This window comes from Rhinopithecus roxellana, chromosome 15 (assembly GCF_007565055.1).
Source record: "Rhinopithecus roxellana isolate Shanxi Qingling chromosome 15, ASM756505v1, whole genome shotgun sequence".
NCBI classification, from domain to species: domain Eukaryota; kingdom Metazoa; phylum Chordata; class Mammalia; order Primates; family Cercopithecidae; genus Rhinopithecus; species Rhinopithecus roxellana.
This window is the reverse complement of record NC_044563.1, coordinates 2,649,727-2,757,697: the sequence shown is the minus strand read 5'-3', so window position 1 is coordinate 2,757,697 and position 107,971 is coordinate 2,649,727. Positions and strand designations below refer to the sequence as shown.

Genomic DNA, 107,971 nt, shown 5'->3' with positions numbered 1-107,971 from the left:
GCCTTAGCCTCTCAGGCCTTCAGCCCTCTCCTCCTTGTCTGTGTCCCAGGAGGGCCCTGCTTTCCTGCAGCAGGTCCTCAGCCCCAAGCCAACGCGGAGGTTCAGAACCCAGCTCTGATCTCAGCAGTCAGTGCCAGGGAGCACCGCCTGAGTGAGCAGGCTCCGGGAGGCTGCCCCTCAGATAGCCATATCCCTGCGGGGTCTGCAGCCTCCCAAGGACACACCGGACCTCCTGGGTGAGAACTTGGACGCAATGGGCCTCCCTTAGAGACGTGTCTGCTCCAGGTGCCCCTTGCTCTGCTCCTTCAGGTACCAGCACTGAGGAGACCCTGCCCCCAGCTCCCTGCGGCCTTACCCAGGGCTCTCGCCACACCCACGGCTGACCGACATGCTGTGCCTGCTCCTTGGGCGGGGAGGATCACTGCCTCCCGCCTCAGAGCGGGGACAGAAGCTTCCCCTAAGCCCCAAGCAGGAGCCTGGGCCCCCCGTGAACTGCCCCCTCCCAGCCTCCCTCCCTGCCTCCAGCAGCACTGTGGGGCAGGTGGACACCCACGACTGTGGCAGATGCAGCCCATGGCGAAGGGTGACAGGCAAGGGGCTCCTAAACCCAGGTCCTGAGCTGGGTGTGCCCCTGACCCCTGAGAAGCTGCCCGGCTGGAGCCCAAGGCAGCACCCCCCGCCAGCAGCTCCCCAGAGCAGCTGCCCCCAGTCAACCTGGGCACCAGCCAGCTTTAGGAACCTCTGGGCATCTCTTTCTTTACCCCATGAGGTTTCTGTGGTGTATCACCAACCTCACTGCAGTGCCCACGAGGCCCTGCTTCTCCTCCTGACCAGGTGCGGTAGAGGATGGCATAGGGCTGGCTGCACATAGCAGGGCCATAGGCAGAGCCCGTCGCCCTGGGAGTCAGCTCTGAGGACTGGCTCCACACTCGTGGGGAGGTCTGACACGAGCTTATCCCACATATCCAATGCCGTTCAGCTGCACCCACAGCCCCCTGGAGCCACCTCAGCTTCCCACCGAGTCCTGCGGAGGTTTTGACCCTATAAATAGCATCTTCTTTTCCTTTCAGGCAGGAGTCCAAATACTGTCACCAAGAGAGGTGGGAAACTCCATTTTTATTACGATCATATTACAATGCCTGAATCACGGGTTTAGATATGGCTTTCTGGAAGACAGAGGTGTGTGTGAGTGTGCATGTGTGTGTGTGCACACCTGTGCATCAGAGAAAGAGAGAGACAGAGACACAGAGTAACAGAGTCAGAGACAGACAGGCAGACAGAGCTAGAGAGCTGGGGCGAGCCTTCAGGCAGCAGGCCTGCTCAGGACACATTGTGGACAGTGTGGCCCAAAGCTGGGAAGGGAGTCCTGCAGGCTGCCCCAGGAAAAAACCAAAAGAACAGACAACAGCCACTGCTCTGTCCCGCTCCCCACACCTGGCTTTGTGACTCAGCCCGGGAGACGCCACCATAGTCTCCCTAGGAAGAGGAGGAGGAACGCATGTGGGGACCCAGTACGTCCCTGCTCCTCCTCAGGCCCCCAGCCCCTGCACCCCTGTGGGATCCAGGAGAGGAAAGGACTTGGCTCCCTCCCATGGCTGGTGGCCCAAAGTGGCAGCTATGTCCAGCCCTGAAGGAGGGAACAGCAGGGAAATCCTGCCTCCTGTAACCTGAATGCCAGCTTGGCTTCCAGTCCTGCCTGGGACGCTCCCCAGTGGCCAGCCTGGAGCTGGTGGCATCACCTCCTTGACTTTCCACTTCGGCGTCTGTAAGCTGGGGATGCTAATAACCACAGGCTTGCCGGCAGTGTTGGGGGGGGATGCAATCCGGTCACGTGAAGTTGAGGACATAGTGTCAGGTGCACAGCAAATGGTCCATATGTGCTGCGATGTTTTTGTGATTAGCTTTGTGCCATGGAGACTACCTGGATGCTTTGAGTTTCACTGATGCCCCACTGCCTACGGGAGATGTCATCTCATCCCCCTGCACAGGGGAGGAAACAGAATTAGCAGCAAAGGCTCCCACAAGAGACCACACCTGGGGGTAGATGTGCCCTCAGGGCAGCAGGGAGGGCAGCAGAGCCCAGGCTCACCCCTGGATCTCCCCACTGCAGCCCAGGGAAACCGGGCAGGTGCCCCACTAGGAGTCAGAGACCTACCTAAGTCCAGGTTCACCCCTTACTACTGGGACCTCAGTTTTCTCATCTGTCCAAGGGAAAGAAGTGGTTATTGCTGCCTCAGAAGACTGAAAAGGACCAGGCATGGTGGTTCATGCCTGGAATTCCAGCACTTTGGGAGGCCGAGGCGGGTGGATCACGAGGTCAGGAGTTCAAGACCATCCTGGCCAAGATGGTGAAACGCCGCCTCTACAAAAAATACCAAAATTAGCTGGGCGCGGCGGCAGGCACCTGTAATCTCAGCTATTCAGGAGGCTCAGGCAGGAGAACTGCTTGAACCCAGAGGGTGGAGGTTGCAATGAGCTGAGATTGCGCCACTGCACTCTAGCATGGGAGACAGAGTGAGACTCCATCTCAGGAAAAAAAAAAAAAAAAAAAAAAAAAAGCAGGCTGAGAAGGACTAAAGGAGATAACCGACAATAGTTTGCAGGCCCACATCTGCTGAAGGTCTCTCCCCAGGGGGCCACACCCAGCCCCACGGGCTCCTGCAGTGGCTGCAGCCCTGAGCAAGGCTTTCCTGGTTGGTGGCACCTTCTCTGGATTGGGCCCAGCCCTGTTCCCATGTGTCCTGGCCACCCCAGCCCTTTCCAGGGAGGCAGCCAGATGTAGCAGAAGGGGCAGGGGCTTTGGGGGGCCTCCTCTGAGCCAGTGGGTCTTCATCATGAACCAGGTGGCAGAGCACAGCGGATCAGAGCACAGTTCTGGAGCCAGAGAGATTGGTGACTGCCTCGCCTGCTGTGCCTCAGCTTCCCCATCTGTAAAATGGAGTCAATCACGACAGAACTAGCTCATAAGTTTGTGAGACAGATGAAATGCACCAAGTGTCTAAAGCCCTCAGAAAAGGGTCTGACAGAAGAAAGGTGCCCACAGCCATCTTATTCACTCCTCAGTTGGTGTCAGGAGGAGTAGATGAGATGCAAAGAACCTGGGACAGGGTAGGGGCTCCATCAGCAGGAGGCCTTGGGGCCTTAGACCAACCACCCAAAACCAAGGAGTGATGCCAGCAGGTGGACATGTATTCACTTCTGGGGCAGGGATTCTTGACCACTGCATGACCAGCATTTGGGGCCGGGTCACTCTTTGTGGTGGAGGCTGTCCTGTGCATAACAACATATTTAGCAGCATCCTTGGCCTCTACCCACTGGACACCAGTAGCAACCTCCAATGACAACGGCCAGAACTATCTCCAGGCAGTGCCAAATGCCACCTGGAAACTGGAGGCAAAACCGCTCCTAGCAGAGAACTGCCATTCTGGAGACTTGGATTGGAACTGCTCTGATTTTAAATTGCACTCTGCTTGCAAAGCATTTTTTAAATTCTTACTTATCACAGACATATTTGTCTGAATTACCATAAATTCCAAACTAACCAGCTGGGCACTGCAAGCCGTTCCTTCCCATAGTTCACTTATGGTCCCCAATGCCCAGCAACAGCCAGCACTTGCAAAGTCTGTTGTCTCACGGGGGACTCACGGAAGCTCATGCAGCGGAAACTGCTCTGGTCATCATTGCCATTTACAGATGAGGAAACTGAGGCACAGCCGGTTGCATGAACTTGCTCAAGGGCTCCTGGATGGTGGGGCCTATCGGGCGTGCCCCCCTAAAGCTGGTGCCATTGGCACCTGGCTCTGCCCGTCTCTGAGAACTCTCACGCCCTCATTTCCTGCGCTGACCACCAGGCACAGATGCCGTGTTCATCTGACAGGAGAGGAAGGGGGGCCCGGGAGGAACAAGCCACAGCCTGGTGACGGAGCTTCTTTCTGGCAGCAGCAGGATTCAGACCTACCTCTTGTTGGGGGTGACCTCTTCGGCTCACTGCCTCTCCAAAACCAGGCAAGAAGCTGGAAATGGGGCTTTCTGGAAAAATGCAGACCCTGCTGGGAAGCAGGGCAGACACCTGACACCTGTCGCTCAGCCTGGCAGGTGGCGTGTTCATTTCTTGTGTGGTCATCTGGCTGTCACACTCAACCCAGTGAGAGGCTTAACCCTCATCCTGCTCCACCCCAGCCCCACCCTGCTGTCATCTATGGCCCCTTTCCTCACCCTGTCAGGTGCCTCTTTGACTTTTGACCTCTGCCCTCAGCAGTGTCATTTCATGAAACCCAGGCCCCGGACAGCCAGCATCAAGCAACTGGCAACCTTACATACTTCGGCCCCTGAGACCTCTGCCCTAGGGATAGGGGCTTTGTTTTCTTCCATAATTCCCTTTGGATTGGCCCCAGCAACCAGCAATTTACCAGGCAGCAGCACCCCAGCTTTGGGCGGAGTCTTCATAGAGCAAACCCAGCAGGTGTCTGTGGATCCCGGATGCACAGACCCTTTCCTGGAGAGGCAGAGGCCACCTGCCACAGGCCACGCGGAGCAGGGTCCCACCATGGCCCTGAGCATCTTGACTGAGCAGTTCTGCATCCCAAGACCTCACAAGGTGACTATGGAATGGCAAGGCTAGCCCTGGGGGTAAGCTTAGGGCAAGTCCAAGTAGCCAACTCGCCTTCATAAGCCGTGGGTTCCTGTGATCGGCACACAAGCGGCTGGTGCTGCTATCCACAGGAGGATACCCACCAACTTGTCTAAAGGGGTGGGCAAGGCTAGGGCTGAGAGGAGAAGGGGTCTGGGTTGTTGTGGGCAGAGCACCTGCATGCTGTGCCACTCCCCCTTCAGGTGCTGGAAGGAGCCTTCCTGGGCGGCTCACCCTCTGCAGCCCTGCTGGGAGGTCTGGCACACGCCCATGATAGCCAGGCTTAGGGCCTCCCGAATGCACCTGCAGCGTGAAACCGTGGAAACACGCATGTCAGTGGCAGTTCTGTGTGGGAAGGAGCCCGGGGCTCTCTGCGGAGGGTCAGTTCTGTCCCTTTTAAGGTTCTCCGTGGAAAAGGCTCGGCGCCCTCTTGGGTCTACCTACATCTGGGGATGCCAGAGCCCAGCTCCCAGTTTTGCTGATCATTTGGGGGCATACCATAGGAAGGACCTGCAGGGCACCTCAGGCTTGTATACTATGGCTGCAAACGCCTTGGGGCCAACCCTGGGCTCACTCCCAATTCAGGGTCTACAGGCAGGGAGCCAGGGGCCAGGGGAGGACTTCTCAGCTCCCACTGGGGATGCTGTTTAAGGGAATTAGAACGTGTTTTATATATGAGAACTGAGGGAGTCTAAAAAGGTCTCTGGGGGGTAGAAAAAAGTGAGGAGGGAACACAGGAAGAAATGCACATGAGGGAGGTTCTTGTCAAAAGAGTCCTGAGAAAGACGTACAGTTAGAAACATAGAGTGTGACTGAGGGTCCTTCTTAGCACGTAAGGGGCAGGGACAATAGTCTTAGATGTCTGGGGCTCCTTTTGTGTTCTGATGGTTCCTGAGACGGGGAGAAACGGCGACAGTTTCTTGGGTTCAGAGAGGGAGAGGAGGCGCCTCACACTCTGGCTAGGGTGGGCTGGGGGCCTGCACCCCTAAATTGGAGAACCCCACTAAGCTGACCCCACTCACCACTGCCCACCCCGCCAAGCCTCCTGGGCATTTTCAGCGGAGTGTCCGGACCTCTGGCCGCCCGGGTGAGTGTGAGCCCCGGAGCGCGCGCGGGGGGTTGGGGGGCGAGGAGAAGCAGCAGCCGGTGGGGAGGCCCCCTGGGCGGCGCCCGCTCCGCGCGGCGATTCGGCCCGGGTTTTGCGGCCGCCGCGCCTCCTCCTCCCGCCTCCGGGCTCCCTGGGCCTCCTCCCTCCGCCGCGCCCTCGCTCCGCCTCGCGCGGAGGGACCATCTGCTGGCATTTCCTGCAGCCGGGCCCGCGCCGCCAGCGGAGCCCCCGCGCGCCCGGCCGTCCCGGAGCACCGAGCTCGCAGCGCGGTAGGAGGTAGGAGCGCGGCGGCCCGGGGGGCAGCGGGGGACGGCGCGGGGATGGCGGACTGGGAAGGATCCGGAGGGCCCCGCCGGGCAGGGCCGGAGCGAACCTGGGGCCGCGGGGGGCCTGCCGAAGGGATCCGGGAGCCCGCGCTGCAGCCCCGCGGACCCTGGCAGTGGCCAGAGCTGGGAGCCGCGCAGGGGCCGGTCGCGCGCGGGGGAGCCTGGGGGCGCCCCGGGCCAGGGCGGGTCGGCGCCTGGCGGGTTGGGGCGGGTGGGGCCCGCGAGTGGGAAGCGGCGCGCCCAGCACGGCTCCCCACTTGGTGGGGCTTAAAGGAGACGGGACCGCCAGGGAGGGTGGCTGGGTCTGACCGCCCAGACCCTGGCCAGTGCGGGGGTCTGTGTCCCCAGCTCGGCCGACGCGGGCTCCAAGGAGCCTGCGTGGGGTCTGGGATCTGAGTCTGGCGTCCCAGCTGCGGGCTTGGGAGGGCGGCTGTGTCTGAGTCCGGGGGCTGCCTGGATTACAGGCCAGGGAAGGACCCTTGCCCACAGTCCCCATCTCTGGGGCACTGACCCCCTGAGGATATGGAGCCTCAGGGACTGTTGAGGTGCCTGAGTCCTCAAGAGGGTCTGGTGCACTTGAAGATTCCTCCCGGGGAGGGGGGTACGGGAGGGTGGGGCAGGCAGGAAGGAGGCTGGAGTCTGCAGCCCCCCGCCCCGGGCAACAGGCTCGTCCTGGGCTTCCCAGGCACCGCCCCGACCCCCACCCAGACCTCTGGGCTGCCTCTTGTCAGAAGCCAACTGGAGTTAGGGTTTGGGGTGACTCCTGGGGGTATGGAGGGGTCACAGGGTGGGCTTACCTGCCCCTCTCTCATCCCTGGGCTGAGCCCACTGCCCTTCCCTCATTCTTGGGCTGAGCGGGTCTGCCCTGCCGAAGCGGCTGGGTGGATTTCGTCTCTTGCCATTTGGTAACTTGCTCCCCTCTGTGTGTTGCCCCAGTCTGTTCAAGGTGCCTTTTACAGGCCGACTTCTGTAAGGGTCCCACCCCACCTGATACAGCCTCCCAAAGTCGGGAGAAGTGGGCCAGCCTTTGGGATCCTAGGTAGATGCTTTTGGGTCTGCCTGCGCCAGGGCTGATCCAGATCCCGGACTGAACAGAAACCCTGCCCCCACCCCCAAGAGTAAGGCCCCTCTGCACGTTTTTATCCCACCTCCTTGTTACACAGGGGCCTTGCTGTTCCTTGAACCTGCCAGGTGAGAGGGGGCTTTGCAGGCATCAGGCAGGTTTGGGGCAACCTGGGGTGGCGTCAGGTGCCCGGCTGTTCCCTTCAGGCCTCAGGCTCCAGAACTCCAGATCCTATTGTCTGCTTGCACGCGTGTGGGGCTGGCCCGCGGTGCCCAGGAGGCAGGCACTGCGTGTGTCTGTCTTGCCAGGCTGTGTGTAGGAAAGGTGACACAGCAGATGGGCCTCATGAGGAGCCTCTGACCCGCAGTCCTGGGCCTGGTCTTGGAGAGGCTGCCCTGCAGATGTTGATCCCTGGGCAGCCATCCTGCGTGTCCAGTGGAGGCTCCTTTCTGGGTCCAGATTGGGCCATGAATAGGCCAAGTTCTTCCAAGGACTGCTTTCAGCTCTTCACAGAACGCGAATGCAGGAACCCCTGCCCCGCCCCCACCCAGGGTTGTATTTACTATGCTGAGAATGCCTGCTATCAGTTTCTCTCCTGAAATCCTGGCCTTGCTCTGAGCTCTGATAGTAATCTGACATGTAACGCTTGCGGGAGGGAGAAGCACCCCGTGACAAGCCGGCGGGTGGAAGGGCTGTGTGTGTCTCTGACAGCTGTGTTTTGGGGACTGGTGCTCTCTGCTGATTCTATGGTTAAGCCCGCACACGTTTGCACACATACAGGCACAGCATGCAGGTGGAGAACTTACCCAAGATGACAGAAGGTGCATCCCACTCCATTCCCATTTATTGTTCAAGGGACAGGTGAATCTGAGTCTGTGACCGCAGCTAAGAAATGTTGTGGACCCAGCTCAGGGTTCTCCCAGAGAGGCCTGGGGGGTTGGAAGCTCGGACCTCCTGGACAGGGGGTTGTAGAGGGGCCGAGGCCCAGGGGTGCATCGTGCCAAAAGGATCCCGGTCATTTTGATAGGAAGGGAGCTGTCAGGGAGGGAGCCGTCAGGTGCAGCTCCCCTTGTGGAGTCCAAGGGCCAGGTGGGTAGAAGTGCTCACTGCTTGCAGGGTTGGCAGGGCAGCCCAGGGAACGCACTGGTGTACTGGAGAGTGGATGTTGGGTGGTGCAGATGAAGGCCACTGGCCTCCCAACAGGGACAGGCATGCTGCCCTGAATGTCCTTGTGCTGCTTGTGACCGGCACAAAGGAAAAGAATATTGTTCTTGATGCCAGCTTTGCTTGATGACTTACTGAGCCTGCAGCTTGAGGAGGCAGCTGACAGCCTGAGGTTGGGGCTCCTGGGCTGGTCAAGATTTTTAAGGGTTTTGGGGCCTTGGTGATTGGGTCTTGGCCACGGCTGGGTCACCTTTCCCGTGGAGATGTATGGGCAGATAGTGAAGCTGCTGCAGAGAGTGGTAGGGTTGGCGGTCGAGTATAACTTGGACTGAGGACCGAGTTGTTCTCTTAGCATCACAACTGTTCTGAGCCAGGGCCTCTGGGATCATGTCCACGAGGGTGTGAGGTTGCCTTGTGCTGGCATCTACACTAAATGGAGCCCTGGGCACCAGCTGTGTCCTCAGGACCAGGGCTTGAGGTGGGAGATGGGGAGGGGATGGGACATGAGCCTTGTTGGCTGGCTTAGAGGGATCTAGAATTCCTAGAGGGCCTTTGTTGCAAATCTCAGAGCCACCCAGGGTGAAAGCAAATGCTTTGCTTGGCCAGCCCGCCTCACATCCGGCTGCTCCCTCCAGGGCTGGCCTCCACCCCCCTCCTGGCCCTACCAGCTCTTGCCTGGAGCTCCACATCAGCTACCTGCAAGGTTCCCCTTTCATGGCCTTCCTAGCCCTTCTCCAGCTAGCAGCCAGCATGTTGTTTAAAAAGATAAACCACTTCATGTAGTTTGCCTACTTATAGCCCTTTGAGATTTGCCATGGGTCTCAGTAAGTCCTGACCCCTTTCCAGACCCCACAGGCCCTAGACACCCCTCCACTCCGCCTCCCTTCCCCTGTCCTCCTCTCCCCCTTCCCTCCCCTCCCTCTCCCCTCCTTTCCTCCAGGGGTCCAGCCTCAGCCCTGGCTTCTTACTCCAGGGCCTTTGCACTGGCTGTGCCTCTGTTTTTGGCCCCTCCTTGTATCTACACTTGGTGGGCTCCATCTAATTCAGGTCCCAGCTCGGATGCCACCTCCGCTGAGAGATCCATTCTGACATGATATCCATTCCAAAGCAGTTCTCAGCTCTGTGTTTTGTTTTCTCTTTATTTGTACTGAAATGATCTTGTTTGTTTAATTGAATGGCTTCCTATGGAGAAAGCAATTGGGCCAAGCCCGGTCCATGGTGGGCGCCACTGGTGCGTGGCATCTGTCTCCATGCACGGTTGCCTGCAAGTCTGCTCCGGGCTCTCTTCCCAGGGGCTGGCACACAGTAGGTGCTCTATGGTTAAGTGAGGGACATGTGGAAAGCCATCATACTGTCTCATCCCAGGGAGGCCAGTATGTTGAGACTGGCTGCCCCCATCTAGCAAGTCCCACCCACCATGTCCTGGTTTCGCCAGCATCGACTGGTATGGGATGTGACCAGCTTATTTCCTCCATGCCCTAGGATGGCGAGGACAAGAGTGTGTGTATGACTCTTCCCAGGGTCCCATCATCTCTGATTTAGGAATGAAGCCCTTAGGGTGTCTCACCTCCTCAAGGTGCCTAATATTTTATTTGGTGAATGCAGATGGACTTAACTGGCCCGTGGATCCCCTCTGACCCTGCTGACACGAAGAGAAGGATGAAGGGGAAAGATGAGGTTCAACATCTGAACAGCATTCCCTCTAACTATGTACATTCTTAAGGAGTTCAAGTGGGAAATAGGGAGGAGATGTGGGGGATACCCCACCTCGGCAGGCAGCTGGTCAGGCTGCCCGTTGTGACCAGCCTGGGGTCGCCTTCCCTTCATCCAAGGCCAGGGGAGTTTGCAAACCTGTATTAAGCCCTGCTGTACCTGGCAGAGCAGAAGCACCACCCCAGCTTGGAGACAGCAGGTCCCTGACTGCCGGCCATGGATAGCCCCTTGGGAAGTGCCCTGTGCTTCTGAGCAAGGAGGGAACGGGCCTCCAGGCGCTCGGGGACGGCACAGAGGGCGCTCTGTCGCCCGTGCCTTCGTCCCTTCTCTCGCTGGCCCATTCTCAGCTGCTTCCTCGCGGGGAAGGGCCTTCCTTGGCCGGGGAGGGAGCGCTCAGTGGCCCGGCACTGCGGAGGTATTGATGTGCTATTGGGGTGAATACGGCGGTCGGTGTGGGGGTGGGGGCGGGAGGTTGTCATTTAAAGGGGCATTTGGGGATAGTCAGCAGAGGAAGGCGTGGTGTTGGGGCGGGGCATCCGCATCTCCGCGCCCCTTTCCTGGCAGCCAGCGGGATTTCTCATGTCTAGCTATTGCAGCGAATAAGACAGAGAGTCAACTAAAGGGCGTGCCACTGTAGGTCCTATTTGCTGGGCTGCAGCTCCAGGCAAAGGCATTTGTATGCCTGCCTGTTAGGGTGAATGTGACACGGGGAGTGTGGGTCGCTTAAAGGGCCGGGACTCTGGCAGCAGTGCATCCTGCTCATGCCCGCCTATTGCGGTGAATACGGTGCAGTAGTCGGTCGCTTAAAGGGTCCTGGCGTCCTGCTTGCTGGACTGTGCTGCTTTGGGGCAGCTCCTGGTCCTGGGTGGGAGGGGAGCACTCTAGGGAGGCTCCCCACTTTGGCCACAGGGAGACGCTGGCCCGTGGGGCAGGAAGGCTAGATGCCCTTCTTACAGGATGAGCCTCACCCCCACCCCACCCCACCCCCTGCTGCCTTAGGAAGTCGCCCAAATTTAGCAAAATTCAAGCCACAGCCATTAGGCACCAGGGCGGGGCATGTGACCCTGTTCTGGAGGGCTGGCGGGGCCAGGGCAGGGAGGGGGCTGGGCCTAAGAGATTGATGGTGGTGATGGTGGCAGGCACTGCCTGGGATCTGATCAGAAGGCCTAGCTGAGGAAGACGCAGCTGGAATTCTTCACCCCAGGTGCCAGGGTCAGCAGATTTTATTTGCCTTCTAAACCTTGGTTACCCCGTCTGTAAAGTGAGGCTCATGGCTGGCCTGTGAGAAGTCCCGAGATGGTCTTTGTACACAAGCTCTGGGTGAGCATTGGCCATTGTGTGGGTGACTGGCATGACCCACTACCCCACCCCTATAGGCTGCCAGTCAAAGGTTTCCACCCTCCAGCCACCATCTCCCTGGCTCAGATAGTCCTGGGCCACCCCAGGTGGCCCTGGCCCTCCCCAGGTGGACCCTGTCCCTGCCGGCAGACCCTCCACCTCTCTAGCTCTCTCCTCTGCTCCTGAACTTGGCATTGGTCTCAGGCTGCCCTGAGCTGTCTCAGGGGACTCCTGACCTGTGAAGGGGCAGTGAGTCCATGGGAGGCAGTTGGCCTGGGCTCTTCGAGGCTGTTGTCCTTACCTGTAGAGCAGGGACCACAGCACATGGTGCTCCCGAGTGCAGCGTATCCAATGAGTGGTCTGGCACAGGGCCAGGGAGAACTGGGATGCCTTAGTCTCTGGCCCACACACTCCCTACCAGTGAGCACTTTGTGGGTGAGGTACTAGACCTCGTTAGCCTGAGGCTGGGGTGCTGTGGACAAGGTGCTGGGACTTAGCATTAATGCTCAAAGATGAGCTACAGAGGTAGTGAGATCCCCCAGCCCCGGGGACACCTGAGAGTTCTGCCTCTTCCCCGCGCCAGCCTCAAGAACATACCAGGGCAAAAACCGACCCTCATGTTTCACTCTCTGTGGCCTCAGGGTGTGTGCACTCTTGCCTGTGCCCTCACCCTGCTGTCCCCTGTGTTCAGAGTGTGGCTGGTCCAAGGGCTCACAGCATCTGACAGGCTCCCCTCTGAGACGGAGGAAATGGGGCCCAAGAATGGCAGGGTCATGGTGCTACTCCTCGCTGGGCCTCAGTTTCTCCATCTTAAGGCACCCCCATCCCTGACATTTGCTCCCAACCCCTACACCTGTGGGGCTAAGGCACCTGCACACAGGCAACACCCTGGCAGGAACTGAGAAGGAAACTTGGACATCCAGAGCTCCCTCTTCACTCCCAAGGCCCCGGCTTCTCCAAAGGCTTCTGTCCATCTGCTCCTACGCCTTGAGCTGTTTTATATCTTGAGGATGCACCCCAGGTTTTATGCAGAAGGAAGCGTCCGCTAATTTTTAAAGGTTTGAGACTGAGTGATTGGAAATCTTTCTCATCCTTCCTCCTCCCTCTCTCCTGCACCAGTGTGCAGCCCGGAAGAGGTCTCATGTGTCACTGACCATGCACCAGTGTGCAGCCCGGAAGAGGCCTCATGTGTCACTGATCATGCACCAGTGTGCAGCCCGGAAGAGGTCTCATGTGTCACTGACCATGCACCAGTGTGCAGCCTGGAAGAGGCCTCATGTGTCACTGACCATGCACCAGTGTGCAGCCCGGAAGAGGCCTCATGTGTCACTGACCATGCACCAGTGTGCAGCCCGGAAGAGGTCTCATGTGTCACTGACCATGCACCAGTGTGCAGCCCGGAAGAGGCCTCATGTGTCACTGACCATGCACCAGTGTGCAGCCCGGAAGAGGCCTCATGTGTCACTGATCATGCACCAGTGTGCAGCCCGGAAGAGGTCTCATGTGTCACTGATCATGCACCAGTGTGCAGCCTGGAAGAGGCCTCATGTGTCACTGATCATGCACCAGTGTGCAGCCCAGAAGAGGCCTCATGTGTCACTGACGCTCCATGAGTCTAACTTCTGCATGTGGAGTGTCCCTGTGGCTGGTCCTGGGGCGGTGGACTGGCCTGATGCTGCCAAGGACGCCCCACTTTCCCACAAAGCTCCACCCTGCTATCTTGCACATCCTGGGGCCAGGACAGGAAGAACGTCCTGTGGATCGGAAAAGCAGGTGCCCTTGTGGGCACCAAGAGCCCTTTGTGCTTTGTAGGATCACGTGCTGCCACATGGCACCCTCTGATCTCCTTGGGGCAGAGGAAAAGAGCAGCCAGCTTTGAAGGGAACCCTCGCCCACTCCAGCGCCCATGCTGGGTTTCTACTTTGGGCCCAGCTCCTGCAGGAACGCACAGATCTCTCTCGCTCTGAGACCTAGATTCTGCCTTGGAACGGCACAGCTGTCCCCAAAGGGCAGGCCGGGGCAGGCAGCTTGGCCACAGGAGGCTGGGAGAGTTTGGAGCGTGAAGAACACCTAGAAATGTCAGAATGTGGGCCCCATCTGGAAACCTGAGACGGAGGCCGGTTCGGGACAGGGCCTGGTTGCTTGTCCCATTACAGTGCCACAGTGGGTCATCCTCCCCAGCCTGGCACCACGAAGGCTCCCAGAGAGAGGGGGACTGAGGTGCTCTCTGTTGGTGACTAGCACCCAAGGGTGCTTAGCCCCAGTGTGCTGCTGAACACACATGGCTACCGTGGTCAAGGCCATCAGGAATCCCCACCCTCGTGCCCTGCACCGAGTGCAGCTGTGTGGCTCTTTCCCGCCCAGACCCTCCCTGCTCGCAGGTGCCCACCAACAGCCAGAAGAACCTTCCGGCTGCTGCAAGCCCAGCAGGCTGGACCAGTTTCTCCTTCATCTGGTTGCTGTGAGCAGAGGAGAACGAGTTACTCAGTCCCCAGCCGGCCGGGGGCGGGGCCGCCTTCGTCTCTGCTCCGTGGGCTGCTGGGTGCTCACACTCTAAAGTGATGTGGGTGGCAGGAAGTGGCCTTGTGGCGCCCACCCGCTGAGCACAGGGCTGGCCTGTGGAGCCACCCTAGTCATGGAGCCAAGCTGGCTGGGGCTCTCCTGCCCCTGTCTGTCTTGGCACAGGCCCTTCCCAGGCCTGCAAAGCCTGCTTCCATCGGGGCGCTGCCTCAGTACCGGCAGCACACATGACATCTAGGCTAGCTAGCTTGGTACCCAGGACCCATCTTGGCCTCCCTGGGTCTCTTGGGGACATCACCTTCTCCTGGAACCCTATCTCATCAGGGTGACCTCTCAAAAGTCCAGCCTCATTCCTTATCTGCCCCTTGCCATCCTTTTACCGGTCAGGGTCTCTCTGCTGCTGGCCTTGGTTCCCTTAGATCTGGGCCCTGCAAGGCCCACTTTTTCCCACGTGCTCAGGAAGCGCCGCTTGCTTTCCTCCCTCGTGGGCCGTGAGCCTGCTCCCGTGTGTTTGGCCTGTGTGATTTGCACAGAGGCACGCAGCCCTCTGATCGTTAGTGTGTGAAGCCAGGTGCCCTGGGCCGTAAGCACCGCCCTGTAAAGGCGCCCTTCACCTTCTGACCTGTGCGAGCTGGGAGTTTGCTGCCCTTGGGGGCCCCGAGGAGTGACCCGTCTGACCTTGTGGACAGGGGCACAGTGCTTAGAACATGGGCTTAGCAGTTGGCAAAGCAGGTGGGAATCCCCACCCTGTGGGGCCGTGGGCAAGTCCTAAAGCCCCAGACTTTGGTTTCCTTGTCTGTGAAATGGGCCATTGCAGGGACAGCCCCCTGGAGGTGCCTCGGGACGTGGTGGGAGCGTGAGCCAGCTCATCGTGAGTGCCAGCCCTAGGCCTGTGTGGAAGTGGCACGGGCTCTCAGAGCAGGGAGGGGCCACCGCCTATCACGCCTATCATTAATGAAAACTTTCACCGGGAAAGATGTAAACACAGGAACCATACAGAATAATAGAACCAACCCCAGCCTTGTCAAGGTCCTGGCACCTGGCTGTATTTGCTTTAGGCGTCTTTCAACAGCTACAAGTTGTGTGTAGGGAGGGCCCCAGAGCTCCCTGCTTTCCCCAGAGCCGCTGTCCTGGGTTTCCAGGCTTACGCTCCCAGGCGAGTTTTGGGCTTTACTATATATGGATGGATCCATAAACACACACAGACAGATGTCACGTGACCACCGATGTTCTGCTCACAACCTTCTTTCTGATCGTTTTAGAGTCACAGAGAAGTCGCAAAAACAGTAGTTCACTGCCCTCTGCAACCTCTTCTTGTCTGTGTGGTTCTGTATTCCTTGTATATTTTCCTTGCTTTATGTACGTAAATCACATGGATTTCCATCCTTCGGAAGGACTTTCTGGTAGTTCCATTCCGTCCCTGGAGCAAGGTCTGCGTTCCGGTTTCCTTGGGCACAGCCGAGGGCACTCCCCCAGGGGACTGACCTGGGGTGGGGTCAGCAGCCCAGTGGGATGTGGCCCAGTCTCTCCTGTGCTCAGTGCTGCCTTCCCTTCCCCCTTGTCCCAGAGGGAATCATCCCTACCGCGCCCCCTTACTCTGCCTCAGCATAGGGCAGCGGGAGGAATCCTGGCCCCCAAGGAACACACCTTACAGAGATGTTTGCCAGGGCCCCCCAGGGGCCTCTCAGCGACCAACACATTTTGTTAATTAAAACCAGAAACACAGGCTTGAGCCTGAGACTGAGGGTCCAGGAAGGGCAGGGTCTGGCAGAGATTCTGCAGGTCTGCTCACAGCCTGTTCCAGCACTGCAACCCCTTGCTGAAACCACACGTGTGTGGCCTTGCCAAAGATGGGGAGACAGGGCTTGGGAATACCGGCCAAGCCCCAGACCCGCAGCACCTCCACAAAGCTGGGTTAAATGGAAGCGAACTGTCGGCATAGTGGCTGCTGCCCTAGCCATCCGGCCGCTTGGGACAAGAGTGGCAGAGCTGGGGTGAGTGGCAGAGCTGGGATGAGTGAGTGGCAGAGCTGAGGTGAGTGAGTGGCAGAGCTAGGGTACCCATCCCCCCTCGGTGCTTGGGATCACTCCAGGTCTCCAGCTGGGACGTGGCCCAGGCAGGATTTGAGCCCAAGTCTGCCAGGCTGTGCCAGGCATTATTCCTGGGAGAGGGGCCCTGTGGCACCTCCAGATGTGGCCAGGGAGAAATCCCCTTTTCCCAAGGAGGCTGGTGCTATAGTCCATCTGTCCTAGGAAGGCCCTCTGGGCGGGTGTATGAGTTTGCAGGGGTTTCCACCGCTAAGCAGCCCAGACGTTGATTCTCTCTCAGTTCTGGAGGCTGGAGTCCAAGATCAAGGCCTTGCAGGGCTGGTTTCTCCTGAGGCCTTGCTCCTGATCGTGCAGGCAACCACCTTCTCCCTGTGTCCTTGCAGGGTCATCCCTCTGTGTGCCTGTGTCCTCATCTCCTCTTTTTATAAGGACACCAGTGAGATTGGACTAGGGCCCACCCTAATGACCTGTTTTAATTTAATGTGCTCCTTAAAGACCCCATCTCCAAGTACAGCCACTTTCTTAGGTCCTAGGGACTAAGATATCAGCACATGAATTGGGGGGACACAATTTAGCCCGTGACCGTGGGTAGTGGAGCGGCCAGACTAACCCCGGGCGTCTCGTCAGTGGGTTCTGTTTTTATTTCCTGTGAGGACCCAGCGTTTGCTGGGAGTGAGATTTTGATGTGATCAGAGGCTTTCCACACCCTTGAGTGTGTGCAATGTTCTCAGATTTCACCTGCTTGAATCTTGACTGTTTTATGCCCTCCCAAGAGCCCCAGCTCAGCTGGAACCTGGGGGAGCTGTAGAGACCCCTGCTTGGTGAAGGAAGCATCAGCAGGAACACGCTCACCCTTCCAGGCTCACCCCTCCTGGGCCACATGCCGTCAGCCACTCTGTCCCACCAGCAGAGTGGGCGGGGAGGCCGGGATGCGGGTCACTCGGCGTGTGTGGGGTCAGCAAGCCCTCTACGACGCATCCTGCCACCCGCTGGCAGGTGCTGCACGCAGGGCCGTGCTCTCCAGGTCCCAGCATCTGGGCCAGCATCTGCGGGCTGGAGTGTGTCAGCCGCCCCTTCGCCTTTGCCCTCCAGTTCAGCAAACACCTCCTACAGCAGCCCTCTGGACACCACATGGGGCCTTTCCTCCCAGGGAGGGCGGATAAGGGGCCACACACCAGCGGCGGTTTGAATGCTGTGTATTTCCCGGGCACAGACCTTCCTCAGGGGCTGTGGGCCTGCCCTGGGGCTCCCTGCTGTGTGTGCAGTGTCCACAGCACTGTCGGGGAGCCGGTAACCCTGGGGCTCCCAGCTGCAGCCACGTTATCTAGGCTTCACCTATATGGAGCCTCTGCTGTCCAGAGCTCCGACGAGAACTCCAAATGCAGCAAAAAAGAAAACGAAAACGGAAGCCTTCTCCCGAGCAGCCGTTGTGGACACCCACCCGTACTCACAGCCGGGCCTGGTGGGCCGCTCGGGAGTCGCGCCAACGTGGGCCGCTGCTTCCCGGCAGCTTGAGCCTGTGGTCAGTTTTTAAACTGAGGTTTAACGAATGACCGCAGGCAAATAACTGTCCTCCCGCCCTGTTCATTATTTTTAAACTGTGTCTGCTTTGAATGTGCAAGGAACATGCTGTTTGTGTCTGGTGGGCGCCTGTTCTCCTGGCTGTGGTCATTCATTATTCCTGGGCCTCAGCCCTAGCGACGGTGCTGGCGTCATCAGCCCCCCGCAGCTTGCCGGAGCAGGAATAGCCCCGGGAATTTGTGACCTCAGTGAGCCACATCTTCAGGCTAGAGGGAGCTTTCCTGCACAAGAGCAGCTTATCCCACGGAGGCTCAGATCTTTACACACATTTGCGCTGTTTCGTGCATATCCCAAAATGCATTGCGTGCAACCTTGAGGTCTACATGAGAGACACTGGAACCCTCTTCCTGCTGACTTGTATCATTGTGACAGTTAATTTTGATAATGATTAACATGTATTTTATTGAGGCTTTTGGAATGACTTATCTCCTTTAACCCTTGAAACAACCCTATGCCATAAGTTCTATTATTGTCCCCATCTTACAGATGGGGACACGGGGGCTCAGAGAGGTGAAGAAACCTGTCCGTAGTCACCCACCCCTACATGACAGGACTGGGACTGGAAGCAGCTCACCTCGTAGCCGGGACTCCCTGGCGCCTGGGGGATGTTGCACTCTGTGGGCTGTTTCTCCCTGTACTCAGTGGCCCCAGACTCCTCCTCTTCTCCTTGTCGGAGGGGCTGTCAGTGATCATTCCCACCCACTGCTGTCTAGGAAACCAGATGAGTAAGATTGTTTGAAAAGTGAGCAAATCAGGAGCGGACGGACGTGGCAGGAGGACCCAGGAAGTGCCAGCGAGGCGCGAATGAGGCCTGGCACGCAGTATTTCATGGTGCTTGGTTGGGCTGTTTAGGGGGAGTCTTTTCTGTGTTCCTCATTCTTCTGATTCTCACTCAGCATCCAGTGCGGATCACACGGTATTGACAGCTAGCAGCGTGTATCAAACGCCTGCTTGCACCCAGCTCTTCCTGGAGGTTTTGCAGGCACTGGTTCTGTTCACACTTAAGTGCCCTTTCAGGATAGAACTAGGCTTAGGGACGCTGCGTGCCTCGCCTGAGCCCGAGCCCATCACACCCTGCAGGCTACTCCGATAATCCTGCAGGCCCCCACTGCTGTTCCGGGTGGGATCCCTGGAAGGGGGTGAAAACCAAGGCCTGGTCCCTGCCCGCAGGAGAAGGGAACATAGGGGTCTCTTGGTCAGGAAGGAGCCCCACACTTTGAGCAGCTTCTGGCATTTTTAGAGCAGCTTTCAGTGTGCGCAGACCACCTTGGCAGTCCAATGTCACCTATACTGTTATTTAAGACCTAGCTCTTTAATAAATCAACTCACTTCTTTTTGAAGTATATTTATAACCTAGAAGGCGTGTTAATCGTTGCTGCAGTTAAAAAATCAACATCACCCATGATAAATTGCAGGTAACTATGAAAACATGCACAATGCACACGAACCACTGACTACATGTTAGCTTTTGGGTGCTCTGGCCACAGGGACTCACATTGTTTGCTGTGAGCTTTGCGCCCAGGGCCACCCTGCCTTCCTTAAATAGAGAGATGAGCAGGGGCAGAGCCACTATAAAGACCCATACTCTTGTCCCTTGATGTGATCAGGAGGCTGGGAAGAGAATGGAGAAGGCCTCGCTTTCTCACTGTGACCTAATGGTGAAGGCCGCCTGTACTGCTGGTGTCACCTGGGGCATCGGTGACGTGCACACTTCCAAGCTGGCTTGAGAGGCAGAGGGGGCGTCTCAGTGGCCAATTCCAGGGGATTTGAGAACGGGCCCCTCTCCAGGAGCAGCCTGAGGAACAGGCAGCTGTCGGGGCTGCAAAGCCCGCCCCGGGGAGGCAGGAGAAGGTGACCCCAGTGACAGGGCCCATCCAGGTTCCCAGCACAGTGCGGCTGTGTTGCCTGGAGACCCCTTGCCACGGGGCAGACTGGCATCTGCCGAGTCACGGCCCATTCTCCAAGGAGTCACCGGTTTTCTTTTTGGATTAATGCCAGGACAGTGGGTTCAGCAGGGATTCCAGAGGCTGGAAGAACCGTGTTTTGTGCCGTGGGGGAAATAAAGGTACATGAGGGCTTCCTCTTCAACCCCTTGCCTTTTCTTTTCTTTTCTTTTTTGAGACGGAGTCTTGCTCTGTCGCCCAGGCTGGAGTGCAGTAGTGCGATCTCGGCTCACTGCAAGCTCCGCCTCCCGGGTTCACGCCATTCTCCTGCCTCAGCCTCCCAAGTAGCTGGGACTACAGGCGCCCTGCCACTGTGCCTGACCAATTTTTTGTATTTTTACTAGAGACGGGGTTTCACCGTGTTAGCCAGGATGGTCTCGATCTCCTGACCTCGTGATCCGCCCGCCTCGGCCTCCCAAAGTGCTGGGATGACAGGCGTGAGCCACCGCGCCCGGCCCCCCTTGGCTTTTCATGGGGGAAAGGGCAGGAGGGCGGTTTGGTCGCGCCCCCAGCACATGGGGAGTGGGGAAGACAGCTGTGCTGACAGGAAGCGGCGGGCCAGGGTCAGGCTGATGCCGGGGGTCTGGTCACCTGCTGTGTGGAGCGGGAGCTTCCATGCCGGTGGCAGAGGGGCTGAGGAAGAGGCGTTCGCACCTTTGGCCAGGCTCTTCCCTGCTCCCAGCTCTGTAACCAGGGCATGGGTGCTCTGGGGCTGCCATAACAAATGACCGCAAACTGGGTGGCTTAGAACAAGATTCTAAGATTCATTCATTCACAGTGGTGGGGCCCAGAAGTCTGAAATCCCAGTGCTGGCCGGCCTGCACTCCCTCCGAAGGCGCTGGGGGAGGATTCTTCCTGCCTCTTCCAGCTCCCGGGGACTCCAGGTGTTCCTTGGCTTGTGGCTGCATCGCTCCAATCTCCACCTCTGTCTTCACAGCACATTCTCCTCTGTCTGCGTCTCCTCCCCTGTCTTGTCACACGTGGACCCCAGTCATTGGACGAGGACCCCAGGCAGTGACCCTCTTTCCAAGGTCAGGGTCACAGGTACTGAGGTTAGGACTTGGACGCATCTTGCATGAAGACACAATGCAACCCTCCACCGCTGGGAGAGGGTGGCCACAGTGGGCAGCCTGCCGTGACCCCCGGGAAGATGAACTAGGATCGGAACCTATAGAAAGACCAGGGGTGGCATTCTGGGGCAGGGGATGACATCACAGAGGCGTGATCACAGTCGTGTGTAGTTCTAGGGAGCAGGGTGTATTTCACAGATGAGAATAATGAGGCCTTTCAAGAAACCAGGAGCTGCCTGGGGCACCCAGGCTGTCAGCAGTGAGCTGGGAATGAAAGTTGGGTGTGGCCACCAGGGAGACCCCACCCCAGGGAAGGGAAGAGTTCTGCTCCCGCTGGAGGCATGTTTGTCCAGCTCTCACGACACCAGAGGCCGCCGGCCTGTGTCTGTGAGGTGGGACACCTTGATCCCCTGGCCTCCTGACCCCTGGCTTACCCCTGAGATGGTTCCTACACGCTACGGACACGGTGGCCTAGCTTGGACAGGAGGGGCATGCCCACCTGGGGGCTGCTGGGCTCCTCCCTAAGGAGGAGGAGGAGCTGCTGGGTTCCTCCCCAAGGCTGCAGCCTGGTCCCAGGACCCCGGAAGACAACCTGGGACAGGGCTGTGGTTGCATCAGACATGTTTACCTGGGAACCAAAAAACGTTTTTTAAACAAAGCCGTCTTTAAAAAGTGAGGGGGAGAAAAGTACTGTCTGCTTCCCCCGGGAACTTGGGATCCTGGCTCTCGAGGGCGACCTGCCTTTTTGTACTGGCTCAGCCTGGAGCCTCCTGCCTGGGCTTCTGGGCAACAGTGCCCTCTTGGGAGGCAGCAGCTATGCCAACAGGGGAAACAGCCACTGGTTGGCTTCTGCATCCTGATTTGCTATGTGTGTGTGCACGTGTGTGTCTGTGTGTGTGCATGCATATCTGTGTGCTTATGCATGTGTGTGCAGGCATGCATCTGTGCACATGTGTATGTGTGTGTGCCGTGCCTGTGGTTGTGTGTGTCCATGCATCTGTGTGTGTGCCTGGGATGGGGCGGTGAGCAGTCAGGATGAAAGAGGAATGCAAGGCCACCATCGCACTCCTGCGTGTCAGCACCTGGCACACAGGGGACACTCACCAGCAGCCACAGCTGGCCCTTGTGCCCTGGCTATGTGGTGCCTGCCAGGGCAGTGACCACCCGTTGACTGGTCAGTGAGGGTGGGGTCATTTGATGATCAAAGAGGAAGAAGGGACAGGGAGTAGGGGCCTCGGGGAACACCACTGTGTGCTGGAAACCACACGTCCTGATAGGACCTGCCTCCCAGGACGACTGTGAGGACCAAATCAGATCAACGGAGCCCGGACAAAGCTGCAGCAGGCATCTGCTGCTTGCCTGACGCACCAACTGTCCCCACGGCCTGCGTAGGTGGCACCCCTGCCACAGGCACACGTGGGGAGGGGAAGCTCATGGAGCGGCAAGCACTCGGTAATGTTGATGGGGACAGGGAGGATGCTGGCAAGAGGGTCAGCCACGGTCACAGCGCCCACTGCCTCCCTCACCAGAGCCCAGCACACTGCAAGATCTTGCCCCTTTCCCAGCCACCAGATAGGGTAGGGGGGCCGGGAGATCTCCCAAAGGGCGACTGCCCCCCCACCAGCCCACGCCTGTGGGAACAGAAGACTGCTCTGGGGGACCTGACTTGGGGCCTCTGCTGCATTCTGGCCTTGGGGGCTTCCAGCGTGGTGGTGTGGATGCTCAGGGGGCCTGTTTCAAGTCTGATACTCCCTGGACAGTGGGAGAGCCATTGTGATAAGGCTGGAAGCCTCTGGAAAGGGCTGTTGCTAAGACACAGGGCTGGAGGGGCCAGGAGGTGGCTTTGGCAGTTGATATATAAAGGTGGCCTGCGGTGGGCCCAGTGGGGAGGTCAGGGCTGGGGCAGGTTCTGAGCCTCTGGGGGTCCATGTTCTCTGGAGGCTGCAGCCCACGGAGGAGACCTGGCCGGCCCCTGCCAACCCACAGCAGAGGCTATTCAGCTCCTTCTCTGCTAATTCTCCAGCTCATCCTGAGTCTTAATCCCTTTATCTTAATAACCTCTTTTATCTTGTGCCAGTTACTTGATTTTTCACCTGTTTGAAGCCTCTTATCTAGCTGGCTGTCACCTTTGCCTTCTTAAAAACGCTTAGCCTCCCTCGGGGGATGGAATTCTGCTGTCACGCCCAATTTCCTCTCCTGCTTTGAGGCTCTTCCAGAATTCTGCTCTTAAAACCCCATCCGGGTAGTGGATTTCCCTTCACATTGTGCCTTCAAGAGAAATCTATGGCCTCTCCTATTGGGCTTCGTATGATAGAAAACGTCAAAGATGTACAGAAGTGCAGAGGACAGTGCCCCCGCCCCATCGTCATGGAAGCCAGTCCCAGACAGCGCCCCGTCTCCTCCACCTGGACAGCCACTGGAAAGAGACTCCGTGCTCACCTCCGGTCCTCTCTCTTCTGTGACCTCTGTTCTTCCATCTTGTTACCCACCTTCAGGGCTGCCAGCAGGAAGGTGTGGGGGGCAAAGCACATGTCATGGGAGGGGCACTTCCTCTCCACCCTCCCTGGCCCCTCAGCCCTTGCCTCCCCAGGTCAGGGGTGGGGGCCCACATGTCAGCATCGGATAGCAGAAGGAATGGGGAAGGTTCTGGAAGGTCCCACCCCAATGCCCCTCATGTCCTTGGGGAGTATGTGGTGGGGTCCAGCCCACCCTCCCAAAAGTCACCTAAGAAAGTCAGCAGGTGCGGTTTCCGACCTGCTCCCCAGGGAGTCCCCGCTGTACTGTATACACATCATGGTCAGACTCACCCAGAAAGCATTCACTGGCACCTACTCCATGCTCAGGCACTGGGGGTGCAGGGAGAGCTGTCTGCTCCATGGAATGGGAGCCTCTGCAGTGAGTGTGCCAAGTGCTGGGTGCCGGGGGAGTGGGGAAGATGAAGAACAGGAGAGTGACCAGACAGGAGCCCAGCTAGTGTCCCCAGAGGTCCTGGGAAGCAAGGGCAGTTCAGTGAGGCCAGGGCCATGGTGGGCGTTGAGTCGCAAGAACAGGCTCCTGGTGGTGGAGACCCAAGACAAGACGGAAGGGCCTGGGTCGTGCCCATCAAATCCCACTCTCTGAGGCTGGTCCCGTTCCTCCCCAGCACCTTGCATGCCCCTGTGCCCTGTCTAGGGCCGCACCCGGCCTTCCCTGCCCCAACGCACCCGCGTGTCTCTGGACACGCTCACTCCCATAAAAGCCACTGCCAGCCATCCGCCTCTCTTCCGGCAGATATTGATTACAGAGCATTTTAGTCCCAAGGGTAAATTTCTGGAAGTCCAACCCCGGCTTAAAGGACACATGAGCACTTGGCGCCTTGATTCGAGTTCACAAACGGCCCTCTGGAGAGGTCCGTGCAGCTCTGCCTGCATCGCTGCCGTCCCAGCTGGGCCTGCATGGGGCTGTGTGCCCATAGCAGGGCTGACTGGGCTGACCCACAGCCTGGGGCACGAGGGAGAGGCTGGAAGCAGGCCTTGTCACCGTGGGGCCAGCCCAGGCAGCTTGAGGTCACGCCAGGTTGGCCCGCAGAGGCAGGAGCCGTGCCCAGGCCCGTGGCCAGCCCTGTAGGACACAGAGTGTCAGACACATCCAGTACTCGAGCTGGTCCCTGCTCCCCCTCCTCCCAGGGCCTCTGCCAGCATCCTCCTGGGTGGGCCTGGCCGAGCCCTAGTCCCTGACTCTGGAGCAGGAGTCCCAAGTCCAGTGCTCAGGCCTCACAGAGGCCTTGCAGCCTCCCACCCACGCGGCCCGCTTGAGACAGGGTGAGTCACACGGCTGTGGTTCTGCCTTGGGGAAAAGTGAAGCCCAGGACAGAACTGGGGCCTCAGCCCACCCAGAGCTAACAAGGTACAGGCTGTGCATTTAGCCCAGGAGAGTTATGACAGCTGCCAAGACCCCCGTGCCCTCAGCTGAGCCACCTCAAAAATCCCAGCCCCTTGTCAAAACCAGAGCTGGGTGTGCTGGGAAGGGGCATGAGAGGCGAGTCATAAATAGAAACACCAGCTCCAGCCACAGCGAAGGGGCTCCTGGCTGCCAGGGACCCCACAGTCTTTGTTGCCCTGTGCTACCCTATGCCAGACCGTTTCAGAACAGGCTGTACAAAGGCCAACTCCGTCATCTCCCAAACCCCAGAGGGGCCCCCAGGATTGTCCCCCTCCCCAGAGAGAAGCCTGCAGCCTGGAGCTGGCCTCTCCCCAGGCACTCAGGCGCAGCTGTGTGCCCAGTGGCTTAGCAGCTCTGCAGAAGGCAAGCGATGGAGTGCCTGAAACCGGGTGCGATGGAAACCGGGTGCCAGAAATGCACCAGGTCCCTTGTCCCAGCCATGCTGTGACAGGGTCCAACAACCGTGCCCACGGGCAGGGGGCTTCTGACCACCATGTCCCACCCAGCCTCTCCTCAGGCCAGAATCTCCACCTGCATCCTCTCTGTCCCCGACTCTCAGAGGTCCCACCAAATCCTATAGAGGAATCCACAAACGAGACCCCTTTCCTACCTTCCCGTGAGTTCCCCTTCTCGTCTGCCCTCATCTCCCCCCACACTCCGCCAGAGTGAGCTCTGGCTCCTCAAAGTCCCACATGTCCTGGGAATTTCCTGCAGGAAAGAACAGTCTTCCCCAGAGGTGGCTGTGCGGGGGGCACGGCTCCTAAGGGCAGTGTGTCAGCCTCACTGGTCTGCCTGCCCTGGTCTGAGAGCTCCGGTGGAGCCGCTGGACCCTGGCTTATTTTTCTGTGTAACCCTAGCATCTGGTGAGATGGAAGGGCCTGGATTAGAAGTAACACGCAGCCTCCGTGGGCTCCTGGGGTCAAGGCCACTGGGTCTGGCTTGGTTCCGGCAGGGCGGAGGGCTCCAGGTGAATCCTACCTTCCGCAGGCAGAACAGCAGCTGAGGGTGGTGTTCAGAGCACGTTTGCCGACTGTGACCCTGGGAGCATTTACCAGCGTCCCTGTAACTCTCAGCCCACCCAGAGTCATCTGGGAGTGTCGTGGAGTTGTGACCTTCCTCCAGGTAACCAAGTTAGGTGAATGCAGGATGGGCTACCAGGTGCCCGTTGCCAACCACTGAGGTTGACAGGCTGGGCTTCTGGTCCGGTCTTGGTCGGCCAGGCCCCGCTTCCCACGAGGGTCTCCCTTCTCATCTGTAAATGGCACAGGGGCTCTACATGCCACGTTGGCCCTGCTGGTCTGGGGTCTGAGGGTGCGAGTCTGTGAGCGTCCTCCAGGAAGCAGCCCCCAGCGCAGACCCCCACTCCCGTGGTGTGTGGGTCTCGGCCGGCGCTGGGACTGCAGCCGGGTCCGATGTTCCCAGCCCTCAAGAGGCCAAACTCCCACCCCAAGAACATCATGGCCAGGACAGCAGGCAAGAGAGTGCCAACTCACTGGGCAGGGGTGGCTTCCAGAAGGTTCAGTGGAGGCTGTGGGGCAGTGGGAGACACTGCTGGCCTGGGAGGTGGGGATGTGACCAAGTGAATGGGGCTGGTGAAGCGGCCTGGCCTGTGGGACTGGTTGCAGGGGCTGCCAGTGTGACAGAATTGCGGGCCCTGCTGCGGTGGGCACTGAGCTGGCACAGCTGGTGGTGGAGGGAGGGGCAGGGCCTGAGGTTTCATCTGGAGGCTGGAGCCCTGGGGGAGGTTCATCAAGGGGCTGATGGGGTTGAAAAGGTGGCTTTGCCACAGGCGATGGGAGGCAGTGGGGCAAGTTGATTAGGCTTTGCCTAATCCAGGTGGGCACGGGGCCAGCACAGCTGCACGCAGAGAATGTGAGGGCCAGACAGAGCAGGGAGGGATGGGCTTCTGTGGCTGAGGGGAGCACAATGCCCCTCCGTGGGGAGTTGCAAAGAGCCAGGCTGCCCCCCAGAGGCCTCCACTGGGCTAGATGCTACTGAAGCTGCCTGTAATGGGGTGAACCGTGTCCCCCAAAAATGTGTCCAGGTCCTAACCCCAGGTACTTGTGGACGTGGCCTTGCTTGGAAGCCGGGTCTCTGCAGATGTAACTGATGATCTTGGTATGAGACCCTCCTGGAGGATCCGGGTGCCAGGGGGTGATTCTCACAGGGCCTGGGGAATGGGCTGCAGCCTGGCCCCAGGCCTGACCTCCCGCCAGGGTGGCTGCCGGAGCGTGGGGATGCCCTTGGGGCACTGGGGGTTGGTGCTAGCAGACTCCGGACTTGCAGAATTTATAAGGGGGGCGTGTTTTTCCCATTACAAAATGATCCCCAAGAGGCAACATAACATGGGGTGTCCCCAAAGTCAGAGGACCCGCGTGTGTGGCTGATTGGCCAGATGCAGGTGGTTTAATTTGGGGCCGGCGTCTGCTCTCTCAGTGTCGGTGGAACGGGGTCAGGCCGGGCCCAGCCCGCACTCCCCTGCAGAGGTCGGCTGGTCCCGGCCACCGAGGCTGGCGGGTTCACTGCTGGCTGTGATCACGATCAATGCATTGATGGGAATGTGAAGTTGTGGAAATTCCACTTTGTTTTTTAAAGAAACAGCATCGGTCACCCAAAGTCCGCCGCCGGCAGCGTTTCTGCACACTCCAGCTCCCCATCATGGGGGCTTTACCATGTGAAGGACACCTCACCCTGTTCCTCGGCACCGTGGCACCCGACTTCCCTGGGGCTGTCATTGTCAGCGGTTTCATTGTATCCCCCAGGGTATGAGCTGCAGAGGAGGGGCACTTTCTGTCCCCACCTGCCTGTCACTTCTACCCGCGATGGGTTTTTGTGTATTTCTGTCTTGATGCAGCCTGCTTGAACCACCTCCCAAACAATAAACCCCTGTCTGGTCTCAGGGCTGTGGGACGCCCTGAGGAGGGGGGAGCCATCGAGGCTTGCCGGGCTCAGTGGGTGTTGGAGCAGCTGCCCCCCGCCAGGCCTGACTCAGTGTGACTTGAGGCCATCGACCCTCGGTCCTGCTGCCCAAACCCAGTGCCCACCCCAGAGCTCCCATGGTACAGGATGATCCCAAGAGCTGCTGATTCCAGCCAGACACGGTGGCTCCTGCCTGTAATCCCAGCACTTTGGGAGGCTGAGGTGGGCAGATCACGAGGTCAGGAGATCGAGACCATCCTGGCTAACACGGTGAAACCCCATCTCTACTAAAAGTACAAAAACAAAAAAAATTAGCCGGGCGTGGTGGCGGGCACCTATAGTCCCAGCTACCCGAGAGGCTGAGGCAGGAGAATGGCATAAGCCCAGGAGGCGGAGCTTGCAATGAGCCGAGATCGCGCCACTGCACTCCAGCCTGGGCAACAGTGCATGACTCCGTCGTAAAAAACAAAACAAAAAAAGAGCTGCCAATTTCACAGCATCTGCTGTGCACTTCAGCCTGGGTGCCTTCCTCGGGCCCTGCCCAGCTCTGACCACAGCCAGGAGCTAGGAGGACCCCCCGGGCTGTGGTAAAGCAAAGCAAGAGCCCAGGGCTCCAGAATCATCTGGTCACCCTCCAGTCTTAGTGAACTCCAAAGCCCATGTTTTTTTCCCAGAGAGCCTTAGGAAACCGGGAAAGAACCGGGCCGGGCCCTGGCAAGCACCAGCTTGCATTCCGTGTCTGGACCTGCCTGTCCTGGATACTGCGTGGGCGTGGAAGCAGACAAGATGTGGCCTTTGGTATCTGGCTTCTTTTACTTGGCTCATCTCTGTGGCTCGTCTGTGTCGTCGCATGTCGTCACCTGTGTGAGTGCTGTGCTTCCTTCCTCTTGAAGGCCAAATGTTCTTCCATCCATCGCGCAGATGTGACCCATGTTTATCCGTTGACCCGTGTGGACGTCTGGCCATGTCCACTTTCTGATGGCCCCGAGCCATGCTGCTGGGAGCGTGCGTGCGCGTACCACCTGGGGGCATGCGCTCCTTTCTCTTGGGTGCGTGTGCTTGTTTCTCTTGGGTGTGTTGTGTCGGTGCGTTTTTACCCACAGTGCAGCCCCCTGTGGGCCCCTGGAGTCAGTCACTGGTCCACACACTGGGCTGTACCTGCCTCCTCTGCCCTGCTCTGCAGGCACCAGGACCGTCCAGACCTAGATGCGGGGTCCCTAGGGTCTCTGCTCACACACCCCCACCCTGCATGCTGTCTGCTGTCCTGGGTGACCGGTTTTGTCCTTTTCCTCCGGCCTCACTGTTTCTGTGTGTGCAGGGGATGGGCAGTCACTGCCCTTCCACCCGCAAGGCTGCATGGGGATCGGGGATCCCCAGGTGACGGGAGACCTGCTGGTCTTCCAGCCTCCACCCCTGCACACGACTTCCTGCCAGGCCCCGTGGACACAGAGACAGAGGGACAGGTCTCCACCTGAGTGGGTCTATGTGGAGAGGCGGAGACATGAAACCAGCAGTCCTGTTGATAAACGCACCACCCAGGCTCTCCGCCCGCGAGACAGTGACTCTCAGGCCTGTAGGATGGAGTCATTCATTTCATTTCTCTGGGTCTCAGTTTCCTCATTTGTAAAATTGGAGGGGAGCTAAACATCCGAGTGAAATCTGACCTCCTGGGACACGGAGCGGTGAGTGGGGAGGAATCCTGGGCCCTGTGGCAGCAGGGCGTGGAGGGGTCATGGTGGAGAGGCAGGGGCTTCCCTGTTGTACAGACCAGCAGCCCAGAAAGTATTCTCTTGGATCATGCGAGCATTGCACTCCCCCAGCTGTGGGCAGCCCCGTGGACTTTGGGGTCGCGCCAGGGCCCAGCACCTCCAGCACCAACCTGCTGTGTGGCCCTGGGCGAGTCAGCTTCTTCTCTTGGCCTCAGAAACTGCAGCTGTTGGCAAGGTGCGGTGGCTTACGCCTGTAATCCCAGCACTTTGGGAGGCCAAGGTGGGTGGATCACTTGAGTTCGAGACCAGCCTGGCCAACATGGTGAAACCCCATCTCTACTGAAAAAAATACAAAAAAATTTAGCCGGTCATGGTGGCAGGTGCCTGTAGTCCCGGCGACATGGGAGGCTGAGACAGGATAATCGCTTGAACCCAGGAGGCAGAGGTTGCAGTGAGCCAAGATCATGCCATTGCAGTCCAGTCTGGGCAACAGAGTGAGACTCTGTCTCAAAAAAAAAAAAAAAAAAAAAAAAAAGAAAGAAAGAAAAGAAACTGCAGCTGTAACATGGAGAGAAAGTGGGGAAATGGCGCCTTTGCTGTCTTGGGGTTTTTCTCCTTCCAGGATGTAGAAACCTCCCAGTCCCTGCACTGGGTGGGAGGTGGGTTGGGGGGTGGGTGTTCCTACTGCCACCCCATTTAGCATCCTGTGCCCAGGGGAGGATGCACATGCAAAGGTTGCATGGACACCTTGGCAAAGCACTGGGACGCATGGGAATCGCAACTTGGCAACGCATTGAGCAAGGCGCGAGCTTTCCGTTCATAGAAGGGTTCCCCTTGGGGGTCAGCGAAATCCAGCCCCTCCCTGTCCTCTCTGCGCAACTCGGGCCGTAATGGACCCCATTAATCCCTTTTCCTGAACACCTTGGCAAGCCCTCCACCACAGCGGAAGACAGATTGGGGGTCCTTCTGTTGGAGACCCCCCCTGTTTCCTGTGTGAGACAGATTGGGGGTCCTTCTGGAAGATCTGTTCTGAGGGGAACCAAGGAGGCCTCGGGGCTGGACCTGCCTGCTGGGGCGGGAGGGGTTTCTAGAGTCTGTGTCCTCCCCACTGTGCAGTCACAGGGAGGAAGCTGGACCCGAGGGTCCATTCCCAGGTGAGCAGGAGGCGCTTCGTCAAGGGACATTGTGCATTATCCAGGAGCAGTCACGACCTGCTGGCGTCCCCGTGCCCTCCCTGCATCACGCATGATGACAATACCGTCTGCTGGGCAGGGGGAAGATTGGGTGGCTAACAGAATCGAAGCGCTCGAAACAGCCTGGAATGAGATTTACGGGTTGACTTTGTTGTTTCTGTTGTTAGGTGATTTTTATTCCTGTTTTGGGAGTCTCTCCGTATAAGACATTGGGCTGACCTCCCCCACCCAAGTTGGTGCCCCCAGGGTCCTACCTGCCAGGCTTTGTGTCTTATCTGCAGTGTGTGACCCCTGACCCTTGACGGATGGCATCGGGGAAGGAGTGGCTCTGAGGTGGCCACCTGGCCCTGGGGCTCCCTGGGCTGTCACACCCATGGGCTGACCAGAGCACCAACTGCAGCCCTGCATTGGCGGGTGGGAGTGGGGTAGCCACCTCACCTTGATACACCCAGGGGCAGCCTCAGCTCCTGGACATGAGGGGCCGCCCCAGGTACCTGCATACCCCAAGGAGAGCTAGGGTGGGACGTGTGGGCAGCAGGTGACCTTGTGACCTCTCTGGTCTTGGAAAGAAGGCTCCTACAGCCAGTCCTGGGTAATGTGAGCCAGGGAACAGAGGGGAGCTGGGATGACGATGCCTCTCCGGGATGATGATGGTACTGGCGGGGTACCATGTACCTGGTGGGCAGAGGGCACTGCCCAGGGTCCTGCCTTCCCTCAGTGCTCCTCTCTGCTGGGGGAGGCCCTGCGTGCTCACGGAGTGTTGAAAGTGGGCTACCGGGTCAGGGCCTTGTGTTCCCCCTCAGACTGGGACCCCTGAGTGTCCTCATAGGCCTCTCAGGAGGACATGCTGTGCTGGCTTCTCCTGGGCTGCCTTGGCCCTGGGAAGGGTGTCCTGGCTCGGCTGTGAGCCCCACCCTGCCTGTCCAGCACCTGAGGGATACAGGGGAGAGCTTGGCTGTGTGTGTCACACCTGGGTGGCACCACGCTGGCCCTTCACAGAGAGCACTGCTGTGGGCTGCCCCTTCCTAAGGCACCCATAGCTGAACCCAGCAGCCTGGCCAGGGAGACTCCACTGCAGTTATCCCCTCCCTCCTTCTGAGGACTCAATCTCTGTTAATACAGCCCGAGATGGTGGCTGCAATTTGGGAGACCTTGGCCAGGTTCTCCTCTGCAGAGGGAGCTCCTTGGCAGACCGCCGCAGACCCCACTCTCATGCTGCACTGACAAGCGATGGGCCCGGAGCTTGCGATGAATGTTCGTGTGAGTCTGGCTCCTCAGAGCACGGGGGCCACCTCTGCAGTCCTGCCAGGAGCTGCAGGGAAGAGCTCCTGTTAGTGTCCTTGGCCACAGGACAGAAGGACCAACCACAGGCCAGGCCGTGAGTGCCCCACCCCCACCACCACCTTCGGCCTCTGCAAGTGAACGCACCCTAGGAGCTTGTGTTCCTTCAGGGCGCGTGGCTGGGCCACGGGGACTCCAGCAGGGAAGGCTGGCTGCCTGAAGGAAGAGAGGCGCCAAGGGGCGGGGGGCGAAGCAGTGCTTGGACCCAGGGTCCAGGAGCCCAGAGAGGGGAGCCGAGGGACAGAGGGAGAGGCGGGGAGGCTGGATATGCCCTCAGGAGGCCTCTGGAAGTGGCTCCTCACTGTAGAGCAAGGCCTCCCTGGGGCGGGGGCTTGTCCAGAGGCCAGGGGAAGGGCTGCTACCTCCATCCTGCCACCAAACACCTGCGGGCAGCGCTGGGTGCCTGGGCTGGTGATTAAAGCTGCCTGCTCACTGGCTTTCCCCAGCTCACCAGAGGCCACTCCTCCCTGCCTGTCCCAGAACGGGCTCAACTCCATCACCGGGGTCTGTCTCCACCTCTGCCCCAGCCCGGTGGCTCCTCCTTCCCCCATCACTCCGGCAGGTTGCACGTGGCCCCACAGAACGCTGGCAATGGCACAGCTGGCACCTTTGGAACTGACGCCTCTGGCAGACCCCAGCAGGCTTGGCCATGGCCCCGGACCCTGGGGCCGCCCCTCCTGCACGGCCTCTGGTCTCTGCTCACTCAGCTGGCCGGTGACCACGTGCTCCTCCAGGGCTGGAGGCTTCCACTTGTCTGGCTCTCAGGCCCACTGCCTCATGGTCACCCCAGGGTCCCCTGAACAGGAACAGCTGCGGAAGGTCCTCATGGAGGTGGTGCGTGGGTGGGCAGTCGGGGAGACTGAGGCTGGAGGGTTTTGGGGGAGAGTGTGGGCCTGCTTGCACCCCAGGCTCCCCACTCGGTGTCAGTGATGACCCGTCACCCAGTCCCTGCCCTTGGAGCTCAGGTGCCCCTGGCGGGCGGAGAGAGACCTCAGTCTCAGCCACAGCAGCCGCATCCTCTTTGTTTTGCTCTGGTCTTCTGGTTGGAGTTTTTGCCCACATGCCTGGCTCCAGGCTGCGCTGGAATTAGGAGGATGAGTAGGCTGGGGCCAGATGAGGAGACACAGCCATATGCTCAGCTTCTCAGCTGCGTGTCCCTAGGTGGCCACAGCCCAGCCGCTTCTCCCTCTGTCCCCCCACCTGGGTAGTCAGTGGCCGGCAGGGCAGTCCACTGGGGGTGGCACACCGAGCCCAGGAGCCTCACCAGGAGGGCCAGGCGAGGGGGCACTGGCATCACCCAGAAGAGGCCCCAGGTGTACCTGAGGGCATTCAGGACAGAGGCCAGCCCCACAGCACAGCAGGCAGACGTCTCTTCTGGAAGTGGGTGTCCAGGCTCCCCTGGGCCCCCAGGTTCATGTCCTATTTCCAGTGTAAATGCTGAGGCTCAGCATGGCGGGTTTGAGATTGTGTCCACAACCCCAGCAGGCCCCTGCCTCCAGCTGCACTGCCTCCAAGTGACGGCCCCCACCCCCTTACCCCCTCCCCGGCTGACCGCTGCTGCCACCTGGCTGCAGCTTGCAACTGAAAATCAGAGTCTTCTTTCAGTTGGGACAGGGGGCTGGGTCTGGCTGGCACCTGGTGGGGCCAGGCCTGCCTCAGGGACCACGCCCAGCCCGGCCCCCATGGCCAGGGCTTCCTAGGGCTGGTGGAGTGATCGGCTATGGGGGTGTGGGGTTGGGGTACTAACGACCCCTGACCCGGTAGCTGCTCTGAGCCTTCAGTGGCCTGGTGTCGATCAGGAGGACAGGTGGACAGGGCCGGGGATGGGCTGGCCTGGCCGGGCCCACAGGCACAGGACTTGGCTGAGGCAGCCCGGAGAACACCCAGGCATGGCTCGAAGCCGCATCCTCAGCGGGGCAGGCCACTTCATGCGCCCCTCTTGAGGTCCACCCACTCCATGGCTGCCTCTGAGAAATGTCTTCCCAGAAGGAGGCCTGCCCTGCCCCGTCACCTCCTCTGCTATCTCCAAAGTGCATTTGGGGCTTGAGCTGTGCTCCTTTGAGGGGATCCCAGGCATGGTGTGGCCCACGAGACCTTGGATGGGCCGTTTCTCCTCTTGGGGCCCCAGTTTCTTCTTCATGTGTGTGTGTGTGTGATGGGGGTCTCACTTTGTAACCCAGGCTGAGTGCAGTGACTTGACCACAGCTCACAGCAGCCTCGACCTCCCAGGATCCAGCCATCCTCCCACCTCAGCCTCTCTAGTAGCTGGAACCACAGGCATGTGCCACCACAACCAGCTAATTTTTTTATTTTTGTAGAGACAGGGTCTCACTATGTTGCCCAGGCTGATCTCGATCTTCTGGGCTCAAGCGATCTGCCCGCCTCAGCCTCCCAAAGTGTTGGAATTACAGGTGTGAGCCATTACACCCGGCCCACTGCATCTTTAAAATGTGATGATGACCGCTGCTCTCTGCACCTTGCGAGCATTCTGAGAATCATATCAGATGGGATAGAACATCCAGGAGGGGCCGGGCGCGGTGGCTCAAGCCTGTAATCCCAGCACTTTGGGAGGCCGAGACGGGCGGATCACGAGGTCAGGAGATCGAGACCATCCTGGCTAACACTGTGAAACCCCGTCTCTACTAAAAAATACAAAAAACTAGCCGGGCGAGGTGGCGGCGCCTGTAGTCCCAGCTACTCGGGAGGCTGAGGTAGGAGAACGGTGTAAACCCGGGAGGCGGAGCTTGCAGTGAGCTGAGATCTGGCCACTGCACTCCAGCCTGGGTGACAGAGCGAGACTCCGTCTCAAAAAAAAAAAGAAAAAAAAAAAAAAAAAAAAAAAAAAAAGAACATCCAGGAGGGCCTGGGGGCTTTAAGGTCCATCAGTGCAGCAGATGTCCTGGGGAAGTCCCCGTCCCAAGCTCCCCAGGGCCCAGCTGCCACAGCTGAAGTGCATGCCACAGCTCTCTGAAGAGGCTGCTGCTCCTGCAGGGGTGGGCAGGCTGCCCACATTAGCACTAGGCATTCGGTCCACCCAGACACAGCAGCCTGGTCCCTTGTGCTACTGTCTGCTCTCAGGGAGGGCATCTGCTGCTGTGGTGGTCTCCATGGGGTGACTCAGGAGGCCTGGGTGGTTTGCTCACAGCAGGATCTTCATGGTCACTTGCACTGGGACCTTAGCAAGTTTCTGGAATGCAACTGTATGGTGTTGACATGATGGCTGCTGTCCTTTAACTGATGGCTGCTGTCCTTCCTTGGGACCCACTGACCTCTCCCTCCCATGTGTGAAGAGCCAAGCATGTGGGCTTACATTCCTTTATCCTTGTGATTTCAGAGCATTTCCACCCCCTGCAGTCTTGAATGAGAATCTATCTGGTTTAGGCAGAAGTATCTGTGCCAGATGTTGCTGCTGAAGCCTGACTGCGAGCTCCTGCTTTTCTGGCCCCTGCCAATTGATGGAGCACCCCAGTGGCCAGAGCCTCCTCTCTGCCCCCGTGCAACTCAGCCCAGCCCTGTCACTCTGGGCTGTGGGTGAGGAGGCCACACAGGTGTGGAGGGGGCTGGGTCTGGGCTCACACTCACCTCTGCAGGCGCCTTCCCCAGGGCCTCCTGTGGGCCTGGGACATCATCTCCCTGACTCAGAGCAAGCCCTGATTTACAAACAGGGCCCGAGAGATGAATGTGGCCAGCTGAGGCCACACAGCCATTGGAGACAGGGCTGAGCCCTTTTCCCCAGCTCTGTGGTCCCTGAGCCTCTGCAGGAGGACAGGGGAGGAATTGGGCACAGGGAGGATGCAGAGTGAGTCCAGGACTCCGTTGGATTCCTTCTCAGAGCTTCAGCCTTTCCCAGAGCCGAGGCAGTGTCTCTGCCCCGGCCGAGGTTTAGCTGAGTGTGGTCCCAGCTGACGGCTCTATGTGACCCGACGAGGCGCCAGTGACCTTTGTTTACAAAAATCCCTTTATCCCATCCTGAAGGCGAGTGTCTGGGAGGCAGGGAGTGGGGAGCACTTTGGAGGCCAGATAACTGCTGGGAAGGGGGAGGCAGGGGGCCATGTGCGCTGGCTCTGGGTGGGGACCCCGAGGGGCCTGGGCCCCATGCTGCCAAACAGCTGGCCTTGGCATGGGGTCAGAGAGCATGGCCCCTCCCCGAGTCTCCAGAGGCGAGCATCCTCTGGGACACAGAGCTGGCCAGGTGGAGGCAACCTGACCTGTCCCTCCGCATCTGCTCTGGGCTGGCACCACATGGGACCTCTTGTCCCCCAGTGGTGGGAGGGGTCTTTTGTTCCCCACATGAGAGACGGAAGGAAGAGCATGCTGCAGCCTAGGCAGTGGGGGTTGTGGAGGGGTGGTCAGCCCAGTGTCAGAGCTCACTTCCTTCCTGTGCCCTCGCCTCTGTCCCCTCCACAACTCCTAGGTGGCCCGGGAAACTCAGCAGGGCAGGAGGAAGTGGGAGCCATGAGGAGGGGACCAGGAGGTGCCTGTGGTTAACAGGAAGGGCAATCAAGCAGTAGCTCTGGGCATGGGTGGGACCTGCCGCGGGCAGGGCGGGTGTCTTCGCTGTGGTCTCAGGAGTGCAGCAGCTGCACAACACCATCACGGCCACCTGCAGTCCCCAAGAGCCCCACATGTCCGCCTGGCCTGGGCATTCTGCAGCCTTGGGCACAGGCAGGGGTGCGAGTCTGGGGCTGGCCTGGAGGAGGATGCTGGGGTCTCAGGAGAGGACCTGGAAGGGGCACCCATCCCTGCCTGCCCTGAGGAGGCCCTGAGGAGGGCCTCAGGAGTGGCCTCTGCCTGACTGCCACAGTTCTGGCTCTCTGTCCCACTTACTCCCTGGCCCTCCAGAACGTTCCCCGGCCCTTAGCAGCTCCAAAGTCTCTCAAGCCGCCTTCCAGCCATGAGCGAATTCATTCTAGAGATGCAGCATTGGCCTCTGTGTGTGCCCCACCTGACTGAGTCCAGAGGTGCTTGAGTAGTCAAGGAAATCATCTGGGCCTGTGTCCCCTCAGCGGAAGCACAGCCTTGCCCAGCCCAGCCAGGCTCAGCTAAGGGGAACCCACCTGGGCCAAAGCGAAGCACTGCCACGGTGCACTTCAGGTCCAAAGAGACGGGCGGGGGCAGTCAGCGGCTCCTGACGACCGACAGCAGGGGAAGGTTCCTGGACAAAGGGGCTGGGTCTCCAAGGAAGAAGGAGGAGCCCCCTGCAGAGGGCCAGGCAGAAGGAGAAGCCCAGCTCGGGGGCTGGGGTGCAGAGAAAGGGGGGCCTTCTGTGGGCCAGCCTTCTCCCGCGTTCCCTCTCCAGCCTAGTGGGACCATGAGCGAGAGGCTGGTGGTTGGCTCTGCCCACTGACCTGCACCTGGCACCCACACTCGCCCCTCCCCGACCGTCAGCCTCAGCCCCTCTCTGGGTCACAGGATCACCCTTACCCCACCCCTAAGTCCCAGCAGACCTCTGAGGAGATGCACTCACGCAACCCCTGTGGGCTCCCCAGCCATATGGCAGAGGAGGCTCTGCTCAGAGCCCATTCTTTCAGTGGACAGCGGGTCTCCACCGCAACCCAAATCCAAAGTGTTCCCTTCTGGTGCCCCCCTCCCTCCTTTCCAAAAGGCCCAAAGAGGCACAAAGTGGCACAAAGTCATGATTGAGAAGAGCGGCTGGGCAGGGCAGCCACCTGGGATGGGCCAGGGGCCAGCAGGAGGAGGGGCTGGGGGGCCAGCCCTGCCTCACCTTGAGACTTCACAGGCTGGGGAGTGGCCCCCACCCTGGTCACTAAGTCTACCCAACAGCTGAACAAAACCTGGCACTGCCCCAGGCAAGGGGCACTTAGAGAATTGGTTCCTGGGGGCACACGCGACCCCCCACGCTGGGAGTCGTGCCTGCTGGGTGGCCAGCGGATGGCTACAGGGGCAAACACAGGGCCCCTGGAGGGGAGCAGGAGGCCCTTCCTGTCCTGTCTGGTGACCAGCAGGAGGCCCACAAGGCGACTCAGCACCTGACACGACGTTGGAAGAGGAAATTTCCTTAGGCCCCCCAGGAATGGAAGCTGCAGAGGAGGGTCGTGGCTGATTTGGACTTGGGGTCGAGTGGTGGCTTCCAGGCCCACCTGTCACCTGCCTGTTTCCTGCTGAGCTCCAGGCCTGCACCCTTCCATCCTCCCAGGCTTGGCCAGAGCTGGGCACTGGGGACCACATACATTTAGTGACCCCCCATCTGCCAAGCCCTGCCTTCTTTCCCAGCCACTCCCTGTTCCCTGGCCTCCTGGCCTGGCCTCCAGAGTGAGCCTCCTTAGGGGACCTTGGGGTCTTGGGGCTGGGACCCCACCAGGCAGAAACGTGACCTTTCAGACTGGAATTGCCCACACTTCCTCTCTGGCCCCAGGGACAGTCTCGCTGTGGGAGGGGCACTCTTGGGCTCCTTCCTCCCAGGCCTCACAGCATCCCTTCTGCACTTGGACTTCAGGACTGTGGGGGCAGGATGAGACCACAGCTGGGGGTGGACACAGCACCGTGCACAGTGGTGGAAAAGGGTTTGGCAACTGCAGGCTGAGGCCCAGCTGTGTACAGATGAGCAGATCGTCACTGAGGGCTCTGGGGATGAAGGTGCTGCTGGCATCATGGACAGGCCAGCCCCCCAGGGAATGGAGGCTGCTGAGAGCGACCATCACATCAACCCTGGGCGGCCTCAGGCAGGCAGAATCCTGAGGGCTGGGCCCAGAGGGTCCACCTGGAGTCCTTGGTCGCTGGAGCCTGGCCCGGGGCTTCCCCGCAGGCAGTGCAGGCCAGTGGCGATTGCAGGCCTTTTGTGTTTCCCAGCTTGAGTGGGATCCCAGGTTGCTGCTGCCTCAGCCAGCGTGTCTGTTTCCTTGTCCACCCATCCTTTCCCTCTCTCCCTCCCCTCACAGGGGGTTCCCATGAGGGGCTGTGCTCCCTGAGGCTCCCAGCCTTTAGCTTTCACTGCTGTGGATGAAAGTCCTGCCAGTGCCGAGAGGGCCTCATTCCTCAGCAGCTCACACCCTGCAGATGCCAACTCTCCGTTATTCCTTAGGCAACGCCTGGTGTGGCAGATGGCCAGGGGATGGGAACCTCACTAGGGTTCCAGTGGAAATCAGCCCTGAAACTAACCCTGCTCACCTCTCTGAGGACTCTGCCCTGATCTGGAGACGTCAGGAACAGTGGGGAGGCAGACGGTCGCCCCAGGCACCTCCACTGGGGAGTGCCTGCCACACAACCACCCAGGGTCTCCACCCCAGAGCCGTGTGACACAGGACAGGCAGCCTGTGTGAATCCAGATGGGAAGCATCTGCCGCATATCCCTGCCCTGGCTGCTGGGACAGAGCCATGATCAGACCCTTCCATCCTTCACCTGCGCTGCATCTGTTGTGAGAAGAGAGTGTGCGAAGAACAAAGAAGTGCAATGTGGAGCCCTCCAAGGACTCCCAGTGTTACGTGGAGAATCCGAATTGACTCCCAGAGTGGCCAAGCCTCTGGGAAGTGACATGGAAGCTGAGAGTGGAATTTGAGGAGGACCCGGCCATGTGGAGATGGTGGGCGGGCACATTCAGCAGGAATGGGAGCATAAAGGGGCCAGTGTGGCTGGAGCAGAGTGGGCGCCAGAGTGGGCTGGGGAATGGGGTGGCAGGGAGGGCTTGGGGAACAGGGATGAGATGAGACTGGATTTGTTCTAAATGCCATGTGGAGCCGTTGGGGAGATGTGGCCTTTAAAATGAACAAAACACCTCCCCATCAGGTGACCATATGGGGGCACTCAGCTGGCACCTCTCAGCTATAGGGCATCAGAGGTCCAACGGATGGGGGACTCCAGAAGGGCTCCACAGACCAGGATGCCTTGTGATGCGAGCTGCTGCCCACCCTGTCTGAGTGGGTCAGAGGTGGTCTGCAGGGCGCAGGGCACTGGACACTGGTCTGGGGTTGTTGGCACACAGAGTGATAGTCCCTGGTACGTCTGGATTGGTGAGTGCTCCGTATCAGTGTTTCAGTCATTATTTGAATACCACCTCAGATGTGTCTGAGTGTGAGGTAAATGGGAAGGAAGGCGGAATCAGGCTGGTCAACTGACTGGCTGGAAAGCTTCATGGAGGGAGAAAGGGGTGGCAGGTGGGTGGGTGGATGGACAGACAGATGGACAGGAGGATGGGTAGATGCCTGAAAGGGAGGGAGGGTGGGTGGGTGGATGGATGCCTGGGAGGATGGATGGATGGATGGATGGATGGATGGTTTGGTGGGTGGATGGATGGGAGGATGGATGGATGAGTGGGTGGGTGGATGGACGGATGGATGGATGAATGGGTGGATGGATGGATGGATGGATGCCTGGGAGGATGAATGGATGAGTGGGTGGATGGATGAGTGGATGGATGGATGGATGGATGGATGCCTGGGAGAATGGGTGGATGGATGGATGGATGGATGGATGGATGGATGGATGGATGGATGAGTGGGTGGGTGGATGGATGGATGAATGGGTGAATGGGTGAATGGGTGGCTGGATGGATGGGAGGATGGCAGATGGATGGATGGATGAATAGGTGGATGGATGGATAGATGGGAAGACTGGTAGATGGATGGATGGATGGATGGATGGATGGATGGATGGATGGATGAATGGGTGGGTGGGTATGTGGATGGATGAATGGCTGGGTGGATAGGTGGATGGGTGAATGGGTGGGTGGATAGGTGGCTGGATGGATGGATGGATGCCTGGAAGGGAAGACGTATGTATGTATAGATGGAGGGATACCAGGGAGTGGGAGAATGTGGTGTATAGATGAGTGGATGATGGTGCTCACAGACTAAGAAGTCCCACTGGCTGTCATTGGTGCTGGGAGAAGGCATGTGGGGTGTCTGAGCAGAAAGGCACCAAGATCCCTACGCCCTCTGCATCTTGGCCCAGGTGGAGCTGGAGCAGACAGCCAGACAGGGCAGCTGAAGCTAGGTTGTGAGCCCCTCTCCCTGCCTCAGGAGGTTCCGAGTGAGGGAGAGCTACCTGGGCATCACTGTCACCACACTGCCTGGGACATCCCGGGGCTCTCTGTGGGTCCTGAGAGTAGAATCGCTGCTGACACATTGGCTGCCCAGTGCCCAGCCCAGCCGCGGTGCTTGGAAAATCTTAGCTGGCTGAGTGAGTAAGCCCGGCCTCCGCTCAGCTGCTGGTTCCCAGCCTGAGCCGCACCTGGGCAGGTAGGACATGTTTGTTGTGATTGACAAGTAGGGGCAGGACTTCTCACCCGCCCACTTCCCTGCGGCAGGTTTGCAGGTTCGCTGAGCCGAGCTGAAACACTGAGTGGGCAGATGCTCAGCAGCCGGGTTTTAGGATCGGTTCCACCTGGCTCAAGGATGGGCATTGCTGATTGTTAGCTCTGTGACCTGGGCCAAAACCCCAGCCTCTCTGAAACCAGCTTCCTTGTGTGTAAGATGGCCAAGGTCACGAGCTGAGCCAGGTGTCGGGTGAGGGAGGGGCTGGCCCAGCCTGGCTGCAGCCTTGGAGCCCCTCCCAACTCTGACTTCGGGACTGGGGGCACAGAGGGGGCTCTGGGGTGGTGGACAGAAGCCCCCGGGACTACAGACACCCTGAACCACCTAGCCCACTCCTGAAGGCACAGCAGGAAAGGCTCTGTGTGTCTGAAGCCCCGCCCATTAAAGCCCAGGGCCATGAGAGAAATCGAGGCCTTTGTCCCGGGCTTGGCAGGATGCTACTGGCCTGCCCAGAGGTGGCAGGAAGCAGCCCCAGAAAATTGGGAAAGGAGGAAAATTGACCAGTAGTTTTTAAGGAGCTCGTCCTTAGGAAGTGGACACAAGATGAGGAGCTGGAGAGGATGCTCTGCCAACCCCTATCAGGTCACGATTACAGGGTGGGGTCTTCCATTCCCTGAGCCACGATTTTCTCATCTGTAAAATGGGCTGAGACCTAGGTGGATTTGGCGCCGTCAACTTCAAGTGCCTGCAAAGGCATGACTGCCATCAGTTATCCTCTGCTTGGCCCAGCACTACTAGGGGTAGGGGTGTGGGGGAGCAGGACAGAGGGGACCGCCTGTTGTCCACAACCAACCTTCTTCCAGGGGAGGAGACGAGAAACCTGCTTCTGAACCCACAGGGGAAAAGCAGGTCTGCCAGTGAACGGGGCTGGGAGAGTGATGCAGGTGGGTGTCAGGGCCCGGCTGTGGGGCCTCCCTCTTTTGTGAAGCAGGGAGGAAGCTCCCACAGGGAATGCGACGTCTTGGGCTGGGCGTGGACGCAGATGTGCCTGCTGTGAGCGCCCAGAGCTCCCTCTCCTGCTGGGGTGCATGTGGGTGCAACTGAAACCCAAGCATCAGGCGGGCTTGACCAGAGGCACTCCTGGGACCCTTAGGTGGACAGCAGGCCAGGGTCCCGGACTGCCCAGCGCCATGCCAGTCACTCCTGGTGCTCAGGGGCCACCTGGTCTCACCCCGCTGCGTCTTCTCCATGGGGAGACAAGCTCTAGACCCCTCCCCACCACAGAGCGCTGTCACGTGGGAGGGAAATGCAGGAGGGAAAACCTGTGTCCCCAGGTGGGTCTGCTTGGCTGCGGCCAGGGTCTCACAGAACCTGGGGTGGGGATTCTGAGAAGGACGTCTTCTGAGGGTGCTGATGAGCCTCTCTGACCAGGGCTCCGTCCAGCCCTCCTGCCAGGCCTGGAAAGGGCTGGCACTAGCCAAAGCCATTCTCCTGAGCTGGGCTGCCCTGGGCGACCACCCACGACCAGGCTCCCAGGGCCCAGGCCTTCCTCACCCTGCCTCGGAAGTCCCCTGAGACCGGGACTTCTCAGCCAGGGGCACCCCCACCACGTGGCTCTGAAGCCCCTTCCTGGGCGGTGACCTCCTGCTGCGCCTCCTTCCTTCCTTCCAGAAGCCCCCGAGTGCCCACAGCATGAAGGAGGAGGCCTTCCTCCGGCGCCGCTTCTCCCTGTGTCCGCCGTCTTCCACCCCTCAGAAAGTCGACCCCCGGAAGCTCACCCGGAACCTGCTCCTCGGCGGAGACAATGAGCTCTACCCACTCAGCCCAGGTCAGTGCCGGCCGCGAACAGGGCATCCTGGCCCCCACCTTGGGCCCGGTGGGGTGACCCCAGGCAGCCCAACCCCTCCGTGCCCCTCGAGGTCCACAGCCTCCATGCTGGGGACTGTGCAGGTTTCATGATCAAAGGGTTTGTAGCTTGGTAGAGCGCCAGGTAATACGGCTTCTTGGCTTGACCTGTGGGGCCAGGTGAAGCCCATCTGGTTGAGGAGCGGGCTCCCACAGCCCAGGCTTTGGGAGTTATGTAGTGCAGTCATCCAAAACAGGCTCCAGGGACAGGTGACCTGAGCCCCAGTCCTGGCAGGGTAACCCCAGGCCAGCAACTTGACCTCTCTCGGCCTCAGTTGACTGATCTGTAAAATGGGACAATATTAGTACCTACTCCCAGCTACACACGGGTCCTGGGCTCTGGGAGGGAACAGTTGGAACCAGGTCTGCCTTCATGCAATTGTGGATAAAGCACCTAGCACACAGACTCAGAACCTCTGTCCGCCAATGCTGCCACGCTGCAGGCCCCTCGCTGGCACCTAACTATTCACAACCCTTGCCCCTTGGGCTGTGACTGCTGTCCCCCAGAAAACCCAGCCTTTCCTCCCCTGTTCCCCTGAGAGTAGGCGGTAGGGGCTGGCACCTGCCTGGAGGGCCTCGCCCCAGCCCTGCCTGGCCATGGTCATCTGTTCTGCCCTGGGGGGAGTGGGAGAGCTTTGGGCAGACCCACCATCCAGGCTCAAGGGGCGTGTGGATGGTCGCAGCCAAAGTCCCACCCAATAGGTGGAAAAAACGAGTCCCAGCGTAGAGGTGGCCTTGCTGAAGGTCCTATGCCAGGCAGGGACACTCGACACCCGACGAGGTAAATCCCACACCTTTTATTCCCTGCTGTCACGTTCACCCTGGCCAGAGCCTTAGAAGCACTTGCAAAGTCAGGGGTGGGGAGGAAGGGCCCGGTCCCAGCTGCTGGTCAGTTTCCGAGGGACTCGGACTGCAGAGCAACTGGCCCAGGCGGTGCAGAACGCGGGCTGGGAAGGGCCTTCTCCGAAGAACGGAGGCAGCAGGTCCCGGGCCAGGGGAGTGGGGTGGATGTGGACAGGCTGAGAGGAGAAGGACCCGCGCTGGCCTCCCCCTGCCCAGGGCACCTGCACCCTATCCCTTTGAATGCTCCTAGGGCCCCCGCCTTTGAGTCCTCCCGGCCAGGAGGCAGCATCCACCTGGAAAGTAGTTTGCTAGCGGCCACAGGCCCAGGCCCCAGAACCATATGAGAAAGCACCAGAGGAACGAGCGCCCCTGCTGGCCTCCCTCCAGCACTGCGGGTCAGGCGCGTAGCACTCTGCAGATGGGGAAGCAGAGGCTCTCCCGGGTGGGGGAGCAGCCACCGCCGGCCAGAGGCAGCGATGTCCTGTGACTGTGAGTGGCCACAGTCCAGGACCTTTGGACAGAACCACTTCCTCAGGTCACTGTTCTGGCTTTTCCGTTCTTCGTCCCCACCCAGTCCCTGCCCAGGGCTGTCAGGGAAGGACGGCTGCAGACCCCAGGCCTTCCAGCTGGTCTGTGGCGTCTGTCCGTACGCCCAGCCTATTGCTGGCCTGTCACCTGTGGTCTTGGCAGGATGGGGCTCACTGCAGACCTCAGCCCCTTCGAGTCTCAGTGCCAGGGACCGGGGCAGTCAACCCTCACCCACCAGCCACAGAAGGCAGCGGAAGTGGCCCTACTGGGCAAGCCTCAGGCCTCAGGCCTCCCCTGCAGCCATGCCTTCCTTCCTCCTGTCGGTAAATCGTATCTTGGGAAACTGGCACCAAAGGAAGCAGAGCCAGGGAAGGGGAGGCCATTTCCCCCAGGAGCAAACGCAGACACCTCAGGTCTCCCTCCCTCGCCTCTCCCTCCTTACCCAGCCTGCCAGGGTGGGATGACAGACAGGACTGACCACCTCCCAGCAGGAGCCCCAGCACATAGAGACCGGCAGCATCCGGCCAGAGGGATGCACAGTCCAGGGGCCCCAAACCTGCCGTGTGCCTTTGAGACTGGATGTCACATTCTTTGTCTGAAAACTGGGGACTCTGGCCTTAACAGACCCCAAATTGCACACCACAGCAGGCCCAGGGCACCGGTTCCTACCAGCTCCTGTCCCAGCTTCCTCCCTGTAGGTCCTGGAGGCCCTGCCAGATCTCCTGGGTCCCTCCCACAGTGACGCTCGCTGGCGTTTATTACACCTCTCAGGCAGTGTCCTGTTTCTGCTACCACCTCCGGCTGGCTTCCTGCCCCTCCCAGGCCGTCCACACCCACCCCTCGCCTGCAGCACACAAGGCAGCCAGCCTGAGAAGCCTGGCCTGCCCACCATGCCTGGGTCCTAACTCCCAGTGCTCTCTTGCAGGGAAGGACATGGAGCCCAACGGCCCACCGCTTCCCAGGGATGAAGGACCACAGACCCCAAGCTCTGCCACGAAGGTGCCACCGGTAAGAGCCTGGGTATGGGGGGATCCATGAGCCAGAGCCTGGCCCTGGGGACAGCAAGAAACGGCTGGGGAAAAGGACAGCAGGGCGTCCAGCTGAGCCTGCCATTCCAGCCTGTTCCGGGGAAACAGCTCGCAATCCCAGACTGTGCTGCTCCGGGAGGGCTGCTGATGGATATTTGGGCTGTTTTCACCGTATAGCTGTCGTGAAAAATGCTTCTGTGAACATGTGTGCACGTGTATTTATCAGTTTTCAGTTCTCTCGGGTATAAACCTAGAGTGGAATTGCTAAGTCACATGGTAATTCTGTGATAATGCAGAATTCTCAAAATTCTCTGGTTTAACTTTGGGAGGAACTGCCAAACTCCTCTCACAGTGGCTGCACCATCTTACACGGCCACCCACACAGTGCACAAGGGCTCCAGTTCCTCACATCCTCACCAACGCTTGCTATTTTCTGATTCGTTCTTTTCTTTTCTTTTCTTTTTTTTTTTTTTTTTGAGGCGGAGTCTCCCTCTGTCCCCCAGGCTGGAGTGCAGTGGCACAATTTCGGCTCGCTGCAAGCTCTGCCTCCCAGGTTCACACCATTCTCCTGCCTCAGCCTCCCGAGTAGCTGGGACTACAGGCGCCCGCCCCCACGCCCGGCTAATTTTTTGTATTTTTAGTAGAGACGAGGTTTCACCATGTTAGCCAGGATGGTCTTGATCTCCTGACCTTGTGATCCGCCCGCCTCGGCCTCCCAAAGTGCTGGGATTACAGGCGTGAGCCACTGCGCCCAGCCTCTAAATTATATTTTTAAGGAATTTTCATAGGTTGCAAAGTTCTGGTCAGACTGAAGTTCACGGTTCTGAGCAGCACTTCTCATCTCTCAGGTGCCTCCTTGTGGCACTGTGCGCTGATGCACAGTAGCACTGAGGAGCGAGCAGAGGACCTGGCGTGCCTGGACGGGGTACCCACCTGGCCTGCAGGAGGGAGGAGTGGGCAGGCACTCTCTGCAGTGCTGGGGCTGCAGGGGCTGCAGTGACCAGACCCCAAGGGTCCTGCCCATTTGGGGAGCAGGGGTTGCAAGTGCTCCGTCCCATGCCCCACAGTCTTGTCTCTATTTTCCCCTGTTACCTCAAACAAGCACAGCTCCATTCAGCTGCATCTGGTGGGAAACTGGGCAGAGGGGAATTGGCAGCGGGTTCGTGCATCCATCCATCCATCCATCCATCCATCCATCCATCCATCCATTCATTCGAGATGCTTGCTAAGCCCCCAGCTGCCAGTGTGAATGGGCAGTAGGGTAGAACCCTCCCCTGGGAGGAGCCATACACAGTCATCAGTTCACCACAGAAATGGCTGTGTGACTGTATTGCAAAAGTCCTGGGCGGGCCAAGGGTGGTATGTGTCACCAGGACCTGTGCCAGCAGGGACATGAGCTGTCCTACTTCTGGGGAAGCAGCTCAGGGAGAAAGAAAGGAGCAGGGGCTACCCAGCCACAGGGAAGAGCATTCCAGACTGGGAACAGCATGTGCCAAGGTAACTAAGGATGCCGTGAACAAGACTGTAGCTCAGGGGACTCCCAGGAGGGCAACTTAGGACATCTTCTCTGCCAGCCTGGGTCCCTGGAGACCTGTCACCTGGCCAGGGTCTAGCACATGCCTTGTCACTTGGATCTGCCTCCTCCTTATCACTCATCATCAGCCCAAAGATGGCTTCCAAGTCAGAGCCCCCCAGGCGCCCCGTCTTGTACTCTTTTCTTCTTGTGATCCTGAATGCTCTGACTTGGTTAAGAAAGTGCCACACTGGAGCGACACTGCCTGGGTTCAGTCCCAGCTCAGCTCCTTATTAGCTGTGTGACCTTGGGCAGGTTTCTGAACCTCTCTGTGTGTAGGCTCTTCCTCTGCACATTGCTGGTAATAACAATGATGATCTGAGCTGTGGGATCTGATGGGCTTACACCCATGCATAGGACTGCAGAACCGCATCGCTCACCTGACCCCTGGCTCCTCCCACCTCTGCATGCTGGTGGCTGGTCTGTCTCTCCCTGAAAGAGCAGGACACTGGTATCTTTACTTTCTAACCTCAGTGCCTAAGGCCAAGCCGGGCTCCCAGTGCTGCCAGGACTGCCAGTCCTTGGAATGGTTCCATGCCCTGCCCCTTGCTAGCTCTTCACTTCTCTGTGCCTTGATTTCCCAGGCACAGAAATAAAATAGGGACTGTAACCGGCCCCACCTCATGCTTCACTGCAGAATGAAGGAGATGAATACAGGCAGCATCCGAACAGGACCTGGGGCCCCAGCAGACAAGGCTTTAGCTCTGTACTTAGCACCATCATGATTGGGGTGGTGGGCAGTCCCCAGCATCCTGGGCTTCCGGCCAGGAGGAGCCCTGAGGTAGGCTTTCCTCGCACTGGAGGCTCCCCTGGAAAGTGCTGAGCACCCGCAGATGCCCAGCCAGAGCAGGGCAGGGCGGGCACGCTTTCTCTGGAAAAGGCCAGACAGCATTTAGGCCCCGCCGCGGCGCAGGCTCCGTTCCAGGTTCTCGGTGCAGCCATCCAAGCGCGAGAACAGCCACAGACAACGCGTGCCAGATCGCCTGGCTGTGTGCCAAGAAAACCGTATTTATGGACTCCTCATTTGAATTTCATATAATTTTCACATCTCACAAAATATTCTTGTGATTTTTTTTCAACTGATTAAAACTGTGGAAGCTGTTCTTAGCTTGCAGACCACATAGAAGGAAGCAGCAGGCAGGATTCAGGTCGTAGCTTATTGTCCCCGGCCTGCAGCCTTTAGACCTGGTTCTATGTCCTAACTCCCCCCCCTACCTGGCCTCAGGTTCCCCATCTGTAGAAGAACCATGGTCCCTTCTGCCTCCAAGATCTTGGGACTGCTGCCCTGGGCCCGTGCAGTCAGCCACGTGTTGGACTCGGGTTCGGGGCTGGACAGTGACGCCCGCCCTTGGCTCCCAAAGGATGGGGTGGGCACCTCCACTACACACCCCCCACCAGCACATTGGCCCTGCCCAGAGCTGGGCACTTGCAGTGGCCAAGGAGCAGCCATGCTGGGTACCGTGCAGGGAAGACAAGGCAGGGAAGCTGTTCTTTTCGGTGGATGCAGGGCTGGTCCCCAGAGACCCAGCCTGTGTGCTTGTTGCCACCATGTCGTGGCCACCGCCGAGCTCCCCTTCTGCGAACTCCACCCTCTGGCGCCCTGACTGCCTTCCTCAGAGGCCTCCCAGGTGTCCCCTCAAAGAGGACCGTCCCTCAGGGCTCCATCAGACCCATGGAAAGTCCGCCCTGAACCCTTATGTCCCCACATGTCCCTCCTTCCTGACTGTCCTGCCGCATCCCAGCATGTGCCCCGAGGAGGATGGGTCTCCCCCGGTCACTGGCACGCGCCCACTGGGGGGCTCTCGTCAGCCACCCTTGTTCTTCCCTCCCCACATGGCAGCCCTGGAAGTTCTGGTCAAGGGGACAGAGGGTGCCAGGTGGGAGGGAAGCAGAGCACCCTTCTCTGACCTCTGCCTCTCATATCCTTGGCATCAGGCCAACCTGGGCTCCTAGCCCTGGGCCAGCCCCTGTGCCCGGTCCACCATACCCACTTCTCTCTCGTAGGCCGAGTACAGGCTGTGCAACGGGTCAGACAAGGAGTGTGTGTCTCCTACCGCCAGGGTCACCAAGAAGGAGACTCTCAAGGTGAGTCCAGGCCCGGGGAGGGTGCAGCCGTGTCATTGTCAGACCGATGGCCACCTGAGCCAGGGAGATCACCCTCCCCACCTGTCAAAAGGAGGGGGACAAACCGCACCTGGTCGCCTCCACGCCCCCCGCTTCCTCTCCTGCCCCTGCCCCTGGACCCCGCCCGGGCCGGACGGTGGGAGGAGCTGGGGCAGCTTGGTGCCTTCTCCCATGACCCACCGCGGGTGCCCTGGGCCCAGGTGCAGAAGGAGAACTACCGGCAGGAGAAGAAGCGTGCCACGCGGCAGCTGCTCAGCGCTCTGACAGACCCCAGCGTGGTCATCATGGCTGACAGCCTGAAGGTAGGTGACACCCGGCCTCTGGCCACCCAGGACACGGGTCAGCATGCTGCTGCCATAGCAAAGGACCACAAGTGGGGTGGCCTGAAACGATGGAAATTCACTTCCCTGCATCCAGCCGCATCACTGCAGCCTCTGCTCCATCCTCATGCGGCCTTTCCTTATCCACCTGTCTCCCCCTTTCTGTAAGGGCACTGGTGGTAGGAATTAGGACCACCTTACTCCAGTGTAACCCCATCTTCACCTGATTATGTCTGCAAAGACCCCATTTCTGAATAAGGTGGGGCCTGGCCAGTGGGTGGAGGGCACTGGGGAGGGAGGCATTGCTGCGGCTTCCGGGAGAGGACCCCACATCAGGGCGGGGTGTCCTGTGCTCAGACCTCACGAAGACCACGGCCGTTCACTCAGCCTCTGAGCCTCCATTTCCCCTTGCGCACAGTGGAGGTAAAACTACCCAACTCGAAGGCTGCTGGGCAGCGCATACCAGATAAGTATGCCCGGCCCTGGTGTCTGCAGAGCCCTGGCCCATGTGGGCTCCTTCTACCCACATACCAAAATTATGAATCAAAAGTTAGGTGCAAAAGTGAGTGTTCAGAATGAGAAAAGAAGTGACAACTACTTTCAGAATTTACAGAGCTGCCAGGCCAGGCGCGGTGGGTCCCGCCTGTAATCCCAACACTTTGGGAAGCCAAGGCGGGTGGATCACCTGAGGTCAGGAGTTTGAGACCAGCCTGTCCAAAATGGTGAAACCCCATCTCTACTAAAAATACAAAAATTAGCCCGGCATGGTGGTGGGTGCCTGTAATCCCAGCTACTTGGGTGACTGAGGCAGGTGAATCGCTTAAACCTGAGAAGTGGAGGTTGCAGTGAGCCGAGATTGTGCCACTGGCCTGGGCAACAGAGACTGTCTCAAAAAAAAAAAAAAAGAAAAGAGTTTACAAAGCTGCCAGTTACAATAGTCGCGCCACTCATTGCTGGTTCCTCCCTAAGGGCCTTGACCTTCAACATGACCTTCACAAGTAAATTTGTCCTTGCTGCCACATGTTTCTTTGCATTCACCATAACACATGGGCTCCTTTTAAAACCTAAATGAGGACCCTGCCCCAAGTTCCACTCTGAGTCCTGGGGTCCTGCTCGCCGTGGCCTGGCCCCTGCTCGGGCATGCGACAGACACAGGACACCACCCCAGGGAGTGGGGGCGAGGAAAGGGTGAGTTCTGAGCTGGTGTGGGGGAGTGAGGGAAGAGAAATGCCCCTCGGCAGCCCACCTTGGTCTGTGCCTGGCTCCCCGCCAAGCCATCAAGATGCCCCGGGGTGGTGGCCCCGGAGGGTGGGCATTGACGCCAGCATCCTCCCTCAGATCCGTGGCACCCTGAAGAGCTGGACCAAGCTGTGGTGCGTGCTGAAGCCGGGGGTACTGCTCATCTACAAGACGCCCAAGGTGGGCCAGTGGGTGGGCACGGTGCTGCTGCACTGCTGCGAGCTCATCGAGCGGCCCTCCAAGAAGGACGGCTTCTGCTTCAAGCTCTTCCACCCGCTGGATCAGTCCGTCTGGGCTGTGAAGGTGCTGCAGAGGGATGGGGTTGGAGATAGAGGCCCCGTAGGGCCAAGGGGCTCATTCCTGGAGGGTGGAGGGTGGAGCCAGCCAGCTACATGGCCCCCTGGGGGCGTTGGGCAGGTCTCTCACCTTCTCTGAGCCCCACATGCGGTGGGGGGCGGGGTGGGGGTGGGGGGGATGATGATCAGATGTGGTCACTGGTCATCCAAGTGAAGCAAGCAGTAGGCTGCAAGGAGGTGGCCAGCTGGCAGCAAGGTCACCCCAGCCCCTCACCCAGCTGCTGTCCAGGAGGGAGAATAGTAGCCACTCCCCAGGGGTGGCTGAGGAGCAGTTTCCGGCCCTCACCCCTCCTAACCGGGGCTGCCCTGCCAGGTCTAATGGGTAGGAAACCAGAGAAACCCAGAACACCTGGTTGCATTTGGATTTCAGCGAAACATCAGGGTTCTTTCATACGAGTCTGACCCCGGTCGTGCATGGGAAATACTTAGACCAAAAAGCTACTCGTGGTTTTTCTGGGATTCAAATGTCACTGGGCATCCTGGATGTGCATTTGCTGATTCTGGCCACCCCGAGTCGGGAGGCTCAGAGCTGGAAAGCTGAGGGCAGAGCTGCTGGCTAAGAAAAGGGACAGAGCTCCCTCACCTACCCGCCTCCCTGCAGCCAACTGTCTACCTGGCCAGGTGCCTGGCCCCACCTGGTGGCCCTGTGGCCCTGGGGGTATCCAGGTGGTCCCAGGCGTGGGTCCGCATGGTTCTGCCTGACCTGTCTGTGTAGCTGGTCCTGGGTGTTGCCTTGGGTGACACCCAGATCCTCTCTCTCCAGGGCCCCAAAGGCGAGAGCGTGGGCTCCATCACACAGCCCCTGCCCAGCAGCTACCTGATCTTCAGGGCCGCCTCTGAGTCCGATGGTAAGTGCCTGACAGCTTGCGCCTCTCTCCAGTGCCCCCACCTGAAGTGGGCCCCCTTTTGAGGTTGTAACCCAGGTACAGGTGGCCCCAGTTCAGTCCCTTCCACTGCCTGGGGGCAGCCTGAAGTCTGGCCAGGATGAGTCTGGCTCAGAGCCAGGCCTGCACTCACAGAGCCCCCATTCCTAGCCTCAGTTCCCCATGGGTGAAACGTGACATTAAAATACCACCTGTCAAAGGCCAGGCGTGGTGGCTCACACCTGTAATCCCAGCGCTTTGGGAGGCCGAGGCAGGTGGATCACTTGAGGTCAGGAGTTTAGGACCAGCCTGGCCAACATGGTGAAACCCCAACTCTACTGAAAAATACAAAACTTAGCCAGGCATGGTGGCAGGCGACTGTAATCCCAGCTACTCAGGAGGCTGAGACAGGAGAATTGCTTGAACCCGGGAGGTGGAAGTTGCAGCGATCCAAGATCGTGCCATTGCACTCCAGCCTGGGCAGCAAGAATGCAAGTCCATCTTAAAATAAATAAATAAATAAAAACACCTGTCACCTCAATGGTATGAGAACCCAGTGACATTATAAAAGCACTCATATAACAATTACTGAGCTCCAACCACATGCTAGTGTGAACCCCAAACATTTGAGACAGGTCTCAGATAATTTAGAAAGTTTATTTGGCCAGGCTGGGTGCAGTGGCTCACACCTGTAATCCCAGCACTTTGGGAGGCCAAAGCAGGTGGATCACCTGAGGTCAGGAGTTTGATCAGCCTGATCAACATGGCGAAACCCTGTCTCTATTAAAAATACAAAATTAGCTGGGCATGGTGGTGGGTGCCTGTGATCCCAACTACTTGGGAGGCTGAGGCAGGAGAATCACTTGAACCCAGGAGGCAGAGGTTGCAGTGAGCCAAGATCAGGCCACTGCACTCCAGCCTGGGCAATAGAGGGAGATTCCATCTCAAAAAAAAAAAAAAGTTTCTTTTGCCAAGGTTGAGGCCACACCTGTGACACAGCCTCAGGAAGTCCTGACGATGTGCCCAGGGTGGTCAGAGAGCACAGTTTGGTTTTATACATTTTTAGGGAGACATGAGACATCAGTCGGCACATGCAAGATGAACATTGGTTCGGTCTGGAAAGGCAGGACTATCAAAGCAGGGAGGGGGCTTCCAGGTCATAGGTAGATTAGAGACAAATGGTTGCATTCCTTTGAGTTTCTGATGAGCTTCTCCAAAGGAGGCCATCAGATATGCATTTATCTCAGTGAGCAGAGGGGTGGCTGAGTAGAATGGGAGGCAGGTTGGCCCCAAGCAGTGCCCAGTTTGACTTTTCCCTTTAGCTTCGTGATTTTGGGAGCCCAAGATATTTTCATTTCACATTTCCCCCCTTTTTCTTTTTAAAAATCTTTTGGAGAAAGCATTTTAGAAGAAAACGAGTCTCTGGTCTCAGGTTCCACCTGATCTCTCATGGCTAGGATGGTTTATTCCTACACAGGTAGGTCCCAAGTTATTAGGAAAGCTCATTTTTAGAAGATTATGAAGTCTTGTGTCCTATGAAGAGAAAATAGGGGGAGGAAGGGAGAAAAACAACGACAAACATAAGAACAAACATAAGAAATTGGTATAGGCCACATTACTCTGAAGTCCATACATCAGTAGGCAGGTATGAAAGTGGCTTATGTATGTAAGTAGGTTGCTGTTATTTTCTTCTGAAGTTTAAGTTGCCTAGCTTCAGTTTGCAGGGCTTTAAGAAAGCACAGCTTAGTCTTCAGTGACTCCAAATTAGGAAAAACGGGGAAAAAAAAGAAGGAAAAAATTTGAAAACATTATTTTGAAGACTTGTAGCCAAGAAAAGTTAGAATTTCGTCCAAACTGTAGAAAATAACAAAAATTGAAAAACATTAGGGAAGACTAGAATCTAACAACAACTGTACTATAGGTTTTGAAACAAATTTTTTTTCTCCAGTTTCCCATTTTAACTAAGGACGAATCGTGGTAGGACTGGTTTGCTTTATTATACTTGGACTAATTATTTCTATACACTGCAGCAAGAGTAATTATTTTTTCCATAGTCTTTTAAATTGTCTTTGATGGAACTTTGTTCCATAGAAGGAATCTCAGATAAGACTTTTTTAAAACTGAGCCCAGTCATGGATTTGTGCCATGAAATGCCTATAAATTGGGTGAATTATCATCTTCTTGAAGTTCCAAGATAAATTTGGAGCTCCTGGGCCTGTCAGAAAGTGACATTCTTTACTTACCACAGGTCAGGGACTGCGTAGACGAGGGATGAGGCCAGTTTTTCCAAGGGGCTTTCATTGGCTCCATAAGTCAAGTTTGAGTCCTTAAAGGAAAGCACATCATTCCAGGCAAAGCCTTGGTAAAATAACCCATTTCTCCAATTGTGTCTTGTTACAAATGAAAACAGATTCTTATTGCACTTTTGCAAATAATTACATTGTCATAAGTTACGAATACTCACAGATAGTTTCCAAATTCTGTAAAAATCAGGTAGAGAGAAACAAATATGCAAAACAAAGGATCAGCAATGTTTTAAGCAAAAAGTCAAAAAGATTACTTCACACTTCTTTGTTGTTGTTGTTGTTGTTGTGATGAAGTCTCGCTCTGTTCCCCAGGCTGGAGTACAGTGGCGCCATCTCAGCTCACTGCAACCTCCTCCTCCCGGGTTCAAGCGATTTTCCTGCCTCAGCCTCCCGAGTAGCTGGGTTACAGGCATCCGCCACAATGCCCATTTAATTTTTGTATTTTTAGTAGAGATGGGCTTTCACCATGTTGGCTGAAGTTTTATAGCTGATTATAAAACCATTATAAAACCACCTTCTAAAGAGGACCAAAACAAGACGATTGTCTGTGGATGACAAAAAGTTTTAGGGCAGCCATAGTCAAAGACACAATTGACAAGGAAATTTGTTACCTCTGTGGCACAAAGTAATTTAACATAACAATTATAATTATTACTGATAATGTACATTAGGTCATATCAGAATTGTAGGAGTTTCCCATAATTTTGGAACACATACCAATAACATATTTATACAAATACAGCCCAAAGAAAACCAAACACCATTTTATATTTGACAATGCTTCGTGTATAATTTTTATACCAAATAAAAGCCAAACATGTCATTTTTGGACTTTAGGGAGCCTATTAATAATATCTTAAAGGATTAGGTTAGAAAAAGATATAATTTATAATTTGATTTTGGAAAGTTTGTCAAGTATTAAAGGTTTAAAACACTTGATATTACAAAATAGGATTATAAGTCATTGTAAAATCATTCATTTGGGCCGGGCACGGTGGCTCAAGCCTGTAATCCCAGCACTTTGGGAGGCCGAGATGGGCGGATCACAAGGTCAGGAGATCAAGACCATCCTGGCTAATACGGTGAAACCCTGTCTCTACTAAAGAATACAAAAAACTAGCCGGGCGACGAGGCGGGCGCCTGTAGTCCCAGCTACTTGGGAGGCAGAGGCAGGAGAATGGCGTGAACCTGGGAGGCGGAGCTTGCAGTGAGCCGAGATCGTGCCACTGCACTCCAGCCTGGGCGACAGAGCCAGACTCCGTCTCAAAAAAAAAAAAAAAAAAAAAAAATCATTCATTTGAACAAAGTGATAACTCAAGGATTTTTTTTTAGAAAGGCAAAAACCTTCATTTTTTGAGACAGGAGACTTCGTTTTCCAAACAATAAGCCCTAATAACATCATGAAGCCAATTAAATTGTTTTCCAAAATTAGTCTATAAAATTTTCATATTGATCATAAGATATAACTTCCATAAGCCTTTATAACCTTTATTAAGAAGTCAGTTATTGTTTTATGAAAACCTTGTTTATCTGACACAGGGGCCCATATGCCAGTCTTGCATTAGTGTGTCTTTGACATTAATGATTAATTTATAGAGAAACTGAACTTTTTTTTTTTTTTTTTTTTTTTTTGAGATGGAGTCTCACTCTGTCGCCCAGGCTGGAGTGCAGTGGCCGGATCTCGGCTCACTGCAAGCTCCACCTCTTGGGTTCATGCCATTCTCCTGCCTCAGCCTCCCGAGTAGCTGGGACTACAGGTGCCCACCACCACGCCTGGCTAATTTTTTGTATTTTTAGTAGAGACGGGGTTTCACCGTGTTAGCCAGGATGGTCTCGATCTCCTGACCTCGTGATCTGCCCGCCTTGGCCTCCCAAAGTGCTGGGATTACAGGCATGAGCCACCGCACCCGGCCGAGAAACTGAACTTATTTTATCTCTCAAAGTCAGCCCTTACAATCTCACATGCCTACCTCTTCTAGGATAGTCTCTGGGCCTTGAGGAGTTGAACAGCTTTAATTTCCATGTCTCAGGAATGTGGTTTATTTTGATTGGCATCTTCTACCAGGCCTGAAGATGAAGCTTTAATTGCTGTCAGTGTTTAAAATTTAGGAGGCCTTGGTGTTCTTTTTAGACCCATGAGTCAAATCCCTATAACTTGATGTCACAAGGATTTTAAAAACACATACAAAAAGATACAAGGATGTAATTACCTTGATTAAAAAAAAATTTTAATCTCAGTTTTTCCTAAGCAAACCAAACTTAATAATAATGGCATAGGAATTATTTTGATAAAACATAAAATATGTTAGGCCACTTACCAAAAGGCAGAAGAAAATACCTTCTGCAGTGTATAGAATATTATGTTAGAAGAAAACATTTTCTTTAAGAAAACATTGTTAGCATCAGGCCATATACACACAAAAAAACAGAACCTGAGGAGGAAAACAAAACTTATATGAGCTGAAAATGAGTTGAAGGGAAGTGTTACTATTTTATGCCTTTTAAAAGGGAAGAGAAAGCTAAAACTGGCAAGATGCAGTAAAAGTTGAACTTTGGGTTAAAATTTTAAAATTAAAATCTCTTGTAATTGATTAAGAGTAAATCAACCCCCTTAAGAAAATGTCATTGTTCTAACCAATTATTTAGTCTATAACTGTTTTTTTATATCAAACCCAATATCTAGAAAGACCATTATAATTTCCCTTTAGTCATAGACAACTTGATCATATAAAAGGTTTTTTTTTGTTGTTTGTTTGTTTTGTTTTTGTTTTTTTTTTTTTTTGAGACGGAGTCTCACTCTGTCTCCCAGGCTGGAGCGCAGTGGCCAGATCTCAGCTCACTGCAAGCTCCGCCTCCTGGGTTTACGCCATTCTCCTGCCTCAGCCTCCCGAGTAGCTGGGACTACAGGCGTCCACCACCTCGCCTGGCTAGATTTTTGTATTTTTTAGTAGAGATGGGGTTTCACCGTGTTAGCCAGGATGGTCTTGATCTCCTGACCTCGTGATCCGCCCGTCTCGGCCTCCCAAAGTGCTGGGATTACAGGCGTGAGCCACCGTGCCTGGCCTGGTTTTGTTTTTTTGATAGATCCTCTTGTTGTGACTTACATAGATCATTCATGACATACTTGGACTTTCTGGTTTGTCCTGAACATCCCTCTTTCTTAAACAACCAGTCATTTTATTCCAGGACTAAATTTACCATACAAGATTCTTTCTCATATGAAATTATTTCTCTTTAAGCTTTCTTACCCCCCACCAAAAAAAATTCTTTGTAACTTTCTTTACATCTCTTTTACTCTTTTATTTCCTGGTTCCTTTTACCTTGTTTTATACATGACCTTTAAATAAGCTTTGAATTAGGCAAAAATTGTTCACCTTTTTAAAAAGGACATGCTTTTTCTTAGAAAGTATATTTTCCTACAAATATATTTTTATTGGAAAATACCCAAATCGTGAATTATCTATTATTTAATCTAACTTTAAATTCTAAATTATGATGAGTTTGTCTACAAGTATTTGTCCTATTACAGTCACCTAATTATTTTAATCATTTACCTAAATTATTTATAAAATCTGCAACTGGCATTATTTAAATTATGGAACCACCATTGCAAAATTATAACTGAGACAGTGAAAGAGATTTGACCTAACTGACTCCATCTTACTTCTAACCTCCAAGCTGTCCTTGTTCATTCCTGGGCATAGGTCAAACTAACTTTGGGAGGAACTTAGTTTATATAGTTTAGCTGAAACAAAGACTATAACAGTCTTTCTCAAAATAAACCTTACTGCCTGTGGACTAGACTACCTAAAGCCACCAGATTAAAAGTTACGGTAATCTTACCAAATTTAAGACGTAGCTATTTTTGTTAAACCAATGTCAATGTTTTTTTTTTTTTTGTTTTTTGTTTTTTTTTGAGCCAGGCTGGAGTGCACTGGCACAATCTCGGCTCACTGTTAACCACTGCCTCCCAGGTCAAGTGATTCTCCTGCCTCAGCCTTGCGAGTAGCTGGGATTACAGGTGCCTGCCACCACGCCCGGCTAATTTTAGTATTTTTAGTAGAGACGGGGTTTCACTATATTGGCCAGGCTGGTCTTGAACTCCTGACTTTGTGATCCACCCACCTCAGCCTCCCAAAGTGCTGAGGTTACAGGCATGAGCCACCGTGCCCAGCCGTCGATGTCTTATTTATTAAAGATTACACAAGCTAAGATCATTCTGTCTTGGGCTAGGTTTATAGTTTCATAACTCTTATGCCCTGTTTTGACACCTTATGGTATTTGGCAGGGATAAGTATGAAATTGCTGGATTAATAAATGCAAACAAAAATGTATGCTAGCAATTCTTAAGACATTTCTAATATTACTTTACCAATAATTTTAAAGCTGGCTTATTCATTAAAGATTTTACTTAAGTTACATAAACTTGAAAAAGCATTGGACTCATCTTTTCTTTTTTTCCTGATCAAGTATTTGATTCAAGTGCATTTATTTTCTTAAGCCAATCAGTTAGAGCTCTTTTATAGCTTTTCAGTAGTGAAACATTGTGTACACGACACAGAAATACGTAGACATATTAGGCATGCCAATAGAAGTACATCTTACAGGTTTATACAAACTTTTTTTCCTATCTTAGACTTTCAGATTCTTTTTTTTTTTTTTTTTTTTTTTTGAGACGGAGTCTGGCTCTGTCACCCAGGCTGGAGTGCAGTGGCCGGATCTCAGCTCACTGCAAGCTCCGCCTCCCGGGTCCACGCCATTCTCCTGCCTCAGCCTCCCGAGTAGCTGGGACTACAGGCGCCCGCCACCTCGCCCGGCTAGTTTTTTTTGTATTTTTTAGTAGAGACAGGGTTTCACCGTGTTCGCCAGGATGGTCTCGATCTCCTGACCTTGTGATCCGCCTGTCTCGGCCTCCCAAAGTGCTGGGATTACAGGCTTGAGCCACCGCGCCCGGCCCAGAGTCTTGAGAACCTGTTTCACAACCCTAGGCAATTGTCAGCTAAATAGCCTTAAATTTGCATATTAAAGGAAACAACTCAGGTGAAAATCAAATAGCAAAATTTGCATCATAAGGTACAGAGAGAAAAAGTCTGGTGGTGCTAGAGGCAGACTAAAGATGGATGCCCAATCAAACAAAATTATAGAAGTCTATCAGTACTTCATAAGGAGACCAATTTTATTTAGTAGGACTACCTATCATTTAACTGGATCTCTGAGCTCTGAGAAGAGCCCACACTGAATCCTGGGTCTCCAAAAAGGGAGAATTATTATGAGGTTAGACCACGTAATGCTTTTATAGTGCACTTAAAAAAAATGTTTTTAAACAAAGACATTTCTAAGTGTCTAAACCACACTCTTCCTTAAAAACCCAAGAGTAACCTCTGTTGCAATAACTATTTTAGTCAAACAGAAAACACGAAACAGCTTCCACAATACAAAAGTAAGCAGTTTAAGAGCTGAGACAAACTTATCTGTTTACATTCTTGGGGTTTCATAAGAAAAAGCGAGTTTCTCCCCCAGAGGGAGTCTGGCACCTTCTCCATTTTCTTTAAGGAACCCCAGGCTACTATAAGCTATTTTAGGTCCCCCATGCAGCAGAGGGTGCAAGAGAAAGGAGAGACAGCAGAAGTAAATCAAGAAAACAGAATTCAGTCAACTGAGAAGAAAAAAACCTTTTACCCAAAAAAAGACAAGGTCCTAGGAGAAAAACAAAAACAAAAACATGAAGGTCTCTTAAATACAAACACACACAAATGCACACCCACACCTGCACACAAACACACACATATGCACACACACACCTGCACACAAACACACAAATGCACACACACACCTGCACACAAACACACATATGCACACACACACCTGCACACAAACACACACATATGCACACACACACCTGCACACAAACACACATATGCACACACACACCTGCACACAAACACACACAAATGCACACACACACCTGCACACAAACACACATATGCACACACACATATGCACATACATCTTGGATGTTAGCTTTTCATTAAACTGACTTTTAACCATTGAGCTTCTTTAAAAAAATCTTTTTAAATCTCATTCCATATTTCAACTGACCAATTTCAACGAGGACACAGAAGTACAGTCATTACTCTTTCAGTTTGGCCTGGCTAGTGAAAATGTGGCATTGTTACATCAATAAAGCCCCTTAGTAGTCAAAAATCAAAATCTTTCCTCTTGTTTTTTCCTTTTGCTGGCCATTTTTCTCCCCCCATCACACCACCATTGTGTGTGTGGTGGGCAGGGGAATTTAGCCACTTCCGAGGCCTTGTTCCCCATAATTTGGAACTTCCTTGGGATTTGATCAAGCCAGATAGAGTTCAATGGGAAAAAGACCAAAACAACAAAAACAGAAACAATCGACAACAAAAAAACAGTTAAGCAAAACAAACCATCGCACAACTTCTGTGATTACTGAGCGCTCTAATAGTAAGGAGAAATTAAGACCAGCTGATTATTAATCTTAACTAAATTTAGCCAAGACACACCACAATTCAGTTACTTACCTAGGGATGGGTCTCAGGCTGAAAACTGCTCTCCACTGTCCTAGAAGCAGGAAAACAAACAAACAAATAAACAAATCTCATCTTCCCTATTGGAAGGGAGCTCAAACTCCATAAAGGAGCTACCTGCCTTCTATCGTCATGCAAGCAGGAAAAACTTGCCTTCCTTGTGTTGGAAGCAAGTAAAACTCCAAAAAGAGAAGTTGTGCAGCAAAGTAAACTTTAGATCTTGGCCACATTTTGAGAGATCAGGGATTCTCTGGGTGGGTGCTTCCAGGACTCAGCAAATTGTCTTACTGGTTTGAGCCATAAAGTTAGCTCAAGCTGGTACGAAGCACCAGTAGGAGACTTGTGAAGTCAGGGGCATCTCCACTCAGAATCCCTCAGTGGATACCAAAACGTGAACCCCGAAAATCTGAGACGGGCCTCGGTTCATTTAGAAAAGTTTATTTTGCCAAGGTTGAGGACGCCCACCCATGACACAGCCTCAGGAGGTCCTGACGATGTACCCACGGTGGTCAGAGCACAGTTTGGTTTTAGGGAGACATGAGACATTAACCAACATATGTAAGATGAACATTGGTTTGGTCTGGAAAGGCAGGACAACTTCAAGCAGGGAGGGGGCTCCCAGGTAGATAAGAGACAGATGGTTGCATTTCTTTGAGTTTCCCATGAGCTTCTCCAAAGGAGACAATCAGGTGTGCATTTATCTCAGTGAGCAGAGGGGTGACTTCGAATAGAATGGGAGGCAAGTTGGCCCTAAGCAGTTCCCAGCTTGAGTTTTTCCCTTGAGCTTAGGGATTTGAGGGGCCCAAGATTTTTCTTTCACACCAGGCACCTTTGAACCAACAGGTTCTACGTTATCATCCACATTAGACAGATCAGGAAACTGAGGCACAGGCAAACTGCCAGCAAGAAAGTGCTAGAGCCTGGACATGAATGTGAATTTCCCTGACTGCCAAGTGCATTGCACACTGTTGGTGTGCCCTGAGTGGCCGCTCAGGCAGCTGTGACTGCGGTGATCCTGCACCTGGAGGGATTCCCTCTTGGCAGGTGCGTCCCTCTAACCCAAGGTTGGGGCCTTGCCCCACCGCACCCTTCTGTGGCTGCTCTGGGTAAATGTGGTTGCTCCACCTCCTCTAACCCCAGCTGGTGCCTCCCAGAGCAGCAGGGTGAGGGGCTCCCATCCCACCAGTGGTGCAGACCTAAAGCAGCCTGGCCTTGACCACGGGGCTCTGGTACCTGTCAGGTTGGAGTCTTGGTGCCACATCACCCCTGGTGGTCAGATGCCAGATCCCTGCTTCCTCCTGGGCCATCCTGAGTCCCCGACTCTGTGCCAGGTCCCATGCAGGCCCTGAGATGGACAGGTTAGCCCACAGCCTCTGTGCTCTTGGGTGAGTTGGATAACCAACCATCTGATAAGGCAGGTTGGGCTAAGGCATGAGCTGAGCCCCTGATACGGTGGGGGCCACCATCCGGGAGGAGGGATGCCCCCAGCCCCTGTGGGTATCAGGGTGGGCTTCCAGGAAGAGGAGGAAGAGGTCTTGGAATGAGCTTCAAAGGATACATAGTATTCAGGATGTCTAGTCCTTTGTGGCAGCTACAAAGCACACGTGTTCAGGCCCTGGGGCCAACTGGGCAGTTGTGACCCCTCCAGCTCCCCACCACCAGCCACTGCCATCCCTCCCCCAACCCTGGTGTTCAGCCCAGGCTTGGCTGCTCTGGCACCAACCAAGCCTGCAATGGAACCAGCAGGATCCCAGATACCCCTCCAACCCAATGAGAAGGGCAGCTCTAGAGACCCAGGAGCCACTGTCTAGGCAGGCCCCTCCTACCCTGGACCCTGGGATGCTCCACGAAGAGCAGGATTTCACGGATCTGAAAGTGAGGGAGAGAAACTCTCTGTCTCCAGGATCTCCAAAAGACAGAGGCTCAGGGAGGCACAGAACCGCCTTCAATGCTCTTCAGCCCCATCCTCCCACCTGGTGTGACCTCAGAAGGCTTCTTTGAATAACACTAATTAATAGCTCAGGCACGGGGGCTCACGCCTGTAATCCCAGCATTTTGGGAGGCCAAGGTGGGCGGATCACTTGAGGCCCAGAGGTTGAGACCAGCCTGGCCAACATGGTGAAACCCCATCTCTACTAAAAACACAAAAAGATTACAGGCAGGCACCTGTAATCCCAGATACCTGGGAGACTGAGGCAGGAGAATCACTTGAACCCTGGAGCTGGAGTTTGCAGCGAGCTGAGATCACCCCACTGCACTCCAGCCTGGGTGACAGAGCGAGACCCCATCTCAAAACCACAACAAAAACAAAAAACACATTTACTGACCCGGCGCAGTGGCTCACGCCTGTAATCCCAGCACTTTGGGAGGTCGAGGCAGGCAGATCACCTGAGGTCCGGAGTTCGAGACCAGCCTGACCAACATGGAGAAACCCTGTCTCTACTAAAAATACAAAATTAGCTGGGTGTGGTGGCGCATGCCTGTAATCCCAGCTACTCAGGAGGCTGAGTCAGGAGAATTGCTTGAACCCAGGAGGCAGAGGTTGCAGTGAGCTGACATCGTGCCATTGCACTCCAACCTGGACAACAAGAGTGAAACCCCATCTCAGAAAAACAAACCAAAAAAAAAAAAAAAAAAAAACACTTATTAATAGTGTGACCTGTCATAGGCCACCACAGATGCTCTTCTGAGTGCAGGGGCCGCTGTTAGTGATCACACCAGGACACTGGTGTCACCCAAATGGACACATGCCCCACAGGAGGACCCTCGGGTGGTGCTGTCACCCTGCTTAGGAAGGCAGCAGGGCACAGGGCCCAGAGCAGGGCTTGGAGGTGCCCAGGTGTCGACCAGCCTCTGCTCCACCACTACCCACAGAGCCTCTGGGTGGCCTCCAGCAGGGCTCCTCCCTGGTGTGCAAACCCCTCCTCAGCCTTCCCCACCCTCCTCCCTGGACTCCAGGCCGGCAGGAGCCCGCAGGACCCCCACCAGTGCTTCCCAGTGAGGGAGGACCCTCCTCCCTGACTCCACCTGCAGAAACCTGTGGGTGGCTGTCAGGGTAGGAGGCTGGCTCCTACCCTGGGTTTGTGACCTGGAGGGGTCACTTACGCCGGCCTCTTGTCAGCAATGTGGGTGGTGGAGGTGGGTGGGGACGTGCTGTGAGCATGCCCAGGCACCTCTGTAGGGCTGCCTCCCCTGGCACACCTGTCCCCAGGCCGGGCTTGCCTGCTCGGGAAGTCCTCAATCCTCAGGAGTTCCCGTTGTCTGTCCCCACACAATCTGCAGCTGGATGTCGGGGCGGGAAGGGAGGGCGTGTCCCTGCTGGGGCAGGGCCAGGGGTGGGTCTGGGATGGAGGGGGTGGGTCCCTGAAGAGTCAGAGTGAGGGGAGCCTCCTGGTGGCTCCTCGGGGGATGCGGGATATAGAGAGGTGGGGGTGGGGCCTGCTCACCCCGTGTCCCCCACAGGTCGCTGCTGGCTGGACGCCCTGGAGCTGGCCCTGCGCTGCTCTAGCCTGCTGAGACTGGGCACCTGTAAGCCGGGCCGAGACGGGGAGCCAGGGACCTCGCCAGACGCATCACCCTCATCACTCTGCGGGCTGCCAACCTCAGCCACCATCCACCCAGACCAAGACCTGTTCCCGTGAGTGGGGCGAGGGCACGAGGTGGTGCTGATTCATGGGGTCTCCTTGTAGGCAAGGAAGAGGGGGAGAGGACGGCCCCAGCCTCTGCTCTGGCGGGCTGCAGGGCTGCAGGCAGGGACGTGTTCACTGCCGTGTGCCCTAGGAGCCTCGGTTTCTTCCTCTATAAAATGGGGCTAATCGTGTCAAACGTGGGTTGTGGAGGTGATGACAGGCAGGAACGTATGTGAAGCGCCGAGCAGCGAGGGGTGGGCGGCCCGGAGGGGTGTGCTGGGGTCTCACCTGTGACGGACCCACTGGCACCATCCACCTTCCAGGCTGAATGGGTCTTCCCTGGAGAACGACGCGTTCTCAGACAAGTCGGAGAGAGAGAACCCCGAGGAGTCAGATACCGAGACCCAGGACCATAGCCGGAAGACGGAGAGTGGCAGCGACCAGTCAGAGACCCCTGGGGTCCCGGCGCGGAGAGGGACCACGTATGTGGAGCAGGTCCAGGAGGAGCTGGGGGAGGTGAGAGCCCCCCCAGCCAGGAGCCCCACGCGTCTCCCCGGCCTCGGCCCCTCATTCTAGAGGCAGAGGTAGCCATGCCTCATCCTCAGGGAAGCACGCAGAGCCCAGGGGGCGGCTTTTGTCCCCGTCACTTGGCAGTGAGCTCAGGAGCTGTCTTTTAGGTGAATAGGCTCCTCCCCTCTTCCAAAGAGGCTGCCCCGCTGGCTGCTGGGGTGCAGATGCGGGGATGGGGCAGGGGTTCGCTGCCAACAGGCAACTCCCTCCTTGGGCTGGAATGTGCTGATGGGAGAACAGGAGGCTCAGGAGGGGCCTTGACCCCATCTGGTGGGCGGCCCCACTTCCTGGAGGAGCACAGAGGAGGGCATGCAAGACCTGAGTCCCATGCTCACAGGCCCCTGCGCACCTGGTGCTCCCCTGGGGCCCTGGGAGAGCTGTGAACGAGACAGAACTGGGCCCTGGGTCCTGGGCCTCCAGTGTATGGGCAGCAGGAAACACAGACGATAAACCCACAAACACAAGACGAGGCTGGGGAGTGGGTGAGGGAGGCCAGCCGGGCCATGGGCTCTTTCTGAAGATGTAAGTGACAGGAGGGAGGATGGCATTCCAAAAAGAGGGACCGCTGGTGCATGAACCCAAGGCAGGGGGCAGGCGGTGGGCGGCAGTGTCCCCAGAGCATGCCTGCAGCTGAACAGCCAGGACGGCTGACTCCCCACAGCTGGAGAGAACTCGTGTGGCCCTGGGCACCGTGGGGCGCCTCAGGAAGGGGAGTCCGGAAGGAATCATAGGATCTAAGCTTCCACTGGGCAACTGGGGTGCAGACTGAGGAAGCCAGGCTCTGGGGTGGGCGCTGTCAGGAACAGAGGGCTCTGTGGTCTGGGATCTTGTCATTCTCATCCGGGAGGTGAGACAAGAGCAAGACCGTGGCTGTCACTGAGGGCAAGGAGCAGTCCTGGTTTCCGCAGAAAAGGGGAATTAGGTCCTTGCTGTTGTTTGGACAGCGTCGTGTTCACGTCTTGCTCTGCACAGGCCCAGAGCGGGTTCCTCCGTGGTCTGTGAAGTCCTTGTGTTCAGTGGAACACCATGGCCTCCCTGTGGGCTGCCATTCCCACAGAGCTCAGGCTTCCGTGCAGGGATGGGAAGGTTAGGATGGGCCTGTGGGGAGTGGACCGAGGGCCCCGGGGGCCTTGGGCTGAGAGTATTGGCGAAGCCACCAGCGGGTTAGGCAAGGGCCTCGGGACAGCCGAGGGGCGGGGATGGACACTGGGCCACTCGTAGGGAAGCACCGTTGTTAGGAGAAAGCTGAGGGCGCCCTGGACCCAGCTGTGATGGAGAAGTGGGCAGACTCACGGTATTTCGGAAGGTGGTTTGGGCAGATCTCAGCCAGATGGTGATGAGCAACGCTGCTGTGAGCCAGGCAGGGCGGGCTGCTGCAGGTGCGAGCCTGGGGCTCCGGGCAGAGGGCACGGAGCAGGCAGCCAAGGGGCCTGGGCATCCAACCTTCAGAGGCTGAGCACAGATAAGGCTTCACAGAGGTAGGGCAGGGAGGTGGGAGGAGCCAGGAGCCCAGGTGTCTCAGAGCCAGCTGGGCCGAGAGGTGGGGCAGGATGAGAAGCAGGGGTGGCTGCTGGACCAGTGAGAGGCAGTGGGAACCTACAGCGAGACAGTCTCAGTAGAGAAGAGGGCAGAAGCCTGGTGGAGAGGGTTAAGGAGGACGGGAGCACGTGGACAGAGCCGGAAGATTCCTGACAGCCGAAGCTGTCAGGCTGACAGTCCAAGCCCCAAAGCTGGCTCGGAAATGAAAGCTATAGCACTGGGCTCCCCGTGACCCCTCATGGGGTCAGACATGGCTCCTGGGTGTCCACGCACACTATCCACTAGGCCAGTGCCATGAGGATCTGTCCGTGGCCCTGCATACACAGAGAGGCGAAGCCATTTGCCTGAGTCCCGGCAGCGGGGATGAGATCCTGACGCAGGACTCAACAGGCCACGCTCCATCTTGCCCCCTCCCTGGGGCAGCTGCTGTCGGGCTAAAAATACAGAGAGCCCTGAGTTCAGATCTCACCTCTGCTACATAGCAGCTGTGTGACCTTGGGCAAGTCACTTGTCCGCTCTGTGAAGGGGGAGGACCAGTGTCCTGGTACCCTGGGGCTGTGGTGAGGTGCAAATCTGGAGTGAAGTCACTTATTCGGGAGCTGTGGTGAGGGTTAGGTGTCTCAGAAAATGAGATGAGGGGGCCTTCATGAGTGGCACACAGGCTTCGGAAGTGAAGGGTGAGTTCACGGTACCTGTGTCGGTTTCGGGGTGCAGGCTCACCTCCAAACTCACCCAGTTGTCCACATTCGATATCTGAAGGCTTCTGTATACGAGTCATACCTCAAAAAAGTGGTTCAAAAACAGAAAAAGAAATGTTACAATAATCTTTTTTACAAAATGGAAGAGCAGGCCAAATCCTTGCCTCCCCAGGCAGCTGTGAAGACAGGGTGGGCTGCAGCCTCTCTGTTCCCTGAGCCCAGGGTCCCACGATGCACAGACGGGTTTCAACAGCAGGTGTTGGGAGGCTGCAGCCTGGACTTTGAAGGGGCAGGGCATGGGGTCCCTGCGCCAGGTGCAGAAACAGGAGCGGGCCTGGACCCGGGCTGCAGGTGCCCCAGGGGCGGGGTGGAAATGCATTGGGAAGAGTTCACATCTGATGGGGCTGAGTCAGCCTCATGAGGCTATGGGAGCCGAGCCAGGGGTTTACACCCAAAGGGGTGGCAGGTACAGCCTCCTCCAGCCAGAGCTGCCACTGTCCCGCCACCCCTTCCTCCCGGCTCTTCTGGTTAGGGCCTGAGTGCAGCCTGTCTGCCGCAGCTGGGCGAGGCGTCCCAGGTGGAGACGGTGTCAGAGGAGAACAAGAGTCTGATATGGACCCTGCTGAAGCAGTTGCGGCCGGGCATGGACCTGTCCCGTGTGGTGCTGCCCACGTTCGTACTGGAGCCGCGTTCCTTCCTGAACAAGCTCTCCGACTACTACTACCACGCAGACCTGCTCTCCAGGTGGGTGCCACGCCGGGAGGGGCACCCCACACCTCGTCCTGCATCTGCATGAGACCCCGCAGCCCCCTCAGCACCTGCCTGCCCTGTTGGGGCTTCCAGAGAATCCCCTGGCTGATCCCAGCCCACTGTTCCTGCAGCTCTAGCCTCCTGGGGGCCCTGTCTCCAAGATGGGCCTGGGAAGAGCCAGGGCCATCCGTGGTGAGAGGGGGGTCAGTTGACAGCAGTTGCCATGCACCCTGAGCCCTGCACCCTCAAGCTGGATGGGATGGGCTGCAGAGGCTGGAAAGGGGCTGCACAGGCTGGAAGGGGGATGCAGAGGCAGGAAGTGGGGCTGCAGAGGCAGGAAGGGGGGAAGCAGAGGCTGAAAGGAGGGCAGCAGAGGCAGGAAGGGGGCTACAGAGGCTGGAAGGGGGCTGCAGAGGCAGGAAGGGGGCTGCAGAGGCTGAAAGGGGGCTGCAGAGGCTGGAAAGAGGCTGCAGAGGCAGGAAGGGGACTGCAGAGGCAAGACGGGCTGCAGAGGCTGGAAAGGGGGCTGCAGAGGCTGGAAAGGGGCTGCAGAGGCTGAAAGGGGGCTGCAGAGGCAGGAAGGGGACTGCAGAGGCAAGACAGGGGCTACAGAGGCTGGAAAGGGGGCTGCAGAGGCTGGAAAGGGGCTGCAGAGGCAGGAAGGGGACTGCAGAGGCAAGACAGGGGCTGCAGAGGCTGGAAAGGGGGCTGCAGAGGCTGGAAAGGGGCTGCAGAGGCTGAAAGGGGGCTGCAGAGGCAGGAAGGGGACTGCAGAGGCAAGACAGGGGCTACAGAGGCTGGAAAGGGGGCTGCAGAGGCTGAAAGGGGGCTGCAGAGGCAGAATGGGGGCTGCAGAGGCTGGAAGGGGGCTGCAGAGGCTGGAAGGGGTCAGCAGAGGCAGGGCGGGGGCTGCAGAGGCTGGAAGGGGGCAGCAGAGGCAGGACGGGGGCTGCAGAGGCTGAAAGGGGGCTGCAGAGGCAGGACGGGGGCTGCAGAGGCTGGACAGGGGCAGCAGAGGCAGGACGGGGGCTGCAGAGGCTGGAAGGGGGCTGCAGAGGCTGGAAAGGGGCTGCAGAGGCTGGAAGAGGGCTGCAGAGACTGGAAGGGGATACACAGGCTGGAAGGGGGCTGCAGAGACTGGAAGGGGGCAACAGATGCAGGAAGGGGGGTTGCAGGCTCGGGAGCCAGGCAGAGGGAGCAGGGTGGGAACAAGAGCATGGGCAGGGAGGCTTCCTGGAGACAGGGGCCCCCTGGCAGCCCAGGTCAGCAGTGTCCTCTCTGCCCCAGTGTGGGAGCAGCCCTGGCACTTTCTGATTAGAAGAACCCACTTCCCCGGAGAAAATTCTCCTGCTTGGGGGTGACCAGAGCGTCTGGGCCAGGCGGCCTGTTTCCAGCTGAGCAGGTGGAGGTTGGGATGGTAGGAGGGAGGGTCAGGGAAGGGAGGTGGCCACGGCCCCGGAGCTGGGGTCAGCGTTCTCCCGCCTATGGCAGGGCTGCGGTGGAGGAGGATGCCTACAGCCGCATGAAGCTGGTGCTGCGGTGGTACCTGTCTGGCTTCTACAAGAAGCCCAAGGTGAGCCCCTGCCAGCCAGGGAGGGCGGGGCTGCGGCCCAGGGGTCTGTCTGCTCAGCCCTCGTCCCTTGGCACTTTCCCAAGTCCCCAGGCCATCCCCTACCCCACATGGCCTTGAAGGATCCTGGTCACCCCCACAGAGGGCCCTGGTCCTTGATGATGGGGGACAGGGTGGGGGCCCCGGATGGCTCAGGCCAGGCCCCTAAGGGTAGTCTCATCCCTCAAGGCCCCAAGCTGGACCCCTTCCCCACCCCACAAGAAAACAGCCTCAGGCCTCAGGCCGTGCTAGAGATGGTGCCAAAAGAAAGGGGCTTTCAACCCTAAACCTCAAGGTACCTTTGGAATCTGTGGTTTTCACAAATTTTTACCCATGGAACCCCCTTTTAGAACCCCAAACCCAGGACTCCAGTGACAGCAGGGCTGCTCTGGTTGTAGTGAGGGAGAAGGCCTGCAGCTCCCCTGACCCACCACGGAGCCCTGGGGTTCTGTGGGAAGCAAGTTTGAAAACCACGACCCTAGTTCTACTTCTTCATTGTGCAGATGGGGAAACTGAGGCCCCGAGAGGAGAAAGGATGGACCGAGTTGCACAGCAGGTTTGGGGTGGAGGCAGGACTCCTGACTACCTGGTGCCTTCGTGGCTTTCAGCAGGCTGTGTGCAGGTTACACCCAAGGTCCAGGGAGAGTGTGACAAGGTCAGGGTCTTATGTCCCCTCTCCGAGCTAAGAAGTAGACAGGGTTCCCCTGAGGCTGTCCCCTAAGAATGTAAACCACAGGCAAAGCATCGTCCCACCAAAGCAGCGGTGAGGTGTTGTTCCCAGATGCTAGCAGCAAACCAGGCCAGCAGGCAGCGGGGAGCCCCCCACGCTGCTCCTCAGTGCACATCCCTCACCTGCTCTGCACAGCGGGCCTCTTTTTTTTTTTTTTTTTTTTTGAGACGGAGTCTCACTCTGTCGCCCGGGCTGGGGTGCAGTGGCTGGATCTCAGCTCATTGCAAGCTCCGCCTCCCAGGTTCATGCCATTCTCCTGTCTCAGCCTCCCAAGTAGCTGGGACTACAGGCGCCCGCCACCACGCCCGGCTATTTTTTTGTATTTTTTAGTAGAGATGGGGTTTCACCATATTAGCCAGGATGGTCTCGATCTCCTGACATCGTGATCCGCCCGTCTTGGCCTCCCAAAGTGCTGGGATTACAGGCTTGAGCCACCGCGCCCGGCTCACAGCGGGCCTCTTACCCACCTGGTTCTCTGTTGTCCGCAGGGAATCAAGAAGCCGTACAACCCCATCCTGGGGGAGACCTTCCGCTGCTGCTGGTTCCACCCCCAGACTGACAGCCATACGTTCTACATAGCAGAGCAGGTGAGAGCACCTCCGCTGCACCCGGCCTGGGCGCGGGGCTCTGTGGGGGGCGGGGCCCTGGCAGCAGGCAAGGACAAGTGTGACCCCGAGGACCCGCTTCCTGGGGGCCCCACGTCCTACGCAGCTTAACAGCTGTGGACCCAGCCGCTGCCAATAGGGATTCTTGCGGAAAGTGCAGACCCCACCATGGCTGTGACAGCAGACAGTGTCCCCCCTGGAGGGAGGACCATGTGTCCCATCTCCCAGGGAGGCCTTCTAGGGCAACTCAGGGCTCCCAAGCCCCACAGCTGAGGCCTAGCTGCTCTGGGCGTCGTGAGCGAGAGCCAGGAAGGCCCCTACCCGAATGCTGGGACCAGGGGAGGGGATGTGACGTCAGCGACAGGGAGGGGTTTTTGGGGGGAAGCTGGGATTACCTGTTTCCGAGGCCGTTTACAGAGCGCCCTCCCTGCCTGCAGGTGTCCCACCACCCTCCCGTGTCTGCCTTCCACGTCAGCAACCGGAAGGACGGCTTCTGCATCAGTGGCAGCATCACAGCCAAGTCCAGGTTCTATGGTGAGGGGGTCACCCCGGGTGCCCCCTGGGGCCTCAGGGAAATGCGATGGTCGGGGGGGCTCCAGGAGCCAGTGGACCAAGATCTCAGGTGGGGGCCATGTGCCTGACCCTCCCAACCCCTCGTAGTCAGAGACCATGTGGTGGTCAAGTGCTCAGACCCAGGCATCAGGCAGAGCTGGCCCGTAGCTCCCCTGAGCTGAGAGTGGGCACCTTTTGCAGGGACGTTGTGAGGACTGAGAGAGGGCACCTACATGGAAAGGTGTGGATTGGGGCTGAGCAGCCCCACAGCACTGCGTGACTATTTGAATTGGCTAAAATGAAATGAAACTTAAGGTCGGGCACAGTCGCTCACACCTGTAATCCCAGCACTTTGGGAGGCCGAAGTGGGTGGATCACCTGAGGTCCGGAGTTTGAGAACAGCCTGGCCAACATGGTGAAACCCTGTTTCTACTAAAAATACGAAAATTAGCCAAGCATGGTGGCATGCGCCTATAATCCCAGCTACTTGGGAGGCTGAGGCAGGGGAATTGCTTGAACCTGGGAGGTGAGGGTTGCAGTGAGCCAAGATGATGCTACTGCACTCTAGCCTGGGTGACAGGGTGAGACTCTGTCTCAAAAAAAAAAAAAAGAAAAGAAATGAAACTGAAACCACAGTCCCTCTGTTGCCACATCACACAGGCTCATTGTTGGCCCTGGAGTGGGACAGGCAGGAGGGAAGCCCTGGTCTTCACAGACAGCCCCATTGGACTGCGCTGCTCTGAGGCCTGGCAGCCTCGGGTGCTCAGAAAGTGTCCATTTGCATTTCATCCCATCCGTTGTACCTTTTTCACCAGTTTCATCCATGGACAGGTGTGCGCCTGTTGCCTCTGTGTGCCCGGCTCTCTGCTGGGTGTGTGGAAGTCTGGGAGAGGGTCCCAGGTGCGACCCTCAGGTTCAGCCCACCTTTTCCACCTCTGTCCTCTCCTCACCAGCAGTGCCTGTGACTCTTGGCCCCGAGCGGGGCGCGCTCCTTCCACATGGACGTTTAAAATCTGAGCAGGGCTCAGGCGGGTTTGAAAAAGTTTGCAGACTCCACCCTGCGAATCTTCAGTTTTGTGACTGCAATAAACCACTAACACGTCAAAGGTGAAATAACTTCTCAGCACAGATGTCCTGTGCACACTGGACAGGGATTTTACAGAATCTGAGGCCCAGAGAGGTTAAGTGACTCACGCACAGTCACACCACTGGAGGGGCCAGGAGCGTGTTCACTTGTTGGAAGGGGCTCAGACCCTGTGATTTAGGGGTGGCCTCAGGTGTGAAGGGGCTGTCCCCACTCACTGGTCCTGCTGCCTCTTGTCTCTGCAGGGAATTCGCTGTCGGCACTGCTGGACGGCAAAGCCACTCTCACCTTCCTGAACCGAGCCGAGGATTACACCCTCACCATGCCCTACGCCCACTGCAAAGGTGAGTGGCTCAGCCACCCACCCCGAGGGCAGAGCGAGGCTCCTCCCTCAATGAAAGCGGCTAGGTGCCAAAATCCTTTGGTTGTTGCTTGAAGAAATCTTTCCTTCACCTTCACTCACCCATGACTTTTTTTTCTTTTTTTTGAGAAGGAGTTTCACTCTTGTTACCCAGGCTAGAGCGCAATGGCGCAATCTCGGCTCCAAGTAGCTGGGATGACAGGCATGCGCCACCACACCCAGCTAATTTTGTATTTTAGTAGGTTTTCACCATGTTGGTCGGGCTGGTCTCAAACTCCCGACCTCAGGTGATCCGCCCGCCTCGGCCTCCCAAAGTGCTGGGATTACAGGCATGAGCCACCGTGCCCAGCCTTGCCCATGACTTTTGAAGGTGGGTAATGCCAGGTGGAGGCTGTTTTACTGCCCTTTGAATACGTGTGTTGTGCTTTTTTGCCTTATGGCTTCCACTACTGTTGGGGATGATTAGCTGTCAGCTTATTTGTTACATAATCTGCTTTTCCCTGTAGCTGCTTTGAAGATGCTCTCCTTGCCTTGGTGCCCTGTAGTCTTGCTATAGTGTTTCAAAGTTCGGATTTCTTTTTTGTTTTTTCATTAATAGACTTTCCTTTTTACAGTAGTGTTGTGTTTACAGAAAAATTGAGCAGGAAGTACAGAGAGTTCCTGTGTATCCCCTACACACAGTTTCCCCTGTTATTAACATCTCATACTGAGGTGCTACATTTGGTACCATTGATGAGCCAATACTGATACATTGTTACTGAGTACACAGTTCTCCTTCCCTTTCACTCCTTGTGTTGCTCATTCTGTGGGTTTTGATAAATACAGAAGGACATGTATCTGCCATTACCATTATCTCACAGAATAGTTGCACCACCCTAAAAATCTCTTATGATTAGGCATGAATAGATGGATCCACATATTCCTCAGTCCCCCCAGGCCCTGGCAAAATAATAGTTTTGCCTTTTCCAGAATGTCGTGTAGTTGGAATCATATGGTGTGGAGCCTTTTCAGATTGGCTTCTTTCACTCAGCAATATGCATTTAAAGATTCCTCCACTAGGCGTGGTGGCTCATGCCTATAAATGCCTGTGCTTTGGGAGGTAGAGGTGGGGGGATCACTTGAGCCCAAGAGTTCAAGACCAGCCTGGGCAACATGGCAAAACCCTGTCTCTACAAAAAGTACCAAAAAATTAACCAGCCATGGTGGTGCACCTGTGGTCCCCCAGCCTTGGGAGGTTGAAGTGGGAGGATAACCTGAGCCCAGGAGGCAGAGGCTTTGAGGAGCCATCATGGTACCAGTGCACTCCAGCCTGGGCAGCAGAGTAAGACCCCATCTCAAAAAAAAAAAAAAAAAAAAAAAAAAATCCTTGCCTGGCACAGTGGCTCACACCTGTAATCCCAGCACTTTGGGAGGTCGAGGCGGGTGGATCACCTAAGGTCGGGAGTTTAAGACCAGCCTGACCAACATGGAGAAACCCCATCTCTACTAAATATACAAAACTAGCCAGGCGTGGTGGCGCATGCCTGTAATCCCAGCTACTCGGGAGACTGAGGCAGGAGAATCGCTTGAACCTGGGAGGTGAAGGATGCGGTGAACTGAGATCATGTCATTGCACTCCAGCCTGGGCAACAAGCGAGAAACTCCATTTCAAAAAAAAAAAAAAAAAAATCCTTCATGTCTTTTTATGGCTTGATAGCTCTGGATTTCTTTTTAATTTTTGCTGATTGAGGGTTTTTGTTTGTTTGAACTCTTTGAAACAGGTTTCGTGGCTTTGATGAAGTCCGGAAATTTTTAGCTATGTTTTTTAAGTGCCTCACTCCTGATTTCCCCATTTTTCCTAGAACTCCAATGAGACAGAATTTAAACCATCTCCTCCTTTGCTTAGTCTCTCTTAATGTTTCCATCATATCTCTTATCTCTTTGCATTCTAGATTATTTATTTAGATGTATCTTTAACTCTAATTAACCTGATATATCGCTCATCCACTGAGTTTTCCATTTTGATATATTGTTTCCCAAGAAGTTCTACTTAGTTTCATATCAAACCTGCCTGGTTTTTTTGTTTGTTTGTTTTTGGGATTTTGTTTTGTTTTGAGACGAAGTTGGAGTTTCACTCTTGTTGCCCAGGCTGGAGTGCAATGGTGCCATCTCAGCTCACTGCCACCTCCGCCTCCTGAGTTCAAGCAATTCTCCTGCCTCAGCCTCCTGAGTAGCTGGGACTACAGGCATGCACCACCACACCTGGCTACTTTTTTGTATTTTTAGTAGAGACGGGGTTTCTCCATGTTGGCCAGGTTGGTCTCAAACTCCTGACCTCAGGTGATCCGCCCGCCTCTGCCTCCCAAAGTGCTGGGATTACAGGGGTGAGTCACTGCGCCCAGCCTTGCCTGTTCTTTTATACTCATACGTTGTTCCTCAGTCATGTTTGCAATCCTTTCTGATAAATCTTTGAGCACTGTAATAAACACAGTGTTTTGTCATCTCTAGCTGGTCATTCTGATATTCTAATTTGTTTGCTGCTGGGTCCTCACTGTCCATAGTGATACCCTCGAAGGTGCTCAATAATTATTCGAAGAATGACTGTATTTAGTAAAACCTCGGATTCTAATTTGCTCGTTTTTTCTTTGTTTGTTTTCGTTTTGTTGGCTGAACTTGTTTTGTTGGCTCTCACATTTTCTTTTTTGAGGCGGGGTCTCGCTGTCTCCCAGGCTGGAGTGCAGTGGCCGGATCTCAGCTCACTGCAAGCTCCGCCTCCCGGGTTCACGCCATTCTCCTGCCTCAGCCTCCCGAGTAGCTGGGACTACAGGCGCCCGCCACCTCGCCCGGCTAGTTTTGTGTGTGTGTGTTTTTTTTAGTAGAGACGGGGTTTCACCGCGTTAGTCAGGATGGTCTCGATCTCCTGACCTCGTGATCCACCCGTCTCGGCCTCCCAAAGTGCTGGGATTACAGGTTTGAGCCACCGCGCCCGGCGGGCTCTCACATTTTCTTAGTAGGTTGTTTATGGGACACGGAGGAAGTAGAGATTTGAATCCCAAACTCACCCTACACATTCATGGAGAGTTCTGGGGTTTCTTTTTAACCCCTGGAGCACAGGCCCAAAACGAATGTTTGCTTGACTCCCTCTGGGATGAATGGGCTTTCTGTGACTGTTCCTTTTGCTGAGTGTGTAGCCATGTGAGAGTGCCTGCTTTGTGGAAATGTCTCAGAAAAAGTCTCTCCTGGTTACTCTGACCCAAGGACCTGTCTACCGCTTCCCATGGGAACCTCAGAAACCAAGATCTCAGATCAACAAATGTCCCTCCTTCTCTTCCCCATCTTTCCTCTTCTCCTCTCCTCCTCCCGTCTTCTCCCTCTTTATTTTCTCTTATAGGGGAGTTCCCATATTTTCTTGCTTGCTCATTGACTCCTCCATGCTTCATAGATTTTTTTCAACTTTTTATTATGGCAAAGTTCAAACATATATAGAAGCACAGTACACCCCACGTACCCTCAGCACAGCAAGCCACCCACCTTCATGCTCTCCCCCGAATTAATTGGAAGTAAATCCCAGATGTCATATCATGTCATTTGTGTATTTTATTTTATATCACTAAAGATAAGGATTTCCCTTCTTTCTTTTTTTCTTTTTTTTTTTTGACAGAGTCTTGCTATGTCACCCAGGATGGAGTGCAGTGGTGTGATCTCAGCTCACTGCAACCTCCACCTCCCGGGTTCAAGCGATTCTCCTACCGCAGCCTCTCATGTAGCTGGGATTACAGGCATGTGCCACCACACCCAGCTAATTTTTGTATTTTATTAGAGATAGTGTTTCACTATGTTGGCCAGGCTTGTCACAAACTCCTGACCTCAAGTGATCAGCCTGCCTCAGCCTCCCAAAGTGCTGGGAGTATGGGCTTGAGCCCCCACGCCAGGCCAGGATTTCCCTTCTTAACCATAGCCACAGTTCTATCATCTGACCAAAAACAAACAAACAAACAAACTCTTTGTTACCATCAAGTCTGCAGTCTAGGTTCAGATCCCCAGCTGCCATGTGCCTGTGTCTTGATCCCCCACACACATGACAGCTGGCCGTTTGGCTAAGTCTCTGCATCAGGCCATGCTCTGTGCATGACTGCCCTGTGTTTACATCTCCTTGATGTCCCTCCCTCCTGTTTTTCCCTTGCAGTATATTAGTCATTTCCTCCTAGTCCCTCCACATGGATTTTCCTGGCTGCGTTCCTCTGCCCTGGGGATTTCCTATAAACCACCAATTGATTCGATCTCTAGTCGCCTGATCACGTTCAGCACAATTTTTTCAACACGACGCTTCATCGGGGGTTTCGTGTCTTTCCACAGCAGGGTGCACAGGGCCTGTTGTTCTTTGTGACATTAGCGAACATTGATTCTCAACGTCTGGATCCGTTCATGTATCAGGCATTGCTAAATGGTGACGTTCCATCCTCTTTCACTAAATCACCGGAAGGCTCCTTGAAAGAGAAACTTCCCTTGTCTACTACGCAGTTACCCAACAGGATTGGTTTGTAACAGGATAAATCCCAGGATTTTTTTTTTTTTTTTTTTTTTTTTTTGAGACGGAGTCTCGCTCTGTCGCCCAGGCTGGAGTGCAGTGGCCGGATCTCGACTCATTGCAAGCTCCGCCTCCCGGGTTCAGGCCGTTCTCCTGCCTCAGCCTCCCGAGTAGCTGGGACTACAGGCACCCACCACCTCGCCCAGCTAGTTTTTTTTATTTTTTAGTAGAGACGGGATTTCACCATGTTAGCCAGGATGGTCTCGATCTCCTGACCTCGTGATCTGCCCGTCTCAGCCTCCCAAAGTGCTGGGATTACAGGCTTGAACCACTGCGCCCAGCACATCCCAGGTTTTTTATCTTTTCAAAATAATGAGTTTTTTCCCCTGCTGTCTTCCAAAGGTGATTGGCGAAGGTCATTATTGCCATGTGTTATTTGATAGGAACATATTTAGTGATTTCAGAACCTTTCAGTTGTTAACTTTATTGATACTGAAATTGCCCCATCTTTGGCCAGTGGGGGCCATAGTTGGCTCTGGGACCCCCTGCATACCCCAGTAGCTCTGCTGGCGTCCTTCCTTCTGCCCTGACCACGTGTGCACCTAGGACATTTCCTACACTAGACCTCAAATCGACCATTTCTCCAGGAAGCTCGTTTCCTCTCACTAGGAAATAATATTTAGTGGTCACAATCTGGAGGTCAGATCTGTTTTGTTTTTCTTTTTTTTTTTGAGACAGAGTCTCACTCTGTTGCCCAGGCTGGAGTGCCGTGGTGTGATCTCAGCTCACTGCAGCCTCTGCCTCCTGGGCCGCCTTCTTCTCCTTGGAGCCTGGAGACCCCCCAGAGCTGCACAGAGACGCCCCTTTGTCTTTCTAGGCCGCATAGCTTCCCGTCGTGCGCATGGACCAGGGTGCACGCACACAGCCCCCTCTGGAGGGATTTGGGGGTATTTCAAGCCTTTGTTGCGACAAGTAGCTTGTTGTTTCTTTTCTTCATTTTCAAGGGACATATTTTGCCACACATTTCTAAGTGGTTTTTAGAGTACAGATGTTTGGGTTTTGATGGCGGCGGCGGTGGTGCTTCTTTAATTAGATTAACTCCTCCATATGCCAGAAATGGAAGAGTTGTTCTTTCCTTCATTAATTGAAAAACAAAAGTATTAATTTTTTTAAACATACGGGTTGCCATCGTGGGTGCCGGTGCCCACTGTGTTCCGGGTGCCGTTCTGGGACGCAGCGGTCAGTGAGAAGATGCCTGCCCTCAGGAGCCTGACGTCGGAGCGGGAACTGTGGAGTGAAGTGAAGCACGATGCATGCCTCATGGCGCTGGTGGCCTCCCGGAAGCCTGGAACAGGAGGCGACACATGGCATGAGCAAAGGCCCTGGCGAGGACAGAGCCCCCTTAGTCGGGGAGACAGCCCCTGAGGGACCAGGCGTGCCTCCCAGGCTCCACGCCTCCCAGGCTCCACATCCTCACCAGCCTCTCCCTGTGGGCTCTGCTCCTGGCACCTCCTCCTTCTCACCCTCCCAGGGACTGACACAGGCCTCCCAGGGGTTGGTGCTGCTGGGTTGGGACTCAGCAGGGCCTGGGGCTCAGCAGGGCTGGGGCTGCCTGGCCCCTGACACTGGCTGCATTTCAGGAATCCTGTATGGCACGATGACCATGGAGCTGGGTGGGAAGGTCACCATCGAGTGTGCGAAGAACAACCTCCAGGCCGAGCTGGAATTCAAACTGAAGGTAGCGCTGGCTGCAGCCTGGGGGAGACGAGGCCAGGGAAAGAACGAGGCCTTGGAGATCCCCCTCACACCCTCTCCAGGCCCCAAGGAAGGTTCCCCAAGGCAGTGCACTTGAGGGGAACAGCTCTTGACATCCCAGAACACAGACAGGGCCCAGAGAGGGGAGGCTGCTGCCTGCAGCCACACAGCGGAACCAGCCCAGGCCCTGTCTCTGTGGCAGGGACCGTGCATCCTTGAGCAGAGGCATGAGGATCCCCAAGGCCTTGTTGGCTAGTGTTGGGTCCATCCTCCTGGGCTCCCGGGTACCCCAAGAGAATAACTGTTCCGCGCCCCCGTGAGGATGCGGCTCTGGAGGCCCAGCCCCCGCTCACTGGGCTCTGCTCTGGGTGGGACTCTGCAGCCCTTCTTCGGGGGTAGCACCAGCATCAACCAGATCTCGGGAAAGATCACGTCGGGAGAGGAGGTCCTGGCGAGCCTCAGTGGCCACTGGGTAAGGGGCCATCCCTCAGGGCAGGCACGGCCGGGCGGTCATCGCCAGGCCAGCCTCTGACCCCGCTGGCCATCTGGGGCAGGACAGGGACGTGTTTATCAAGGAGGAAGGGAGTGGAAGCACTGCGCTTTTCTGGACCCCGAGCGAGGAGGTCCGCAGACAGAGGCTGAGGCAGCACACGGTGCCGCTGGAGGAGCAGACGGAGCTGGAGTCTGAGAGGTGAGTCCCTTCGGCGCCCAGGGACCCTGCTGACCACAGCCTGGATGGCCAGGCAGGCAGGTCAGCAGGGCTACAGTGCTGTGAGCATGGCCCCAGGATGTCCCTGGCAGGGAGGGCAGGCCTGGTGCATCCCTGGTGGCAGATCACGTGTCCTGGATAGGACAGATGGAGGGAGGGGGTGTGGCCTGGAGTGGAGCTGGCTCCCCCTGACCTCTCACTGCCTCACTGCCGGTGGGTGACCAACAGCTGCACAGGGAGGTCCCTGCAGGGCAGGAGGTGGGAGCTTAGTTTTGGAAAAGCCCATCTCATGGACAAAAGAAAAGCTCCCTTCAAAGTAGTGAGCTCCCTGTCACTGGAGGCAATCAGGCAGAGGTTGCTGTGTGCCTGCCTTCTGGTGCCAAGGGGCCCTGATTCCCAGCTGCCTAGGAGTCAGGCTGCCCGGGCCACTGACTCAGGGCGGGTCCCTGGCCCGCAGGCTCTGGCAGCACGTCACCAGGGCCATCAGCAAGGGCGACCAGCACAGGGCCACACAGGAGAAGTTTGCACTGGAGGAGGCACAGCGGCGGCGGGCCCGAGAGCGGCAGGAGAGCCTCACGCCCTGGAAGCCGCAGCTGTTCCACCTGGACCCCATCACCCAGGAGTGGCACTACCGATACGAGGAGTGAGTGCTGGCAAAGCCCTGGGGGCCACAGGGTGGGGCTGGGCCTAGCAGATGGGCTGAGAAGGGCCCAGGGGCTCCCAGCTTCCCTCTCACCTTCAGCCTGTCCCCCTGGAGGAGCCAGTGGAGGAGAGTCAGATAGTGACACCCCCCACCGCCAGTCCTTACCGCATGCCCTGCCCATGAGGTATGGGCAGTGGTCATTCTCCTGGAGGTCTCTGGCCACTGCTGGGGGGCTGAAGGGAGGGCCATTGCCTGTGCTGACGGACACCTTCTGGACCCTCCAGCCACAGCCCCTGGGACCCCCTGAAGGACATCGCCCAGTTTGAGCAAGATGGGATCCTGCGGACCCTGCAGCAGGAGGCCGTGGCCCGCCAGACCACCTTCCTGGGCAGCCCAGGGCCCAGGCATGAGGTCAGCACCCCAGAGGCCCCACCCAGGGCTGCTCTTAGCTGCACGTGTGGCCACCGCCACCCTTCGCTCTTCACCTCGCTCCTCCCTTCCCCTCGCTCCGTTAAGTCTTAGCCCTTGTCTCCCAGTGGACCTGGGACACAAGCTTAGGCCCTCACACCCTTATCCCCTTTCCTTCTCTGCCCAGCATGGGACTCAGGAAACCAGAATTTGCAGGATGCTTAGTTCTAGGGGCACCTTGGCGTGTGGAACCCTGTGTCTACTGTCTCTCAGTCCACTGCCCCCAAAGTCTCCCTCTGCCAAGTTAGCAGCCACATTATCCCATTCCACTGATGAGGAAACAGAAGGTCAGGGCAGCCCAGGGCCCTGCCCAGGTAGGAGGAGGAGGAGCCAGCGCTTGCACAGATCTTGGGTCTGGAAAGGGGAAGCAGGACAGCAGGGAGGCTCCGCAGAGGAACCCGAGGAAGCTGCCTTGGGTGTGTATTGGTGCCATGCCTTGGGCGGCCACCAGGTGGCGCCAAACCCACACGCCCCCGTTCCAGGCGTGCTGAGCCACACCAGCCCTGCACCTACTTACTGCGTGCAGAGCATGCAGAGTACGGCCGGTGCTCACCCACGGCAGGCAGGATGGGGCATGTTCCCCAGCTGATGCCGTCTGGGCCAGACTCAGATGAGAGGCCATGCTTGCCTGATGGCCCTAACTTCCCCAGAAAGCTGGGAACCATGGTATCTCCTCGGCCTCATTTCCCATGCTCTGCCTGCCAAGGGACCAGGGAAGAAGCCTCAGGAGATGTACCCTGCACCCCCTTTGTCTGCAGCACAGTTTCCATCCCCCTGAGCTCAGGCCAGACAGCTCCCGCCTTCCCTTGGCCCCCGCCCACCCCACCGATCTCCAGCAGATGTCCACCCCCAACGCCCTCTGCAGCCTCCCACCCCTCAGCCTCTGCAGTCAGCCTGGGCTCCACCATGCCTCAAAAACCGTCCCGTGGAGTACCTTGTGGCCAAACCCACCTGCCCCACCTCTGACCCCACCTGTCCTGGCTCTGACCCAACTGCACCATCGCTGACCACACCCAATGCAGAGCGTCCCTGGCACCTCTCTGGCCCCAAAGGCCCGTTGTTACATGGTGGTTCCACAGCCAGGTTCTGCTCTTTCCCCACCCCTGAGCATCGGTTCCTGTCCTGGGTTCCTTGTAAGCTCAAGTAAGGGCTGAATGGATGAGCCCTGCCTGCACTCCTGGGGTTGTGAGTAGCCAGCTGAGTCTGGGGGTTCCCCCCTGGAGATGCCCCTTGACATGGGGAACCCTAGCCATCCGGGGTTCCTATGGAACCGCCAGCTCCCACAGTGGCCTCGGCTTTCATCTGTCCTCGTGGTTCAGGGGTCAGAACCACCCTCGCCCCCCCCCCCCCCATGCCTTCATCTCTGCATTTATTGGATGCCACCCCGTGGTGGGCCCAGGGCAGGTGCATCTGCACCGCCTTGCAGGCCCTTGCTCACTTTGAGGGGTCAGCAGCTCTGTCTCACCCATGAGGAAACAGGCCCAAAGGGGCCGTGGCTACTCCATGCCATGCCAGGGCTGAGACAGACCCCTCCAGCCAGTTCCACAGTCCAGCAGCTGCCCTCCCTGCCGGCTGCCGCCTCTAATACTGTCCTGGCATGAGCATGTCACCATGTCCCTGGGGCCTGGGCAGGGGGCATGGGTGGCTCTCCGCTACAGCAGCTCTGTTTCTCTGCAGAGGTCTGGCCCAGAGCAGCGGCTTCGGAAGGCCAGCGACCAGCCCTCTGGCCACAGCCAGGCCACGGAGAGCAGCGGATCCACACCTGAGTCCTGCCCAGAGCTCTCGGACGAGGAGCAGGATGGTGACTTTATCCCTGGTGAGCCCCCTTGGGCCCAGCCGCAAGGCCGCTGTCTGGTTCGTGCCTCAGATGCTGACCTGGTCAGTGGGGAAGCCAGAGAAGCACCTGCCCAGATGTAGGGCGGCCTCCCAGCAAAAGCTCCTCTGCTGCCCTGAGGGGCCCCCCAGCAGGCTCTGCCCTCTCAGAGTCTGGGAGGCAGCCCAAGGGCTGAAGTGGGGCATGGTGGGGGCGGGGAAGAAAGGGAGCGGGCCCAGGCCAGGGGCTCCCCAGCGGCGGGGGCGGCATAAGGGGCAGGTCTAGTGGCATCCTGCCCCTACCCTCTGCTCCTTTCCTGTCACCAGGAGCTGTGTCTCCCCAACTTTGCCCCTGCCTCTGTAATGGATGGGCCTTGCCTTGGCCACTTCTGCCTCCCAGGCCTGTTAGAGGCTGGTCCAGCCAGGGGGTTCCCTCCAGAAACATCCTTAGTGCCCCTCCCTCATCTCCGTGTCTGCAGCTTGGCCCTGCAGATTTCCCATGAGGTGGGGCGGAGGCCCGAGCTGGATGTGACCCCAAGACCCACATGCCAGCGCCCCCGGACCTCCAGCTCATCCTTGCTTCTCCCTTCCCCTCCTGTGTCTCCCTCGGGGCCATCCCAGGCGGTGAGAGCCCATGCCCTCGGTGCAGGAAGGAGGCGCGGCGGCTGCAGGCCCTGCACGAGGCCATCCTCTCCATCCGAGAGGCCCAGCAGGAGCTGCACAGGTGGGCCACACTCATTGTCTCCATCCAGGCTCTGGGTCAGAGACTGTGGGAGACCTGGTAGAGCTAGGGCAGGAGGCGGGGAGGCCAGGAGGCCGGGGCCGGGCTTGTCACTGGAGCTGGAAGGCAAAAGGCCTGCAGGGTGATGAAAGGAGGAAAACCGGCAGGGGCAGGAGAGAGGGTGTGGGAGTGGCAGGCGGTGCGGTGTGACCAACCAGCCAAGTTGGCCATGCCTGGCAGACACTGAGCCAGAGATGTCCAGGAGCCCAGAGGAAGGTGCCAGCCCAGCATGGCCTGGGGTAGCCCCAGGAGAGACCCTGAGGTGTGCGGAGCGAGGTGGCAGCCTGGGCTCACTGTGGTGGCCCCGCACCTGCACACTGTGGCTTCTCAGGAATGGCTGGGGAAGGAGCAAATGGGAGTGGCCGAGAGCCGGTGGTTGCAGGCCTCCAGGGCCGCATGGCCCCTTCCTGTCAGCAGATGCCACCGATGGGGAGCAGAGCACAGGGTCCATCTTGGGTCCAAAGCTCCTGGCTCTGAGCCAGGCTGAGGGTCTCACTGGCTGTGGGACCTTGGCTGTCATACCTCAGCCTCCCCTCTATAAAGTGGGCTTGATATCCCAGGGTGAAATGCAGCCAGGACACAGGCCTGGGCTCTGTGAGGCTCAAGAGCCTTCGAGAGCTGTCATTGTCCCTGTGTGAGCATTTCCAGCAGGTCCTCCCTGGTGAGGCTGTGTGGGCAAAGAAACAGGGAGGCCTGGCTCCCCAGAAGCAGGTCAGCTATCAGGCAGGTGGCCTGGGCTCAGCCAGAAGCTTCTGGAGCAAACCAGATACCATGTCAGAGGCCAGGTCCTCCACAGCAAAGTACTCCAGCTCGGGGGCCAAGGTCTCCACAGCAAAGTACTCCAGCTCAGGGGTCAAGATCTCCATGGGAAAGTACTTCAGCTCAGGGCCCAGGACCTCCATGGCAAAGTACTCCAGCTCAGGGGCCAGGACCTCCATGGCAGAGTACTGCCGGCAAGAGGCTCGGACAGCAGCGTCTGCTCCCTCACGGTCCTGGAGGCTGGAGTCCGAGATCTCGGTGCCGCAGGGCTGGTTTGTCCCGAGACCTCTCTCCTGCCTGGCAGACGCCACCTACTCACTGTGTCTGTGTCTTCATCTCCTCGTCGTATAAGGATGCCGATCGTATGGGACCAGGGCCCACCCTAATGGTCTCAATTTAAATAAATACCTCTTTAAGGACCCCATCTCCAAATACAGTCTTATCTGAGGTGGAAGGAGTCAGGACTTCAGCATATGAAGGTGGCAGAGGCATGACTCAGCCGTAACCACAGAGGTGGGGGGGAGGATGTAAAAGGCTGGCTCCCCGATCCCTGACCCTCCTCTGCCCTGGATGTGCCCAGGGAATCCCAGTGTAGCCGTGGTGCCCTGGGGCCCTCCCACTAACACGCTTTCGACCCCCCCTGCTCCGATGCCCCTGGAGGGCCATCCCGTCTCCACCTCGGCCCTGGGTCCAGCACCTGGTCAAGCACCCAGGGCACCATCCTGGCCTGTGGGAGGGGACCTTGCTGGCTTTGTCACAGTCCCCATGACCTATCCCCTGTCCTTGCAGGCACCTTTCCGCCATGCTGAGCTCCACGGCACGGGCGGCACAGGCACCGACCCCAGGCCTCCTGCAGAGCCCCCGATCCTGGTTCCTGCTCTGCGTGTTCCTGGCGTGTCAGCTGTTCATTAACCACATCCTCAAATAGGAGCACCGGGGGCAGAGCTCCTGGCCAGCCCCAAGCCCTCCCTCCCAGGCACCCAGCACTTTAAGCCTGCTCCGTGGAGGCAGAGAGGCCTGGCAAGCACAGCCACTGTGACGGGGAGTCCAGGCGCAGGAGGGACCCGGGGCCACAAGGGCGCTGCAGGCCCAGGTGTGCTAGGCCCCTCTCGGGGGGCACCGGCCTCTCCGCAGGGCCTTCTGCCCAGCGCCGGCCTTAATGCTAAAGCCAAATGCAGCTTCTGCTGTGCAACACACTCCTGGCCATCTTGCTGTGTCACCCCCTGTCCAGCCTCCACTTGCCATGGGGGATGGATGGATTTAGGGTGGGAGGGCCTGCCAGGGCCCTGGACAGTCACATCCCAGCAGCAGTGAGTGGGTAGGTTTGGAGGAGCAGCCAGGGAGCCCCGAGTGGCCCAGGAGTCCCCCCACACACATGGACGCATAGGCCTGCCTTCCTGAGACCCTGTCCACGTTACCTGGGACACCCTGGTGGGGCTACTGGTGGGTGCCAGGGACAGGTTAGTGCCACTCTGGGGAGGGCATTTTGGTTTTTTATTCCACCATGTGCAGTTTGGATGGGGCCCCACAGAGGCAGGTCCTGGAACCACCCACCCCTACACCTGGACACTCGCTCTGGTGGGGGCATGCACAGGTGGAGGTGGTTGTGGGTGCAAGTGTGTGCAGGGGTGTGGGGGGCACAGGGCTGTGGCCTAGCTGGCCCCGCACCTGGGCCGGGGAGGCTCAAGTTCGCCACTTTACTCAGACCGATGCACAGTCTTCCCATTTTACACTTTTTTAATAAACATAATTGCAATATTTTAGGCAGGCTGCAGGCCGCAGTCAGCCTTCGCGTCTGGCCTCAGTCCCCGTGTCAGTGCCGCTCTGCGTGTGCGTGTGCGTGTGTGAGCCTCTACACATATATATACATACAGAGCCTTAAACTACATCGTGGCGGCGCCGTCTGAGCTGCAGCGGATGGTTTGTTTCCAGTTTTTGTACCCATGTCCTTGTCTCCCTTCCTCCCCCATCTGGGGATGTGTCTGTGCTCCATACCTTGAAATAAACAGACACATGTGTGTTCTCTTCTTGCGGGACTTCTGGAAATGAGATGGGGGCCAAATGAGATGGCCTTGAGGAAGACTCAAGGCCAGCGTGGAGCTGTGTGGGGCTGGGTGGAGGGGCCCAGGAGGGAGGAGGGTGCAGAGTTCGCAGGGAGCCATGGGCAGCCGGCCCGCCCTGTGGAGCAAATGCTGGGAGGCTGGGGTCCCATCACCGCCCAATGAGCCAGCAGGGGACACAGAGTGACACTTCTCACAGGCGCTCCAGGCACCTCAGAGGCTGCTGGGGGGCATTGGCACAGCCCCTGAGGCCAATGCTGCCAGTCACTGAAGGGGACCCCCAGGCTGGACCACCTGACCTGCTGCCCCTTGTTTCGGTTCCACTGTGGCCACCACCCCTGGTACTCAGACATCAAGACCAGTGAGTGGGCCTGCCCAGGGTGCCCCTGAAGGAGGGGTGGGGGCACCTGACCACAGGCCCCATGTGACAGCAAAGGGAGACTGCAGCCCACCCCTCACAGGAACCAGAAGACGAGGGCAGCCAGGCAGTGCTCAGGAGAGGAGGACGCAAAGGGCCTCGGGTCACCACCTCCCTCTGCACCTCCCGCCTCGACCCCCATGGCCCCGGGAGAGTAGGGGCTGTGGTTGGGGTGGAGGGAGAGGCAGGGGGTCCTGCCCCCAGCTCCTCTTGGGAGCCTCATGTTCACCTCAGACAGCCAGGACTCCCAAGAGCCCCCAAACCACCTGGAGGACGGGGCGGGGGGGCCCTGCCTGGCTCCAGCACCCCTGTGTGGAGGCCACACGCCATGGGGCAAACATGAGCTCAGAGTGTGAACCTTGGGGGTGACAGCCTTCTGCATCTTGATGCCGGGGCAGGCTGTTCCAGATACCTCACCTGGGACCCCTATCTTGCCTCCTGCACCCCGGGCCCATGCAGAGCAAACATGCTTAGCCAGATGGCCCTGCCCAGAGGCAGCCTTCCCGGGGTCCTCCTCCCACCAGCTCCAGCTCACCACAGGGCAGGCCCTCCCCCAACACCTCAGCAGCTTCACACACTCAGGGGCAAGACGGGAATCCCCTCCAGAACTCTCCCTCTATCTTACTAAGAGCTGTTTATTTTTTAATTTGTTTTTGAGACAAGGTCTCACTCTGCCACCCAGGCTGGAGTGCAGTAGTCTGATCGAAGCTCACAGCAGCCTCGACCTCCCAGGCTCAAGTGATCCTCCTGCCTCAGCCTCCAGAATAGCTGGGACTACGGACACACACTACCATGTCGAGCTCATTTGTTTTTTAGAGACGGGTCTCACTGTGTTTCCCAGGTTCATCTGAAACTCCTGGCCTCAAGCAGTGCTCCTGCCTTGACCTCTCAAAGTGCTGGGATTACAGGTGTGAGCCATGGCTCCCAGCCTCTTGCTAAGAACTATTTTAAATCAACAAGGAAGAGAAAGCAACTATCCCAGGAGGAAAAAAACAGAGTCCAGACCCCGATGTGTCCAGGGTGAGCATAATCCTAAGGGAATAATTGCCCCAAATCCTAAGGGAATAGGTGCCCAAAGAGGTGCCTACACAGGTGTTCAGGAAGCACTTGACAACAGTCATCACCTGGCCTTGGTTTGAAACTTTGCAGGAGGTGGAAGGGGGGGCACCTGACCAGCATTTCAAATGTTCAACAAGGTTCACTGTAGCTAGTGTCACTATTTGGAGAGCTCCAGTTGTCACTCTTTGCAACTCTTGGGGCAGGATTCATCAAATGAATATGCATAGAGGCTGTCAGGGTTCAGGGGAAATCAACTGGTCTGAAATCGAAAGCCCAGGCTGCACTGATTGTGTGGAAGAGGGCGCAGTGAGAGCTTCCAGCTCATCAGAAGAAAATCCTCCATGCCTCCAACCGTGCTGGTGTCTCAGTTGCAGCGCTTACTGCGGATGCCAGACGTGACGGATTTCATGCGCCAGGAGCGTTTGATTCCAGATGCGTGTTTGACACTCTTCCTGTGTGTCCCGTTGTATTTCTAATTGGAAGCAAGACAGAAACCAGCACAACAGGCTGGCCAGACACCTTATGGTGCTTATTGCTGGTTGTGATGACAGGTGCCTCCATATTTTCTTTTCTTATTTTTTTTGAGACAGAGTCTTGCTGTCACCCAGGCTAGAGTGCAGTGGCACAATCTCAGCTCCCCGCAACTTCCACCTCCCAGATTCAAGCAGTTCTCACGCCTCAGCCTCCCCAGTAGCCAGGATTACTGGCACACGCCACCACGCCCAGCTAGTTTTTGTATTTTTAGTAGACACGGGCATTCAGCATGTTGGTCAGGCTGGTCTTGAACTCCTGAATTCAAGTGATTCACCAGCCTCGGCCTTCCAAAGTGCTGGGATTACAGGCATGAGCCACCACCCCCGGCCAAGCCTCCCATATTTTCCAAATCTGTTCATCTGGGATTTTGACTGCAGAGCTATGTCCGCTAAAGCCCATTGTCAGTCCGCTCCTATTTACGTAGAGAGACTTGTGTGAGTTTATGGAGTATGATTCGAGTGAGCTGCTTCAAGTGGTCTGCACGCCTTAAGAGAGACATTTATGAAAGGCAGGACTTAACTACACCAACTGTTTCTGCTGCAATTGCTGGCAAAGATATGGGGCTTACCATCTGTGATGATGATGCTGTGTCTCCATTCCTGGAAAGTCCTGGAGAAAGGTCACAGAGGAAAGCACAGCCCACTGCACCTGCCAATGCACCTGCAGAGAAGACTGGTGACCTGGGGAACATCCTGAGAAACCAGGATATATGTGCATTACCAAATACACAGAGTGAAGAGCAGGCAGTGATGACAATCATCTGTACTTAGAGCCAAAAGCTGCGGCGTGGTGGGTCGGTGTGCTTTAGGGATCAGTCCAGACATGAGTTTTTTCCAAGCAACCTCACCAAAACCATACCACGGAGGCCTCTCTCTCAAGGGGCCTATATACTCATTCTCCAGAAAGTACAGGTATTGGCACGAAGAAAATAGTGTCATTTTGGTTTAAAGACAACTGTAGAATAAAATTAATCTATGAAAACAAATAAATAAAATAATAAACCCTGAACATGGTTTTTGGGTCCATCAGTGAAGGATTACCCAGGTGAGTTTTGTAGGCGGACGCTGGAGATGAAACGGTGGGTGATGACATTTGCTGACGATGGGGGTGTCCAGAGCTGTGCCTCCCGCCCCACTGCAGCAGAGCACCTGGTCTCAGTCCCCGGCCCTCCCCTGCCCTGGGCCACACCATTTGAGGGGCTGTGCCTGGCTAGACCACCTGGGCTTCTGTTCCACATCCCAGACTGGACAGGAGAGTGCAGGAGCAACTGCAGCCTTTCCGCAACCTGCCCCTGCCCCCGCCCCCAGCTCCACTCGGAAAATATTGTGGGAATGAGGGAAGGAGGAGGGACAGACGCGGGGGGCTGCTGGCTGGGTACCAGAGCTGGAAGGGACCCCCAAGACATCTTGTGGGGAGAACAAGGCTAGAGGTGGTGCTTGTCCTGGAGGGGCTGGGGAAGGGCAGGCCAGCGAGCAGCCCCCTTTTCTCTTCTCGCCCGCCACCATGCCCGGCTAATTTTGTCTTTTTAGTGGAGACGGGGTTTCACCATGTTGGCCAGGCTGGTCTTGAACTCCTGACCTCAGGTGATCCACCCGCCTCGGCCTCTCAAAGTGCTGGGATTACAGGCATGAGCCACCAGGCCGGTCAATATATTGTTAATGGTAGTCACCATGTTATACATGGCAGTTACTCCTCCTATCTAACAGAAATTTTGGAACCTTTGACCAACATTTCCCCAGCCACCTCCTCACCACCTCTCCAGTTTCTGGTAACCACCATTTTACTCTTCACTTCTGTGGGTTCAACTTTTTTAGACTTTGCACGTGAGTGAGATCGTGCAGCATTTGGCTTTTGGGCTAGCTCATTTCACCTAACATAATATCCTCCAGACTTACCCATGTTGTTACAAATGACAGGATTTCCTTCTTTTTTCTTGCTGCATTGTATTTCCTTGTGTATACATAGCACGTTTTCTTCATCCATTCATCTGTTCATGGACACAGGTTGATTCGACATCTTGGCTGTTGTGACTAGTGCTTCAATCAACCAGGAAGTGCAGATATTTCTTTGATATACTGACTTCGCTTGTTTGGAGCATCTACCTAGCAGTGGGATTGCTGGATTATATAGTAGTACTATTTAAAATTTTTTTTTAGGAACCTCTGTACTGTTTTCCATAATGGCTGCAATAATTTGCACTCCCACCAAGAATGAGCAAGGGTTCCCTTTTATCCACAGCCTCACCAACAGTTGTTATCTTTGGTCTTTTTGATAATACCCATTCTGATAGGTACGAGGTGGTATCTCATTATGGTACTAATTTGCATTTCCCTGATGATCAAGATATTGACTATTTTTTCATATACCTGTTAGCCACTTGCATATCTTCTTTTGAGATATGTTTATTTAGTCCTTTGCCTATTTTTTAATTAGGCTGATTTCTTGCTATTGAGTTGTTATATATTCTGGATATAAACCCCTTATCAGTTGTACGGTTTGCAAATATTTTCTCCCATTCTGCAGGTTGTCTGTTTACTCTGTTGACTGTTGCATTTGCTATGCAGAAGCTTTTTGGTTTGATGTAATCACATTTGTCTATTTCTGCTTTTGCTGACTTATTTTTAATTTTTCAAGGAACTGTTTTCCACAACAGTGACACCACTTTGCATCCCCAGGAGCAGTACACAAGGGTTCTAATTTCTTCATTAACACTCTCTTTTCTGTTGTTTTGCTTTGTTTTGTTTTTGGATAATAGTCCTCCTACTGGATCTGGAATGGTGTATCATTGTGGGTTTGATTTGCATTTTCCTAACGATTAGTAATGTTGAGCATGTTTTCTTTTCTTTTCTTTTTTCTCTCTCTTTTTTAAACGGACGCGGGGTCTCTCCATGTTGCCCAAGCTGGTCTTGAACTACTGGGCTCAAGTGATCCTCCAGTCTCAGCCTCCTAAAGTGCTGGGATTACAGGCATGATCCATCGCATTCAGCCAAGCATGTTTTCATCTGCTTTTTAGCCATTCCTATACCTTCTTTGAAGAAATGTCTGTTCAAGTCCTTTGACTTTTTTTTTTTTAGACAGGGTCCCACTCGGTTGCCCAGACTGGGGTGCAGTGGCATGATCACAGCTTACTGCAGCTCAATCTCTGGCTCAAGCAATCCTCCCTCAGCCTCCCAAGTAGCTGGGACCACAGGTGCATGTCACAACACTCAGCTGATTATTTTTTATTTTGTGTAGAAACAGGGTCTCCCTATGTTCCCCAGGCTGGTCTTGAACTCCTGGATTCAAGTGATCCTCCTGCCTCGGCCTCCCAAAGTGCTGGGATTACATGTATTAGCCACCCCACCTGGCTGGTGTTAGTTCTTCTTTAAATGTTTGGTAGACTTGGCCGGGCACAGTGGCTCACGTCTGTAATCCCAGCACTTTGGGAGGCCAAGGTGGGTGGATCACTTGCTGTCAGGAGTTGGAGACCAGCCTGACCAATGTGGAGAAACCCTGTCTCTACTAAAACTACAAAAATTAGCCAGGTGTGTTGGCAAGCACCTATAATCCCAGCTACTCAGGAGGCTGAGGCAGGAGAATCACTTGAACCCAGGAGGCGGAGGTTGCAGTGAGCCTAGATCATACTATTGCACTCCAGCCTGGGCAACAGAGCAAGACTCCATCTCAAAAACAAAAAAAAAAAAAAAAAAAGAAAAAGAAAAAGAAAAAAGAAAACAAAGGAAATTCCTAGAGCCAGGTTTACTCTTCCAACATCGCAGCAAAAAGCCTCATACCAGGCAGGCTGGTGGAGGGCTGCCGAGGTGAGAACTAGCAAAAACCTTCCAGAATAAAGAACTGGCTTGCCCTTAGGAAATAGACCTAAGGGGGCCCGCACTGTCCAAGTGAAATGTTAATGAGATTGCTAAAAGAAAAACCTTAGCCAAATTAAATTTATTTATTTTTATTTTATTTTATTTTTCATACAGAGTCTTGCTCTTGTCACCCAGGCTGGACTGCAGTGGCTCACTGCAACCTCCACCTCCCAGGTTCAAGCGATTCTCCTGCCTCAGCCTCCCGAGTAGCTGGAAGTACAGGCACCTGCCACCACGCCTGGCTAATTTTTTGTAATTTTTTAGTCAAGACGGGGTTTCACCACGTTGGCCAGTGTGGTCTCAAACTCCTGACCACAGGTGACCCGCCTACCTCGGCCTACCAAAGCGCTGGGATAACAGGCATGAGCCACCGCGCCTGGCCTAAATTTAAGAGTTTAATTGAACAAAGAATAATTAGGAATGGGGCAGCCTCACAAGCCAGAGTATGTTCAGAGATTCCAGCACAGCTAGGTGGCGGAAGCAGATTTATGGACAGAAAAAGAAAGGAAGGTGATGTACGGAAACTGGAAGTGAGGTACAGAGACGGCTGGATTGGCTGCAGCTCAGCGTTTGCCTTATTTGAACATGGTTTGAACAGCTGGCCACCTCTGATTGGCCAGAACTCAGTGACCGCTGCAAGAATCGACCACAGTCTGTTTACAACTCCATTTAGGTTTTAGTTCATGATGTACAGAGAAACCTTTAGGCTGAACTTAAAACATGGAAGGAGGCAGCTTTAGGCTAAACTTGATTTAACAGGATGTCAAACGGAACATGCCTCCTCTTCTGCCAGGTCTCAGGTCCTTCGGTGGAAACCAGCATCATGATTCATACGGAGGCAGCAGAGCCTGTGACCCCACGGAGCACTCACCTGCTCTCATTTGCAACACGGGCAGTTGGGCAGTGAGCTCTGTCCGGGGAGGCGGAAGAGCTGTCCTCCTGCTGCCCACTAGCTCACCCTCAGTGGCCTCAGATTCTGAGGTCGGAGGGAGCCTGGGATTCCTATCATGGCTCACAGCACAGCTGTTGGGAGAAGCAAACCCAACACAGATAACCGGAGCCCTTGGAGGCCACCAAAAAGCAGTCTGTCAATCATTTATAGGAAATTGTAACAACCCAGAGATTATTTTGATCCTAAACTCCAAGACATAAGTATGTATATTTTCTCATTCCAGGTGTGAGCCTCCTGGCCCTGGATGGGCAGACAGCACAGCCCAGGATGCCAGAGTGCCCTGGCGCAGGATCTGACCTCTGCCCAACCTCTCGTCCAGGTGAGTGTGTTGGTGAACCCTGTGGGAACCCCCACGCCCAAGGAAAGTGTATGAAGTGTGACCAGGTGACACTTACAGCCTTCCCCAATGGCCTGGACTCCTGCCACCATGTTCTACCTGCTGTGAGGGTGGGTGCATGGAAGGCATCCCCTGTGACCTCAAAACCTGCAGCCTCTCGGTCCAGCAGTGGCCAGGCTGGGAATGTGCCCTGAAGAAGTCAATAAAACTGAACCTAATATTTAGTCATGAGGATGTTTGCTGTTTAGCTATGAAAATTTAGGAGAGGCCAGGCACGGTGGCTCACGCCTGTAATCCCAGCACTTTGGGAGGCTGAGGCGGGCAGATCACCTGAGGTTAGGAGTTCAAGACCAGCTTGGCCAACATGGAGAAACCCCATTTCTACTAAAAATACAAAAATTAGCCAGGCATGGTGGCACACGCCTGTAATCCCAGTTACTTGGGAAGCTGAGGCATAAGAATCACTTGAACCTGGGAGATGGAGGTTGCAGTGAGCCGAGATGGCAGCATTGCACTCCAGACTGGGGGACAGAGAAAGACTCTTGTCTCAAAACAAAACAAAACAAAACAAAAAAAAAAAAACTTAGGAGAAAGCCAAATACCCATTGATCAAACATTTGAATAGAGGAACGGAACTATCCAGCAAATGGCCATTGATCCAGCATTTGGATAGAGGAACCAGCCAGGACAGTTTTGGCGCTCAGCAGTTGCTGGGAAGATGTGGCTGCAGGATTTTTATTGGCATAAAAAATGGTTCCCAGCCAGGCATGGTGGCTCGTGCCTGTAATCCCAGCACTTTGGGAGGCTAAGGCGGTCAGATCACCTGAGGTCAGGAGTTCAAGACCAGCCTGAACAACGGAAAGACCCCCATCTCCACTAAAAATACAAAAAAATTAGCTGGGCATGGTGGCACATGCCTGTAACCCCAGCTACTCGGGGGGCTGAGGCAGGAGAATCGCTTGAACACGGGAGGTGGAGGTTGCGGCGAGCCGAGATCGTGCCATTGCATTCCAGCCTGGGCAACAAGACTGAAACTCTGTCACACACACAAAAAATTGTTTCCAATATATTTTCAGAATGGGACAAAGTAACAAGAATTGCACTTATATTCTGATCCAAATTTCAAAGCAACGTTTTTTTTCTTTGTTTTGAGGCTGAATTTGGCCCTTGTTACCCAGGCTGGAGTGGCTCTTGCCCAAGCTGGAGCGCAGTGGCGTGATCTCAGCTCACCGCAACCTCTACCTCCCGAGTTCAAGTGATTCTCCTGCCTCAGCCTCCCGAGTAGCTGCGGTTACAGGTGTGTGCCACCATGCCCAGCTAATTTTGTATTTTTAGTAGATACGGGGTTTCGCCATGTTGACCAAGCTGGTCTTGAATTCCTGACCTCAGGTGATGCACCCACCTCAGCCTCCCAAAGGGCTGGGCTTACAGGCGTGAGCTACCACGCCCAGCCTGATGAGAATGTATGCTTTGTAGGGCATCACTCCCCAGACTCCTTAGATAAGAATTTGGGCAAGATTTTAAAAATCAGACTTTAGGCCTCAGTCCTAACAGTTCATGTGCACAGGCACCTGGTAGACAGTGAGCGAGTTCGCCTCCTCTCTTTGGAAGCTCTGTGTTTTCATTTCTTTTCTGGTTTTGTGCTGCCATGCAACTGATGCCAACAGAATGAGGCCAGTAATAAAATGCTACTGGCCTCATTCTGTTTGCATCAGTTTACAGTCACCCTACAAAAGTAGGTGGATTACTTTCTGTCCTTCTCCTTTCTCTACCAGGAGAGCAGACAAGGAGGATTCAGAAATCTCTAGCTCCTCCTTCTCAGAAATCCTGGATGACCACAGTATCTTCTAGGCTTGAGGAGAGAGCTTTGGTCAAGGAGACCGTGCTTACCCACTCCAGTGCCCCTCCGCCCTGCCCCCGCCAGCTCTCTGCTTTCAGGCAGGATGATCACCTCCAGAGCCCAGTTTCTTCTGTAAAAGTCCCACCCGCCAGGCACAGCTGATGTGAGTTGAGATATACAATGATGGACCTGGCACTGTTCCCACTGCCCAAGACCCACACCTGGCACCCCATTGAGGCTGTGCCCTGAGGTCATGGTCTCCTGCTGCCATGGGAGAGGTCTCCAGTTCAGTCTGGCTGCTAGAGAAGCAGCTTCCACAAACAGCTTAGGCAGGAAGGCGCTCACCAGAGAGCCGCTGGGCAGTGGGCCGGGCTGACGGGGGTGCAGGCGTGATGATTCCCAGGGATGGCAAAGGTCAAGTTCACAGCCTGGGTTAGGTGTGGATGGCATGCCTGCAGAGCCCCTGCTACCCACACACCAGGCCCTAAAGGTTGTACCCCCCCACAGCCAGATGTGGGCTCTGCCACTAATGCCAACATTACCACTGGTGGCACAGGCAGCCAGCTGCAAAGAGACCCTCAGTGTCTGCTTCTTCACGCACCAGATGCCAATGGCAAGTCTAAGGCCGGGCACCCACCAGGGACCCACTTGTCTGGCTTCTCCCATTACTTTCTCTGTTTTAGCACTGAAAGTGCAGTGTCCTGGGCAAGCCAGGATGGCTGGTACCTTCACTCCCTGAGGCTGCTGGAACAAAAGACCATAAACACATGGCTTAAAACCTCAGGAATCTATTCTCTCCTAACTCTGAAGGCTCGAGGGGGAGAATCCTTCCTGATTCTGGCTTCAGTGGCCTTCTGTGGCTTGGGCCGCATCACTTAGTCTCTACCTCCATCTTCACATGACCTTCTCCCTTCTGTGTCCAATCTTCCTGTGTCACCCTTCTTATAAGCACACCTTGTCACTGCGTTTAGGGCCTACCCTAAATCCAGAATGCTCTCATCTCAAGATCTCCCCACTACCTTTGTTTTCTCGAGACAGGGTCAGGCTCTGTGGCCCAGGCTGGAGTGCAGTGGCACAATCTCAGATCACTGCAACCTCCCCACCTCCCAAGCTCAAGGGATCCTCCCACCTCAGTCTCCTGAGTAATTGGGACTACAGGCATGCACCACCATGGCTGCCTAATTTTTGTAATTTTTTTTTTTTCTTTGAGATGGAGTTTCACTCTTGTTGCCCAGGCTGGAGTGCAATGGCACAATCTCGACTCACTGCAATCACCACCTCCCAGGTTCAAGCAATTCTCCTGCCTCAGCCTCCCTAGTAGCTGGGATTACAGGCGCCCGCTACCATGCCTGGCTAATTTTTGTATGTTTAGTAGAGATGGGGTTTCAGTATGTTGGCCAGGCTGGTCTTGAACTCCTGACTTCAGGTGATCCGCCCACCTCGGCCGCCCAAAGTGCTGGAATTACAGGTGTGAGCCACCGTGCCCGGCACTTTTTGTAATTTTTGTGGAGATGGGCTCTCACTCTATTGCCCAGGATGGTCTCAAACTCCAGGGCTCAAGCTGTCCTCCTGCATCAGCCTCCCAAAGTGCTGGAATTATAAGAGTGAGGCCCTGCACCCTGTCTTTTTTCAAGGGTCATTATTCTTCAAAATTACATTGTCATAATAAATGATGGATGTTTCCAAAAGCAGCAAGTAGAGAATATGACTACTACATGACTGATTCCTCGGTAAACTCAAATCAAGAAAGTGTAAAAGAAGGATCGCCGGCCAGGCACGGTGGCTCACACCTGTAATCCCAGCACTATGGGAAGCTGATGCGGGGGAGGATCACCTGAGGTCAGGAGTTTGAGACCAGCCTGACCAACATGGTGAAACCCCACCTCTACTAAAAATGCAAAGATTAGCTGGGTGTGGTGGTGGGCATCTGTAATCCCAGTTACTCAGGAGGCTGAGGCAGGAGAATCACTTGAACCCAGGAGGCAGAGGTTGCAGTGAACCAAGATCGTGCCATTGTACTCCAGCCTGGGCGACAACATCAAAATTCCATCTCAAAGAAAAATAAACAAAGAAGGATTGTTCATGCCCAGGGACCTGTTGCACAGACTCCTGTCCTTTCAACTTTTAAGTGCTCCCAGAGAGTCTCAGACTTTCCACCCCTCCTGCATCGCTGAGTTTTTTTGAGTCAAACTTTCCACAGGGTGGATATTTTTCTCCCTTGATAATACTGCCTTTCCTGTTTTAGTTCTTTTAAACAATGAGTATTGCATCAACATCTGTTTTTGTGTGTGTGAAATTCCTGGCCTTCATTTTTTTTACTTCAAGTACATTCATGCGTAACAGCTCCTGAGAAGTGTGCTCAGCTCTCCGGGCTGCCTGCTTCTGAATGTGTCCTTGCTGGATTTACATAGGCCCTATCTGTGGGCTTCTTTTCCACAGCAAATTCAGATGAGGGAGTGTGGGGCTGATGCTGCGCCCTCACTGTCTCCATCCTGCCCTCCTGGCTGGTAGTTCGTAGCTTCCTTCTGGGAATCAATTGTGCCCTTGAGCAAAGTCCTGCCAGTGATGGCGAGAGGCAGAGGCCATGGTATCTACTTTTCTCGTTGTTTGTTTTTTGAGACAGAGTTTCTCTCTGTCGCCAGGCTGGAGTACAGGGGGCACCATCTCAGCTCACCGCAACCTCCTCCTCCTGGGTTCAAGCGATTCTCCTGCCTCAGCCTCCTGAGTAGCTGGGACTACAGGCGTGTGCCACCATGCCCAGCTAATTTTTGTATTTTTAGGAGAGACAGGGTTTCACCATATTGGCCAGGATGGTCTCGATCTCTTGACCTCATGATTCACCCACCTCGGCCTCCCAAAGTGCTGGGATTACATGTGTGACCCACCATTCCTGGCCTCATGGTACCTACTTTTAAGAGCTGAAGAGCGGCTGGGCGTGGTGGCTCCTGCTGTAATCCCAGCACTTTGGGAAGCCGAGGCGGGCAGATTCCTTGAGTCCAGGAGTTTGAGACCAGCCTGAGCAACATGGGAGACCATGTCTTTACAAATAATGCAAAAAAAAAAAAAAAAAAAAAAAATAGCTGAGCGTGGTGCCATTCAACTGTGGTCCCAGCTACTTGGGAGGCTGAGGTGGGAGGATTGCCTGAATCTTGAAGACTGAGGCTACAGTGAGCCACTGCACTCCAGCCTGGATGACAGAGCGAGACTCCATCTCCAAAAAGTAAAAAAAAAATCAATTTTAAAAACTTACCAAAACAAATACAGACTTTTTTTTTTTTTTTTTTTGGAAAGAAGTGGGTCTTTTTGTCACGTAGCTTTGTTACCTGTGACAAACTGTATACATAGAAACTTAGTACAACCTAGAAAAACTTTTTCCAAAGACTGTTACCTCTTTCAAAGTAGAACTGGTGGAACTTATTGAATCACAGTGGAAAACACAACTACTTAGCCTAATTAAGGAGAGAGGGGTACTGTCTACTTCCATGGTAACTGGACGTGGGAAAAAGGCCAATATCTGTCATCTCTTTAGGGACCTGTTTTGCATGCCCACCCCGTCCCCATCTTATTGTTTGTTTGTTTGGAGATGGAGTCTCACTCTGCCACCGAGGCTGGAGTGCAATGGTGCGATCTCACCTCACTGCAACCTCCGCCCATCGGGTTCAAGCAATTCTCGTGCCTCAGCCTCCCAAGTAGCTGGTATTACAGGTGCCTGCCACTGTGCCCGGCTGATTTTTGTACTTTTAGTAGAGACGGGGTTTCACCATCTTGTCCAGGCTGGTCTTGAACTCCTGACCTCATGATCCACCTGCTTGGCCTCCCAAAGTGCTGGGATTACAAGCATGAGCCACTGCAGCCCAGCCTTATTATTATTTTTTTTTTTTGATGTACAAACAAACAAACAATGAAACAAAATTTAAAAAAAACTAAGGTTGTAGAATTATAAAATTGCTTCAGCCTCAGAACCTTAAGTAGGATGCCCTCGAATTGACTTATGTTAGTCCTTAGGGAGTCAACATGTGTGCTGCTGCTTATTTAAGTACAGTTTAGTTGAAGCCCAAGATGCAATGTCCTCCCCAGGCTTCTTAGACACCTTCCTCTTCCCGAACCCCAGAAGAGGTGGGCACCTGAGTGGAGAATCTCAGGTGACTTAATTGAGCTTGCCAGGGCCTACTCTATTGAAGAACTGGGTTTTCGTTCTTGAGAAGAAACTCATGGAAGGGCATGTTTCCTATCAAGGTTCACATATTAATTTTGTTGTTGTTGTTTGAGGTTCTGTTGCCCAGACTGGAGTGCAGTGGCAGGATCTAGGCTCACTGCAACCTCCACCTCCTGGTTCAAGCAACTCTCCTGCCTCAGCCTCCCTAGTAGCTGGGATTACAGGCACATGCCACCCCGCCTGGCTAATGTGTGTGTGTGTGTGTGTGTGTGTGTGTGTGTGTGTGTGTGTGTGTGTGTGTGTTTAGTAGAGATGGGGTGTCACCATGTTGGCCAGGCTGGTCTCAAACTCCTGACCTCAGGTGATCCACCCGCCTCATCCTCCCATAGTGCTGGGATGACAGGCGTGATCCACTGCACCCAGCCAACATACTAATTTTGTTGTTGTTGAATTTCCTTGGTGCTTCTTATGCCAAGCAATTATGAAGAATTTTTGCTTTTCTTATGGAACATTTCATGAAGGCAACAAAGTTAGAACAGGCAAGTCTGGAGTGGGAAAGCTGTATCTACCTCATTTATTTTTTATTTTTTGTAGCCATAGAATCTTCTATTCTCAGACTGCCGAAGTAGTCCCAGATCCTGTCTAAAACCTAAGAGTTGGCCAGGTGTGGTGGCTAACACCTGTAATATCAGCCCTTTGGGAGGGTGAGGAAGGCAGATCACCTGAGGTCAGGAGTTCCAGACCAGCCTGGCCAACATAGTGACACCCTATCTCTACTAAAAATATAAAACTTAGGGCTGAGTGCGGTGGCTCACGCCTGTAATCTCAGCACTTTGGGAGGCTGAGGCGGGTGGATCAGCTAAGGTCGAGTGTTCGAGACCAGCCTGACCAACATGGAGAAACCTTGTCTCTACTAAAAATACAAAATTAGCCAGGCTTGGTGGCAGGCGCCTGTAGTCCCAGCTATTGGGGAGATGGAGGCAGGAGAATTGCCTGAACCTGGGAGGTGGAGGTTGCAGTGAGCCGAGATCACACCTTTGCACTCCAGCCTGGGCAACAAGAGCAAAACTCCATCTCAAAATAAATAAAATAAAATAAATACAAATTAGCCAGGTGTGGTGGCACACTCCTGTAATCCCAGCTACTCGGGAGGCTGAGGCAGGAGAATGGCGTAAACCCGGGAGACGGAGCTTGCAGTGAGCTGGGATCCGGCCACTGCGCTCCAGCCTGGGTAGACAGAGCCAGACTCTGTCTCAAAAAAATAAATAAATAAATAAATAAATAAAATAAATAAATAAAACATAAGACTTGATGCATTGGTGGGACGAGCTGAACATTCAACATGGTTTTCTGATGGCTTATTTTGTAATCTCCTTTTGTAGGTGTAATAGTGAACAAGTGAAACATTGCTCTCATGGTTTAACAAGAAAGGAGAAAGAGGCCAGGTACGATGGCTCACGCCTGTAATTCCAGCACTTTGGGAGGCTGAGGCCTGTGGATTGCTTGAGCCCAGGAGTTTGAGACCAGCCTGGGCAATATGGCAAAAACCCCATCACTCCTAAAAAGACAAAAATTAGCCCAGTGTGGTGGCATGCACCTGTAATCTCAACTACTCAAGAGGCTGAGGTGGGAGGATCACTGGAGCCTGGGAGATCAAGGCTGCAGTGAGCTGTGATCATGCTACTGCACTCAAGCCTAGAGGTTTTAACAGAGTCAGACCCTGTTAAAAAAAAAAAAAAAAAAAGGCTGGGCGCCGTGGCTCAAGCCTGTAATCCCAGCACTTTAGGAGGCTGAGATGGGCGGATCATGAGGTCAGGAGATCGAGAACATCCTGGCTAACATGGTGAAACCCCATCTCTACTAAAAAAATACAAAAAATTAGCCGGGCGAGGTGGTGGCGCCTGTAGTCCCAGCAACTTGGGAGGCTGAGGCAGGAGAATGGCGTAAACCCGGGAGGCGGAGCTTGCAGTGAGCTGAAATCCGGCCACAGCACTCCAGCCTGGGTGGCAGAGCGAGACTCTGTCTCAAAAAAAAAAAAAAAAAAAAAAAGCACAGCAATAAAGAAAACAAATTACCAATATCATTTTTCACAGAATGAGTAAAACTATTCTAAAATTCATATGTAATCAAAAAAGAGCCCAAATTGCCAAAGTAATCCTAAGCAAAAAGAACAAAGCCAGAGGCATCACATTACCTGACTTCAAACTATACTATAAGGCTACAGAAACCAAAACAGCATGGTACTGGTACAAAAATAGACACATAGACCAACAAACAGAAATAAAGCCACACACCTATAGCCATCTGATCTTTGACAAAGTCAACAAAAATAAGCAATGGGAAAAGGACTCCCTAGTCAATAAATGGTACTGGGATAGCTGGCTAGTCATATGCAGAAGAATGAAACTGGACCCTTGTCTTTCACCATATACAAATTTTTTTTTTTTTTTTTTTTTTTTTTTTTTTTGAGATGGAGTTTCACTCTTATTGACCAGGTTGGAGTGCAATGGCACGATCTCGGCTCACTGCAACCTCTGCCTCCCAGGTTCAAGCAATTCTCCTGCCTCAGCCTCCGTAGTAGCTGGGATTATAGGCATGTGCCACCACGCCCGGCTAATTTTGTATTTTTAGTAGAGACGGGGTTTCTCCGTGTTGGTCAGGCTGGTCTCGAACTCCTGACCTCAGGTGATCCACCCACCTCGGCCTCCCAAAGTGCTGGGATTACAGGCATGAGCCACCGCGCCCGGCCACCATATACAAAAATTAACTCAAGATGGATTAAAGAGTTAAGTGGAAGACCTCAAACTATAAGAATCCTAGAAGAAAACCTAGGAAACACCATTTTGGACATTAGCCTTGGGAAGGAATTTATGACTAAGTCCTCAAAAGCAATTGCAACAAAAACAAAAATTGACAAGTGGGACCTACTTAGACTAAAGAGCTTCTACACAGAAAAAGAAACTAGCAGCAGAGTATATAGAAAACCTACAGAATGGGAAAAAGTATTTGCAAACTATCTGTCTGACAAAGGTCTAATATCCAGACTCCATAAGGAACTTAAACAATTCAACAAGCAACAAACAAATAATCCCATTAAAAAGTGGTCCAAAGGCTGGGTGTGGTGGTTCACACCTCTAATCCCAGCACTTTGAGAGGCCAAGGCGGGTGGATCACGAGGTCAAGAGATTGAGACCATCCTGGCCAACATGGTGAAACCCCATCTCTACTGAAAATATAAAATTAGCCAGGCATGGTGGTGTGTGTCTGTAGTCCCAGCTACTCAGGAGGCCGAGGCAGGAGAATTGCTTGAACCCTGGAGGTGGAGGTTGCAGTGAGCCGAGATCACGCCACTGCACTCCAGCCTGGTGACACAGCAAGACTCTGGCTCAAAAAAAAAAAAAAAAAAGTGGGCAAAATACATGAACAAACATTTCTCAAAAGAAGACATACAAGCAGCCAACAAACATGAAAAAATGCTCAACATCTGATATGATCTGGCTGTGTCCCCACCCAAATATCTTGAATTGTACTCTCATAATTTCCCACATGTTGTGAGAGGGACCCAGTGGGAGATAATTTCAGTCATGGGGGTGGTTTCCCCTATACTGTTCTTGTGGTAGGAATAAGTCTCACAAGATCGGATGGTTTTATCAGGCGTTTCTGCTTTTACATCTCTCGTCACTTTCTCTTGCCGCCGCCGTGTAAGAAGTGCCTTTTGGGAGGTTGTAGTGAGTGGAGATCGAGCCACTGCACTGCAGCCTGGGCAACAAGAGTGAAATTCCATCTCAAAAAAAAAAAAAAAAAAAAAAAAAAGGTGCCTTTTGTTTCCTGCCATGTTTCTGAGACTTCCCCAGCCATGTGGAACTGTAAGTTTGATTAAACCTCCTTTTCTTCCCAGTCTTGGGTATGTTTTATCAGCAGCATGGAAACGGACTAATACAGAAATGGGTACCAGTAGGGTGGGGCATTGCTGAAAAGATACCCGAAAATGTGGAAGTGGCTTTGGAACTGGGTAACAGGCAGAGGTTGAAACAGTTTGGAGGGCTCAGAAGGAGACAGGAAAATGTGGGAAAGTTTGGAACCTCCTGGAGATTTGTTGAATGGCTTTGACCAAAAGCCTGATAGCGATATGGGACAATAAGGTCCTCTGAGGTGGTCTCAGAGGGAGATGAGGAACTTGTTGGGAACTGGAGCAAAGGTGATTCTTGTTATATTTTAGCAAAGAGACTGGCAGCATTTTGCCCCTGTCCTAGAGATTTGTGGAAGTTTGAATTTGAGAGAGATGATTTAGGGTATCTGGCAGAAGAAATTTCTAAGCAGCAAAACATTGAAGAGGTGACTTGGGTACCGTTAAAGGCATTCAGTTTTATAAGGGAAGCAGAGCATAAAAGTTTGGAAAATTTGCAGTTTGACAATGTGATAGAAAAGAAAAACCCATTTTCTGAGGAGAAATTCAAGCCGGCTGCAGAAATTTGCATAAGTAACGAGGAGAGCTGAGTATTAATCCCCAAGACAATGGGGTAAATGTCTCCAGGGCATGTTAGAGGTCTTCACAGGCCTGGAGGCCTGGGAGAAAATGGTTTTGTGGGCTGGACCCAGGGTCCCGCAATGTGTACGTCCTAGGGACTTGGTGCCCTTTGTCCCAGCTGCTCCAGCCATGGCTGAAAGGGGCACTTCTTACATGGTGGCAGCAAGAGAAAATGAGGAAGATGCAAAAGCGGAAACCCCTGATAAAACCATCAGATCTCCTGAGACGTATTCACTACCACGAGAACAGTATGGGGGAAAACACCCCCATGATTCAAATTATCTCCCACCGGGTCTCCCTGACAACACGTGGGAATTATAAGAGTACAATTCAAGATGAGATCTGGGTGAGGACACAGCCAAACCATATCATTCCACTCCTGACCCCTCCAAATCTCAAGTCTTCGCATTTCAAAACCAATCGTGCCTTTCCTACAGTCTCCCGAAGTCTTAGCTCATTTCAGCATTAACCCAAAAGGCCACAGTCCAAAGTCTCACCTGAGACAAGGCAAGTCCCTTCTGCCTGCGAGCCTGTAAAATCAAAAGCAAGCTAGTTACTTCCCAGAAACAACGGGGGTACAGGTATTGGGTAAATACAGCTGTTTCAAATGGGAGAAACTGGTCAAAATAAAAGGGTTGCAGGGCCCGTGCAAGTCCAAAGTCCAGAGGGGGAGTGGAATTTTAAAGCTCCAAAACGATCTCTTTTGACTCCAGGTCACATAGATGCAAAAGGTAGGTTCACATGGTCTTGGGCAGCTCTGGCCCTGTGGCTTTTCAGGGTACAACCTCCCTTCTGGCTGCTTTCACAGGCTGTTGTTGAGTGTTTCCACTCAGTGCAGCCTTGACTGCTGGGCTCAAGCCATCCTCCTGCCTCAGGCTCCCAAGCAGATGTCCACGACAGAGAAAGGGCTGTGAACAGCGGTGAGTTCCACAGCGGCACACTGCACAGCTGTGAGAGAGGACTGGGGGTCCCTGCACACCACGAGGGGTCCCACAGAGGTGAGGGCATGCTACAGGATGGTATGCACAGCATGACCCCCTTGATGTCAGCTCAAGGGCATGTACTGTTCGACACGTCTGCTCCAGGGCTGTTCAAGAGGGTGGTATAGTTATAGACAGAAGACGAAGGCTGACGTGGGATGCGAGCTGTGCATGGTCAAGTTCTTGGTATCAAGCCAGGAGAGACTGGTGCTACTTGAGCCAGGGAGGTCCTCGGGGGAGTTGGGGGGTTCCGGGCTGGGCACTAACAAAGCCCACCCCTCCGTGTTCTGCCAGATGTTCAGCAATGGGTTGACAAGTTTTTCAAATACAAGTAGGATTTCTTGGTTGTGAATTAAAAGCATTTTCATTCCTTCACAGAAGTCATGGTCCCAGTTAATAGAAATTCATTTCATGTCTCTTCTTTTTGCTTTCAGAAGAGGCAAATGAGCCCGGCAGCCCTGGAAGGACCATGCTGGTGTTTGGGCACATCCTCCTGGAAATGCCTGACGGTGTCTCAGAGCCCCGGCACAGAGCTGGATGTTTGGGCCTTCACACGGGCAAAGCAAAGTCCCCAAAACTTCCAGGAGTTGGTGTGGGGCAGCCCCAGGCCTTCGCGCCTGCACCCCCAGTTTTAGCCTGTGTCATGGTGTTTGCATTCACCTTATTGCAGCTCCAGGTGTCTGTGCTGGAAGACTGAAATTCTGGTTGTTTAGACCGCTGAGTGGAAACTGAGGCACAGAGAGGAAAAGGGCTTCATCCAAGCATCCCAGAGCTGCAGTAACAAATGACAACAAACTGGGGTGTTCAAACAATCAGGATTTACACACCCACCATGTACCCACAACAACTAAACATTAAAAACAGAAACAATAGGAATTCACACATCAACCATGTAGATTCCCACAATAATTAAATATTAAAACTAAAAACAGAAACAATCGGGATTTACACAACCACCAAGCACCCACAACAATTAAACATTAAATATAAAAACTGGCGGCCCGGCGCGGGGGCTCAAGCCTGTAATCCCAGCACTTTGGGAGGCCGAGACGGGCGGATCACGAGGTCAGGAGATCGAGACCATCCTGGCTAACACGGTGAAACCCCGTCTCTACTAATAAAAAAAAATACAAAAACTAGCCGGGCGAGGTGGCGGGCGCCTGTAGTCCCAGCTCCTCGGGAGGCTGAGGTAGGAGAATGGCGTAAACCCGGGAGGCGGAGCTTGCAGTGAGCTGAGATCCGGCCACTGCACTCCAGTCCGGGCGACAGAGCGAGACTCTGCCTCAAAAAAAAAAAAAAAAAAAAAAAAACTGGCTGGGTGCGGTGGCTCACGCCTCTAATCCCAGCACTTTGGGAGGCTGAGGCAGGCAATTCACCTGATGTGAGGAGTTCAAGACTAGCCTGGCCAACATGGTGAAACCCCATCTCTACTAAAAATATAAAAATTATTACATGGCTGGGTGTGGTGGTGCACGCCTGTAGTCCCAGCTACTCAGGAGGCTGAGGCAGGAGGATCACTTACACCTGGGAGGCAGAGGTTGCAGTGAGCTGAGATTGCACCACTGCACTCCAGCCTGGGTGAGGGAGCGAGACTCTGTCTCAAAAATAATAATTTTAAAAAACCAACAGGGGGCCGGGTGCGGTGGCTCATGCCTGTAATCCCAGCACTTTGGAAGGCCAAGACGGGTGGATCACGAGGTCAGGAGATCGAGACCATCCTGGCTAACACGATGAAACCCTGTCTCTACTAAAAATACAAAAAATTGGTCAGGCACAGTGGCAGGCGCTTGTAGTCCCAGCTACTCGGGAGGCTGAGGCAGGAGAATGGCGTGAACCTGGGAGGCGGAGCTTGCAGTGAGCCGAGATCGCAGCCACTGCACTCCAGCCTGGGTGACAGAGTGAGACTCTTTCTCAAAAAAAAAAAAAAAAAAAAAGGCAAAAAACCGATAGGGATTTACATGCCTACCATATACCCACAACAATTAAACAGTAAAAACAAAAACAGAAACGAAAGGGATTGATTCTTTCACAGCTGTAGAGGCCAGAAGTTCCAAATCAAGGCATCTGCGGGTGGGTTCCTTCAGCGGCTCTCCAGGAGCTCCTTCCTTGCCTCTCTCCTGGCTGCTGGTGGCCACCGGCCATCCTTGGCTCATGGTTACGTCACTCCAACTGCTTCCCCCTTCACATCTATCTCTGTATCTCTGAATCTCTCTTCTCATAAAGACACAAGGCATTGGCTTAGGGCTCATTCTAATCCAGATGACCTCATTTTAACTTGATTATATCTGCAAAGACCCCTTTTTCAAATAAAGCCAGCCAGGTACAGGGGCTCACGCCTGCAGTCCTCTCACTTTGGGAGGGCAAGGCAGGAGGATCGCTTGAGCCCTGGAGTTCAAGACCAGCCTGAGCAACATAATGAAACCCCATCTCTACAAAAAATATAAAAAATTAGCCAGGTATGGTGGTGCACACCTGCAGTCCCAGCTACTCAGGAGGCCGAGGTGGGAAGATCACCTGAGTCCGGGAGGTTGAGGCCCCAGTGAGCTGTGATTGCACCACTGCACTCCAGCCAGGGTGATAGAGTGAGATTCTGCTTCAGTAAATAAATAAATAAATAATAAGTAAAAATCAAGTCACAGTCACAGGTACCAGGGGCTAGAACATGGGCATCATCATTTTGGGGGGAACACAGCTCAACCCACAACAGGCTTGTCTTGGGACCCCCCAGGAGTTGGTAGCAGAGCTGGGAGCTCACCCATGTGTGTTCATCTCTAACACTGCGCTGCCCCGGCTTGCAGGCCATGTGGCATTTCTTTCCCTAAAAGTGGTTTGGGTAGGACGTGAGCTGCTGGCTGTGCCAGCAAAGAAATGACTCTGCTTTAGTCACCTCAAAGCGGTGGGTCCAGCGACATCCTACTGCCCACGGACACTGAGGGGGACCATCCATCCTCTGGCATGGAAAGAGCAGCGTTCTTGGAGAAGAACTTGGCCTTGGCCCTTAGGAGACTCAAGGGAGAGCCCTGCATGGTGGCCACTGGTGGCCGAGAAAAGCCCAGCTGCCCAGGGAAGGTGCTGTTCACTCACCCACTGCCCATGGCCCAGGGCCAGACCAAGGCATCAGCCCCTCAGCCATCCAGAACAGGCCAATGAAGCATCAGGATGGGTCTGCACTTGCAGAATATTTAGTAGGCAGGGTTCTGTGTTACGTCCTTACCCTACGTGCTCTTGTGAAATCCTCATTATCAGTTTCCTGGGGCTG

At 55.2% G+C, this 107,971-nt stretch overlaps 1 protein-coding gene across 3 annotated transcripts; it reads left to right on the top strand.

Annotated features, from left to right (window-relative positions):
• The first annotated feature begins 5,875 nt into the window (after positions 1-5,875).
• Positions 5,876-86,024, top strand: OSBPL5 (oxysterol binding protein like 5). Of its 3 annotated transcripts, XM_030918204.1 has the most exons (23): positions 5,963-6,014; positions 31,369-31,624; positions 42,469-42,625; positions 44,999-45,081; positions 48,679-48,759; positions 48,999-49,100; positions 50,457-50,660; positions 51,477-51,561; positions 63,899-64,073; positions 64,389-64,581; positions 67,405-67,616; positions 69,114-69,195; positions 70,450-70,548; positions 71,004-71,100; positions 72,448-72,546; positions 78,711-78,808; positions 79,208-79,297; positions 79,380-79,516; positions 79,992-80,177; positions 80,462-80,588; positions 82,323-82,461; positions 83,079-83,181; positions 84,787-86,020. In XM_030918204.1, the coding sequence occupies exons 3-23, from the start codon at positions 42,490-42,492 to the stop codon at positions 84,923-84,925; spliced, it is 2,667 nt and encodes an 888-aa protein (XP_030774064.1). In that variant the 5' UTR covers positions 5,963-6,014; positions 31,369-31,624; positions 42,469-42,489; the 3' UTR covers positions 84,926-86,020. The 3 variants fall into 3 exon arrangements, with proteins under 3 accessions (XP_030774065.1, XP_030774063.1, XP_030774064.1); XM_030918205.1 differs by lacking the exon at positions 31,369-31,624 and having other exon boundaries at positions 5,876-6,014; positions 67,432-67,616; positions 84,787-86,024; XM_030918203.1 differs by lacking the exon at positions 31,369-31,624 and having other exon boundaries at positions 5,876-6,014.
• Positions 86,025-107,971: the final 21,947 nt, after the last annotated feature.

Excerpts from the sequence above, each read along its gene's own strand:
- OSBPL5 (XM_030918203.1), top strand. The coding sequence starts at position 42,490 with ATGAAGGAGGAGGCCTTCCTCCGGCGCCGCTTCTCCCTGTGTCCGCCG. Across the intron at positions 48,760-48,998 it reads CCAAGAAGGAGACTCTCAAG|GTGCAGAAGGAGAACTACCG; the intron begins GTGAGTCCAGGC and ends CCCTGGGCCCAG. Across the intron at positions 69,196-70,449 it reads GCTTCTACAAGAAGCCCAAG|GGAATCAAGAAGCCGTACAA; the intron begins GTGAGCCCCTGC and ends TGTTGTCCGCAG.